Source organism: Centroberyx gerrardi, chromosome 6 (genome assembly GCF_048128805.1).
Source record: "Centroberyx gerrardi isolate f3 chromosome 6, fCenGer3.hap1.cur.20231027, whole genome shotgun sequence".
Classification (NCBI taxonomy): domain Eukaryota; kingdom Metazoa; phylum Chordata; class Actinopteri; order Beryciformes; family Berycidae; genus Centroberyx; species Centroberyx gerrardi.
Window position 1 is genome coordinate 10,660,093 of NC_136002.1, and position 133,370 is coordinate 10,793,462.

General features: G+C 42.2%; 7 protein-coding genes across 10 annotated transcripts; 5 read left to right on the top strand and 2 right to left on the bottom strand.

Annotated features, from left to right (window-relative positions):
- Nucleotides 1–30,627: 30,627 nt before the first annotated feature.
- On the top strand, nt 30,628–43,233 carry b3gat1a (beta-1,3-glucuronyltransferase 1 (glucuronosyltransferase P) a). The gene is made up of 4 exons (XM_071909636.2): nt 30,628–30,739; nt 33,284–33,795; nt 40,505–40,801; nt 43,147–43,233. The coding sequence occupies exons 1-4, from the start codon at nt 30,628–30,630 to the stop codon at nt 43,231–43,233; spliced, it is 1,008 nt and encodes a 335-aa protein (XP_071765737.1).
- Nucleotides 35,721–68,805, bottom strand: LOC139919787 (beta-galactosidase-1-like protein 2). Of its 3 annotated transcripts, none has more exons than XM_071909632.2 (20): nt 68,481–68,805; nt 67,127–67,312; nt 66,742–66,810; nt 66,176–66,271; nt 65,132–65,240; nt 64,322–64,414; nt 63,977–64,058; nt 62,858–62,922; nt 62,333–62,417; nt 59,732–59,875; nt 58,850–58,930; nt 56,111–56,217; nt 54,346–54,492; nt 53,762–53,833; nt 53,252–53,330; nt 53,008–53,095; nt 50,822–50,936; nt 48,990–49,106; nt 48,460–48,555; nt 35,721–35,787 (listed from the first exon to the last, which is right to left on the bottom strand). In XM_071909632.2, the coding sequence occupies exons 1-19, from the start codon at nt 68,567–68,569 to the stop codon at nt 48,469–48,471; spliced, it is 1,911 nt and encodes a 636-aa protein (XP_071765733.2). In that variant the 5' UTR covers nt 68,570–68,805; the 3' UTR covers nt 35,721–35,787; nt 48,460–48,468. The 3 variants fall into 3 exon arrangements, with proteins under 3 accessions (XP_071765733.2, XP_071765734.2, XP_071765732.2); XM_071909633.2 differs by lacking the exon at nt 35,721–35,787 and adding an exon at nt 43,832–43,958; XM_071909631.2 differs by lacking the exon at nt 35,721–35,787 and having other exon boundaries at nt 47,290–48,555.
- A 716-nt stretch (nt 68,806–69,521) lies between these two features.
- Nucleotides 69,522–77,225, top strand: LOC139919789 (beta-galactosidase-1-like protein 2). Its single transcript, XM_071909635.2, has 18 exons — nt 69,522–69,685; nt 69,939–70,007; nt 70,109–70,204; nt 70,287–70,395; nt 70,539–70,631; nt 70,916–70,997; nt 71,343–71,407; nt 71,621–71,705; nt 72,367–72,504; nt 72,757–72,837; nt 73,095–73,201; nt 73,686–73,832; nt 74,477–74,548; nt 74,809–74,887; nt 75,386–75,473; nt 76,173–76,284; nt 76,832–76,948; nt 77,115–77,225. The coding sequence occupies exons 1-18, from the start codon at nt 69,522–69,524 to the stop codon at nt 77,223–77,225; spliced, it is 1,815 nt and encodes a 604-aa protein (XP_071765736.1).
- A 986-nt stretch (nt 77,226–78,211) lies between these two features.
- ilvbl (ilvB (bacterial acetolactate synthase)-like) lies at nt 78,212–87,331 on the top strand. Its single transcript, XM_071909621.2, has 14 exons — nt 78,212–78,662; nt 79,496–79,697; nt 80,481–80,608; nt 80,883–81,133; nt 81,352–81,451; nt 81,826–81,923; nt 82,451–82,587; nt 83,003–83,137; nt 83,512–83,626; nt 84,146–84,315; nt 84,700–84,770; nt 84,870–84,941; nt 85,576–85,681; nt 85,863–87,331. Exons 1-14 carry the CDS (start codon nt 78,549–78,551, stop codon nt 86,039–86,041), a joined length of 1,878 nt encoding a protein of 625 aa, XP_071765722.1. The 5' UTR covers nt 78,212–78,548; the 3' UTR covers nt 86,042–87,331.
- Nucleotides 87,332–90,188: 2,857 nt separating this feature from the next.
- fam118b (family with sequence similarity 118 member B) lies at nt 90,189–100,611 on the top strand. Of its 2 annotated transcripts, none has more exons than XM_071909615.2 (8): nt 90,189–90,597; nt 91,286–91,375; nt 91,590–91,899; nt 97,066–97,293; nt 97,992–98,120; nt 98,475–98,772; nt 99,317–99,382; nt 99,655–100,611. In XM_071909615.2, exons 2-8 carry the CDS (start codon nt 91,293–91,295, stop codon nt 99,666–99,668), a joined length of 1,128 nt encoding a protein of 375 aa, XP_071765716.1. In that variant the 5' UTR covers nt 90,189–90,597; nt 91,286–91,292; the 3' UTR covers nt 99,669–100,611. The 2 variants fall into 2 exon arrangements, with proteins under 2 accessions (XP_071765716.1, XP_071765717.1); XM_071909616.2 differs by having other exon boundaries at nt 91,647–91,899.
- A 95-nt stretch (nt 100,612–100,706) lies between these two features.
- Nucleotides 100,707–110,159, bottom strand: srpra (SRP receptor subunit alpha). The gene is made up of 15 exons (XM_071909617.2): nt 110,058–110,159; nt 109,787–109,924; nt 109,376–109,459; nt 109,043–109,206; nt 108,459–108,619; nt 108,019–108,181; nt 106,758–106,914; nt 106,451–106,581; nt 106,169–106,290; nt 105,968–106,054; nt 104,867–105,039; nt 103,335–103,548; nt 103,023–103,186; nt 102,395–102,493; nt 100,707–102,130 (listed from the first exon to the last, which is right to left on the bottom strand). The coding sequence occupies exons 2-15, from the start codon at nt 109,907–109,909 to the stop codon at nt 102,002–102,004; spliced, it is 1,971 nt and encodes a 656-aa protein (XP_071765718.2). The 5' UTR covers nt 109,910–109,924; nt 110,058–110,159; the 3' UTR covers nt 100,707–102,001.
- A 2,186-nt stretch (nt 110,160–112,345) lies between these two features.
- tirap (toll-interleukin 1 receptor (TIR) domain containing adaptor protein) lies at nt 112,346–114,469 on the top strand. The gene is made up of 3 exons (XM_071909630.2): nt 112,346–112,521; nt 112,956–113,570; nt 113,830–114,469. Exons 1-3 carry the CDS (start codon nt 112,515–112,517, stop codon nt 114,012–114,014), a joined length of 807 nt encoding a protein of 268 aa, XP_071765731.2. The 5' UTR covers nt 112,346–112,514; the 3' UTR covers nt 114,015–114,469.
- Nucleotides 114,470–133,370: the final 18,901 nt, after the last annotated feature.

Below are 133,370 nucleotides of genomic sequence, written 5' to 3' on the forward strand. Positions count from 1 at the left end.
AAATGCACTGTGGATAGGTAATTGGATTCAGCAAGATAATCAAGATGGGGGTCTCTGTTGTCATTAATCTGTTCAGGGAAATCTGCAGATCAGAGGATTTATCTTTTTTGACATCGGCAGTTTGCACATAGAATCTATAGCACTGAAATATATCTAACAAGCTCCTTTTTTTTATCCCAGTCAGCAATTAGGCCACACTTCTGCCTGCAATGTTTGTAATGTGATCTGCTATGTCGGCATATCCCTCCCTTCATTAGACTGGCTGTCTCACAAAATACTTGCAATTAGAATGAGGGTCTGCTTAATGGCAGAAAAACCCATCCTGCAAGTGAGGCAGAAGCGAATCCTCCCTTGGACTGAACTGACATATTGCAGCTCTGCAGCAATTAAGTGGAGGGAACAAAGAAACCGATACAGAGTCATTTCCCCATGCAGGCTCTCCAGGAAGCTGGCAAAGGGAAAGCTTTTTTAGGCCCAAATGATGGTCTGTCTCCTGGGTTTGATCACTTTGAGCCTGGGTGTCGATGGCTCACAGCGCAGAGATCTCAGATCTGACAAAAGCCTTTATGTTAATGCCAAGTGCAAAGGCCTGGACTGGATGGCCCAAAAGTGTATCAAATCAATTAATGGATCCTTTAACAATCTCCATGGGGGAGATTTTTTTTTTGTTTTCAATTTAATGACTTGGCTAAAAGATAATGTACAGTAGAGGCCTCGTTATGAAATGATAAAATCCATTTGACAGGTTTGCAGATGTAAACTGACTAACAGAAAAGACAGGCTACTAAAAGACTTGAAGCAAATAGAGCCTGAGGGGAGAACATAAAATGTGCTGGGCTCCACATTTTAAAAAGTTTCGGGGTGAGATAAACTACCGCATACTGTACCATCCCCAAGTCCCATCAGTAAACCTGTCGAATCAGCTATCGGATAAATGCGCGCACACTGTGCCTTCAAATCTATCAGACATAAGGATTCCACCACGTCCTTTTCTGCAGAGGGTGAATTTTTCACAATTCCTCAGTCAATGGATAGGATATTTGTCCTTTGCCAAGTGGCTGTCCGCTGAATCAAATCAAGATGAAATGCAATGGTGTGACTCCCACTTCCCAGGAACTTCACCTCATAACACTCACTGCAGTCGGCACTGATGGCCTGTGTTGTTGTGACTATGGAGGAAGGACTCTGAAATAGGCATGTAGAGGTCAAAATCCTCTGATAGGATGTGAAGCAGTGCCTAAAAGTGCACTGACTGAACTATTCATAGGCGGCGCTCTGTCAGGCTTGCTGATGGCAGATGAGGGAGGATGCCTCGTCATTTGTCTTTGTTCTGATTGGACCTGTCAGCGGAGATGCATACAGCGAGAAACATGATGTCCACTCATACGGTTTCTGTTGCAATTACCCCTTCTGTCTCCAAACGTGACTTAATAATAATAATAATAATGATAATAATAATAACCATAATATACAGATAGATAGATAGATAGATAGATAGATAGATAGATAGATAGATAGATAGATGTCCTATTTTCCCTAGATAGATAGATAGATGTCCTATTTTCCCTAATGTAAAATTCATCTAGGAAGCAAAGTCTGCATCAATAGCCTATACCTGCGTGATATTGCAGTCTTATTGCTGAGCATTACGTAAAGCCCATTGTTATATTTAAACCTGGTGTAGGAGTCGTCATGCTGCTCACAGCGCTGCTTGTCAGACGTTGCCGTGAGGGAACTGTTAACCACGTCTTTATCCAAACGCTGGCAGGTTGTCCAAGCTATGCTGAAGCACTGATCCAACAAGGACATGCCATGTTCCTCTTAATGCCTCCCCTCTCACTAAGATTACTTAAGCCCCCAGTTTTATGGGTAGCAGAGCCCTTCAATTTCCCCAAGCCCCTATAATTATGCAGACTAGGGGTATGAACCATGTGATTGTGCTCTACGGCAGAAGGTATATTACCTTTTTAGGGTGTCAAGGAGAGTACCTCAGGGAGCAACATATAATTTCAGCTCACACTGGATTCAATTGTTGGAGCATGTTAAAGGGATTTTCTCATTGTTTGCTTGACTGCACCACGAGCCGCAGTCGTGCTCAGATTGCCAGTTGCAGCTGTGGAGCGAAACATGTAATATGATACATGATTAGGGGTCAACTCTGATGCAGAGGCATTCACTGCAGTGTGGTAGGACACTTCACTGTGCTCACAGTACCCGTCACATTTAGGCACTTAAAAAGTTTGTCAGTATAATTGGCATTTATGCACCTCATTAAATGCACAGCATCGCAGTTCTATTCCTCCTGCTTGCCATTTACAGAAAGGGAAAAAAAGTGTGGAAAAAATTCTAACTGAAATGTAATTAAAGCCTAGCAAATTTTCCCATTAAGGCTTTTATCAGCTACAGGGCATGATATCAACCTTTAATAATTCGTTATTTTGAAAGAAGACCTTAAAATATTGTGCATTCAAAATATCTTACTCTAAAGTGTAACCTCAAGTGTTACAGACAAGATTGCAGACAGGGAATGATACATTTAAAATGGCATAAGTCTTTCATGCCAGTAAATGACCTGCAGTCATGCAGTCACAATCCTTACAATGCGTGCTTAAGCATTAAGGGTCAGCACAGGCCTTGAACAATAATGGCATACAGTGTAATGCTGTGAAAGCACCAATTAGATGAGATAAAGCGATAAATATTTCAGGCAGCAGCAGCTCTGTCGTTCACCACGGCTTGTCCTCTTTCTCCAAGGGACCCTTTTAGTTGTGATAATAGCAGCTCATAAACATTCAGTGCAGGCGGGGGACTAAACTCCAAGCCTGGAGCATGTCATCACCTCCAAAGTTTCCCAAAGTGGCTGGTGACGCTCGTCGCCGCTCTTACTATTCTGCCAGAGTAATGCCTTGGACTGAACATGAGAGGAAACGCTGCCAAGTGCAAACAACAGCAGTAGCCTACCAGCCAAGGGTGAAAATGAACCCCGCATGGCCGTCTCACTGAGATCAACTGAACCCTCGCAGAAGCTGAAAATGACCCTGGGAGGTTGAGTGACAGCGGTGAAGATGAAAGGCACCTCGCGAAAGGTTGCTGTTGCTTCACTTTGGAATCGAGTGCGCTATTAGCGTAATAGTACTCAAAACATCAACATTAGCCTGTCATATCTGCCGGCCCAAGGGTAAAGGACTTAGGAGGCATACTGGAGGATGCCGCAACTTTCAGCAAATTTTGTGTCAAATTTGTATTCGCACATGTTCGGCAACACTGAGGCGATCTAAATGTTTTTCTAACGGGAAAGTCATCCAAGGCAATGAATAAATATGATAGGAGTAGCTCTTGTCAACATTTTAAAGAATATTCCAGAGTAGTGCTGTGTTCCCACAGGGCAGGACCAGGGGCTGTTATCTATTTATACCCCAGGGACCTTCTGCAATCCCGCCTGCTTCGCCCAGCAGCACCTATAACGCTGGCTGTGTAATTCCTGTACAGCTCCACAGTTCTGGCTCAGGCTGGGAAATTCTTCACAGGGATCAGTGTATTCCAGAAATGGCAGGGTGGCGGTGGTGTATGTTTATGTGTGTGTGTGTGTGTTTGTGTGTGTGTCTGTGTGTGTGGCAGGGGGTAGAGAGCTAATATTAGAGGGATTGCCTGTAAAGCCACAACCTTCTCCTGTCCTCTGTCTCTGTCAGACCATGAGCCTTCCCTGAGGGGGATCGGCAGGTAGCGTCGAGGGGAGGCTGTAAAAAAAATATATTTGCCAGACTCCTAGAGGGAGTGTGTTGTCCCTAACCCTCACTGCAAAAGAAAATCCCATTTTAACAAGTAATTTAATCTCTTATTAAGTCGGAAAATCTAAGTGAAGAAAATCTGCCAATGGGGTGAGATCATTTTAGTTTCAAAAATGTTCTTGAAGCAGGTTACATTATTTTAAAACAGCTGGAGAGATATGCCTAATTTCACAGCAGTGACAAGTAAATGATCATTGAAACAAGCAAAATGATCTCCCCCGCTGGCACTCCACTGTTCACTTATTTTAAGAAAAATAACAACTTAGACTTCATACGAGATGTCATTTCTTGAGGAAGGACAAAATTGGACAGCGTAATGCTCAGCCAGCGTCGCCTGCTGTCGCTGTGGCCATAGCTGGGAAGGTTTAATAGCTCTGGCAGTAAGCCAGGACATGGAGGTGTTTTAGTGCAGTCAGAGCCAGATGAATCGATGCAGCTTCAATATTAGTGGTCACAGGGCCGAAACTCTGCAACACTGACAAGGCCTGATAAAGTCGAAAGAAGTGGCAGCCACCGAAGCGATTTGTTAATTTTCAGTGCATTTATGTATCAGCGTGACTGTCACTGCTCAGGCTGTTGGATGTAGATTCTCTGGCTATTTTTTTTTCGGAAGTGGTCTTTGTCTTTATTTCCTCGTAGGCGTGACTTAGGAATGTTCTCACCTTTTTTTTATGAGGATTATTTCATTGTATCTCTGCTTTAATAGATAGTACACAATATAGTCGAGAAAGAGTAACAAAGAGTAAGAGTGACAGGATGGATGGAAAAAAGAGGGAGAGGGAGGACAGGCAAGAAAATGGTGTTGAGTAAGATATGAACACATAACACAGCAAGTATGTAGTATGTGCCTTAGCATGCTGATCCACCAGGATACCTGGAATATTCTCATCTTCTGAAAGTGTCCTCACTCTATCAGTTCTTCATAAACCCAATTCTATCCAGTGCATAAGGTGAGTGTTTCATCCTAAGCAGTCACCAGAGACAGTGAAATCCAATAGCGTTTCAAGGACGAGAGGATCTTTTAAGATGAGGGTCACAGGCCGTTTTTATGTTTTCGTATTGTCGTTGTCGGGGCCAGCAGATGAAACATTAGGCCAACATTAGGCCTCTGTCTGTACAATAAGTAACATGAGGTCTGGCAATGATAAAGACAGCGGTGCAAAGTAAATAAATAGTTCCTCTGATTTAACCTGTGCCAAGCTTTTCCAACACGACAGTCGGTCCCAGTCGCTGCGAGTATCCATGGTAACCAATGGTCAGACTGAGCTCAGCACAGTACAGTTCAGTTTTGGTCTTCAGAAAAAGCATAAACAAGACGACAAACAAAGACTGCTCTCCAAAGCTGTAATGAGCAAACACAGCACAGTATTGACACTAGCCTGTATACTGTCATAAGTATGTAAATTATCTTGCAGCTGAGAAGTCTCCGCTGTATCAATAACCATCATCCACATCTCATGCAATTGCATTGTGCCAGTGCACACAGCGCGCATTTGAATTGTATACAATACAGATTCTATGAGAGCGTCGGAAGATTAATGCTGTAAAATCTTTCAAATAAATCACCTTGCAGATAATTACGTCCCATCATCGCTATTAAGCCTCTGACATTTCCTTTATTCTATAGTGTGAGTATAATGAAAGCCCAACATTAAATTCAACCTGCTTCTATCCGGCTGATAATCGACTTAATGGGTAATTATGATTTAACTGGATGACTGCGAGTTCGGGGGCTCAAGGGCGACCCGTACATTTGATGATTGCACGTGTAAAAGCACATCCTGCGCTCTGTGGCTCGGCCTTCATTGAGCTGTCGAGAGCTGTGGGGGATGCACTGCTGTCAGCCTGCCTGCCCACCTCCACCATCCACGGGATCGATCAAGCCGCTGCCTCCCAGAGAAACCCAACCACCACAGCTCCTCCAATTACCGCTGATGGGCCACATCCTTCTATCAGAATAGGTGTCAGAGCCATACGGCGCCTTTCAGAGAGAGGGACAGAGAGAGAGAGAAAGGATGGAGTGGCAAGCTCGCGGTGGAAAGAGAGACACCGAGACCGAGAGAAAGAGGGAGAGAGAAGAAAGACAGAGAGAGAGAGAGAATGAGAGTAAGAACGGATGTGGTGACAAGCGTGTGCAGCTGCTGAAACCTTTCATGTTGAACTTTGCCAAGACGGATGCTGAACTTAGACCCGCGTGTGCATTATTAATATTGACCACTTACAAGAGAATAAAGAAGCATTTACTCACCAACTGACATGCCTGAATTAATCATAGAGCCATACTCAAAGGCACGATGAATTCTCTTTCATGGCAAACCTGGCAATTTTCGCTTAAATGACAGATGTCTTCAGAATAAAGAAGGCCACCACCCCCATCATTAACTCTGGCATTGCCTTACCCGCCATCAAAGATTCAACAGACGACAGGCTTTGTTATCCTTCAGCAATGCATTTTCCACTCGCTGAAATTATTCCTGCTAAAATAAAATCTGGTCACAGGCGTTCTATCAAGAGATGATGAGATGTACAGTGATCATATACCTTACAAGATGCATATCAGTGTTCCACACAGGATCAAGATGATGCGCATGAGCATCACATCAGGGACGGGATTATGTCTGAGCACAATCTGGAGAAGAGGCCGTCAAAGGCCATGACCATCCAAGGATATAAGGATATATAAAAAAAAATTGTTTCCATAGTGATTTCCAGGGGAAATAGAATCACACGCTTCCCACTTCCCAGAGTTCAATGCAGTGCCTGTCCTTCATCATGCCCTGGGCAAGAGAGCCAATGTGTGTGTGTGTGTGTGTGTGTGTGTGCTTGCGTGTCCATATACTGTAGGTGTGTGTGTGTGTGTGTGTGTGTGTGTGTTCCATACTGCTGTCCTCTAGACGGGTCCCAGTGGGTCTATCAGGTGGAAGCAGAATTAGAATGGATCACGCCCGAGGGGCTCTTCCCAGCTTCTCCTCCAGACTGTCTCAGATTATAAAATACATCAAAATACCCAAAACTGCACTAAGGAAGGAGCATCTCATTTTTCACACTTTGGACATCTTACTTTTAGACTTTTCAATCTCTAAAATTCACCATGAATTTATTTTTCTTTTTTTTAATTTTATGAGCAAGTTTTATTTTATTTCATAAAGCAAACAACATCCACACAGGGACTCATCAATTTCATACCATCCCATCAATGTTGAGAGTTATGGCTATAAACAATAAGATCAGAGGTCGCCGTGGGACCCACTGAGCGCGCTCTGTTATGTCTGCTGATTTATAACGGTGTCTCTCAGGTGAGGTGGGCTCGGTCTGGGAGATCTGGGGGGATGGAAGAGTTATGTGGTTGGTTGTGTGTGTGTGTGTGTGTGTGTGTGTGTGTGTGTGTGTGTGTGTGTGTCTAGGGTGGGAGAGGGGTTGGTGAAAGTGTGTGTGTGCATGTATGTGCGAAAGCGAGAGGGTGAAGCTCCATCTCTATTCCGATGGGTTGAACTAGCGGGTCTGAAGTCGATCAATAGCACCCCACCCCCCCCACCCCCACAACTCCTCTCCTGCCTCCCTCCAAGCCTCCATGTTGTGTCCTCCATCCGTCACTGTCGGAGACGCACGGACTGAAGGGACCGGAGTGGCCACAGTGGTCAGTCCACATTAGAGCCAGTGTGTGTTTGTGCATGTCTATGTGCGCCCACACTTACGCTCTGTGTGTGTGTGTGTGTGTGTTTAAGCGTTCGGCGTCTGGTCGCAGAGCAGAACAAGACAGAACGGTGGGTGGACAGTGTTAGAGCCGCCTGCCGCAGTCTGTCTCCACAGTCTGAAGCCGGGCTTGTTCTTTCACTCCATCAAGACCTAAAGGAGTTTGTAAGAACATTACAGACTCTTAATATCACATGGAATATTGTCGAGTGAAAAGCTCCAAAATGTCAACTTTTCAGGAACTAAGAAAAGTAGCCTTGTTTTAAGCTTGATGAACATGCGTTTTTCAGTTTATCCAATGGGGTTTTGAAAGGTTTTCATAAGCCCAAGGGTGGTAGAATTTTCTAAACCCGTAGAGAACCATGTCATCCTTCAATCCAAGTTAAAACATAAAAAAATCACCAAAATTTACAGTTACAAGGTTTTCATCCAACAACAACGATAATTAAATGGGCTTCCATGTTGTAGTTAAAACTTAAGTTGCCAAAATTCTGTGCTGTGGTTAAGAGCTGTACCTCATGTACCTCCTCTGGCTGACTGTGTGTCTCTCTCAGCTTTTTCTACCATCTCAAAAAAGTAGAAAAAACACTTAAGGGAGTGTTGTGCCCACCCTCCTTTAAAAAATAAAATCATACAGTATTGAAAACCAGCACTGTCCTTTGCTCTCACCATATCGCACCTCCCATCAGCAGGCGATTTATATTCCGCCTAGTAACCGTAGATACGCATGGCACAAAAGACACGTTTTGGGCTAGTGCCTAGCTTTATCTCTGAGCCTTTAACCCCACATGAGCACAAGCGCAGCCCGAGATCCTCGGCCTCCTTTGGTCGCTCCACAGTCGAAGCTGGAGATTAAGGGTGTTTGAGCTTTCTCCATCAGGGCCCCTTGGCTCCGGAGCGACCTACAAGGCAACTCGGTGTCCTCCTTTGAAACAGTTTTTAAAAACGCACTTTTTAAGGCTTGCTTTTGAACTATGAACTACACTGAATCACTTGAACAACTAACTTTATATTATATTCTATACTCTATTTTGTTTCTAATCTTTGAATTATTCTGTGCATTTGCCCTTTGTGCGCTATTGTTTTTTTTTTTTCCTTTTTATTTAATGTTCATTTTTGTTTATTGCTTACATTTTTATTCATGTTGTAAAGCACTTTATAACTCTGTTTTGATAGGCGCTCTATAAAGGTTATAATAATAATAACAGTATTACTTAAGGCCAACATGCCAGTGATGTAGTCTCTCTTTATGCCTGTTACCATATAGTCTGTTGACAGCAAAAGCGGCCAAATATGTGAATGCTGACATAGCTAACATCTTTACATGCTAACAAAAATCTGAAAACATGCATGGGAATCTGTGAGTGGGTAGTAAGTCTCTGGCCCGCTAGCAAGTTTTTCTCCACTTAGCTCTGCGTCTCTGTGTGTATGTTTTGAGTTTGATCCTTTTGCAGGTGCAAACTGGCACCATAGTGCACGTCTCAGGTCCAGAATTTGTGAGTCAGCTGGATCAACAGACGGTGCATTCCCCATGGTTTTGGGATAATTACTTTTTTTTCCCTTATGATAACCCTATTGAATTTAGATTAGGCCAATAACAAACCCGTGACACTGTGTGCCCCCTGCATTGCATCTTGTCAATAGGCTGTTAATGTGCTCGACCCCCCGTCTCATTTTTCACACGCGGCATCAGCTGGTCCCCCTCTACAACCGCAGCGGCTGCCCACGGGCGACTAGAGCCAACACTGTGGCTGATGAGGAAGACAGAGGAAGTCTCATCAATAATGGAGAGCGGTGGCTGGGGGAGTCGCAGTTGCGGAGGAATTGCAGTGGAGTGAGTGAGAAGTGCAGCTGGTGTGTTTGTCTCATTTCTTCCAAATGGACATCTTGAAATGTCGCTCCCCAGAGGGCCTGCATAAGAGGAAGCCGGCTATTAATAGCTGAATAAGTTGTCAAATTGCTGTTTAGATCTGCGCCTGGCCATATCTCAGTATTTATCCCGTATGGATATGTTCTTTTGAAGTGCTGTCATCCTGTCCCCAGAGAGCCGGACAAATAAACAAATGCATCCCAGAGAAAAAATAGTCTAGTTTTTGATTGGATTCAGAATTTTCTCAAAAGCTGGTTGTCATCCTACTTTGAACCAGAGTGAAATGCCCAAGTAATTATCCAGCTGGAGTGAACTACAAGGGTGCAGTTCTAAAAGGCTCACACCCCATGAAGGCAAAAACCAAAAATACCATCCGTTTCATGCGCAACTTTACCTCATCGGAGTCCTCAGAGGAATAGACGCACGCAATAGTAATCTCTCTCTTGACAGCTGTCCAGATGCAAACAGGCGATTTCGTCACCGAGGCACTGAGACTGACCCGGCGGCTGTTATAGTATGTCGTCGTCTCCTCCCAGTTGAGAGATTGCCATCCCGCTCATACCCTTTCTTCAATGCCCTTCATTGTATTGGGATGAGGAGGCCCATTCTTACTCACATCTCTCGTGCTCTCTGTTTCCCCAGGGGCCAGCCCTAAGGACGTGAAACTGCACAGGGTTTGGATGTCACCGGTGACACGGCCGCCGAGCCCGAGTTCCACTCCGTTTGGCCACCAACCGCAGCACACATCTCCACTCTCCAAACGTTACCAATTAAGGGAGGCTTGAGACGAAGAGGCCAGGCTTGTGACAGTATCCGACGACGCCATCGCAAGAGGGGAAGAAACACAAGAGGAGGAGCCCTCGCTAGTTGCAGACGGGCGGAGGACTGCTTGTGAGTATATCCTATTGTTCTCGCTGTTGTGGGGAAACACACTTTTATACAACTGACCAGGCTGCTACCCATTCCCATGCATTTGATGTTTTTTTTTTCCCAGTACAGCAAATAAGAAATACACTTCATAACCAGAACAAGGCACGAGCATTTCATCCAAGAATGAATGCTCTACAGAATACAGGAGAATGAGTTCTTTGTGAAGGGGTTGTCTATTTCTAACCAGAGATTTTCCAACTATGCGAGTATAATTTTTATGTCCCTGCGCAAACTGCCTGGTGCGTAGACAGAGGGGCTGACCTTGACAGTCTTGCTTTGTTCCTTTTTTTTTTCACTGTCACTTCCATCCCACATGAACCAACACATGGCTGCATTATTTATTCCTGCTTTTTTATGAGGGAGCTAAATTTAAAACAGGGTGACACAATCATGTGTGCATCAAGGGACGTGGTGAGAGAGAAAGAGAGGACGCAGGTTACAGTACCTCCGCACACTATCTTTATTTCCCTCTGTCTCTATCTCTCTCTCTCTCTCCTTTCTTTCTCTTCCTCTCTAGCTTCCTATCCAATGGAGTGTTCCATTTTCACCAGGAGATGCAGTTGAGGAGTTAGGTGGAGGACAGGGGCGAAATGATCTGACAGATCCACTTACCTCAGCCATCTGAGAACCCGCTGGCCTCTGATATTATTAGTGGTAGATATATATGTAGGCATAGTGCATGGGAGCAGGGGGAGGAGGGTGGGAGGGAGGAGCGGAGAGAGGAAGGTGTAAGAGCTTAAGAACCGATGCTGTTGATGGCAAAGCAGGAGAAATAATCTTCAGATGTAGGAGAGAGAGAGAAAGAGGGAGAAAGAGGGAGGGAGGGAGGGAGGGAGGGAGGGAGGGAGGGTTGGGCGTTAAATCGCTTGTAGGCTCTGTTGTCTCCTGAGTACCAAAGAAAATATTGTGGTTCTTTACTGGCAAGCCTGGGGCCAGATGAATCCGCCCCTTATATTCTCATATTGCCTTTTGCCCAGTGCAAACAAACAATGCTGAAATAAGACAGGTTAGCACATAGGTCTATAGGACTTACATAAACCTTTACCACGCTGCCCAGGGATCACACCACTGGTCTATAGAAGAGCTCAGGATCGCCCCAAATACAAAACTTTCTTGCCTTGCATTTGAGATTCAAATGAAGGGATTTGAAAAAAAGGAACCATGCTCTCACAAAATGATTACTAGCACAAAACTGAAGCAAACTCTGATACTTTTTTTTTAAACGGCAGTAGGTAACTATAGTTCTTGGTTGACAAAACACTAACACTTTAACATACTGAATCGTCTATTTTTCCTCTATTATTAAAGAATAATATTTTAAATACATATACAATGCAATGGCATGGTGCGCTATATTCCTGCTAGCTGTGCTATTGGTTGCTGCCAGGCTTATCGGCTGTCCAACTGTTGGACTCCTACATGTGAGAGACATGTGATTCGATCCAGTCTTCACGATCATGGTTTTATTTAAATGGCATATGTTATGTAATAATTTAGATTGCATTCCCAACCCCTTTAATTGGTGTGAGTTGAATTAGCACTGACTAATCAACATAGCAGCCTCTCATCATAGATTTATAGACTCCCATGATTGCTGCCAGGCTGGAATTAACTCTTTCAATCTGCAGGGAAATTATGTTGAAAGATGCTTGGCTGAAACACACTCACTCTCTCTCTCTTTCACACACGCAAACACACCCACACACGCAAAGACTCTCACACACACACACACACACACACACACACACCCTTACATATATGCAGATGAGACGTGTCTCTCCCTTCTGGCTGTCTCTGTAGAGCTGTCACACATGCTGCGTCTTGGAGCACCAGGAGACCGGGGTTGACTTGAATTAAACTGAGAGGATGTCCTTTCCAGATCTGCAGAGGGCCACAGAGACACATCCGCCCCCAGAGAATCAGACAAAAAGACAGAGAAAGAAGGGGGGGGGGGGGGGGGGGGGAGAGATAGTAGAGAGAGATTGAAGATGGGGTGGAGAAGGAGGAGAAAGTTAATAAAAAAAAGAGGGAGGGAGAAATTGTGCGAGAGAGAGATGGAAGATGAGGAGGTGGAGGAGGAGGAAGTTAGAATAAGGGAGAGAAGATTGTGTGTGTGTGTGTGTGTGTGTGTGTGTGTGTGTGTGTGTGTGTGTGTGAGTTTGACAGAGAGAGAGAATGAGAGAGAAAGACGTACAGAGAATCCTGACAGTGCACAATCTTTCTTATAAATTAACACCACAGATGCAAAGGCCACCAGACAGACCTTGAACATAATATCTTTCTGTTCTTTCTGCTCTGACCAACATATATTGGCTAAAAACATACAAATAAACTGTATATATTAAAGATTTCAGATTTCGTTATCTACGTCAAAACCAAAGTTGGAGTGTTGTGCACATTCACAGTTAAAGACAGTAGAGGCTGACAGTGTTTAACATCTTACTGCAAATGACTTTATGTACAATTGCAAGTACATGGTATACAGACTTGCATGGTAATGTGCTTTGTCTAACAGTTTGAATTAGAAAAAGCTGTATCAAGACAAAAAAAATAATGCAAGACAAAAATAATGCAAAACATAGTCAGCAAGTATAGGCGTATTACTCACACAGCACCATCTACATTTGAAAGAGAGAGAATTCAGCAATTCAGATAGCATATTGTGGATACTGTACTGTACTACATGAAGCCGTAACATAGGGTATATGTGGTAATCTGCCTCCATCTTTAACGTACCTACAAAGAGGTATACCAGAGTCCAAACAACCGCATATACAGAACAGCACAATAGGTTTGGAATAGATTACAGTAATGTATATCTTGCCCTAAGGCTGCATAGCAGATTTAGAAGAGGCCATCATTCTCTATATCCCACCTCCAGGCTCTGTTATTAACAGTAAGTGCATTTCCTATTCTGTTCTAGCGTACTGTGTCTCTCCCCTGCCCTGGATGATAAACACGCTAGAGACCGAGGTTTTTGTAGAACAAGAAATTGGAACATAAATTATTAAGTGAGAATGCGCCTTCCCAAAAAAGCATCCATTGTATTTTTCTCCTTGTGCCTGCAAACTAGGCATCCATGAACTTCCTGTCTAAGTTTCAACTCGGTGATGCATGGTGAGCTTGTTATTCTTAATAGAGGGAATACATTCCTCATCTTTGCTGTCCCACCATGCAAATAGGAAAACCCCACCGTAAGCTCGCCGCAGTGTTTCTTCTGCCCTTTTGTCACGCAAGCTCTTTGTTCTGTAATGACAGAACCTTTGCTATGGTGAAATTCTGCAAGAAATATATTCTCATTTCAATTTCAGGGCATTAGCTGCTGAATCATCCTCTGATTAATGATGAAATTCCGAGCATGAAGCAAATCATTGTGTGTGATTGCTTACATGGAGGGGGAAAATGAGCAATATCAAAGATGATAATACACACATTTGGTGATATTAGGGAAGTGGTTAAATGCATCAATATTTACTAGGTTTTCCCACCTACACTACAATTACTTGTGCCCTTGGCGTTTTTTTGTAGTGTTAATTCATACAAATTAACAAATTAAACAAGCTTACAAATCGCTGACCTAAACATTTGTGAGAAAAAAAAGCAGCTCTTATGAATCTGATTTTAGAATGTGTTTTCACTGTCTATAATTTGTCCTTTGTCCTAGTCATTTCTAAATGTTTTTAGACCAAAGCAGACCTTTGAACTGTTTGTAATCAAACCAATCCAAATAACTGCTTAAAATGAGTTAAGTGCTGTCTTTATTTGTAGAATAAATTTGTTAGAAAAAAGGAAAAAAATCCAGTAGAATTCCCCTTTTTTGGCAACATGCATTGCTAATGTTAAAAAAAAAGCATTCAAAATATGTTCTTTTAAATATAACTATCTTGAGTGAACTGTAATGTGCCACAGTAGGTTGCAACACCTCTGAACTACAATGCAAAACAGAGAGTGTGAAGACACTCAAAAGCAAGATTTGTCAGACATGGATAGTATCTTATTGTAAGGTTAGTGTTGTGCCATGATGCAACTATTTGCAATTTTATTGTTATCATGAGAAATGTCTCTTAACATTTCCTTTTTGAACACAGTGAATTATTCAGTACAGAGCAACCTGGTTTTGGAGAATAAACCCATTCACATAGGAATTCTACGGCACAGTTACTGTAATACACACAGCACATACAGTATACATGCACACAGACTGCTAACGCGCAGTGAAAAATAACCAATTTTAGCATACAAAAGGTCGAAATGAGCAAAGTGGAACATTCTACATTCAGCATTTAAAGAAATCCTTTCCACATAAACCAGAGGAAACCAACATGACCCAAATAACTGGTTCAGTCTCCTAGACGTTTTAGGATTTATCCATGAGCCAGTTGGCTGCAGCGCTGTATGGTACCTGCACACAGTGAGCTCCTGCAAGATTAGATAACTAGGACCGCACTAAGACTCGGCGAGGTCCGGGGGAATTGCATGAGTTGGTCTTCAGTCGTCTGATGAAACACACACATACAGACACACGCAGTCGTGTGCAGGCGCACATACATACACACATACACACCCACGTATACACATGCGCACATGCACCTGTCCTGCACACAAACACAGACGTGCGGGGAGATCCTGAAGGCAGTTAAAGAACTTAAATAGCCCTGAAGCCCATCAGGCCTCATCAGTGTGTGAATGTGTGTGTGTGTGTGTCATTAGACAGCCCTAGGCCAGCCCAACTAGCGCCAGTTAACAGGACAACAGACGTAGCCGAAGCACAAACCCCCCAGATTTGCAGCATCTCCATTGGGAGGGAAAGAGGGATATGCCAACAGCGTCTAGCCCTGCAGCCATACAGCCGCAACAATCCCCTCTGAGGCAATCTTACTGCTCTATTTTCTAGCTTAGCATATGGCCACGGTGTATGGTGTCGAGGGTTTAGGAGAAAAACAAGGGGCTGATTCACAGGCTTGCATATTATTAGAATGTTTGAGAGTGGCTTAGCACTTGGTTGAGATTGAATTATGGTATACATAGTTGCTTAATTTCTATTCCAAACTTTGTTAAAACAAAGCAGCAGTGAACATGTTGTCGCCCACGCATGATGCCTCTGGGCCAATCACTAACACCTTGTTTTGATCTATAATTGTAGCGCCCCCCTTGGGCCAATCAGTGTCATTTTGAATGTTCCTGGAATGCAGTAGTGAGATGCATCATTCCTTCATGTTTTGTCAGAATTCGTTCAGCAGTATCTGAGGTACAGTGTGTGATGGACACACAAAGGAAGGAATGAACAAACAAATGAAGCGGTGGAGAGAGATTTATAATCCTCCCCCGATTTCATCACGGGGGACAATCAAAGGAGAGACATTGATAATGAGGAGGATTTTGTTCTTTTTTCATATTTGGTGATGGTTGATGCTTGCAAACCACAACAAAAGAGTTAGTCGAGTGGTTAAGATACAGATACACGGAAACAGACAAACGTGTGCACTCACACACACACAGACTAAAGCAAATTGCAGAGCGAAGCCGTCTGCAGCTTATTTGTGATGTAGGAGCGTCATCACAATGCAGGGATGCGTGTGCTTTGTTGAGGCCAAAGCGTCTCAGTTCTGCCTCAACCCTGAGCTGTATAAAAATCAATCTGTCAGTCTGAATCGGACAAAGAAATTCTAATCAATAGTGAGCCACTGAAAATCCTCTTCGATGCTAGACTAAAGGTTGCACCATAATGCAGCAGCATTAAAAAGAGAAAGGGCCATTTCTCTGCCCACTAGCATCTCAAAACACTCGAGACAAATTGAGCATGAGAAAGGCAAGGAAAACACGTCCTATTCATTAAAGTCAGATTAAAGGTCCTTTCCACAAGTGCAGCCTGATGCCCCTTGTTGAAATACTGTCACCCCAGCACTGGCATTGTTCACACTATGATTTATCAGATCTGCACTTCACACACAAATGTATTGTTTGAGCTTTCGATTGAAGGATTGACAGTATGTGACAGGTAGGCTAAGCATTATTCTTACAAATATTAAAGGCTGTAAGTGATTTGTTTGTGTGCAGTGTTTGTATAGCCTATGCTGGAGAGAAAAAGTATTTTGAGATATAATGAGCTAGGAAAGTGCCAAAACGCTCATTATCAATCTATACCGTAAATCAAAATGTGTAACAACATAGGATTGTATACTTAAGCTACTTCCTGTCTTCTGCACTGCCAGTGCTATGATGAAGCGCATAATGCAATTAAACATATGACATTATTACATGATTAGAATTGGATGAATGGCTGTGCTGAGCGAATGACCTTTCTTCTCGCTTAGTGTTTATATTCCATCCATCCAACTAGAAATCATTGCGCTATCTTAAAGGTCAAAGGGCCAGAGGGGTCAGGCGTACTTCAACAGATTCATTCATCAAACTTATGAGGCCGTGTCTCCTCCAACGGGTCATGAAAGCTTGCCAGTTTCATTAGTGGCCATCCAAGAAAACAGATTATGATCTGGATTTACAGTACACTTGAAGTGATAAATGTTTAGCGAAAGAGCAAACCCGCACCCAAGGCTAGAATTATGATAATCACTGTCCAGATTGGGACGTACTCAGATGTAACATGCATTTATTTGGCGTCTGATGACAAGTCGTGGAAGCCGGTGACTGTATATTCACAGTTATCATCATTGTGCAGTAGCAATATCATCAAAAGCTATTTTGAAAGGATTCCCATCTCGGCCACGGTGCATTCATTCGGCATTTAGACTGGCGTGATTGTGTGTTTCAGGAAAAATAGCCTTTGATTTGTGCAATCAGCAGAGTTTAAACAGTGGAAAGAGGCAGAGGCTTGGAATAGTGTGATTGAATGCAGCCCTGATAGCACCTGATTGTAGCAGCCATTGAACCTGGTCCCATCCATAACCTCCCCTCTAACTTTGTTATTGTTCAACCCTCCCTTTCTGTGGAATTTACAGCTGGATGGCCTAATTGGAGCCATTTCCACGTGTAATGTGGCATCCCCAAGGGGGCTCATTATAGAGACTGGGCCGGCCCAGCCCATCCATTCTTCACACACCCCCTCATCTGGGTCTAGCATGGTTCAGTCCAGCGACACATAGAACACAGGGTTTCATTTAGCCTACAGGCTACTGATCACCATTAGGAAGAAAGGGTTGTCATGCTGGCCTCTGTGTGTGTGTGTGTGTGTGTGTGTGTGTGTGTGTGCATGCGTCTGTGTGTGTGTGTGTCACTATGGCTATGTCTATTCTTGAGGACCCAGGATTGGACACTGCAGAAATGACTCACCTCTCACGCGTCAGTAATACACTAACGGGAAGGGAGCATGATCATGGTTGATGCAGTTAACCATCGAGTATAAATACCGTACAGTATGTTAAATGCGGCCTCAAATGCCTCATTATTGTCATATTACACTGTTGCGTGAATATTTCGTCAACGGAAGGTAGCATTGCATGGCTGTTGCATGTACGCTGAAGCAGCTAGGCATGGAATGTCCGTATTTAAGCATTTTGTGCTAGGTTATAATGTGCAGACCTAATTCAAAGCTGCTTGTTCAAACCTGCTTGAAGTACCTGAAAACAGTGAGCGCCACAAAGTTTAGGGTATTTAAAAAATCAAACATTTTTCTTCATTGTATTTTTCTGTGATTCACATCTAATCTGACACTATTTCCATTGTCCTGATTTGCTAAACTCAACACATTTGATGCTCCAAGTTGGTAAAAACAAACACTAAGAATTATCTACTTGTATACGGTTTGACCAAGGTCTGGTAATGCAGGTGTTTGGACCCAAGGACGCTTATCTTCTGTTTGAGATTTTGAGATCTGGTCTTTTGTCTGTGTGAAGCCCTGTCTATGTTGGGCAGTATCAAGTTTATTCTATAGTGACCTGATCCCTAATCTATATTTTACGCACTTTGCAGCCTTGTTTTTGAAAAGTTTCTTATTCTCATTCTTACTGTTATTATCATCATAAAATATGACGCCCTACATGCTTGCACAGCATCCATGAGGCTTCTCTTGCGTCATGAAAATCACCTTTGGGTTTGATGACAGTGTTGTTTGTGAAGACATGCCGTCAAAGTCACCGCTGCGCTCTCTATCTCAGCAAAGTCACTGCTCAGTTGAGTCAGTGACACGACTGTAATGTAGCATCAGCAGACGCATAGCTGCTGTGTCAACACTGTTCTGCGGGTGTCATCTTTCTGCACCCCACAGTGCTCTTTGAATGTGACTGTGCATCGTTACATAGGAGCAAAGTACGAGGCAGGCAATTCGGTAATTTGAGAGACCACCAAAGACCAGATTATGGAGGCCCAGGTTGAAATGTCAAAGGTGCCTTGTTTTTACATTGAGCTGGAAACTATGCTGACTCGCTACTTCATTAACAGTTAGGCCTGCATTCAGCGTCTCACTTATTTGACATTTTACCAGGGATCTCTAAATGTCAGTGCTTTTAAAGTGGTGTTAGGGATATCATTTGTGTGAGCATAGTGTATGTGCTCAGCTGTTTTTTAGCATAATGAATTTGGAATAACTGTTGTGCAAAAATATAAAATGTTGCATATATCCTATATCATGTAAGACATTCAAAGTGAAGTGCCGTAGATAGTGCAATGAGAACAAAAAAGTTCAGGCTGTCATTGGATAGTATGTGATTTGATACTGTAAATGCAAAAAATTACTTAACCCGTTGTGGGTCAAAATGAATAAGCAAGGTTCAAGAGTCTTCTGTGGATTCTTTATTCAGCCATGCATGGTTCAGTTCAGTGTTCCAAACAAGCAACAAAGAAGTGACAAAGAACGGAGTTTAGGATCCACTTATATAGGTTAAAGTAAACAAAACTATAAATCTTGGCTCATAGCCAAACCCACTTGGTTCAAAACCAAACCCACTAGTTCGGACTTTTTACTGCGTGTCCACCTATAGAATCATTTAAAACCACACATAACCATATATAGTTGTCATGCATGCATTCAAGCACTGATTACATCATTGTAGTAAGCAGGACAGAAAACACTCCACTTCCCAGGACAAAGGAAAGCAAGAACAGAGTGTACTATCCATATAAAAAAGCACAGTATACATTTTATTTCTTACAATACTTTTCTGTGATTGATAGCTTTCCTGACACTTGTGTGATCTCAATTATCCCGATGCAGTAAACCCTATCCATTTATTTTAAAACTACTGCTAAGAATTATTTGCATTAGACCCAAGTCTGTTAGACAGTAAGATCCTGTCTTTCTGCACTAGCAGGACCCACAGACAGCAAAATTGTTATTGGGGTTATTATGGGGAAACATTCAAGTTAGAATCAATGGATGTCTGGTGTGTTGGAGTGAAGCCCTTCGTGTGTCAACATGAGTGCAAATACATTATCCGTGACATATAAGGCATTGGGCTTTCAGAAGATCAGTGTGAGCTCATAAAATACAGTGTGTAATGCATTACAAAACGGAGTGACTCACGTGCAGTAAGCAAAGTGTGCATGGGAAATAATAATAATGTACCCGCTAATTACCAAAGCTATTAAATGAGTCTCCACCACAAATTACTTCTCTCCTGGGGGCCGTGTTTTTACTGGCAGGTTCAAAGCTAATGACAGGATGTCATAGAGGGAAATCACATATACCAACACTCTGACTAATTATGTAATTAAGAAAACACCAGAGATGGACATGAACAAATTGGCAGCTGTGTTGAGTCCGTAATTGTTATGTGCCAGGTTCACGTGCCTTCACGTATTTTTAAAACCGTTACTTATCCAGGGAGGGGTTTTCTCTTTCAGCACTTCCCTGCTTCACATTCACACTGCTACACACACTCACACCTGGGAGCCGCCCAGTACGACCACAGTCTCCTGTTGGCCACTGAGCAGCTCCAATTCACTTCATCCCGCTGGTCACAAGCCACCGCTGTCCCCATATGTCATTAGAAGTCAAGCTGACGATTTCCTTGCCCCAACAAGACTCTCAATCCTCAGTGTTCTTCCTTCATGGCTGACACAGATCAAAACAACAAGTAGAACACTTTTTCAACAATGGAATTCAATTCAGGAAACCACAATTTACATTTCTCAAATCCATCGGAGCCCCAACATTTCGAATACATTCGGTCAGTCAAAAAATCAGCGAGTCTTGTTATTAACAAAGGGTCTCCTCAAGGAAAGCAGCTTTGTCTCTTCATTCTTCCTGCTTATTTATACCAGTTATTTCCCAGTCCAAACAAAAATCTCCATTGCACTGTCACTGCCTTGGATCAAATCCCCCGGGCTTAATTAGCGATGATCAGATTCATAATTATATATATTTTCCCTCCACAAGGGCATATAATTGGGGGACTTTGACGCCGGGGAATCTTTCATCGGAGAAATCCATGGTCTAACCCTCATTAAGGGAACCCAGAACCCAGCAGAGCTAGCTAGCATGTTGAAGTCTGAGAGAGGGAAGGTGTAGTAGAGAGTGTTAGACCTAAACTCCCACTCAGGAAGCTGGCTTTAATTAGCTAATGAATCTGGGGGCTCCCGTTGCCAACCTTTGACCTTATGCCGAGGCGTAATAAGCCTGTGCACAGAGCGAGACACGTCACATGCAGTTGGAATCAATGCCCTGAACACCAAAACCAACTTTAATGAGGTAAATGCTGTGTTGCCCCTTTATTGTGCAGAGTTGTTGCAATCCACATTTATGAATCATTTCAGGAGAATCTCCAGAGGTTGCAGTGTATTGATTTAATGTTATTTTCTACAAGAGAAGTGCGCTTCATTACTGCTGTACTGTGTCATATTGATCATAAAGTCTATTAAAAATGAATTCCAATGATATCTCTTAATGTACAGTATAACCATACTCCTAATGACAGTAGTGATCATAATGGTGACTACTATACATCTGAACCTTGAATATCTTTTTCATCTCCTGTTCTTTTGATGCCACCGGGTAAATGATTCATAAATAGGCTTTTTGGTGATCAGTCAGTGCCTATAGTGAGTAAGTAGCCATTAATTAGCATACAACTTCACACAGTAAATTACAATTCTGTCAATGTTGTTTTTTAGGGCAGTATTACGTCTCATTTATCTACCGGTACAGTAGATCTGTGCAGTTTAATAAGAACAGTAGGCAAAAGCAATATCAAGTGCAAGTCTGAGATAGTGATTTGATTTGATGAGATCTTAGACTTACAAGATATCCACTAATCCTGCACTAATGACTGGTACAGTATCTTTGATTGTCTACTAATCAGAAACATGTTCTAGTTGTAGTCATTAGTAGTCATTCTTTTAAACTTTGTCAAATAATCACAAAGAGAAACTATGAGACAGTGTTTTTACTCCCATCTTTCATATACCCCGTGTGGCCTCCACAAGATGACATTTCACTTAACTCCATTATGATCAGAGTTGAGCTGTCCTGACCCAACATGGCAGGACCAGGTCCCAGTGGCATGCCACTGCAGCCCTGGGGGAGCTCCTTCTGCCTGCTCACCCAGCTGTGAGAAGCTGCTCCCAGGTCCGGCTTTAGAAATGTGCCCTGGGTGAGCAGAACTATAAATTAGTCAGGATAAGTTAAGGGCAGATGGAGCGAGGCTAGCCCCCGCAGATGTCCGCAGAGAAGAACCTGCCTGAAGGTTGGCGCTCCTAAATCTTTAATCATTGCTGAGGCAGCCTGATCCTGGCCTGGACCGCGGCTATCAATCAAGAGCAATGCTCAGAGCTAATGGGCTATTCAAGTTTTCCTGAAAATAAAACAGTCGTTCTCATCTAAATCAAATGTGAGAAAGAGCACTTGCTGCCACTCTCTCCTGCTAATTTAGGTATTAAACAGCATTAAGAACAACAATTGACTGGACTCTTTGCTTAGCAAAGGGAAGAGTGTAAATCTAGACAGCTTCACTCCAAAAGTTTTGTGAGTGCCTGTGCCAATTTAGCACATTTTAGAGATGCATTATTCTTGATTACATGTCACTGCTGCAGTCACTTCAGCTGGTGAGTGAGCATTCTATTCAGCACGGTTTATGGGGAAGTTAACAATATAACATCATCATTAACAACGCTATCTTCCCTCTTACAGGCAACAACAATATCCATACAGTAATGCTACAGTAGAGCTTCCCTGCATTGCTATTATTAGCTTGGCTAAATGTAGGCAGTTGTTTCACAAGGAGGATCAAATTCTGAAGAGACTCGCTCCATGGCAGGTGTGAATTGGATTGATGAGTCAAGTAACAGAAAACTTGACTAGTGTGAAGATGACCTTTCATTGAACCCAAACCTTCAATGTGAATGGCAGACCAAAAAAAATCCCCCATCTGTGTGATTTGAGGTGGGATGAACAGACGCAACGCTCTCTCCACCAAATGTCTGATGAAGATCCTTCATTGTGGATCAGTTTTGCATGGAGAGAGTTATGCCATGTGTTCATTCCAAGGGACTTATACATTTAAGGTAACACCTTTACTCAATCAGATTTTGAAGTACTCAAATATTTGGTAAAGTTTCTCAAGATTTCAAATGAATATTGTACAGTATGCCATCAGTATCCTCTCTGATTCAAGCTTCCTTGAACGCACCATAGTGTTTAAAACATGTGATGTCGTTCTCAACTACGTCCGAGAGGCAGACCCATAAATTGTTTTCCTCCATTATGCTTTACAGCTTTGCTGCCTTTAGAGAAAGAGAAGCCTATAAATGAAATGGAGCTGTTAGAGATATGTGTACAGTCATGAAAAATGGGCTTTTATGTAGATCATTAAGTTGTTGTAATAATTTTTGAGAATGAGAGGTACAGTATGACTAATGGCCATCAGGTCAGTATTTCTGTCACACATGGCTGCACACACACACGCATTGAAAAATGGGAAACGTGGAAGAGAGGAAAAACATCATGTAGATTTTGTACAATATTGTTATAATGTCTAATAATGAGTTTGTTTCCAAGCTTCTCAGTTTGCTCCTGGCTTGAATACCAACAGCTATAGGACGCTGAATGCACAGAATATTTGATGGGCATAGTCTACTGTTCATAGTACGTCTTGCGCTGTGAGGTCCTGTCGCTCTTGTTGCATTCATGTTGGTACAAACTGCTAAACTTTGTAAGCTGTCAGGATGCATCAAAATGCACTGCGGTCACCAAGCCGAATTCCTGTTCATTTATTGTACTTGGCGATTAATGTGGTTGCGATTCTGCTTTTTGAAATCCAACACCGTGACAATGTGGAAAACAATGAGAAACAAAAACTTCTACGAGAAAGCCTGGATAGACCACTTGCTTCTGGCATACTTCAAAAGCAATTAAGCCTGCCTGAATCAATGCCCACAAATTCAGAATTCACATTTAATGACACCTCTAGGCGAAGCTGTTTTTTGGGGCTGTGACAGCAACGTCAATAATGACCTATTGCAGCGACTTCCCTTCTAAGGTTCCCCAGATATCCCTGAAAAGTGTTCTGAGCTCTAGCAAGTTGGTCAGAGACCAATAAATTCATAAACGAGAGTGAATGATTGGACAGACTAGGACATAATATCTCCAGAGCGCTGCTCTTCCCTGCCGACTGGAGAGTACATCAAAATGATGCCACGGCAAAGCAAGCAAGGAAAGGATGGTGTTATTATTGGTCTCCGGGAAATATGAGATGGTGGGAGCCAAGGGAACTCAGAAGTCAGAGGCAGACTCGATTACAAACTTGGAAACTTGCCCCCACCTCGTCCTTATGCCTTTGAAGACTCAGCCTTACAAATCTGAGGCAGAGAGGGAAGAAGGATAAGGCAAGGTGAGAACGTATGAGCAGCACAGTGCTGACCTGATGGCTGTGATATGCCTCTCACTGTGAGGGATTACTACAAGGTCATGACTTAAAGAAATTTTAAATCTGATGCCCATAAAAGCTTTTCTTAACCCATGTTTACTGTACACATATCTCAAACAACACTCTTAAAAAGACAATGCATTTTACCACAATGTTGATATTAACATACAGTATCTTATGTTGAAAAGTAACACAAATGTGTGTTGTCCCAAAGAGGACACAGATATGTTAAAAATGATGCACTAAATTTCATATATAGGCTTTCCTTTCTCTAGAGGCAGCAACTGAAATGAACACCACCTAGCACTAAAATTGGAAAGAGAGGAGGACCAACGACTTGACGAACAATTTCACAAAGGTTTAATACGAAAAACCAAACTGTTTCGGCAGGGTCAGGGTCACAGGATTACATTCATAGTCAGCAATAAATATATTCAATAGCATCCAAAATGGCCACCTTAGAGCCCATAGACCAATCATACGACAGTATTCTAAAAAACAATTATCACCTGGTGTAGGAGGCACAGTTCAAACCCTTAAGGACATAAAATAAGTTAAAATATGTAAAGGAAATCTTTAAAATTTAATTCCTAAAAGTACACACTCTCAGTGCTATATTTCACTGTAAATTCAAGACCTTCAAAATTATTGTTTAAAAACGTGAAAGCTTTCAAACTCATTAACATCAGCATCAAATAATAAAAATGCATTGTCTATGTAACACATTCCCAAGCTACTACATGAAGAGGAAAAGGATTTTTCTGTGCATCATACAGTAGGCTACGTTCACATTACAGGCCTTGATTCTCAATTCCGATTTTTTGCCGCAACAATTTTTCAGTCATGTTTGAAAAGTGACCCATATCTGCCATCAGTATGAACAGACCTCTACCGTGAAGCGACCCGCATGCGCAAATGAACAACAACAAATGATGTCATATTTGCTAGATAGTACATCATGGAAGCTGGTGAAATTGCGGTCCAAGCATTCATTTTAAGGAATATTTGCAGTGGAGACATGCATGCCATTTTTGTTCCAACTGCTGTTCCATTAATCTGCAGATAAGGTTCATTGTTAAATGAAAAGAAATTACTTTTCAGCATGAATGAAGCCAGATTCAAAAGAATGTTTGTTCAGTAGCTGTATGCATGTAGCAGCTTGGGGTCGCTATATAGAAAATGTGTTTTTATTATTTGACACTGATGCTACTGCACTTGAAAAATATGAGGTCTTAAATTTACAATGAATCCTAGTTCTCTTACAGTGGACTTCACTAAAAGGGGCAGTTTTCAGCTTCTGATTTGTACACTAAACCCACTGCTAGGAATACTGTTTTGCATGCCAATAGCTTTCATCCAACTTCTTTGAAAAACAGCCTTCCCATAAATCAGTTCTATAGTTGACTGTGAGATTGTAAAATGGGATTATATGTCCTTAAGGGGTTGAATCCGATGTTGCCTCCAGTTGTTTTTTTGTTTTTTTTAAATACTAGCGTCTGATGGCTCTATCAGTTATAAGGAAGCCATTTTGGATGGCATTGAATATATTTATTGTTAACCATGCATGTAATCCTGTAACCCTGATGAAGGCTACTGCAGCTGAAACATGTTGGTTTTTAATTTAAAAACTTGGTCAATTTGTTCCTCAAGAGTATCTGAATTCTTTTCATTCCTTTAGTTCTTTTTGATTCCTGCACCTTGGTGGAGCTGCAAGGTTCTTGCCATTTCTGTTTGGAGAAGAGTGTGAAACTGAGCTTCAAAGGCATAGTCAAAAATAAAGCTCTTCTGATATGTGAAAAAAATAGTTTCATTAAACTGGGGACTATATTTCAGCTATAACAAAAATGCTGATTTAACTTTACATAGAATGCCATTATTCTTGAGACATATGATTTTGAAATATACGTATCATTGTAAGTACTACTGTATAGACAAGTCATGGTGTAACACTATGGTGAGGGAAGTTTTTATAGTACAGTAGGTGAAGCCATATCGAGGTGGGGTGAACGGGTGCAACTTTCTGTCTTCCACATACTGGTAAAATCAAATTTTGCCGAAGTTACAAGACTGGCTCAATATCTGACTTGAGCAAAGCAGCCAATATATATCATCCCACTGGATGAGATTTTACCTTTCAAACTGGGACAAAAACAGCTACAAAAAGCACAAATATGCTAGGGGCCGACATACTGTAGCTTTGCTCACTATCTTTATCCCATATACAATTCAATTTTCTCAAACCCTGGCCTACTCCTAGGAGGTTATTGTTTCACACCCCCTCCTTACCTTCTTGGGTTATGGTGTTAGTTCAACAATCAGTACACCAATTTTCACACATGGCATTGTTGCTGTGATTCTACATTAATCAGTGGCAGGTGTTCCCTTCACAGCTGGTTAGCTCGTGTTGATGTGAAATGCTGTCAGGCTTCATCGTCAGCCATTGGTTGTGGCAGTCTGTGGCACAGGATTGACATTTTGTATTCTTGCCACATCACACAGTTCAGGTGCTAGAGATACACACAGGCCATCTGGGTGCTTGCGGGTTACAGCAATCTTGCTAGCGATGCTACCAGCCTCTCTTTATACCAGTTGGCATTACAAAGTCTGAAATTCTCACTATTTTATAGTCTGTTGACAGCGGAGACAGAGAAATATGGAAAAGTCAACATTCAGCTAGCATCGCCAAAGCTAGAAAAATCAAGACTTTTATCTGTTGATGAGTGCATTTATCACATTTGTCACAAAACACACACATTTTGCAGGACTGCACATTCGGTACGCATCAGCAAAGTGAGTTTCAGCTCGCCTCAGTTGGCAGCAGCTCACTTTCCACCACTGTTTGTGTTTCCAAACATTTTCTTTAAAAAATGTTTAGCACTGAGACGCTGTATTGGCCTGGCGGAGGGTCTGAGATTTTGGCAGGTTGTAACACACTATCCTGTGTTTCTTTGTTGTACTATACTGTGTTTCCTTCTGTTTAGCTCAATCACAATGTGTAGAAGAGGGGACTTGTACAGAAATCAGAGCTGCGACGCTGTCATCGTGAGCTTGCATGCATGACAGTACCTGGCAGCAATCGTAATGCCTTTTTGTCACTATAGTTTGGTGTAGTTATTTGTTTGTCACTACAGTATACAGGCTTGTTGCTGTCATAAAAGTATATACTGCAGCCACTAATCCATGAAGAACATTTCTGGTTTCATCTTTTATTCCTCTTTCCATCCAATTGATCTCAATCCTCAGATGCATCCTTCAATTTGTGACATGTCTGGGAAATTGGACGACGAGTCACGGCAATCTCGAAGGAGATTGTCTTGAAATATTGTGCACATCAAGCACAAACACCCCCCACTGCATTACTGGGTCACAGACAATTTGCCTTTTTATACAGCAGTATGCCTCAGTAGAACGATTGTGAGGCCCCTGCTGTTCATTGTAAAACATACCAAAAAGCAAACAAACATATTTGCAGTTCATATGATCTTCCATCACAAAGCCTCTAAAAATATAGTCTTCGGCCATGCAGTATTTGAGCTGATGCAGCCGACACAGACATCACTGGCTGAGTAAAGCATAAGCATTCATATTAGCAGCATTTCCTCAGATGTATTTGAATCAGACATGATGCTAGGGTTTTTTTTTTTGTAACATCTCCCAGCCCCAGGCTGTTGGCAAGCAATGGAGTTGTGACTAATGCTCTTCCAGATTCCACATTAGGAGTAAAATAAATTAAAAAATACAGAATCTTTGCTGTAGACTGGAGTTCAGAAGAGTGAGCTTAATTCGCATACAGGTATGAATATATTAACGATTCCAGAGATGAGCAGGAACGCTGCTTTGGAAAGCGCAGCGGCGGTATGCTACCGAGGGAGGGATTCCTCTGGTAAACCTGAATGACTTGCATCCAAATTTGAGCTCATTACATTACACCGACGTGCCTCTCCTCTCCTCAGCTGCTTCTTCAGCCCTGGCTCTTTGATGTTAAATAATGAATACACGTCACAGAGCCAGACTGCTAATGTAGGTGTCTAGCCAAGAATCCATGTAAGGCATTTGACTCTTAGACCCTGTCCAAACTGCTATGTTTAAACCAGGCTAACTAACCCTGAATGTCCCAAGTTGGTATGAGTGAGAGAGACAGAGGGGGCAGAGAGGAGGGGGGGGGGGGGTTGTTATAGGAGAGCTGGGAGAGAAACAGGAAGGTGACTAAATGTCCTCGTCCTCCAGGTCCCAGCTTGGCGTCGCCTGTCTGCGTGAGTGGACAAGGCAGAGGAAGGGGAAAGGGAAATGGTTGGCTGACACTGTCATGGAGGATTTCACCACTACATCGCTCGCCCAGCATGCAGTGTGGCCTTCCCAGCTGCGCATCGCCAATGGTGCCATGATCCAGTTATAACTGTGGGTGAGGGTCCAAAGCCTATTTTCATTGTAGATATTTTATGTAAATCATTGCTACATCACATACATGGATCTCATGCACTCTGGCAGTATGATGCCTTCTGTTTAAAGGGTTATGTTTCCGTCCCTGTTAGTTAGTTTGTCTGTCAGCAGAATATCTCAAAAACTTATGAATGGATTTCCATGAAATTTGGTGCACAGTTAGGCCTCGAGCCAAGGAACAATTGATTCGATTTTGATGGTGATCTGGGATTTCTGCCATTACACGATTCTTTTCTGAGCCATAACTATGAAACTAACAGAGCTAGAGACTTGATTCCAAATCCCAAGGGGATGTTTACAGGGTCAAGAAATCGATTTAAGTTAAAAATTTAAGCAATAGGAATGATGTCTTTGGGTTTAACAGCAAGTTGGAAAATTGTTCAGCGTTGGCGGAGGTTTGTGCTCTCCAAGTGTCTTCTAGTTTACATACTGAATTACTGGAAAGGAGCCATTTTTCCACTCTGAAAAAAATATTGTATGAGCTTCTAATACAAGAGTATGTGACATGGGTTTTACATATATTTTGATGCTGTAAAAGTATTGTTTACATTTCTAGCAATTGTAAACAGGTTCAAAATGAACCAGTATTTCAAGTAATGATACAAAGTTATCTAGTCCTAAAAGGCTTATTTTCCATCTCCAATTCAAACTCTTCAAGAACATACTTGAATGCGTCCGACATTTAAACGTTCTTTATCTCTAATAAAGAGCCGGGCTTGTTAATGATTCATCTAGCGTTTGAAGATTGTGTATCCTACTGTTCCCCCTCCCACCATTCAAAAATGCAGCACAAAGGGACGTATTCACTGGTTTTATCAGTGAAATTCCCATACCATTCATTCATAAGCAAGGGCAGGGGAAGAGGGGAATGTCACTTTCAATGCAACATATTGTGCTGCTACACAAGCCTGGATAGCCAGGCACAATGATATTTTCCACAGAAGACTTCACTCTGTATCGCCTCTGCACTGAGTCAGACAAAAAAGTACAGCTTTAAAACTCCTCATGACTCATTTCTTTATCAGCAGAAAGCACTTATGTGGCTTACGGTTGCGTCAGATGCATTCACACTTGGAAATTAAGCCTTCTCGCCCGACGGCTTGTGCAAAAATGGGGTATTTATGCAGCAGGTTCAATAAACATAATTGGCATGTGCAATTATGTTGAAGCTAAACTACTGCCACCTTCCTCAGCAGTGGGAGCAGGGGGAGTTTTCCTATGGGAAACATGATGACTTGTTCCCTCATGTGTAAAGCTGGAATGAATATACCAGACACCTGTGCTCACATTATATGCGTTTTTCACCTTTGTTTAATCGAGCAGGTCAGTTAGGAATTAATAAATTTGTCTAGTTACAGTCTGGTATAATGCTGAAGGCCTATTGAGTGGGAGGGGAGACAACACCTCTGAGGGGCTGGGGAGGCCGCTCCTCCTTCTTCAATTCAATTTAAATGAGCTATATGGGGATGAAATATTTCAATATCTGTTGCCAAAGAAAATGGCGATAAACAACCATGTTAACATAGAGTGACAAGAATTAATGGGAAAATAGGCAATCATAATCAATAATCCAACAAATCAAATCAATAACACACAAAATGTAGAGCCAACAACTACAAGTTATATAATAGGCCATGTATCTTCTGTCCTTAAAGGATCGTTTGACCTTATACCACAACAACTTTTGACAGGCTGTTACATGGGGGCAGCAGTCACATGAAAACACTGTCTTCAAAAAGTCAACTTTTCAGAAATAATTTTCTGATTGATGATGATACAATGGGTTTCATGGACCCTAAGGTCCCTGTAAACCATGTAAAGCCTGCAGTGCAAGTAAAAACCACGACACAAAACATCACCAAAATTGGGCGTTTTTGCCCGAAAGCAGAAATTTGACGGTTTGTATGTTGTATCTCCCAGTATATACTGGAGTTTTGGAGATAAGGTCCTCAAAGTGAGACTTGACTTGAAATTCTAAGAAATAAGTTATAGTTAGTCTGACATCGCTTCAGAAGGAATTTATCTTCATCTGTGCGTCTTCCTCTCCTTGTTGAACAGGTAATGCCGAGCCACATAACCAATCCTGGAGATGCCGAAGAGAAGAGATATTCTTGCCATCGTGTTGATCGTGTTACCCTGGACTCTGCTCATCACCGTTTGGCACCAAAGCGCGATCGCTCCACTCCTCGCCATCCGCAAGGGTATGCAGCGCACTCCATCCTGCCTTTCACTGGCTTTATCATACATGAAGAGGGCCCTCGAACCTCGCACTGCGCTCCAGGTTTAAACAATAGGCCATTCATTTAGAGGCACTCACTCTAAATGAATGCCATGACCATGACCATCAGCTTCATCAGATCTCAACAGCACTTGTTCAGTCCTTATAACCCCATCAGTGTGGATTGTTTGTGTGCATGAAATAGAAGTTACTGTACCTCATAAATTAGTAATTTACAAAAGTATTGACTGTTTACCTGTAATTAATATACCTATTTGCTAGAAAATAATTATAGATTAGGAAATTAAACTGAAAGAATTAAACAGACCTACATACAATGACTTACAGACCCATTTTAATAAGGCATACAGGTAAAATGTGGTAAAATAATGTTATCCATGAAATACACACTATTATACATAGTGTATGATTATGGGATTTTTTTATATCATACTGTCTTTCTGTCAGCTGAATAGAATTAATTGTTCAGTCGTGTCTAATCTGCATGCCTTTGTCTTATAGGCTGTCAATAGTTTCCCCAGAACTGTATGTTTCAATACTGTACTGCATTCACAGCTTATCCGCCTTGGCTTGTCTATTGTTTCTGCTTTGAGTGAGGCTAAATCACACACAGCATATAGTATACAGCAGTTTGTTTCACAGTTTAACTACCCCCCAAACCCCCAACACACACACACACACATACACACACACACACACTCTCTCGCTCATCAAAATTTAGTGCAAATGAATTCAAGAGTTCCTTTAATCAACAATTTAAAATTTTAAACATGTCTCCCTTATGGTTACCAGACTCGATTTTGCATCTACGTGGTTTGAGTGATACAGTAATATCCAGTCTGCACACTGTATACAAGCCTAAGTCATTAACACACACTCATGAGCCTCCCAATCATCCAGAGAGACCACAAATCAACAGTGTGAAATGTCAAGTATGCCGCACAGTAAACAAAACCAAATTAGAGTGACAGCAAATCAATAGAGCTCTTTCCCCCTTCTTGTAAGGCCTGAAATGTGAAATGCACATCGGGGACTAACAAACAAAAAAAGCAGGTTTACACAAATGACCCACAAGCAGTCTGGAGTCGAACAGAATTGACAAATAATTCTTAGGGACTTTTTGTGCAGAGTTTGGTGCAGTTTATCTTAACACTTAAGATAGTGTCTGATAAACAGAAAAGTATACTAAAATTGACTCTGGAATACTATAAATGTCTTGCACCCACTGTACTGTCCTCTGGAAAATCCCATCCATCTGCTACTCAACGTTAAACCCAAAAACTAAGATTTTTTCCCCCCTCACCAATTCACTATCTCATGAAAAAAAAATGTGCATCTACAATGAAATGCATAAATTAATGTAAATGCCTTACGTGGCACGGCGGAGACACAAAATATATAAAATAAGAATTATCTGCCAATACTATTTGACCCAGCTCTGCCCACAGGCTTCCTTTTGTTTGCTCTTAAAAGAAGAGCTAGAGGTTTTGGCAGGGTGCTTGCTGGCAGTCTGTGTTGAACATCTGGCCATCAGCAGATTGTGTTAATCTATGTGCTGCAGAAAAATCCTCTTTATGTTTGAGGTGCGAATGGAGCTCAAGCTGAGCAGTGACAAAGATTGCCATTAACTGTGGCACAATGAAGAAAGAAATTAATGACCTTAATGATTCTATAATTATATTCTATCCATCATAACCGAGCTATTGGGGCCATAATATCATCCCCTTTACCACAGGGGTAAACTCACTATGTTTTTTCTGCCACCACCATTTCAGCAGAGTGATTCACGACTGTTTACTTGATTTTTTTTTTCTTTTTCTAGTCAGATTCTTCTTGCTTATACTTATCCAGTATATTGCCCTTACCTTCTTACAGTAGGAGCAGCAGCTGCAGGGATCTTTGATTTTCTGCTAATCCTGTGTGCATTGACTATCACATGACCCACATGACCGCAAAGGTTGGCTAATCGAGGCCTGAATCTCACCCTAACCCTAACCTACTCTTCTGCACTGACCCTATGTAGCCGTTTTATCATTCATGCTGTCTTAAAAAAGAAAACAATAAGTTGTGAGAGGTTTTACACACATCCAATATCTTTTTACAAGAGCCGGACAAAAGCGAAAGTCAACAGAAAGGAAGGCATGTCTGCCATTTTGCTGCTCCCTCCTATCCACAGTTCTTTTTCTTCATAAAGAAAAGGAAACCCCTGAAGGAAGTTGCCGCTCTCAGGCAACAGCACACAGCTCATCTCCCCCTTCCCTCCCCCTGCGCTGTCTCTCTGTCCATCAGCTGTGTTATCCTCTCACAGTGCCTGCTTTCGCTTTTTGCAGCCTGTCACCACCTAGTAAAAGAGATCTTTATCATACCAGAGAGGCTTGCAGTCCACCGCCACCGGCTCTCAGGTACACTTTACCCCCATTGGGTTTAAGTCACCTGAGGAAAATACACAAAGGGCAGCCCAAGGTGTGCTAATGCCTTACATGTCTTCTCATCCCCAAATCTACAGATGACGGCGTCGAGGGCAAGAAGGAGGCGGGCGGCCAGGCGCAGGACTCCAAGGAATACTGTGCCTCGGATAAGGACATTGTGGAGGTGGTGAGGACAGAGTACGTGTACACGCGGCCGCCGCCCTGGTCCGACGTGCTGCCCACCATCCACATCATCACCCCCACGTACAGCCGGCCGGTGCAGAAGGCGGAGCTGACGCGGCTGGCCAACACCTTCCTCCACGTACCCAACCTGCACTGGATCCTGGTGGAGGACTCCCAGAGGCGAACGCCTCTCGTCACGCGGCTCCTCCGAGACACGGGGCTCAACTACACCCACCTCAATGTAGAGACGCCCAGGAACTATAAGCTGCGGGGCGACACCCGCGACCCCAGGATCCCGAGGGGCACCATGCAGCGAAACCTGGCCCTGCGCTGGCTGAGGGAGACCTTCAACGCCAACAGCAGCCAAGCGGGGATCGTCTACTTTGCCGATGATGACAACACATACAGCCTGGAGCTGTTCGAGGAGGTTAGTGTCGCTATACAGCATCAGTAATGCTCATTTTATGCATTGTTTGTTTTTAAGTGAATTATAATGAACACACCAAACGTGTTGTTTTGTTAGATTGGGTGATTAAAAGGACGTGACATGACAATGAGCACACACATGCACACAAACACACACACGCACACACACACACACACATCCATGTGTCACCATCGTTCCTATTAACAAACCAAGTGTTTGTAACTGAACATTTCCATCATCCTGAACATTATTACTACATATTAATACAGTAGCCTATATTACTAACTGCAATATTCACAAAAAACAATACAATCATAAAAACTAATAAATTGAGATGGTTAATGAATTCCAATTTTTAGGTGTATTTTTAGACTCCAAACTCAATTTTGACAAACATGTTGACAAGACAGTAAAACAATTTAAATTACTTCAAGTTAATTGGACACCACATACCAATCAAAGCAGCCCAGTTATACATGCATGCAATAATTTTTTCACATTTATCTTGTGTTCACATGAGTGATACAGTGTGGAGCCAAGCCTCCCTGATTATAATTAAGCCTATTACATCCCTGTATAACCAAGCAGTAAAAATAATGGATAAAAAACCCATGAGATGGCATCACTGTCACACATTGAAGCGGTACAATTTGCTCAGTTTATATAGTTTAATTCAATTTTCATACCTCAAGCTGGTTTTGAAATGGTTACAAAATTTAGCACCTGATATTTTATGCAGATTTATCAGCAGGCAAAATAGCAGTAGGACCACCAGGAGCTCAGCAAGTGGCAATTGTATAATTTCACACTGCTTCCTTTGGGCAGTCAGCTTTTTTAATAAAGTGTTGTCAAATGTGGAATACACTACTCTAACTGAAATTAAATTAATCCAAGACATTAAGGTTTTTAATACATATGTTAAATGCTGGCTGAAGCCAAATCAGAGCTGCATGCATTTTTAATCATCTCATTATTAATGACTTGCTTATTTTATTGCAATTATTGTATTATTTGTTGGTCTTTTCATTTCTCCTTCTTTAAATTATGCTTCCTAATTTAATTGTAATTGTAACTTCAATATTTCTTCAATATTTGCTTCAATACTTTTTTACATTCTTTTTTTTTTCTTTATCTTCTTTTCTTAAGAAAAAGCCTAACTAGCTACAGGAGTTGGAAACTAGCTGTAAGCTCTGTATGAAGAACTGCATGAAGATCCATCAGCTTGTTTGTAACCAGTTGAAGTGGCGCTATGTTCATTTGCATTGTCCCTATCAAATAAACTAATAAATAGATAAGATAATGCATACATATTTTGATAATCAAATAGGCATCACAATATTTTTAGTGTATTTTTGGGTGGCAATGTTTTGATTTTTTTTTTCCAATACAAAAAAATCAGGGCATTGCTGATGATATATATACCATACTGTATATGTTCTTTGTATAATTTGTATTGGAGAAAAAAAAAATCAAAAGTTCAATATATATTATTTGTTTTGTTTTTAAAATGCATGCCTTCTTGTGGATCCATCCTAGCATCTTTAAATGTGTGGATAACACAATATATTATACTGCAGTATACTGCCCAGCCATATACTGAAGGCATCTGTGGCATATTGTTTACAGGGGGAATTGACCAATATATCCTGAAGTATTGAAGCATTTTTCTGGCTCTTAACAAGCGTAGTCAGGGATCTGCAGCTACTGGAGAGAAGTTTGGGCATGTAATCAGTACATCTCAGGCCATCCATCTTGACATCAGTTGAATTACCTGAGCGGACACGGTCTAGGTCCTCTGAGTATTAGCCTCAAGTCTTGTTAGTGGCGCAGACGGGGGTCGTAGTAAATGGAGCGCTGGGTATTGACGGGGCCTGTCATTACCTTTCTCTGGGAATCAGCCGAAGTGCTCCGTCTCCCTCAGAGGCCCTCCATCACCTCCAACAGGCCTATTTATGGGCTAGAGTAACAGCCCCGAGGGGCCTGGGACAGGTACTGAGAGGGAGGGAGGGAGGGAGGGAGGGAGAGCGATAGACAGACTGAAAAAGAGAAACAGAAGTGTAGAGATGTGGGGAAAGAGAGAGAATAAGAGAGAAAGAAAATAGAGAAAGGAAGCAGTTCACTCCAACCTATAGCTTGCTGACAGCATAGTCAATATTTTCTGGTTTCTCATCGACCTGAGATCAGGTTTATAAAACGGATAGTTCCGGTCCTTGATTATGATTGGCTGAGCTGCGTTCGAAGCCGTTTTAAAATACTCTATAAACACACACCTGTGACCGCATTACATCAGTATTACTGCGCCAAACAAATTGTCTGTGTCTGCGTCTGTGTGTTGCTTGGCAACCATTCTGCTAAATGTCCTGAAGAACTACATTGCTTGGCGGAAGAATGATTATTTGTTATCAATAAATTATTGCATTTTTTGTTGCTGTGTGTTTATTTTATGAAACCTTGCCAGGTATATGTAGTAACTGTTTTATAAAATATAAAATAGAACAGCGTTGTTAGGCGTCGTGCCTAACAACGCCCCTTAGCTGTTCTAAAATCACTGTAAACCACGGCCTCGCAGGGCTTATTGCTTTAGTAAGTAACTCCTCCAGTATGGAGACAAGGTGGAAAGAGGAAGGCACACTGCTCTCTGTGCTAAAAATAGATCCATCGTTGTTTTGTTTTTTTGCTAATAAGATCATTTAAAGTAGCATGTACCTTTAGACCAGATGCAGTGTTGGTGGCACTACAAGAGGTGGGAAGATGAAAACAGAGTGATGCTGATTACTGACAAATCAATTTCCTGTTTCTGTTTTCACTTGATTAAACTAAGCTAAGGTAATTAATTTATGGTGAGCAGTTGCAATTTATTTAAATATTTAACTGTAAACAAGAGAAAATTGGCTTAGCGCTACATGCTCGCCAGCTGTGAGCATCTTAGCAAATGAAAATGTAACAATGAAAAGTCAAATCACCAACAAAAGCTCACTACTGCAACTAAACTAAAATGACTAACCTACACTTAGCAAGGCCTACTATGGTAACATTACATCCTCAACAAAGGATTAACTCACTTACAATGAAGAAGTCCAACAAACATTATGCAGGGTGTCTAATTATCCCTTATTTCATTCATCATGTGAAGGTCCAAAGGTAGGAATAATTACATCTCAGCATATTCAAGCAAAATGATGAATTCATTCCAATGCTGCCTGTAATCAAAACGTGGAAATTTCCATGCTACAGTGTAATATCACACATGCTGGTATTTATGAGTATCTTCTAAACTATTAATTGCAAGTAAACAAACCAATATGTCATTCTTTTCAGCTTTTCAAACCATATTTCAATAATACATGGACAACAACTAATCGTCTCTCTGAAAACCAATGAAAGAGAAATGAAGTCAAACATCAGAGGTGATGGAAACAAATGTACTATTCAGGAAAGAATACCCCTTTTTAAGGAAAAGCAACAACGTACCACTGACATATTACTTACTCTACAATTAAGCTTGCACTAAAAAGAAAAATGATTTAGACCACATCATTGCATATCACCAATAAATCCACAGCTTCTCTACTGCAGCACCAGTGATGTGAATTCACCTCAGCTGACAACACACTGCAGACAGATCACTTAACACGACACAACACAACACTACAGTGGCAGCTCTGAAAGGAATAAACCCCCGGCTAGCTGAATCGTTATGACTGAACTTACATCAGATCTGTTGCCTTCTAACGGGGCTGCAGAGGACTCGCACTGTCTTAGCTGCCTGCCGCTCTATGAATTCAATCTCAGTCTCTCTCGCCCCAGCCATTACTGTCACCAGCGCCGGCATCCATCTTTTCTAGTTGGTATCTATGGGACACAAGACAAGCCAGTGGCTAATATAGATGTTTATACAGCGAAAACAAGCTAGGTTTTCTCGTAAACATAACCCAAAGGCTATCCGGTTGCAGGTCCATGTTTTATTTCCCGTTTGTTCGCTTGGAATTGCCACAAGAAAAATCAAGTTACTAGCACAGGCATTTCAGACTTGCACAGTTCAACAAGAAACTGAAAATATAACATTCTCATAATGGCACCAGCAGTTGTAGAAGCGTCCATTCTTGCCCATATATATATAGTTTGTTTTTAAAGCATGCTTTTTAGGTCAGGCCTTAATGACGGGAGCCACGCATGCTGTATATGAAGAGACTTGTGCAGAGACTCTGAAAATTAAAATAATTCATGAAAAATGCATTTCCCACAGTTAAACTACATCCCTGTAAAAGGACTACATGAATTATTAAGGCTTCATAAGAAATGTTTATGTTGCCTTTCCGAACTACAAAGCTATTTACTGTATGGCACACCTGTTTCTATCCTGCCTTCTCTGTCCTGTTTGAGCCTTTGAGAAGAAGTGCCAACAACCTGAAGCCCTGAAAATGGAACAACCGCTCAATGAAGACCGTTTCATTTTAGTATTTTCAAAAGATACTGAATTTGAATGAATAGAAAATTGACTACATTTGCAATGCAAATTATTAGTCAGTATCAATCGGCTTTATTTAGCTTATAGGCTGTAAAAACAGTTTAAATAAAGTCGGTTCAATATTTAATGACAAATGTAACAGGATCCCCAGAGCTGAACAACTTCTCCACCTTTGTGTTCTACGGGCAAAGATCCTAATCCACAGAATCCTCCGACGGTAGTAGTGGGTGACAATTCAATTTAGCTTCATCTTCACGGCACCCCCAAACACAGATTAATGTACCTGGACGCCTGCCTTCTTTCCCTTTTCAGAATTTGTGATTAGTTTTCTTTGTATTGCCTACTCTGACTTTGGAAACACTGGCGCCTCGTCTCTGTAGGCCTCCCACTAAATGGAGCGGGAAACAGAGCTTAAATGCACACATACACAAGCACACACACACACACACACACAGCCACAGAGAACAGGAGAACTCAGTACAAACACATCATATCTGCCAAAATGGGGCAAGCAGAACTTTGTTGCATTTTCATTTGCTTGGCTGCCAACGGAAGAGGGGCTTTGTGCTGTTTTACCCAGGCTGCTATTCCCACCAGAGGCAACAGGCGGAACACTCATTTTCACATTTTCAGTATAGATGATGGAATGTGACAATCCTCTTGACATCGCATGCAGACAGTCTGATTTATGCAAGTTATAGCTATGAGGGAGCAACACGCGACGCTTGGGCAAGATGGTTTTGGCGGTCGCCTAGAGCTTAGAGAAGTGGGCCGGTGTCCAGCAGGGCGCTGGTTTGAATCGTGGCCTGGCTAGGAAAACCTGGCTACAGGCGAGGTGACATTGAGCGTCTTAGTGGAGCTGCGCAGCGGCCAACAGGAGAACACCCTCCTTTTACTGGGCAACACCCAGGTATGAATGTGGGAAACTGTGTGAGAGCGAAGCAGGGCTTAGCTGAAAAGGGACGTGTGTGTACTTAGTTCAGTTCGATTTCCTTTAGATAAATATAAGATTAAAAAAAGTGGGAAACGTGGTCAGTGCCAGTCCTGAGATAATTAAGGAAAGAGAAGGAAAGAGGATGTGGAGCTGCTATGAGGAGAGATGGCCAAAAATCACGTGACCCCTTTTGCACAAGGTGATAGCAGCGCAGACACATGCACACATGCACATAAACACACTTTTTCTTCTTCCACTGTTAACACCCAGAGCTCATTAAGATAGAATATCCTGCCAAATCTTATCTGGGTGGCTGGCAGTCGTTTTCTCTAAAGCTCATGAATTCCCATAAAGCCCCGGCCCGCTACATGCTGTACAAACTCTGCTGCTCTCTGATCCCCTGAGCTGACCGCACACCGGTTCATCAGATACCAATCTAATACAGTAACTGAGATGCAAAGGACTGTTTCCACTTGATGTGCACCGACACAAGACACGTACTTGAAGAGACACAAAACGCCTGCTTTAACAAACACATATATGCATATTTTAACAAATACACGTATGCATGTACAAACAAGCTTGCATGCAGATGCAAAAAAATATGCGTGCACAGATAGCACGAGCTCGCACACGCACCTTATTTTTAAAAGACCTTCCACTACAAAGGGACCAGCATCATTATTTCTGGTGCATTGAGTTTGATTAAATGACTCTGCTGTGTTTCTAAACCTCCTTCTTCCCTCATTATAAAAACGTCCTTTTTATGACTGCGGCAGCTCTCGCCGGCGATGGTGAAGAAACAGTCACAGAGCGGCAGACAAAGAAAGGGCGGTGAGATCTTTTGATGCTGGAAGATTAAAGGACAAAGCAGGGGCTTAAGAGGAAGGAAGCGCTCTACCTTTCAAGAATCTCCTCAGCCAACCAGCGACTCAGCCACTTGCTATAATGGTCCGGCTCTTCCAGGCCCTCTTGGCACTGTCCACATTTACTCTTATAAAAGATGGTCACGTCTCATCATCTCATCGTAGCACACCTATTGAACAATGTGTGATTTGCCTTGGCCTAACAGTTTGTCAGCTGCACCCTGTACGGCGGCCTGGTCAATATTCACCATCTTTCAGAATGGATTACAGCAGCGGCTGTAAACAGCCTCCGCCCATGCTGTTGTAACACTGGCAGTTGATGCTCTAATAATCAAACACAGTGTCTCACTGTCATGTACGCTTTTTCAGATGACTAATTCTCTCTCTTCCCCCATCCATTCCCCATCTCTCCTCTCCTCTCCTCTCCTCTCGTCTCCCTAGATGAGATCGACTCGGAAGGTTTCGGTGTGGCCCGTGGCCTTTGTGGGCGGCTTGCGGTACGAGTCACCCAAGGTCAACGCAGCCGGAAAGGTCTACGGTTGGAAGACGGTGTTCGACCCCCACCGGCCCTTTGCCATTGACATGGCTGGCTTTGCCATCAACCTGAGGCTCATCCTCTTCAAGCCTCAGGCCTACTTCAAGCTTCGGGGGGTGAAGGGAGGCTACCAGGAGAGCAGTTTGCTCCGGGAACTCGTCACACTCAATGACCTGGAGCCTAAAGCAGCGAATTGCACTAAGGTAATTCTGTTTTTTGCTGTTTTTTTTTATTTAATTAATCCAGGGAAAGTTTGCTGAGCATGCATAAGCTTTTTCAGCCATGTCACCACCATGGCCAGTACAATTCTTCTACTCTTGGCCACTAAGCAGCTTGACTGACAGCGTGATTTTAACGGTCTTGCTCAACACAGTGGTAGTTGTCAAAGGAGGATTATAACGGTTATTCACATTTTCCAGTCGGTGTGGGAATTCAAACCAATGACCTAACATGCCAGGTGACCTTGAAAAGGTCTTGCTAAATTTGCCAGATTTTTAATAAGTCCTGGAATGTTTTGCTCAATTTATTGCACTATGGTAATTCAGATAAGGAAATGAATCCATATTTTTCCAGAACATTCAAATTAGGCTCTACTATATCACTCTAGGCAACAGAGAACATCATTATTTTTCATGAGCTCTATAACAGCAAACTTTGTAGCTTCACACTTCTGACATCATGGCATGCACATATTCATGATGAGGCAAGATACCGCTCATGTTTAGATGCAGTCATACACAAAAACACAATGAAGCATAACTTCCCATGAATAGATGAATCAACAAGAAAGTAGGGGACAATTCTACAGACCACAACACTTCTACTTCTATTATGATAAAACCTAATTCCTCAAAATTTGATTGCAGCGTTACATAGTTGGTGGTTGGCAGCAAATTAGGTTATTTTCCTTGATCGCCAATCAGGCAAACGGGACATATCTATATGTTTCTGATGCCTCAAATTGGTTACAATGGCCAAGCCCACCTGAGCTGAAAAGCTTAAAAAAATAAACAAATGGGAAGTACCTTAAATGCAAAAAGTACGTTTATTAATGCTCCATATAAGCACACAAATTCAACCCATCCTTTAGGCTACTGGCTTACACCTCCTCCTCCACACACTGAGTCCTGCATTCCTCTTCAACATGTACTAAGTGTGAGATCCTTCAATTTCTTGGCAAAACTGGTACGAAAACATTGAGATTCTCTGATGATTAGAATTCAAGTTAGTGTGAATTTGTTGCTGAAAAGTTAGACCGCATTGCTTAGATTACTTGCACGGCCCACCTCCACACATTTATGCCCTTACACACACACACACACACACACTTGAGTTAGAAACTGCAGGGTAGCAGTGGTATAGTTGTTCTTCTCCAAGCCCACTCCACCATTCCTGCCCACGGCCCTTGGTCTGGGTCGTTTCACTAAGCCTCTCTCTGGGCAAAGAGGAGTCAGCCAGAGGGCTTCAGCTAGCCACTATCAGCACCACCAACACCCCTACACACACACACACACACACACACACACACACAGAGGGAGAGAGAGAGAGGGAGGTGGAGAGAGAGAGAGAGAGAGGGGGGAGAGAGAGAGAGAGGCTACCTTCAGCCTGTTTTTCCTCCTGCACTCCTCCAGCCATTCAGAGGAGTAGATGAAAAGAGGGGATTCAGGGAACGGTTGAGAGAGCGGAATTGGAGGCGGGGGGTTGGGGTGGGGGGTTGGGGAGGGGGGGGCCGGCTAGGGACGTCATACTGATTACAGATGAGCATAGGGATGGACAGAAGGGAGGGAGGGAGGGCGAGAAGACGGCGAGCCGTGCACGGGCATCTCTCTTCCTTATAATCCACCTCTTCAGATGCGAGCGTGACTATTAACCTCCCCCCTACACCTGAGTAAAGTGGGAGTGGGCTCCTGGCACATCTCAAACACGCCCCATGCATAATTCATGACCGCCGCCACGGCGAGATGAAAGGGAAGAGCGTTCCAACACCGAGGAGAGGAGGGAAAATGAGCTCGGCACTTTTCATGATTCCCCCCCCCCCTCATTCCCCTTGCCATCACTTTCCTGGATGTTTGGCCGGTCTCTGGGGCCAAATCATCCCACTTGATAGCACCCTGTGTTACGTACCTAAAAGAACTGTGCTGTTCTCCTCGCACAGAGCAGCAGCGTTATTGCCAAGAGAAAGCTCATACATACAGTGTAGAATCATTTTGAACAGGCTCTCAGTAGAAGGCAGCCATTACTCTCTGGTCAGGAGAGGATGTAACAGCACACGGAGAGGGCAGTGTTATATCTGTAAGCTGACACACTGGTGCGGTCCCTATTCACTCCCTTCTAATGCAGAGTTCATGCTCAAGTAGCTCTTTACAGACAGACGAGCCCCATGGTCCTGCATGTACTGTCCTAGCTATAAGTGGGAGTGAATGCTTTGAAGAACATCAGGCACAGCGGGAGCTGAAAGGGAGAGCAGAGTGAATGAGTGCATTAGGAGAGGAGCATGTTGCTAATGCTGTTTGTGTTTCGTGCGTTTCTATGTGGTTTTCCTCACCAGATACTTGTTTGGCACACAAGAACAGAGAAACCCGTCCTTGTAAATGAGGGGAAAAAAGGATTCACAGACCCCAACGTGGAGATTTGACCGCATTTCCTCCAGAGCATGGTAAATAATGACAAGCAAAATATTACTATTAGTGAGTTGAACCCTGTTTTTCACAATCCGTGTCTCCATTGCCTCAAGGTGTAAACCTCCTTACACCTTTCATCCACATCTTCCCTTCATGAATGCAGTGGATTAAATAGGTGAAATCAAAATGGGATGATCACCTTCATCTGGACTCACCTGGTTAGTCTATAACAAGAGCAGGTGTTCCTAATATTTTGTTCATCCATTTTGCACTGCGGTTTCTATTAAGATGCAATTATGGCAGCTGTTGTCCATGATTAAATGACATGAATGAAATAAACAGGCTTAATTGACTCAAATTAAGCCTTTGTGCTCTTTCTCAGCATATCTTTCTCCATTCTATTCCAGGTGGTTGGCTTTGGACCCCGGGAGGAGAAAAAAAAAACGAGACAGTCTCTCTCGCTCAGTACAAACAGCGCTCACGTCTTAATCATCGGAGAAAAGGACTGCCTTCGAAGGGGGGTTTTAATCCTCTTGACTGAATCTAAACACTTTTAATATATGGATTAAAACAGTACAAATGTATCATATTAAAGCACAGATTAGTACAAGAAGGCAGTATTTATCAGGTCCAAGTGCTGACATCACGAGCGCCGAGCTGACGGCATGAAAGGACGCCCCTCTGGATCGGAGTGGATGTACTCTGCACCCGCACGGTGTAACAGCCCACCGGAGACAACCTAACACAAGTGACAGCACAATTAAAAAAAAAAGCATAGAGCCAGCCAATTCAACCAAACACATTCAACAAAAACAAAGAATACCACCCTCCCTCCCTCCCTCCCCCCCCCCCAAAAAAAAAAGAATGAAAGAAAGAAAAACACGCATGGGTCTGGATCTGCACATGGTCAAGCTCAGCACCAGGAAAATGACTGAGCAAAGTGACAGATTCCACTTGAGTTTGGACTGGAGTATTGATAATGGATGTGAGGACGCGGCCTGCATCATCAGTCTGGACAGAGACTTGGCAACAAGGACAACCCATCTCTCAAATGGATTTTACTTTCAGCAAACAGACATAAAAAGGGAAGGAATGTCCTTTTGTATAACTAGGAAAATGTTTGCTTTAACTTAATTTAATTGGTTTGGGTGTTTACAGGCATTTTACTTGCTAGTTCAATACTACTGACGCTTACCTACATTTGACTCTTGGTTTATCATTGTCCATTTTATAGTATCATTATAACTCATGCATCTAAGCGACCCATACACTTGAAATGACTGCTGTCTGAAATGGATCCCTTATGCTTGGGAGCTGAAACCTACATGTAAACATTCAAATTCCCAACACTCTACTTAGCACTTAAAAATACGCAGACAATGTTCCTTTGTGGCAACATGTGTAAATAATAATTTAACATGAGAACAATCAGAGGATTAGTGGCAAATTTTCTTGGATTCAAATGAAAGAGCATTGTAATTACTGTATTTATATGTAAAAACAAAAAAAAAGGTTGTTTTTTTTTTTTTCTCTCTCCCCCGGTTAATTCCTCACTGACACATGACAAGGCACAGGTTCACCCAAGTTTTACCACATGGAAAGAGTAATAGCACATCACCAAACTGATTTGGTAACACTCAATATGAAGTCCAGTTCATGACACATTCATAATGCCTGAACAAGAGCTTTATATCAGCTACATGGCAGATTCATGAATGCTGACCCAATCCTTATGTGAGCGCTCATATAAAGTGGTGGAACAGTGTGTCAGTTTAGCGAGTTAAAATCCCCCCTTGTTTATGTGCATCAGCCATCGGTTAACAAGGGTCAGCTGGCAGTGTGCAAGCATACCATCTAGAAAAGAGTGGGACGAAAGAACATCATAAATGTTATGTACAAAGATAAAAGCCAAGAAATCTGCAGTTGGTATCCAAAACTCCAGGTTTATGATTTGACATTGACACTGTTGGTCCCTCTCCTTTCTCCGATACAGTCTGCTGTATGCATAATGTATAGGAGACAGAAATGGCCCTCAAAAAATGCAAGCTAAGTCTGTTAACTATCACAAACACAAATGAACGTGTGTACTTTAATGAAACTGGTCTGGTGTATGTTAGGAATATTAGATTAACATAATTTATGCATGGCCCAATATATTTTGTTATTCATAAAAAACTACGGCTTCCACTCAAGGACTGGGACTATACATGCTACTTTGAAGCGACAGCAGGCTAATGAAAAGCACAACAAAAAATAAAGAGTCTGAATCTTATTTTCGATAATAATTCGATAGTTAACTCAACAAAGCATCGTCAGTATTATGGATTGATGTCGGTATTACATGGGTTCTTTTTCTATAAGTATCCATCTGTCTTGGGGAAACGGTATCATAAAAGGGGGTTACTGCAATCCCACAATAGAAATCCTCAATCGGTAACTATGAAGTTATATAGCTGAACACTATAACAAAGTTATTCTACACCTCATATAACAGAATCTCTCCTCTATTTGATAAATCATCCGTCTAGTGCAATACACAGTGGTGGTTCTTATCTAACATAACCCAGCAGAAGTAGCTGGAGATAATTCAAACATTGAGCCTCTGTACTGTTGCCAGATTATCTCCGTGCAACGCCCCCCCCCCCACCCCACCCCCCCCACCCACTCGCCCCCATCACCCAAAATACACTGCTGCAGTATGAAAAGTTACAAAGACATTACAGCCTCTCGGGTGCATCAACTGGAAAAACCATGTTATTACATATTTTGCTTGGAATATGATAAGATACAGATCCAAACAATGGCTGTATTATATCTCATGTCGAACTGGCTGTTTTCCATTGACTGCATGATATTGGGTTGCACTGGGACCTGCCATTGAGATCACAGACAGAGAATCTATCTTCTGATTTATTCTGTTCTTCAACTTGTCAACTCCCATTATTTATTAAAAATCAATCTTAATATATTTATTTATGTATTTATTTCAAGTGTGGATGTGCAATTGAGCTACAGCAGTGTTCACAAACACTCAAACACACTAATTATCATAAAGGGCAATATAGGTTAGCGTTACCGACAGGCAGACGCACACCGTCTCCTTCACAGCACTGCTGATGATCCATGTTTATTCATCATCCGTGTTACAGCCTTTAATCTCAATGAATTGCTCCACCTGAAATGTTCTGAGCATTGGAAAGAATTGAGTGAGGAGTTGTGCTCTAAAATACTGTGTAACCGTTTTGGAAAAAGTCATTACCTGATGTTCAGCATTCATTTATCTCTAAAATATTGAGGACCCAGTGTGTAAAAGAGTTATCATGTTGTCAATCGTACTTAAGTTCCCCACTATCCTTTAAAAAAGCAAAATAACTTGTTTTAATTTTGTGCTATCAACAAGCTTCACAAGAGCAGGTAATCATTTTCTTTCTTTTTTTTTTCTTTTTTTTTTAAATGGTGGCTTTCATCTCATTTTGAAGTGAAACTCAATTTCCCCTCTCATCGTATGAAGGTTGCTCATGCCAAGATGCAGGCAAATACAATTCACAGCCCAGTGGGGCAGAGCAGCATGTGGCTGGACCGGTCAGACAGGTTTCTGTGATGTTATGATGTTACGCCGTGATGCTTCCTGAGGCAGGTTTGAGGCGTGACGCGGCATCATGCACAATACACTGAACATCCCACATCAGATTTCAACTATTTTTGACTCCAGCAAATGAAGCACCAAGCAATATCTAGCACTCGCAAAGATTTCTCGAGTCAAACAGAACCCACCGACATATCACTCTGGCAGTACAGATCATTCAGTATTTAATGTCATTTATTGATCATTGCCCCCTGAGGACTTCTCTAAGGCACAATACACTTTACACAAGTCCTCCCTTTCCTCATGTCTACTGTCATCATCCGTCCTCATGTGATTCACACTTCTGCATGTGACTCTTAAAGTTGTTCATTTGCCACAGCAACGCCGTCTCAGAGAGAGACGTTAGTTGAATCAAGAGAAATAAACAACTGAGAACAACCTGACCTGTGCCCCTCTATTGTGTCTTCACACCACACGTCTTTATACTGTATGCAGACACATTGCATGTTTCTCTAGCCTTACACCAGGCAAATGTGGCCTGGAGGCACGAGTGAAGGGCTCAGTGCCTTGCTCAAGGGCATATTGATATTAGCTTCAGGCTACAGCTGTCTCCTAATGCATATTTTACAATTACATTAAAGGAGAGGGATATTTCCCTCAGTCAGTACTACTGAATAATATGTCACTCAATGGTAAGTGAAGCATTTGTAAAATTCTTTGATATTCCATGAATTCGCCAGATAATTTGTCAAACTCCCCGACCTTCCCTGTCTGGAATCGACTACTGGAAACCATCGCTATTATGGACGGATTATCTGTCAATATTAGATTGTGCAGTGCCATTCACTTGATTCACAGTGCTTAGTTTTCACAGTTACATCGCCTTGCGGTGTCAATCTTTACAGGAAGAGAGCTGTGATGATATCCAGACCGGCCATGTGAAGCGCAGAACAGAAACGGGCTTCAAATGCAGCCTGTGATCTTGACTTCTCTGCGGGAGCTCGCCAGCGTATCATAAGAAGGTACATTTGAAAAGCTACCACTGTTACTGTATATCAAATAGGCTCTCAACATGCAAGATAAATAAAGCAGTTCACATGCTTCCTTGGCCTTGGCAAGAGACACAGAGGTCAAGCCAATCTTTATTCACAGTTCTTTTCACACTGCCTTTATGTCATTTATAAATTCAAATGCTGTTTGGAAAAAGACTTTGTAATCATTGAGATCATTCTCTGTCACAGTCTCCTGGTCTCTGGTTATATGTAAGTGCGGGTTAATGTCCCGGTTATTTCATTACATAAAAATATTATTGCATTGCATGGCTACAGTTTGGTCTTGGCTTCAAACCATAACGACTTGCACCACAACCATAACAAACATGGATTCCACAGAATGTAAAGAAGTCACCAAATGGAACATTGCTGTGAGGAACTCGATCAGTCTGGATCATCACTGCGTTGGTGTTTTTTTTTCCGATAGGACACAAAATGTCACGTTCAGCGAAGTGTGTGACTTGTGAGTGCTGTGTGTCCCTGGCGGCCATCGGGGCATGAGTGGATAACGCTCACAGCCGTCGCCTCGGTCCTGTCCTCCACAGCTATTCTCCCATCAGCCTCCTCTCCTCTCCTCGCCTCGCCTCTCCTCTCCCCCTCACCTCCTGTCCTCACTGGACATCGACAGTCATGCCGTAGTCAGGGCTGCTGGCGAACTGGATCTTGCCATCTGCCTCCTGCTCTTCAAACACTACGACCTGTGATAAAGCAAAAACAACAAGCTTGGGCATGTAGTGGAGGTCAGGAAAGGAGAGGGAGAGTAGGTGGTGGAGCACTAAAGTCAACACATTCGCACATGCAGAGAAAGAGAGTTTGAGAGAGAGAGAGGGAGAGAGAGAGATGCCGCTCAAGGCCTTTTCCAGAAAGCACTGCCGAGTTCAGTAAGATCAAAGCTACTGGGGGGTTGAACATCAGTAGCTGTATATCATAACTGTTGACCTGTGTACAGTATCTCTCTTTGGCATGTGAGTGGAGCATATGACTAAAGAAGCGGTCAGTGGGTAGAGCGTGTCACACGTTTGTCTCACAGAATGACGGGGTTTGATTCCCACTGGGGCGACCCATGCTAAAGATGCACGCGCTGGAAGGTGACTCTGATAAAAGTCATAAAGTATTGGTTAGAAAGAAGTACCTGGTTGGTTCCCTTGTGCAGCCAGGGTCCCGGGACGTACAGAGTCTGCTGAGGACCGATGGACCAGTAGCGTCCCAGGTTCCTCCCGTTGATAAACACCACGCCTTTGCTCCAGCCCTGTGGACACAACCGGCGACTGTTCACTTATAAACAGGCAGGTAGTCTAAGCCAAATACAAATACATATTCCAACCATGCTGATGGTTGATGTGATTAAAACATGTGGAGTCCTGCGATATTAGTTGCATTATTGGAGGGTTGTTTGGATATTTAAAAATAGCATTTTAAGCCTGTAGAGTGGAGTTTGAGAGTTGTGAGTTTTGACCAGTATATCTTGGGTTGATGTTGAGCTGTTTACTGTACATCCAGCATTTGATTCTCAGCACTGGAAAATTGTGGGAAAGTTACATGCAGCAAAATATGACCATGGAAGCTACTGTATATGACAGGAGGGAAATGATCGGTGAAGAAGCATTTGACTTAAATCAATAATTCAAGTATGCAGGACTGCAGGAAATGGGAACATCAACACAGCATATTTTGCTGTGTATGTAAAGAGCCCAATCAAGCTGTTCTCATCTCATCACAGTAAGGGAAATAACATTATTGTGTAAATATATTCAGTGAATGATCAGTGAGCCAGCTGTTAATAAAGCGTCTCCCGGAGCTGTTTCTCTGGGGACTTCAAATCAAAATTCAAAAATTTGCAGATGTTTATTTAATATGTAGTTAACACTGAACCAGTAGGCACAGTCTAACAAGCAAACTCTCCTGCAGTCGTTTGGTCTTGTTCCTGGAAATATGATACACTAAGTCATAATAGTGTAACTTTTATCTGCTTCAAATCGGGAAGACTGTCTTTCAACCAGGATAAACACAATTTGACAGTCAAAATCACAAATATTGATTTATCTTTTAGTGTTTCTTTCGATTTTGCATCTTTGCTTCTTCCTTCATGTCACTCTCTGTTATGACTCTGTTTTCTGTAGACAGTCAAGTTCCCCACTGCTGAAAGAATGTAAAATACAGGAGACAGTGAGGAGCTCATTTATGTTGTCAAACTTCAGATAAATATCAAACAAAGGTTCAGTATGTGTCACAGTAGAATGTGCAACTGGTCATTAAATTGTATACAGGTGCCCTACCTATATATCATGATAATGACATTATCATGATAACATTGCTCTGGATAATGTCAATTACCACGTGATTATTTTGTGTTGATTACAATATGAGTCCCAACAGAAGCGTCACAGAAGAATACCATAAGTAAATTCTGCATTGCTCTTCAAGGCACTCTTATGATAGTATGATAGTATCATATTGTATCAGATCAAAAAAATGAATGCACACATATTGAATTACTGACCTGCTCAAAGATATTTTTCTTGTATTGAATTGCTAACTAGGTATCCAGATTCATATCAAATCAATCTCCGGAGGACAGATTCCCATCCCTGCTGGGTGAAGGAAGAACTCCTGATAATGATAACAAACTGGATTCTCCATAATTGAATGACCAATAAAAATTGAATGACCGAGTTCAGATAAAGATCATTTTCCAAAAAGGATACACCGAGTCTTAGAGCAGAACTCTTCAAATAATTTATAACAGTACGGACAGGTAGACCTCTGTTACATCCAGAAGCAGTAACTTGAAACTCCTACTGAAAGTCTTACCAGGATGGCTCTCTTCACTTGGAATTCCCTTTTCAAACTCTCATTTTGATATTGTGTGCGTATATCATTAACGGCACACCAATGAACCAGTGAAAACAACATGGACAGGAAGAGCTCTGTTCAGGGGAGAAGCTGATTGGCTGTCGTACTCACAGGCAGTCTGATGAAGGTGTCTCTGGGCTTGCCCTCCACATGCAGTTTGGCCTGGAAAAACCCTGGGAAGGCCAGCTGCTGACGCATCGACTTCCAGTGGCCTGAGCTCTTCACTCTGCAAAAGGGGAACACACTTTCCTTTTCATTTTGTCCAATCGTTACAGATAATGCTTATGCACATTAAGCTTTATAAGAGCACAGTTCAAACCTTCACTTATGTACTGTCTAGACCCTTTCTCTTGCGCGTTTTCTAGAAAATCTATCAGTCTTGACTTTTAGGAGGCTGTTTTGTTAATCTGCAGTATTTCATTTCCTATCCATACATGCCTACAGTAAATGTCAAGTGAAAGTTTGGACATGGACTGCAGGAAAAGGATTCAGATTTACTATCTTTATTTTGGCTTTAGGAAATATTTTGCCTCCAAGTAAACTCAAAAGATTGCAACAAAGACCATGATATCAGACCCTTTCCTACATTATGCATTTTCAGCGTTCCTTCATTCAATGCTTCCAGCCTTGACATTTCAGGAATGGTGCTGAGGTAGAGAAATTGTAATTTTGCAGCAGATGGGGGGAAAAACAACAGCTATGGCTAATCGTGAACATAAATCTGGATACAGTACATTACTAAGTACAAATGTAAACCTCTGAACAGAGCAGAAGGTCAGTTGTTTGTACACTGTTCTACAAATTCCACACAGTGATGGCTACATACAGGGGGAGGACAAAATAACATGAACACCTGATAATATCGACAATAACAATAACAATATCATGTAACTAATAAGGAATAGGGCCAACCTTTACCTTCGGAGTAGCTTCAATGCTCCTTGAAATGCTGTCAGACCTGAACTGTGTGTAGTGAGATACTGGATCATTCTTTAAGAAGGAAAACCTCCAGTTCTTTGAAGGATGAAGGAGCTGGGGAAACACTTTGGTGACTGGGGAGGCCATGAAAGGCTTTGACTTCATCCTGGTGTTCATGACACCACACTTGAATTTGTTTAGCAGTGTGTATGGAGGCATCATCTTGGATTATGGGAACAGTGTTTGCACCCTAGGGTGCACCTGGCCCTGTAAAATGACCTCATAATCCTTGGCTGTTGTGCCACCATACAGAGCAATCAGCGGACCTAATGACTCCTACGAGATGGCTGCTGCATCATTACAGATCCACCTCCATGTTTAACAGTTGGCAGCAGACGCTGCGGGCTGAAGGCTTCCTTTGACTTTCTACAAAAGTAAACCTGTCTGGATGTAAGAAAAAGGGCAAAAAAACACTCATCAGACTATATTACTTTTTCCATTTCTCAGGGCTCCAGGTTTTGTGCTCGTTACAGCAGGTGACACATCTTTGTGCACCGGCCTTGGATACAGGGCTTACAAACGGCAAGGTTTCCTGCCATTAACAGCAGCTTTGAAAAGCTCCTGATGTACAGTTTTTATGAAGCCAGTGTCTCAGAGCCATTGATTCAATCCACTGGATATTTTTGAGGCCGCAGTATTGTGGCGTCTAACAACTATCATAGGGTTTCTCCCTGTCGCTGTGCTTCCACATCTAACTGCTGTTCCTCTTTGTCGATGCAGCTTGTCCGAGTTTGGCATATGCTGTAATGATTTTCATGACCTTTTCACTTTTCTGCTTTTTGCAGTTTTTGTGAGTGATACATCCGCAAACCGGGAATTGACTGGAACTCTGTATCTCTGTTTGTTGCCTCACGTTGCTTTGAAATCTCACACACGAGGTGACTGTCAGACCTCTTTTAAATCTGACACATACTGCTAATTAGCATTCATCTTAATATGACTCGCCTGTGTAGCTGCCTTTGTAACTGTGATTTAGTTACGTCAAAGTTCTCTTTCATGTGGTGTTTCCATTATTTTATCCAACCCCCTATAGGTTACAGTTTTGGCTTGTGCACTGCTGTTCAAATTCTAATTCTTCACCCCAGCCGTCTAACTTTCCTATACTGCTGATAATTTAAGATGTTTAACATGTCGGTGAGACAGTAAATTGAAAGGCTGTGTTCTGATTTCCTCATGCTGCCATCCAGCTCCCATTGTAATTTTCTGCTCTGTGTGAAGTGGGGAGCTAATCAGCTGGACTGAATCAGAGACAGGCAGGTGTAATGACAGAGAAAAAAACAACATGGAGGGAAACCGAAAAGTAAATGAAAGACACAAACCTGTTTACAAAGCCCGGCTTTATATCAAGACTATGAATGATGAAGTCTCGCAGGGGCTTCTTGTTCAACTCGATATCTCCGACGAGACCTGAAAGGCAAGTCAATGCTGCTTTCAGTTCTCTTGGGGAGATTGAGACACTGTTAATTAGTTTCTTTCATGCTCTATGATGAAAAAGATCATTTGGTAAGACTTACGTTAACTATAACATCTACAAAGCCATCGATATTTGAGAACAATTTGTACCTTTGCGCTGCTCATCCAGGGTTTTCCCATAATTCACTCTTCCACAGTTCTCCACCAGTAAACTCAGAGTTCTTTCTCCCTTCAGTGGACAAATACATAAAACGTGAGAGGCATTATTGAAATTGTGTTCCTCAATGCAAAGGATTAACAAAAAAATAGAGGGAAAAAAAATGCATTTCAACTGCACTGATTCAAGTAATTGATCGAGGCCAATCTTAGTCTGCAGTTTTTGCATAAGTTCAAAGTTGGCTACTTGCATTCTGCTTTGTTAGGATAAACATTTGTCTGAAAATTCGCTGTTGGCTTAATACTGGGACCTCGGTGCCAGAAGCATTTATCAGCATCCCCAGCAGCTTTCACATGCAGCGTGGTGTTAAATATTAACAACTTCATCCCTTTGAAAGAGACGAACTTAGCAGCACACCTACAGACTGGGCCCAAAACTGAATACAAACACAAAGAAAAAAAAACACACACACACAGAAACACACACGCATAAACAACGGGTACCTTCCCATCAAGGAGTGCAAGCTCTTGCATTTTATAATCCAGAACACCGACAAAATGTCTGTCCACAAAAACCTAGGAAACAGAGCAATGATTTTATGAGCAAGCTACAGTCAGGTGAGAAACCACTTAACCTGCTGCTAATGTGAACACATACCATCATTAAGAAAGATACACAAAGAGAGGAGGGAAAAAAAACAGTCACTCGCTCACAGATTACCATCCAAACCCAATATTTTTAGATTGTAGGTGAATCAAATTTGAATATCTAATATGTATTTCTGTTACGATGTTAGCTCTGCTCTTAGCACACAGTCTCCTGTGTGACAAAATGATCTGAACACCTGGCCTCTTTGTGAAACATAGCTTTACTTGTCTTTACATTACGTTTAGTCATTCATTAGAGTGTTTGGACATCGAGTTTGTGTGTTAGCCAGTTAACTGTATCCCACAAGTATGCTGAGCGGCAGTGTGTATCTATAACTAACAGGGGATTACAGCACAGTCACTGTCTCACAAAGTGAAGCGTAAGCGTGTGATGTGTCATTATTGACGTAGTGCGTCAGTGTGTGGCTTCCTGTCCTCACCAGCGCTCTGTCTCTGATGTTATTCTTGGAGCTGAGCGTTCCTCCTCTGGTGATGGTCGTCTCATACAGCGTGTATCCATATGACTGACCGTTGTTGTTGTTGACAGGGAGATTCTCCATGTTCACTGGCCTCTCTGACTTGAAAGGCTACAACATTATCAAGAAAAAGAGTTAAAGAAAGACACCATCCGCAGCACCGGTTAAAGCATTTTTGTGGCCTTGGCTTTGTAAGCTTTGTTCTGCCACTCCAAAAACAGATGTGCAAATGTTGCTGGAATTCAAACCTTTCAGAAATGCTTATGTGAGTGTGGAAAAAGCGAATTTAAATGGTTATATAAGGTTTGCTGTATCGAGTGTGAAAACTTTATTGCTCAGAATCTCAAAACTACTCCGCATGCAGATGGGACCAGATGATTCCAGCATCACAATCTCACACTTGCAAGAGGGCTTCATCAAAAATGATGATTCATCAAACGCAATGCAGCTTCTGTTTGTCTGGCTTTTAGAACAGTTACTCAGCAACATTCTCTGGGATAATAACCTTGGGAGGTGCACTCTTCACCGAACAATAAACAATCCCTGCTATGGCACAATTAACCACCTACCTCCAAACACACAGATACAATATCAAACTCGGACATCACTCTCAGTCTCTCTCTCGCTGAAGAGAAAAGGCTATTTTTTAAAAGGGTGTCTGGCTGGTCAGGGGCAAAGTAATTGTCGTCTCAGAGGGAAGCAAATTATTGCGACAGGGAGTGAATAATTAATGTTGTAAGCAACCGCCAGACGTGCTACATCTGTTTTGAATATAAACAGCCCTGAAGTGCGTGGTGTAAGTGGCTGAACTAGACTGGTGGACAAGAAAGCAAGCATACATGATGGCAGCCTCCAAACAGGTGGTTTAACTTCTTCTTTTGTTTCCTCTATTTAGCCAGGGAAGATTTTCCTTTGCATGCATGCTCTTTCCACAACGCCCTGCTTCACATTCATACATGTACAGTTGCACCATACTACAGTCTTCTACTGTTGGTCCCTCAGCAGGCCACCGGTGCAGATAGGGGTGAGTGCCTTGCTCACTGACAGTTGTTGAGGGAGGGAAGATTCAGTTCCCTCACCCAGATTTTCCCCATTAGGGATTCAAACTGGTGACAGACGACGGTTGCAAGCTCATTCCTCTCACCTTTAGGTCACCACATCGACCACATCTGTATCTGATCTTGAGATTTTCTGTGCTTCTTGTTTGATTTTTCTGGATTTATGTGTAGTTATAAAAAGATTCTAAGCAGTTCTTAGTTTATATGATAGGGGAACACAAGCCACATCTGCTGAATTACATAATAAGGAAAAAGAATACCCACACACTGATTACTGCAATCAGCAAGCTTTACTTGTGCAATGTTTCAACCAAATGTGGGTCTCCTGAATCACACTGAATCATTCTCACTTCAGTCAGCTTCAATTTTTTTCACCTTGCAGCTGAGATAAAAGGTGGATTTAGGATGTGCATACATAAATGTATAACCAGTGTCATCTTTGAAATCACATATTGCTGGTGTATGTTCCTGTTTTATTCATCTTTTATCCCATTTTTAATTCATGTCTGATATTTCTATTGTTTTTTAATTCATGTGGTTGGCTTTTATTTATTATTGTTCTGTTTTCTGTAAAGGACCTTGTAACTCTGCTTCGAGCGGTGCTACATAAACTAAGTTTATTATGATTTCCTGTGTCTTGGATTTTGGCACGCTGTCTGTCTGCAGCTCACCTTGTCAGTGAAGTGCAGGCTGTCCCACAGTGACAGGTGCTGCTGGATGACAACAGGCTGATATGCTTTCCTCTCCTGAAGAGAGGGCACTTCGGGAAGAGGCTTGGCTGACACACGAGGAGGAGAGAAGAGGGTGGGTGGTTCAGTCCGTCTGTCAACATATCAACTTATTTTCTTTTCATTTACCCTTTATTTATCCAGGGACACTTTTTGCATGAGTCCCTGCATTATTAAAACAAAGTATACATGATTTGGAAAAGATATCTAAATGCATACACATACATACACAAATACATAAACATGTGCATTGACACATTTATGAGCATACATGTAGATGTGCATGGAAAGGGAACAGGGAGGGAGAGACAGAGAGACTTTTGATCCTCTTTGAAACATTTCCCTTAAAAATCCCCAAGGGGAACACCTTAAACAAAAAAAACAAACTCCTTCCACAGCCACAAAGGCACACATCTGAGAGAGAAAGAAGAGAGGAGAGGGAGCGAGAGACAGAAGCTGCTTGTAATTTAAAATGGTAAACCTGGAAAAGGCCAAAACGGTGAACCTTCAAATGGTAAAAATGTTAAAGTCTAAAAACAATTTACAACAATGTTTGCGATAAGTGCTAAAAGATAGTAGAAGTGAGGATTCAACAAAGAAATAGATACTGAATGTCAGGGGGAAAGGAGACGCTATAAACCTCGTAGGACCCTGAGGAAGTCGGATGATTTATTTATCTTAAAAAGTTTGGTCTGCAATTCAATTAGTGCATTTACAATAAGTGGGTAAGTAAGTTCACTGGAAATCCACTGCAACTGATACTAGTTTGGGCAGATTATCGAGAACACTGAATTTCTAAAACACAAGCAAACAAGCAAAAACACGAATTGCTACTAGACCTTCTTCTCCAAAAACTGGGCTGTAAAAGCACTTTGTTTTCAACCTGACTGACCTGTTCGAAGCACTCTGCATTCTCATGTAGAAGTCGGCATCCTCTCCAGCCTGCGAATCAGTCAATACCAATCATAAAAGTAGCTTGTCCCTTGGGAACTGTCTGCTGCTTTTAAGGCTCCTTGGGTAAGCCATTTTGACCTTCACAGTAGCAACATCCAGTTTGTGCTCTATCTCACAAAACCCTCTCTTTACAACTATTAACAGTGGTTGCCCATGCCCTCTAACCGCTTTTAAAGGTGCTAAAGCATTCAGCGACACCAGCGGTCCCTCTGGAAAAGAGCTTGACAGCATTTCCTTACCACCGAGCGGGAACAGCTGGATCACTTAAGGAGAGCTCCGAGGATAATGGCCAACACCTTTCTCCTAAATGCTCCTCTGCGATGCTTACAAGCTAGTGCCTTTAGTAGCGCTCACTGTGTCAAAACGCAGCGGGGACGAGTGTGCGTTAGAAACAACAGTCAATAGGGCAGGTGTTTCTCTGGTGTAATGCAATTCTGTGCATCTAAGTCTGCCTCAGATATTGAATTTCTCCCCATGATAAATCTCAATTTTTTCCCAGTCGAGGAATTAGAATACAGACGAGAGCATGTCGAGGCCGGGCTGAGCGGGAGACACATGCTAGCAGAGTACAGATTTGTCTCCCGCCAGCAGATTTCCATTCAAAGCACATATTTTTCGACTGTCAGTGAACCAAAGCTAAGCATCTATTTTGTATTTCTGTTGGCCTGTTGTGATGCTAGCCTTGTCAACTTTTACATTTGGCTACCTTCACTGTGAACAGAATGTAAGATGGTAAGAATGAGTACTTTTGTAATGCTAACATGCATTAAGATAAATGGGTAACATTTGGTAGTGAGTTGGCTGTATCCTGCAAGAACCCAGATGGCCCGTGTGCAGCAGCGTATATTCATATATATTTCTGCAATTTTTGACAGCCATGAGCTGGGAAGAAAAACCCAAAGGAGAGCTGTCACATTGTCTCTTAAAAGCAACAGGGCTATTTCAAGAGCCATGTTGTCGTCAATCATCAGTGTTAGATATTCGAGCGATGAGTCTGAATGCGTGCCAAGTTGTGGGACAATAATGCCACAGGGCAAGGACTGACTCACACAATGCACATTAATTGACAACCAAACAATAATAAAATATCAAGCTGATCTAATTAGAGAATTAGGTCATGTGTTTGCGGTTGCCGAGTAGAACACAAGGCCTCTTCTCAGACTCCCTCTCATATCCAGGCCACTGCTCATTGTTCAGCAGACTACAAAACATAAGGATGAATCACGCACAGGCAGCCTTTCAAACTATCTTCAATCACCAGAACATTGGGTAAATTATTACTCTGTTGTCTTGGATTCAATCGCTGACCGCCAAACACTACGTTTCTACTCCTGGCCACAAAACACTTGAGGCTTCTACCTCCAACCACAAAACACACATTTTACAAATAGAGGAGGTTGGATTAGCCATAAACTTGACACGAGGTCAAGTATGTAATTTTTGTCACGGGCAGTAATTGAGGGCCTCTGTCTTGGGGAGAAATCTCATACACATGCACAAACACACACACACAAACCCGTATCTAATCCATCCTTGTAATCGTATGCACAGTTATCCTACTTTGGCCGGCATGGAACAGGTTCCACAAGGAGAATTAGCAAAAGTGGGGGAGAGGAAAGGGGAGAGAGAGCAAGAGACAGAGAGACGGAGAGGGAGAGAGAGAGGGGAGAGAGAGAGAGAGAGAGAGAGAGAGAGAGATGCTAGGCCCCTCTCAGCAACAACACTCACTGTGGTAGTGGCTGAATAAATTCCTCAGAAGATGGTACTTGGTGGTGTAATCCCCAGCCTCGGATAATGGAGCATCGTAATCTGAAAGATAATGCGCTATCAGAACAGCAGGCACGGGAGCCGGGGAGAGAGGCAGGAATGCCTCTTACCGTGGCAGATGATTTCACTGTGCTCCCCTATCAAACATCTTGAGACAGCAGCGGGCCGAGAGACATTTTGGGTTATCTTGACAGAAAAAGCAGCCTTTTTGAGGCAAAAAGGTAAGTCAGGGAAGTAAACACAGGTATGAAGACTGCTGAAGGTCAGACGTGGCCTCCCCTGCTGCTGAGCATTTTTCACAATTCTCTTCTTTTGCTGAGGAACGAGGTCATAACAATGTTAAGCACCCTCGAGGAGGATATAAAACCCATTGTACCATCTTTAATTTACATTTCCCATGCATTTTATTAGGTAATGAATTCATTACCATGCACTGAGTATTCAAATTCCAAAGCAGCTTAAGGTCAGAGGCTGGTGAGAAGAGACAGCGCCATCTATTGGCTTTTAAAATATCCTCTTCACATGTTTCTATGTACAGAGTACATCAGCTCAGACTGTGTTTATTCTGTGTTTTTGAATCAGATTATTGATGAGATCACTGATTATGTCTAGGCCTGAGTCAAATAGTATTTTCAAACAAAATGTATGAATTGTTTTATCCTAATTAGGTGCATAGTGCTTTGCCATATAGGAGGACAAAGCAAAGAGTGCCAGAAAGTCTGAATGGGTATTGACATGCAGTTTTTGTGTTGACTCCCTGAATCAAAGCCTACATAAACAAACTCAAAGTTGTCTCTTGTCCATCATGAGCAAAACAAACATAGATTCAATAAGTACACATACCATAGCTTGTCACCATAGGTTTAGGTGCTGGCGTTCCAACGGCAAATGCCCCACTCATGAAGCCAAAGTTTGTCCCTCCATGGAACATGTAGAGGTTGATTGACATGTCCAGTTTAAGGATTTCAGACACCACAGCCAACATCTCTGTCAAAAAAGTGAGAGAAGCAAAAGATATAAAACCGCCCACTGAGTAAAGCAGAGAAAAACGGCTACAAGGCTAAATAGTAGACCCATGAGTAAGAAAAGAAAATGAATTAATTTAGCTTTAGCCTTAACAAGCCAGAGACATTGTTTCAATAATCCTATTGCCCTCAATTCCACTTCAATTGAAATATGGATTGACCTCTACCACACATCATATTACAGGCTGCTATAATTTATTACAGGGCAAACCTGACCCCCGGAAAAAATTGCCTACCTCCATGGACAAATTAGCTACCTATATTTTGCAGGGAACACGGCAGAGCAAGTAATTAAGTATTAAAATTGGACTTTAGTGCTCAAATTGGACTGACTTTAATGATTTGAATCAAGGGCATGAGCTATGGTGAATAACAATTTAGCAGAGTGAGTGACAGAGCTGGACTTGATTAGTCTCATGTTGGTGGCACTAGCCGTGACCAACTGCTGGGTGTGGCGGAGTCCACAGAGCGGTGAACTGTCAAAGACACAAATCCCCCTGAATATTCCAGGGTTCATTTCACAGCTGTGACACTTTCTGCTCGGAGAGAGAGAGAGACTCTTTTCTTTTCCCCTCTCTCACTGAGGAGAAAATACATACGGAAGCGAGACTGCCGGCCCTTTTTATTTTCATTTATTTATTTATTTTGAAGATGTGGATGGCTACTGGGAATGACAAAAGTAAAAACGATGCCTGAGGCTCAGTGCTGTGTGTTTGAAATAAGACATTTCCAAGAGCGCTCTTGATAATACCGGGCTGTGTGACCGCCATTCATTTTTACATTTGCAAAACAGGTACTATCATTTATATCATAACTGTACACTAGGCCAGAAATATTCCCCACCTGGCAGTAGCGAGTAGTCGGTGCTATACAGATGGTGTGTGGGTTATATGAGTCGGCCACTGGCTCTATATTGTACAATATATACATATATTGTACTGTGACACATTTGTGAACCTAGAGAAAGCCATCCATGCTTTTATCTCCTCTCACTCAACTGCTGTAATTCTCTTTATTCTTCACTCAGTCAAAAGTCCCTCTCATCTACAGTTAGTTCAAAACACAGCAGCCAGGCTTTTAACTAGAACTAGGGGAAGGGACCAAATTAGATTCTAGCCTCCCCACTCTAGTTACTACTACTTGTCCATTTCCAACTTGATTTTAAGATTTTACTGATCACTTTTAAGGCACGGTTTGCTTGGCTCCTGATTATATTACTGACCTTTTAACCTTTTAATGAGCAGAAGCCATTGACTGGAATAAAAGAGCACACCCTGAGGTCCTTACTGGTCCTCAGACAAGGAACCTTTTGGCTGTTCCAAAGTCTAGACTCATGACCAAAGGTGACCAGGCCTTTGCTGTTAGGCCCCAGGCTTTAAAACAACTTGCCTGAGGATATTAGGCTAGCCACATTAGTATCTTCTTTTAAATCTCTATCGTAAACACACTTTTATATACTTCCTTGTTCCAAGAGAAAGACTGCAGGAACAATCTGACCTTGGATATTTACATCAGTAGTGATTTTCAGCATGTTATGCTCTTATCTTATTGCTTCTAGGTTTGTTGTTTTATGTTGACCTGTATTTTTGCCTTGATTCGATTGTGTTTAGTGTTTGCTGTAACTTTACTGTCTTTTGCCTTTTCCTGTTCTTGTTTTATTTTGTTAATGTAAAGCAAATTGTAACTCTGTTTTGAAAGGTGCTATACAAATAAAATCTGTTATCTGATATATGTTGAAAATTGTGTAAATGCTGCTAATCTAATACTACTCACATGGTGATCCAGTCTGTCAGCTAACCTATGGCATACTGTATGTCCAGGTGTGTGTGTCTCATGTTATGGTGCAGACTATAACTACTGTAACACACAAACAGTCTATGACTTATAAGAGATTGTACCATAGGTAAAGATAATTAATGGGAAAGTGCATAATAATATGTTCCAATTAACCCCAATTTATTTTAATACACCCAGGTGCAAGACAATCCCTGGTGTGTGTGTGTGTGTGTGTAGCTGCAGCAGAAAAATGTAGGTGAGTGTGGATGCAGAGGAAGTGGGAGGAAATAGGATGAAGAAATCTGACCCCATGAACATCTATTAAAGCATAACACCTCCAAACTGAAGTTCAATACACACAGTGAGAATCAATGGAGTATCTGTGAACAATGCTGTACAAAGAATTCTTTGAAATTCGGGCATCTGAGCATCAAATATGTGGACCAGATACGAAGTTAAGAGGATGGGACACAGACTTTGGTTTGTGATACTTATAGTTCACAACCCACCATGCATGAAAAGCATATAAATCTCTGACAAAGCCCTCAAACAAGGAGGAAACCTGTCTTCCTGTCTGCACAGAGTCTCTTACTGTCAGAGAATCTGTCTTGATCAGTCAGTACTGAAACAAAGCCTGTCTTACCCTCAGGAGTGAAAACGTGGTGAAGGCCCCCCCAGAGGTCGAACCAGCCGGACCAGTACTCCATCACCATCTTCGGCTTCTGAGGCTAGGAGAGGGAAAAGGACTGATTTGGTGTTCCAACGGTTTTGGTAAGCAACACTGAGTCACTTCAACTGAGAGACAATGTATCTGTATGACCTTCTAGTTACTTTCAATGCCTACACTTCACTTCATCTCCATCTCCTCTTCATAAGTGAAGTCATTTTAATAGGCGATCTCAACCTGGATCTTCACCTGGATGTACTTGGTCTTGTAAAGAACGGGCTCCTAATAATGTGTATATTCAGTGTAGAGGCTGGTGCTTGATGCTTTGATTAGGTCAGATAGGATAAACCCTACTAATGAGTTTGTCTCCTAAATCAACTTGCTGTGTACAGGCATCTTGTTTATTAAAAAGCTTGAGACAACACTTGAACTGTTGCCTGGATTTAACAATGATGATAAATGAGCCAACCGCTTAGGCAGCGGCACACAAATAAGACTCACTTGTATTCCATCCAGATACTTGATGCCATCCGGGTTCAATTTCTGAAAATTGATGGTTTCTAGTGCTTGAGACAGAACAAGGCAATATGTTATGTATTATACACTAACAAAGAGGCAGTGCATCAGTTCACCATTAAGAATATCTTTTTTTTATCTCGTCTTCCCTCTTACTTACATCTAACAGCAAGCCTGTTCCATCTCTACTGTGCTGTGGCTTTCAGTGGAGAAGGAAAAAGTTGGAAGTACTGCACTCTAAAAAAGATTTGTTTGTTTTTTTCCCTTACAGATTCTTTGTGGGCCAGATAGCACTTTAGGAACCATCGCTATTTGAAGAACCACTCAAACCACAAAAAGGTTCTCAACTTCTATTTAAAGAACCATTACTGGTTCCATGTAGTGCCTGGTATTTCCATATCGAACCAAATCATTCTTCAATTGAAATCCAACATAAATGCAACTTTCACAGTGTTAGGAAACGGTCTACTGTAAGGTTCTGCTTAGGAATCAACCAGTGAGGCATTGATGAACTCAAACTGTTGAGTCTCCACCTCACTGACGATATAACACGCAAATCAGAGTAAAGAAACTTGTTCAGTTCTTAAGAAAGTTCTTAGAGATGAGCCGGAACATTTCTTATATTCTCAAAGGATTATGTATTATAAGAATAACACCCCAGAGGACACTGTCCAGTGATTATGAGAATGACAGTGATGCATGCTTTGCTGTGATTATGAGCACAGAAGTATCCATAATCACGGTAATAAGCATCCTCAAGGTTATTATGGCTTTTATACAACGATTACCAATGTACATGCATTGTCTGAGTTGGTGGCAGTCTAAAGCATGGCTGACTGTGCTTTGTGGGAATTATCAGCACGGTTTGAACATATTTATGTACATAGATTTGTAGGTTATGTACCTGTTTTATAAAGGTTTCATGTAGAAACATTTGACTATGGTCCTCTAAAACAGTTTTTTTGCCTGCCTGCCTGCCTGCCTGCCTGCCTGCCTGCCTGCCTGCCTGCCTGCCTGTCTGTCTGTCTGTCTGTCTGTCTGTCTGTCTGCCTGTCTGTCTGTCTGTCTGCCTGTCTGCCTGTCTGTCTGTCTGTCAGACAATACCTCCTTGCACTCCTCCAAGCTTTAGTCCTTCCTGGTTGTCTGAGGTCAGCAGCAGCTCTGTGATGCCCCGAGACAATAATGCCTGGAGAGGAAGGGAATTATGAATGCAGCTAAACACAACAGTGGATGCTCTTGTAATTGCTGAAATTTGAATGTTCTGATAAAGCAAAAGAGAGTGAGTGAGAGAAGGATAGAGTTGAGAACAAAGTAAGAAAGTGCATCTACTCGCTTACTTTCATGTATGAGCATATGGTGTATCTGCGTATATCTGTGTACATATGCATACATATGCGTGTGAGCAACCCAATCAACCCTCTTAAAATACTGTACAGTTATGATTCTTACCTCCTTGATGAAAGGCATGTATTCAGTGTCTTTAGCATAGGAGCCATATTCATTCTCCACTTGAACTGCGATAATCGGGCCACCCTTGGAGTACTGCATATCAATTAGCCAATGAATAGAAGAACATATATTAGTGCAACGGCACTTTACCATTGTATCCTCAATATAGCTGAATTTTAAAGACACCATTAAATGGAAATAAGAGCTTATTTAATGATGCATGGCTCTGATAAAAAGGAAATAGGAGAGAGGATACAAGTTGAACAGTCAAAGTGTGCATGGTGCATTGTAATTGGCGACAGTGCTAGCCAGCAACAGCAGTTATTACACAGAATTTGAAGAGTTGGTGACAAAAAACGATGAAGCAGCAATGAAATATGACTGTAATTAGATTTTATCACCATACTAGTTCTAACTTATTGGGAACACTGCCGATTTTTTTTTTTAATTGCCAGCATGTGGTGAAGATAAATTAGCAGAACTTTGTATCCATGTTACCAAGAAAACAAGAATCAAGTGAAAAGATTGGTCTGTTTGGAGCATATATGTCCTATAGGCATATTTTATGAATTCTCCTCTGTGTCATTTCCATACCTTATAGTTAGTACATTACTCAAAAACTCTAAAACGTCATTTTTTTCTTCATGGGTGCCTTAACAATCTTCCAATATTCTAAGTTGGTAAGCAAATATTTAGCTACTAATGTTAGTAACATCTATCTGTAAGCGACATAGACCAATAAATGAATAAATATGCTTCCCGAGAACACAATTACATTTGAAATTTGCACTTTGCTAAAACTGAAACTACCTGATGTGGAACAACTCTCGTAATGAGTTGATCGAAGAAGGAGTTGACTGCGTCAGTGAACCCCGGGTACGTCGTTCTCATCTTCATGTTTTTATCACGCAGCAGCCAACTGAAAAGAAATCACAACAAATCCTTTAAAATGTCATATATCTGTGTAACATACCACGCAATTTCCTCAATGTGCCGTGCTGTGAACTCTACGTTTATCAGCTCGGCGCTATCAAAGATAATCGCACTGACAAGAGCATGACTATCATAAGATGTGGTGCAGTTGAAGTCACACTTTCTGCCCCGAGAAACGCACTGTTTTGACGATTATCAAATACAATCAAATATTAACCTCGCATTCCCTGAAGGCAAAACTACTCCAAAAATAACTTACTTCCAGACTTTTTCCCTCCAACATCTACCCCTTTATCTGTCTGAATCTATTTTGATTACAGAACTAAATGAATGTGTAAATTTATCCTTTTAGGGAGATATGCCTGTCAGATTTGGTTATCTTTCCCTCCAATAAATCTCTAAACGTCTGATAAATAATCTGTGACTGTGATCTGTAAGTAATGGTAACAGTTAAAAGTATTTATTTGGAGTGATAAGTATCATCTTCTATCCATAGTATGTCTTGCACTGAATGTGAGGCCCTGCTGTCCTTGTATCATGTATTTTATCTGCTGTGAAACTCAGTAAAGTGTCAATATTTCTTTGCACCAATCTCAGCAAGACAAATCCCTGTATATTTATTGTACTTGATTCTGATTCCAGCAGAGGTGAAACAGGTTAAACAGAACACAGAGGCCATACGCTTAATACATTTCAAGTTTCTCCCTAGAATTCTTTGGATTTAGCTTGCAGCAAAGACACCTCTGACAGATCGCCTGATTAAACATAATCCATTTCACAACAGTAATAATGTCCCATGATGCAGATATCAGCTGATTGACTGCACCGTGGCTTGTTGAAGGAGGCGAGGCATCAGTCACTGAGACAATACAGAAAATATGCAAAGCTAACAATCTACTGAAGCTCTGTGGTTTTTTTTACCTGGGCAGCCCCCCTAAGTCCCACTCAGCGCAGATGTATGGCCCGGGACGCAGAATCACCCACAGACCTAGGCTGGCTGCTAGGTGGAGGTAGGCTCTAAGAGATGGATACAGAATATCCTCAACGGTAATTTATCTGCTGAGTATAACAGATATTCTGTGGCAAAACATATACCATTCATTCACAAATACTTCACTTAAGATATTATATGAGCATTTTAAGGTAAAGTCTTTCAGTTTTTGGAGAAAATCTGCTTCCTGCATTGGTTGAATTGGATGGGATTTATTTCCAGACCTGGCAGGTGCAACAGTTTAACAGCAAGCAACTTCTTGTACAGATCAATGCCTTCATAATCAATAGATCAAGAATAATGGCTGACACTGACAGTGCGTAAATTAGTCCAAAATATTTCTTTACAGAGACCATACTTTCCCAGCAGCATGACATTAATCAAGCCTGTGGGTAGTTGAGAGCTTGTGCAATGCAACAGTGCCACCTGTGGGAAAACAGCGGCTCTCCATCAGACTCTAAAAGTCCCTTCAAGTCCTCATTCCACCAGTCCTTACTCTAAATCCAGCTGATCCTGGAAGTTGAACACCCCTCTCTCAGGCTCATGCAGGTTCCATGGCACATACCTGAAAAAATAAGTTAAATCAAATTTATTCTTTGCATGCCTTCAATATTAAAACAACAGTGCATTTATGTAGTTCATAAGATTGTGACTTGTTTGTTTCTTATATTGAAATTAATTATTCATATCCTTTTGTTCCCTAATGAAAGCATGTCATTATTTATAAAGAATGTCATCTCAAATGATTTTTGATTGCTTTGCTTCGCTTGGGTTTATTTTGATTTGATTTCATCTGTGTATAATCCTCTCTAGTAAACCAACTGTGTGATTCCAGTGTTCAGTCCGGTGATTCCAGGTGTAGTGGGTCAGTGGGAGCCTACGTTGTGAGAGTATTGAGGCCACAGGCCCTCATCTTCAGCAGCCGGTCCTCCCAGTAGGCTCTGGGGACACGGAAGTAATGGATGGAGCCTCCCAGGATGCGGAAGGGCTCTCCCTCCAGACTGAACCGGGAGGAGTTGGCCCTCAGACCCTCCACACGGCTCATCCTCCTCACTTCAGGGCCACGTCTGGAAGACAGAAAACAGTTGGCAGCTCAAAAAGACAAGTTATGTTGTTGAACTGCTGCGATTTAAGGCCTGGACCCCAGTTGCTCCAGTGATGCTGCTCAGTAGTCAGCTGTAGAGGACTGCAGTGAGACTGGGCAGCTCCTAGGTGTGAATGGGTATTATTATCAGAATCAGAATCAGCTTTATTGGCCAAGTATGTACACACACAAGGAATTTGACTCCGGTTTTTCGTTACTCTCAATGTACTTACGCAGAATAAATATACAGCTAAAAACAAGGACAACAAAATGAACAGAGGTAAACCTAAACATCTAACTACTATGCACAAATATGCATACATATATATATAGAAAATATATATATATTATTATTATTAATTATTATTATGTATGTAACCTTCCTCCCCTTTGCCACTACTTCCCCAGGCCACTGCTATAAATACAAAGGTGTTCTTTCTTAGTCAACTTGCCAGGTTTAATTAAGGTTATTCAGCATCCTGGAGGCATTTGATACTGACAACAAATAATTTATCATGGCACACAACTCTCAAGGAGTCCATTAACACACACACACACACACACACACACACACACACACACACACACACACCACACACACACACACACCCCAGTGTAGAGTACTGATAGCAGTAACACAAACGGTTTATCTCCGACTGACCAACGGTATTTAATTGAATCGAGACTTACATAGCGAGTTGAAACACTGCTTATCTTCACTCCTCAACACTGACACAATGAACGGCGACATTAACACTTTATACGTGTCAGTCATGTTCAATGTCCACAGGTCAACCAGGTCAGGTGAAAGTTCACAGGTGTATCATTGGTGCCTCTGAAGAAAGCTAGTGTCTTTAAAATTTAGACTTTAGTCAGCATTTCTGCGTTTTCAAAAGTTTCTATTAGTCTATGTGTTCTGCATGTAGAAACTATAGTTAATTGAGAGGATAATATTCTGACCAGGCAAAGCTAATAATCTGTAGCTAATATCAGAGAAGCCCTCAGAGTCCAAACGGCTGTAAACTTCACAACATTTTACGTTTACAGTGGGCGGGAGCAAGTTCATCCTGAATCCAATGCCTTAACTCGGACTATGGGAGTTGGGAGACGGGTATTGACTTTCTCCAGGCTTATAAAAGTGTTTGCCTTACCTTGTGAATTGATAAGCAATGAGTCCGGCGATGGTAAAACATACTAAGAGCCCGTATCTTTGCTTTAGGGACAGGCGAACAACAACCATCGAAGAGCTGTCCCTTGACAACAACGACACGACGGTGGAAGTTACAGTGACAGCTGCACCTTATGCGTTTCTTGTGCTCAGAAAAACGAGTTACAAAGCGCATACTATCTACAGTAACAGTGCTCTTCTGAAGAAAAAAAAAACGTCTTCCCAAATAGCTGTAGTGGATAGACAGGACGCCAGAAAGAGTGCGTAAAATAATCAGGTTTTAGCGGAACTACCAGTCAAACACGGTTACCGCCACATAGACTGTAATTACACTTTTATCCACTAGGAGGCAGCAGCGGAGTCTAGCCTCAAACTACACAGTGATCCCAAAATACAGCTCTCTACTTTTCAATGTAATCTCTCTCTCTCTCTCTCTCTCTCTCTCTCCTCTCTCTCTCTCTCTCTCTCTCTCTCTCTCTCTCTCTCTCTCTCTCTCTCTCTCTCTCTCCCTCCCCCCCCCCCCCCTCTCTCTCTCTCTCTCTATCTCTCTCTCCCTGACTGTTAGAGAGAGAGAGAGGGTCACAGAGAGCGCTATTATATTGTTGTTCTGAAACAACAATAGTTTCCCTTATCCACACAGTGTTTGAGGCCTCCCAGCACTGTCATCCCTTCAAACGCTCCCTGGCAAGCTCAGCGTCGCACATTGGCAGTACAGATGCTGCATTTTTTTCTGTGACAGTTTGGGACTTTCATATTAACACTTGGTAAGGTTTTCTTTAATTGTACTTGTGTGAAGGTTGATTGTTTTGGTGCAAGCCATATACAGTATGTACGTATAATAAATGTATCATTTGAAGTACCTTTTGTGTAGCCATATTACAATACCCAGTAGCCCATTTCAAAGTGATGCATGTGTACGTTTCAGTGTAATCAACACAAAGAGATTAGCTATCAGGACTTTCTTTCAGTTATGTGTTAACTGACTAGTTGTTTGTCTTCCAGACGTGGCCCTGAAGTGAGGAGGATGAGCCGTGTGGAGGGTCTGAGGGCCAACTCCTCCCGGTTCAGTCTGGAGGGAGAGCCCTTCCGCATCCTGGGAGGCTCCATCCATTACTTCCGTGTCCCCAGAGCCTACTGGGAGGACCGGCTGCTGAAGATGAGGGCCTGTGGCCTCAATACTCTCACAACGTAGGCTCCCACTGACCCACTACACCTGGAATCACCGGACTGAACGCTGGAAATGTTACTGTTATTTTGCTGGGAAAGATCACACATTTGCATTAAGTGCTTTCAGCAAAAAAAGTTTGTCATGAAGTGCTTTACAAGGCAACCAAAAAAAATACATTTAAAAACAAAAGAGAATGAACAAATCACAGTCTTATGAAGCACAAAACCGCTTTACTTTGAGTATAATGAATCTCTTTGTTGCTTCCTTGTTCAGATATGTGCCATGGAACCTGCACGAGGCTGAAAGGGGAGTGTTCAACTTCCAGGATCAGCTGGACCTTAAGTAAGGCTTCAGTCTTCTTCTACTCCCTCATTGTAGAATCACTAAATATAACAAAAAGGGCACGCAGAATGATTAAAACATAAAGTGTCTGTCTTTCTCAGGGCCTTTATCAGTTTAGCAGCAGAGTTGGGTCTCTGGGTGATTCTGCGTCCTGGACCTTACATCTGCGCTGAGTGGGATTTGGGGGGGTTGCCTAGGTAACACCATCTGTCCATTACTTTAAAACATTGCCATATAGCAGCAGTATGCCGCTCAACTTATTCCTCATGCTCATTTCAGTTGGCTGTTACAAGATAAACACATGCAGTTGAGGACAACGTATCCTGGATTTGTAGATGCTGTTAACTTGTACTTTGACAAGATTGTGTCACTTGTCAAACCGCTGATGGTGAGTCTGTGTTGTCTCTAATGGTCATTCTGAGTCAATGTTTTGTTTCAATGCTATGTCAAAAATACCCTAAAAGCATAATAGGGGGATATTCAATCAACAGTCAAGCGTGCATCCATTTTTCCCTTGTTTGTTTATTGAAGTTTGAAGAAGGAGGCCCGATCATTGCAGTTCAAGTTGAGAACGAGTACGGATCGTATGCCAAGGATGAGAAATACATGCCATTCATAAAAACCGTGAGCTTCTTTATTTCCTATGATCTTTTACCGCAATGTTTAGATTTTATACTAACAGGGTGAATTCAGCTTTGTCTTGACATGAAACAATTAGGTCAGTAATTAATTTGCGTTTTTTGTATCTTTATTTAAAAGCATCCTTCTATTTGGATTAGAATGTTCTAAATGTGTGATTTTGTCTAACTTGAGATACTGCATACTTGATCAGGAACCTCCTGCTTCTCTCTCTCTCTCTCTCTCTCTGTCTCTCTCTCTGTCTCTCTCCTTTTTTCCTCTTTCTGCAGTGTCTCCAGTCCAGAGGGATCAATGAGCTCCTGCTGACTTCAGACAACTGGGAAGGCTTGAGATGTGGAGGAGTAGAGGGAGGTAATGAAGGAGTGAAAAAAAACGTAGAAATTCAGAAAAATATTGCTTAAAACATATAACATAGTGTCTATTTAATGATGTTTGCCCTCCAAATACATATATTTTTAAAGATGGAATTGTTTATATTTTTTTATTATTGAGCAATTAAAGCAACAGTTGCTTCTTAACATAGGTATATTGTGTTTTGGATTGAAACCCTTCCTACATCTCTGGTGAATCTCTATTTTGCTTGTTTACTGCATCTCCTCACAATCTCATCTCACTTGAGTCTATAGTATTTACTGTCCATTATGTATATTTGCCATTCTTCAACATTGTTTCTCATTTAAATCTTCCTCGTTTTAGTTCTAAAAACAATAAACCTTCAGAGACTGTCCTTTGGAGCCATACAGTACTTAGCTGATATGCAGGTAGGTGATAGTCTGATATCTGGCTCTTTGTTATTGGCTGCTTGCAGTGTTGAAAATCTAGGAATTTCTTAGCTAATTCTACTTTTGCATACATTGTCAGTAGTCAGTAATGTAATATTGTGTATCTTATTACAGCCTTGCTACGGTGCTTTACTGAGCAAACGATAGTAGGTAGTAAAATGTGTATGATATGACGGCGTGTTGTGTTTCTAGCCCCAGAAACCTCTAATGGTGATGGAGTATTGGTCTGGATGGTTTGACGTCTGGGGAGAGCATCACCATGTTTTCCAAGCTGAGGGTATGGACACACCGGCACACAGGCACTTTTTTAACCTTCATTTTTCCAGGGAACTTTTTTGCTGAGTACAAGGTCATTTTCGGCATCGCCCTGCATTACTTTCATACAGTTATACTCATATTCACACATGGGAGCTTCTCAGAGACCAACAGGAAAACTGCGATTGTCCTGTATGGCTGCATGGGCAATAACTCAATATTATCATTTATTGCCTTTCAGTGGAATCGTGTTGTGATGATATTGTGATAGTGTGATGCACAATTATGTTGTCTAAATTGATGATAAGTACATTTAACAACTGACAAAATGAGGTAGGAAACATTTTAAGGAATATTACTTGAAATTTTCAGTTTAGTTTGACATTGCATGCAGTCCAATGGGATGAACATCAATTTGATTATTTAACATGTGATTTTGCACACATAAACCATATCGTCATATATATTGATATGGTGATATTGATAGTAAGTGTATGAATGAAATCTTCTCTAACCTTTAGGCTCCCACTGCCACAACTGCAAACTCTACTCACTCACTGCTGCGTATTACTATTTTACTCACTATATCATTATCATATAATTCGCTGTATTATGCATTACTTATTACTCACTATACTGTATATATTATGTACCCAGTGATTCTGTCTGTCGCCTCCTGACAGACATGCTAGCTGTAGTATCGGAGATCCTGGAGCGAGGCGTTTCCATCAACCTCTACATGTTCCACGGTGGAACCAGCTTCGGCTTCATGAATGGAGCGATGGACTTTGGCACCTACAAGCCTCAGGTCACCAGTTATGGTGGGTAGGAATCACCTTTTGGCACAACCTAATGGTGGAAGTAAGTCTCAGATGTTACTGTGATATAAGTGATGATTTTAAGATCTTTTATGCATTTATGTAATATGTTTAAATAGTTTTCAGATGAACTGAAATATCTCGTATTTCGTCCCTTTCCCCCTCAAGAAGTGAATTTCTTTTTACCAGGCTATTCTTGTAAATATGAATGTGTTCTCAAGTTCCCTGCCCTGTTAAATAGATATTTATTTGCAGATTATGATGCTCCATTATCAGAGGCTGGGGACTACACTACAAAATATCAGCTCTTGAGGAATTTATTCAGCCGATACCACTGTAAGGACTCTTTAAGCATCCGTGTGCAGTGATTGGAGTGTTGTCACTCAGCAGAATGCAGATGTAACATTGATTTCAGGGAAAGAACCAGCAATACCTAGAAATCCATTTAATGACTCAATTAGCCGGAGCATTAAGTATGCAAATGGGTATTGGGTCTGTATGCCTGTGAGCCATTGTCTTAAAAAATGCTTGTAATGCTGAAACAGTTGTATAATTAGCATTACATTCATGTTTTTCTCCCCCTTGTGCTCCAGCTGAGCCTCTCCCTGAAGTGCCCTCTCTTCAGAAGAGGAGAGCGTACCCGCCTGTTGTCACCCAGCAGCACCTGTCACTGTGGGACAGCCTGCACTTCACTGACAAGGTGAGCTGCAGACAGACAGCGAGACAGAGCACCTGTCTTCTGTCATGGTTTATTTTATAATCCAAGCTATAGAAAATCCCAAATAGGACCCGGTGAGCTTCAGACAGACAGAACATCTTTCTGTGTCTGCGTAGCATCCACTTATCTAGATGAGAGCGCACCGCATGCTGCTGATGCTCAGGACAGATGTCGCACACCTGGCAGCTCAAATTTGCTTATACATCATGGTGACAACGCACCTGCTTGTTTTCTCAAGAATCCCTCATATGCCATTTGGTGGATGCTTTCATCCAAAATGCCTTACAATGTCATCATATCAAGTTCCTAACCCCAGCACTGTTTGGATCTTGCTCTACCCATGGAGCTACTCTGTTACACATCTCATTTCAGGGTCTTCAAAGGTCTGGTGTTGACTGTGTGATTCTGCAATAACCTGCTACCTAATGTGATATTAACTGACATGAGTGATTGACTGTTCATCCAGCCGTATAGGTCAGACAGGCCAGTGAACATGGAGAATCTCCCTGTCAACAACAACAACGGTCAGTCATATGGATACACGCTGTATGAGACGACCATCACCAGAGGAGGAACGCTCAGCTCCAAGAATAACATCAGAGACAGAGCGCTGGTGAGGACGTACAACAGACTGATACATACAGTATATTATACAGTGGGAATGGGACAATATATCAAAAATTCAATATATCACAACACAAAAATGTGACAATACATATCGTGGGGCGGAAAAATGAATCGAGATATTAGCTGCATTTTATTCTGCAGTACCAATCACAAATCAGACGGCTTGCCCATCACAATTTTACAAGCACTTCACTTTGTTATATTATTTGAACTTTGTAATGACATTTCTACATTGTTGTTTACATTCTCGCAAGCCAATGCCATCACTAGCTAGATTTGTGGCTCAGAAATAAACATAATTCTGCACAGTCATACATTGTTGTCATTGAACTTTTAACTGAATTTTTTAAATTATTATATGGTGTAGTGGTTGTATTGAATCGTGAACCCCATATCGCGTATTGAATCAAGATAAACATAAATTCTAACTAAATTAGAATTTACATAAGACTCAACGGTTACAGAGGTTCAACAAGGTTTAAGGACATTTAAGTAGACAAAAAGCATCTTCTCTGCCTCCCAGTATGGCTATGCGTTACTGAAAAGGCCGAGCACACATATATATTAGCAACAACTGTGGTCATAAATGATCCTCACATTATGATTTTAGGTTTTACTACTGTTCTCTAGGTTTTCCTGGACAGACAATCTGTCGGCAGTTTGGACTACAAGACTCAGGAGCTAACACTGCCTGATGGAAAGGTACTGTGCTTGTTTTATTTCCCTGTCTTTATTTCTATTCTAGCCCTCTCTTTCAGTCTCCAGAATGCATAAAATTTAACACCACTTTATAGATTGCACTATTTTAATAATGATTTATTAGCCAACTTTGCATTTGTCTTCAAAGGAAAACAATTGTGTGGCTTATGCAGACCAGCAGACAAAGATTGGATTGTCTTAAAGTGATCATACACATTTTACTGCAATAACACTCTCATGTTGTATGTATTTGAACGCTGAAGGGAGAAAGAACTCTGAGTTTCCTCGTGGAGAACTGTGGCAGAGTGAATTATGGGAAAGCCTTGGATGAGCAGCGCAAAGGTATTCTAGCTTCAAACATTAGTGTCATGCGCTGTGTAATGCTTTGTTTTATTGCTTTTACACCAGTTCAGTGGTCTCAAATGTAAGACTCTCATTTATGTAAAACATGCTGTGGGTTGCTTATGCGTATTTCAGCAGCAAATATTATTCATAGCTTCAAACAGGCTTCCAGACCTGAGTTAAATCATCCTTAGCGTTCATTTTAACCTGCTTTGCGTGTCAGGAGAGAGGAGTTTACTGCATCACAGTTCAGATAATAACGGTTAAGTTGTCAGTCACAATAACATCTACTCAGTTGACTCAGACACTTGAGCAAGTCAAACAACTGTGACTGTGTAAACTTTTGACACTGTATTTGTTCTGTGGCACACCCCACCCATCTAGTACCCATGTTGGGCAGAACAAACCATCAAACAAGGATCTGTAAATGCTGTTTGACCCAGACTGCTATGTCTGCACTGTATTGTTTTTCTGTTTTCTCTAACTGTTGTGTTACAGGTGTTGTGGGAGACATTCTGTTGAATCATGCCCCTCTGAGAGGCTTTACCATCTACTGTTTAGATATGAAGCCAGGCTTTATAAAGAGGTTGGTTATATTCATTTCTACTTTATTTCTTGCTCATATCTGACTTACCATGGCCAGTCTAATGGAACTGTGGTTCTTCATACACTTCAGACACTAATAGACCTTTCATCGTATCAGTTAAAGGGCAGATCCACCCTAAAACACTTCAATGCTGTTAAAAAAAACAACTATTGGCAATGTACTTTGCATGATGTCATATCGAGATATTTCCAGCGCAGGTACAGTGAAGTTTGATAGTAGAAAATGTTCAACTATTTAAAACATCAACAGTCAAATGTCCCATTTTGGTGTCAGTCCCTCAAAATCAAAGAGCAAGGGCTTCTTTCTAGACTTGTTTTGCACCGCCGTTCAATAATCATACAGGGAGAAATCCACTGTACAAACAGCAGAGATAAAAATTTCTCCACTGACAGTAGCCTCAATAGACCATAATGCAATGCAGCCATGTGTTTTGAGTAAGAAACCTCATCAAAACACTTTTTCACAAAATAACTCATTGCATTGAATGCACTGAACATCTCAAATCCATGATTTCAGTGTAAGATCCAATGGTTGATTTTTCCATCAACCCCCATCCTGTCTATATATCTTACCTTGAAGATATATTTGTTATGACCCTCCAGATCCTCCTCCTCACATGTGCCCAGACTGATTTTAGACATGAACATGAATATGAATGTGAGTCTTATCTTGTTTCAGATTAAGTTCAGGCCAGTGGAGGTCCGGCTCCCAGCGGCCCCCCCTCCCAGGGTTTTTCCAGGCCAGACTGCATGTGGACGACCCTCCCAGAGACACCTTCATCAGACTGCCTGTGAGTTCGACAGCCACTCAGCTTCTCCCTTGAACTGGGTTGTCTAATTATAGACCTGCTGGGAACCACTGGAAATTTTCCAATACGGACTCTGGTTCTAATACTTCAAATTCAATATCATTTTTAAAGCAAAACTCTCTTTGCGTGTTGAATAAAAGCATATTTTATAATGCAGCATAGTATCATATTTTTTATGTTACATTTGTATATCTCTTTTGCTTTTCTAAACAGAATGAGACCTTACTAAATTGATTTTCTCTGTAAAATTCCCAGAAATTAGTAGGAAATTGGAGACGTTTTTCCTCACCTTCTGATACATTCTGATACCTTAAGATTAACATCAGCACTTAAAAATAGCATTTTTATAGTATTTTTTATATAGTATTGATATCATTGTTGTTTGTATCAGTGTTATTTTTTCAAAACCAAGCCCTACTCTCTGCAGAGTTGTCATCGGTTCACTGGCATGTTATCTACTCCCACTCAAAATGATGAGAGTTTAAAATAAACTTTCCACAGTGTCAGTGTATTGATCATCCATGCACAGGGTTGGGGTAAAGGAGTGGTCTTTATCAACGGGCAGAACCTGGGACGCCACTGGCTCATCGGTCCCCAGCAGTTCCTGTACCTCCCAGCTCCTTGGCTCAGAAGTGGAGAGAACCAGGTACGCTCCTTATGTTGGGAGATAATGGAGATAATGGCTGTCTTACATGCTGTTCAACTTTGATTGTGGCTACATTAGGCCTCAGCCTTCTGCTGTTTGTTTCTAGATGCTTTGTGATAAATTGCATCTGTTACATCTCTTGTTGATTTATGATCTTTTCTTTCAGATCATTGTTTTTGAGGAACAAAGAGCTGATGGGAAAATACTGTTTGCTGAAAATCCTGACCATGGGAAGACAATTGATGTTTACAAACTGCCCTTTTGCACACTGCTTTGAAAATAATGCTGTGCAATACAATGCTGTGCAATACAATGTGTGTGTGTGTGCGCGCGCGCGCGCGCGCGCGCACACACACACACACAGAGAGAGAGAGGGAGAGAGGAGCATTTTATTGATAATGGCTGTATGAGAGCATTATAATTAAAATAGAGTCATTGATTTAAAGTAATCAATTAATTAACCATTGCATTTCCAAATACTATTGTACAGCATTATGATAAAATATGTCTTTTGGAAATCTAAAGGTCCTCAGTTTGGGTATAACGACTTCCACCTTGCTACTGATTCTGATGCTTAATTCAAGTCTTGTGTCTTTTGCCCTCACGGAATAAAAATGTTGCTGCATCTTGTGATTCTTTTCTCATTTGAGCGTGACCTTTGTTCTGATTAGAATTACGTTGTTTGGGCCGACGACAGCATGACACGCCCACACAAGCTTCTCATTGGATCACTGGCTTGTCTTTTAGGAAAGCGAATTTCTCTTATTCACAAAGACAACGTAAGTAACAAACAGCTGCGTCAAGCTCGTCAGAAATAGCCAGACTAAAACCGGAAATTGTGCAGTCACAATAAAAGCGTAATATTTATCAATCTGACGAACACAAAAAATGTTAGTGAATTTGTGGCATATATGAGTGAGATATAGTGAGTAAGATCTCATTCCAAAAATATGTCACACGCGGGGTATGTCAGAGATAGACTATAATAGTTATCTGGCAGTCTATGTTTTGTGACCGAGTCATGTTACATAGGTCTATATGGCAATGAATATATGCTGTGGAAAAAAATTACTACAGATTCATCCTGTATGTATGTATTCTTCATTTTCACTTTGGTAGCCTACTTATTATTGATTTGTTATTTATCGAAAACAGTTTGCAGCATATTCGTCAAAGACTTTATTTTGAAAATAATAACCGGAAGTCCTGTATGTAATTCTGGCTAGCTTGACACTAATAAATAAGTCCTGCGCTGATGGTGTCTGACAGCCCTGTGGATACGGCAATTGCGGAAAATGTAGTATAAGGAGGTGCATTTATCGGTCATTTCAAGTTGAAGAAGAGCCGACCACATCCATTCACAGCCTTTGGAGTCTAGTTTTACAGCACTTCACTTCCCTGTAAATGACCTCGTAAAAATCGCTTTTAAAATGGGCGTATAGAAGTAGTTGTATGAGCAGCTTTACAGTACCTTGCACAGTGGCGGTAGCCTAGCCTGAACCAGTGAGCTGCTGAATTAGACGAGTTAGGAGTAGGTTTGGATATTAAATTATATATTTAATTTGAGTTTGTACAGAAAGCGTTGCTTCTGTGTCTGGAGATGGAGTCGTTTGGAGCCGTTGGCACCGTCCTCGGTTGCTCTGTGGGCATTGCGTTGGGTGGGCTTGTGTTTACAGCCTACAAACTTGGCTTACTGTATCAGTTGTTTCACAAGGTAGGTTTCCTTAACTCAATACTGTAACATAACCTCAAGTCTGTTCTGTTTTACTTGTGTCTTGTGCAGGTGCCATGTCACTCAGGGAACTGTAGTGTGTGTGTGTGTGTGTGTGTGTGTGTGTTGCTGTCTATTTGTTATTCCTTTGTCCAAATGCATTCTCTTTTAAACTAGTTCTGACAATGAAGCAGCATTGCACAGACCAGCCATAGCAAATAAACCTGCACTCTCCTTTCCCACACTGGGATAATCACCTGTATTCTGTATCACAGGTGAAAGGTAAGCTGGTGCAGGGTCTCCATTCATGTAACAAGAGAGGAGGTAAACTTTGAACAGCCTTGTGGCTTTCTAGCACAAAGGCTATCACAACACCCTGGCTCTTAGTGGGTGTTGCACAAAGGCCAGAGGCACATCACCACCACAAGCCTGGACAATATGCGGTTATTGTGAAATGTGCAAGGGCAATAGAGTGACAAGATGGTGTGACAGATATCCTTTGAGGGGGCCTCTGACTCACGCTGATTATACATGTGACAGAGCTTTATTCTAGTTTACAGAAGTGTTTATTCAGCAAAGTGAGTGAGGTTACAATTCTGTTGACATTTTGGCTTCTTTTGAGAACTGATAATCAATATGATTCAATAGATAACAAATATTTAGAGTGTTTTTTCTTGGCCCATACAAAGAATGGGCCATGATGGGAACAGTGTTATCCCTCTCTAATGATACAGTATCAGGTGCGCTCAGCAGAATATTCTTTTGGGTAAAACCCCAGACAGTTTTCCTGCTGTGTCCACATTTCTCTGAATATTCTCTCCTCTGTCTTACTGTAGACTGAGACCAAGAGCCCGCGGCATGGCGGCGAGAGCGTGGCAGAGGTACTGCGTGCTCACGGGGTCAAGTACGTGTTCACCCTGGTCGGTGGACACATCTCGCCCATCCTGGTGGCCAGCGAGAAGCTGGGCATCCGCATTGTGGACACCAGGCACGAGGCCACCGCCGTCTTCGCTGCTGATGCTGTGGCGAGGCTGTCAGGTGCAGTGCAACACAAGAGTGAAAAGAAAAAGTTCATGTAGGACCATCAGTCACATTTGAGCCTATCTCAAATTACCGGCAGTTTTGGTGGAAAAAGTAATCAGGCATCCCACACAAGGCACACACTATACACATTCTCGTACAATATCCAGTTATCATTACCTTTTAATGTCCCTCCCCTATGGCACATGGTATGCGTGACATTATGTTGTCATGGTGACGTGTGTGTGTAGACACATTCTTGTGAACACTATAACTCCAGAACAATACATGATAGAAGCTTCATACTTACAGAACAAGTTCCTCCTGTAGAGCAGGCGATCTGATTGGATTCTGGAGCATCTTGCTGCATACATTTTTATATTAATGAGGAAAAACAGATTATCTTGAAACTACTATAACTCCTTAATGCTTTAAGATCCGGAGTACACATTAATACTACTCATGTTATGTGAAGGCATGTATGTTGACTTAGAAATATTTGGTAACTAATGCTTATATTATCTTAATTAATGACCTCATTGGCAAAACTGGTTGTGTTTTATATGTCATGGTGATTATGGCGGGACATTAGGCAGCTCAAGTGCCTCTTGTTAAACTATACTGTGGTTCTCAGGTTCAGAGGTGCCTAGGCTTCAAAAACCTCTGTGTAACATGGAACATGATAATATGAACTTTAGACCTGAGTGTCTTATTGTGTGTGTCTTGTACAGTTGGTTGCTGGAGTCAGTTGGGAGTGGATTTGTTGTTAGCTGATTGCTACCATGCTTCTCTCTCCACCAGGCACTGTGGGTGTAGCAGCAGTGACTGCTGGCCCGGGCCTCACCAACACAGTGACGGCAGTGAAGAACGCTCAGATGGCCGAGTCTCCATTGCTGCTCATGGGAGGAGCTGCTGGTACACTTCTCCAGGTTAGAGCCAACTGGGGATTCAAATGTGGATGCGAATGCGATTTGACTGTAATTCTTTGGCCTGTGCAAGTTGTGATTCACAATTGGTGTGTTTGAATAGAATAGAATGGAATAACAGAACAAGACAGAATGCCTTCAGTCTGGAGGAATGGATGCTGCTTCTTCTTCTAGAAATACACACGGCATGTTGCATGTCAGATACAACATATGAGAGCCTTTTAAATGTATTACACTTCATTGTCTAACCTCTCCATGAACTGTGGCTGTGATACAGGGCAGAGGAGCGCTGCAAGACATCGACCAGATGTCTCTGTTCAAGCCGCTGTGTAAGTTCTGTGCCTCCATCCGGACGGTCAGGGAGATCGTGCCTACGGTCAGGAAGGCGCTGGCCATCGCCCAGTCTGGAACCCCCGGCCCCGTTTTCATAGAGTTCCCCATCGACACCCTCTACCCCTTCCACCTGGTGTCCAAAGAGTTCGGGGTTAAAAACCCTCCCAAAGGCCTGATGGGAAAAGTTGTTTCTTGGTATGTTATCGGCATCTCTATAGAGTTAATATGCATAACTATCTATGCAGAATAAAATTATGTAGTGTGAGAAAAGGCCAATTTACACGAGCCAAATACAAAAATATGTCTGCATGAAAATTCCAGCGTGAATTGTGTCTGTATACACAACTGGAAAAGACAAATGTACGGATATATCATATGGGAATAACATAATGTGATGGTCTCTTTCATGTAAGGTACCTCCAAAACCACCTCATGAACCTGTTTGCTGGAGCCTGGGAGACCAGAGATGTGTCTCCGCTCCCTGTTGACATCCCACAAGCCACAGATGACCAGGTACTGTAAGACTGTCTATGTTCTTTATAGTTCAGCCTGACTTCTAGGGTCCTACTGATGTAAGATTTTTCAGTCAAATACTGAAAACTGTGGAAGAACATTACCTATATGTAATATCCGCTGATAATGGTTTACTTTTGTATTACAGTTTCCCAGCCTAATCCATCATTATAAACCCTTACTTAGACCAAGTCTCAACCAGATTCTTAATACTGTATATGCAAGTATTTTGAGGTGTGAGGTTTTCAGTGACTTCATTTGGCATGAACTATATAATAGCTTGGCAGTCAGACATCTCCCTCACTATGGAAGTATTAAACTTTTTAAACTTTTTTTAATGTAGTGTTGCTCTCCTTGCTTTAATACAAAACCAGGTGCAAAAGTGCATAGAGCTGGTGAGCCGAGCCAAGAAGCCTGTTATTCTGCTGGGCAGCCAGGCAACACTTCCCCCAACGCCTGCCGATGACATCAGGTAAAGGATACTGCATGTCCGCCTCTCCCCCACCTTCCTCTTCTATGTATGTACACCTGATCTTGCTGCTTTCTTGTTAAAAAATCCTTTCTTTCCGTAGCTCTTATTTTCTTTACCTAGCACTTCTCTGTTATAGATGGATATTCAAGGGTACAGGGATATTTACTTTTCTACTGCCTGCCTGCTGTTTTCATACATGCTCTCCTTACTATTTGGTTGCTTATGATGCTGGTAAATTTAAGCGATAAAAATGAAATGCTTAAAAATGCGTACTTCACTGGCTTCAGATCCATTCTCCTCACAACTATTTTTCCTGTGAATCTTGGTATGTAATGGCATTGAATTGAAATGTTATGTTTTATTATTGTCTTTACTCAGGTAGCACCAACCATTAGAGGGGAAGAGTAAACTTTAGAAATAGACCATAGTGCTTGCAAGCTCAAGTTCTCCAACACGTATCGTATATCTATATCTATTTTGCCCTGAAGGGATCCTCATCTGGTTAAACATGTTTGCTTGTATTACAGGAAAGCGCTGGAGTCCCTGGGCATCCCCTGCTTCCTTGGGGGCATGTCCCGTGGCATGCTGGGTAAAGACAGTCCCATCCACATCAGACAGAACAGACGAGACGCTCTGAAGGAGGCTGACTTGGTGCTGCTGGCAGGTCAGACATACGGTCTTACAGTCAGGTCATGACACGTAGGGTTATAACCTCTCTGAGGTTAGTGTTGTAACATAATAACACTAATACTAATTCTAATATTACTGCTACAACTACTACTACTAATATTAATTGCAAAGACTTTGACATTGACTTTTAAACAGACAGAAAACACAAAAATTGCTAGGAAGAATACACAGAAAATACAAGAGAGAGATTGAGAAAGAGAGATTGATTGATTGATTTAAGGTTTCATAGAATGGTTGCTGCTCCTGGTTGAATGGGGCTCAAACCAGCTATCTTCAAAAATATGTTTATGTTTAATTAAATACAACTTTACATTGAGATGTATTTTCAAAGTACCCCAAATTATCCAGAATTCCTAGAGGCATGTTAGCATTGTGTCTTGTGTTTCCAGGCACTGTGTGTGACTTCCGGCTGAGCTATGGCCGAGTCCTGAACAGGCGCAGCAAGATCATCGCTGTCAACAGAGATAAGACACAGCTGCTGAAAAACTCAGACATGTTCTGGAAACCCACTGTTGCCATTCAGGGTACGTTCAGAACCCGACACTTGACATCATGATCCATGATGAACAATATGCTTTTCTATTATAAAGAGAAAAAAACATTCTACCTTTTCTCCCTGGCTCTCATTTCTTAACCGAGCATATGTCTGTCATATGTGATCATTGTAGGGACACAGAAATATTTGTTACATGTATTGTTTTGGCATTGTAGCTTTGACTCTTACTATTGTCTGGTAGTCTAATATTTGGTGGCAGTGCCAGTCTGATCCTTTCACCCCCTTGCTTGTAATGTTGGCAATCTGGCCATGTAAACTTATTCTACTGCTCCCTTCATCGTAAGTCCTTCTGGATAAGAGTGGAAGCTGAATGCCTAAAATGTAAATATTGTTCTATTTTAGGGGATGCTGGTTCATTCCTACTACGGCTTTCCAAAGGCCTGAAGGGCCATAGATGCCCAGAGGAATGGCCTCAGAGCCTCAAGGCAGGAGACGTCACCAAAGAAAATGCAAACAGGTAAACAGGGGTTAACTCTTGTACCATGTGCGTCAGTATGTAGTGTAAAACTGTAAGTTGTCAATTTTTCTCTGCAGGAATGTCACCAAGACAAATTCCTGTACGTTTACACCTGGTTCCTGGTGATTAAAATGATTCTGATTCTGATGCCAAGTCTTTGATTATCAGAAAGTTTGCCATTTAATTGCATATTCTTTTACCTGTTTGAGTAGTATCAAATTCAATGATTTCACAATGATTTTAGGTGATCCTTGTGAACATGCTGTTTATCAATTAACATTCAAACAAGAAACAAACAAGGCAGAAAAATGGTATACAACAAGAAATTCATCGAATCTTTACCCTGTCGAGATCACTTTTAGCCCAGTTTGGCTATTCTGCCAGGAGTCCACAGTGAACATCATTCTTTAAAAAAAAAATAGCAACAATGCATAATAAATGGTCCTCATGCGCCCCTCCCACACTCTCTCATCATTTGTCACATACATAAATCAGTTTGTTTTGTTTGTGTTTGTCCAGGGGTAAAGCTGATGAGAAGACAGACCACCACTTGAATCCTTTGAAAGTTCTCCACTGTGTGGATGAGCTGATGGCAGAGGACAGCATCATTGTTGCCGATGGGGGGGATTTTGTGGGCAGTGCTGCTTACATCATGAGGCCAAGAGGACCTCTGCGCTGGCTGGATCCAGGTTAGAGCCCCATGGGACTTTTAGGAAGAACTGTTGAGACTAAGACAATGAGTGTTGGTAGTTAAACATTAGAGAAGAGGGCTTGTGACCTGAAATTAAAAATATAAATAATTGAAATAACTGAGTAATTCAGTGTATGGCAATACTACAGTTTTTATGAACAGTGTTTTCTAGGATTTTGCCAGTATCTAAAAGAGCTACAGCAGTGTGCAGAGCACTATACTCTTTGTAGGGTTTCTTTAAGGTTATAACAATAATACAAAAAACATTGTATTGTATTGTGTTACCTGAAAGTATATCGATACTACGTTTTGAGGTTGGACATGCTTTTTTCTTTAAATTGCAGTCTTACTGACATGACCTCATTGTTCCATGTCCTTACAGGTGCCTTTGGGACCCTGGGAGTTGGAGGAGGGTTTGCCCTGGGGGCAAAGCTGTGCCGCCCCGAATCTGAGGTATAGTCATGATGTAGGCGTTTGTCTATTCATCACTTGATCAGTTCTTCCTCTTCATTAATGAAATGGTTCTTGCTTTACTTTATCTGTCACTTTCAGGTATGGATAGTCTATGGTGATGGCTCCTTAGGTTACAGTGTTGCAGAGTTTGACACATTCACCAGACACAAGGTAAAAACTGCCAACACACCATCTACATTTGCATTTAACTGACATTCTTATCCAGACCGACTGTGCAGCGGTAGAATAACTATTACAAGCAGTAGTAAGGAGTAAAAGGGTCATAACCACATGGCCCAGACAGTAGAGGTAACACATATCCCTATGTTGTTTGAATGTTTACGTATATAGAGTATTGATAGGTAAATAAATAAAAGCGAGGCGGAAAAGGTCATTTAGTTTTGACCATGTTCATATATTTCACCATATGCACTAGGGTCAGACTGATATACTACTTTGCCGATTTATCAGGCCAATATTGGCCTTTTATTAAAAATCGGACATTTGCCAATCAGTGTTGCCCACGTCCAATATGATGGATATGATGCAGTTTGTTTGATTATGTATTTATTGTATAATTGATCAATACTACACTGGGTGCCTATGGGAAGCCCTTAACCTGAATTGACTGTAATGCAACATTTTGATTGATTTTTAAAGACAAATTTAAAGACCTTCAAAAACCCATATGGGTCACACCCTATTATGGACTATAATGATTTAATAATCCTGAATTTTCCCTGTAGCAGTCAAATACAGTAACTCAGATATTTTGCTCAGTCTTTTCTCCTGCTCTTCCTCCCAGACACCAGTTATAGCTGTCGTGGGCAACGATGCATGTTGGAGTCAGATCTCCAGAGAGCAGGTGCCCATGCTTGGCAGCAACGTGGCGTGTGGCCTTGCATTTACAGGTACGTGTTCTGTATAGGGCGGTCTGTTGGGATGACTCTTGAGCCCTATAATGCATTGGCTTCATGAAACCTTACAGTATAGCTTATATCCCACACTTGTGTTTGTGTTTTCACATGTATGATGCATGCACAGTTACTAACAGACAAATAACAAATCATCTCTTTTCTCCTCCTTTTGCAGATTATCATACAGTTGCAGACGGTTACGGAGGCAAGGGCTACCTGATTGGGCGAGAGGACGACGACAGGCTGAGTGACATCATCAGGCAGGCTCAGAAGGAGAGCCGGGAGGGCAAGGCCACGCTCCTCAACGTTCTGATAGGGAAGACCAACTTCAGAGAGGGCTCCATCTCCGTATAGAGCAGGCCACGGCTGCGCTGTGATTCTCTGAAGCAGGGTGTTCTTTCTCCTTCACTTGCAAGTTTTCTTTGGCTTCCCTCATAGACTTTTACTGGCGAGGGCAAGGAAGGGTTACAAGGAAAAAGGAGGATCGGATACTATTTAAAGCCCAGCCCAGCCTTTACCAGACCTCTGTTAATCCTATGTGCCCTTAAAGCAATATTTCACTTTGGCAAGAGATTTAGACTTTTTAGCATGCTTGTCCCCCATATGAGTTCATGAACGGTCAGCCGCCAATATGGTATCTGTTGTGATGTCACTCGCTTTTATCTTGATTATCATTTTGACGCTGGCGGTGACTATGAAGGCAGCTTATATCAGAGGTTGACTGTTCATGAACCCGTGTTCGGGTATGCAAGATAAAAAAAAAAAAGTTCTACTAAAGTAAAATATAACTTAAGATCTGCCAGCCTAGAAACTCTAAAGCTTTTCACGTTATGCTGTGAAACGGCACAACTGCTGCATTTCAGAAGGGAAGGGGGAAAAAAGTGAGAACTGTGTGCTTTGCTGATTGATTGAAACTATTCAGGAACTTCATTCTGACCTTTAAACCACCTATTATAACTTGGGACATTTCATGTGAATAGAAGAATGATTGCAATTGTTCTGCTTGTGAGAGCGCATTGGTGTTACTGAGGAAATCTGACCAGTATGCCTTTTCTGCTGTTATGAAGTAGACATGGAGCGTTTTTATCAGTCATAAGAGACCCAATGACTAATCCAAACCTTAAATACTGATGAAAAAATATTTTTTGTAATCAGCAAGATTTAGCTTTTTTTTTTTTTTCTCTGCTGCTTGACCAGAAAGTGAAATCCAGCAGAGAGCAGTGTTTAGCATTACTTCAGTAACATACCACAATACATAGCTGATACATTACATCTTCATGAAAAATATTCATTTATAAATTGTATGCCTTTAATTGTTGATTGTACATTCAAATACATTGAAATGTATAGGTGAAAAGAGTATGTCTGCTGATTCAGTTATGTATTCAAATGATATTTCATTGTAAGCGTTGTGGACATGCAGGGTGTGGGCTATGAGTTAAAAAAAATGTTATGACTATATATATATTGCACTATAATTAACATAATTTATGTACTCTCCAGGTGAACACAGGGGTATGTGGTTCACCTCAATAAAACAACAAATAATACTAATTTATTTGGCATTTTGAGAAATGTGTTTAAAACTTTTGACCAAAAAAATGTTCCTTTTGATTCAATCACAAATAAATCAAGAGAAACTGAGTCAGCATTGTGTGGGCTTTTGTATGTTAACCTTAATGTTTGATCTTACTGACATCATGTACAAAGACTAACAAATTGTACATGAAAAATGTTTTTTTGAATTAGCTTCTGGCTATTTTTATTCATCATTAGTAGTTGTAACAACTCAGTGATTGCACCCATATTAAGGCGTAGCAGATGGTGTCATTAAGTAAAAAGCAGTATTTTTTCTGACTAGATCATGAAGTTTTGCCATAGCTTTCACCACATTTTCCATAGTCCTAGTTACCTAAAGACACCTTCAACCTTTATGGACCCTTAAAGTGAAACCAGCCACATGTATTGGGAGGAATGGGAAGTGGGTGACATTGAAGAAATCTACACCTGGTCATATAGTTTGAAATGCTTTGTCATTTAAATACTTTGTCATACATTATGCACTCAGATTGAAATCAAAATAAGCATTGCAGTCCCATTGTTTAATACTGCTAAACACTATCCAAATAAAGAGTTTGCCACACTAAGAGGTCTGGAGCTTTGTAAGGCTGTAAGGATCCAGTTGTTACCTCCTGGAGCTAAAATTGTTGCTGAGCAATACTAATAAGAGTCAAAAGTTTGGTTATTGACTGGAATTGTATTGGTTGCCAGGCCCATTAGCTCACTGAGGACTCTATGACAAAGCTTCAACCGTCTAGTGATTTCAGTGGCCTCTTTTACATGCATCTGATAGGACCGGTGCTTTATTGCATCTCTGATGTGCAGCGTGCCCCTTATCACCTGGGAAGCACTTACTGTACAAAGCGTAGGTGTAGATACAGGGAGCGTGGGCAGGGCAACTGCACCTCCGTCCATGGTGCGAGGGGGCCCACAGAGCTGGTCTGAGAGCAAATATTGTCTGTGCAAATTAACATTATCAGCAGTCAGTTACAGACAGAGGGGCCCATAAAAATTCCTGCACCTGGGCCTGTCATGGTCTAACTGCCAGTGGTCAGGCTGGTGTCTCTCTGTGCATCAGTCTGGCTCTGCATCACATGTGAGCCTTAAGCATCACAGCTGATAGAAAATAGAGTAGTCTTTAGTGTGTCATCTCACTTCCAGCTTGTAAAATCTAAAAAATGTCATGTATCCCATCCCCACCTATATGAATCAGTTTTCAATAATAATGTTGCAGTAGCATTAGTGCAATTGCATTGAGCATATTTGCATCTAACAAACTGTTTTACTGTTTTACATTTAACTTTGTAGGAACTATGAAATCAGACTAAACACTGAACAATTTGAAGCACACATCTTTTTTGTTTTGGCGAAGACTGAAGGTCACGGGACTATAACTTTTTCCTACTACTTCAGAGTGCAGTTTTCATCTTAAACAGTAGATGGCAGACTATTAGTACTTTTACTCATAGGCAGTCTATGCTGACGTGTTTGTATATGGCAGCAATTACTTTTTAAATGCACACCACCTGGAAAAGTCCGCTTGTGGATGTTTCAAGAACTCGCAGTCTGACTACAAATTTGGTTTATGAAACTTTGCCCTTATAAAGAGCCAGAATCAATGTGCATTTCCATTGCTCCATAAAACACTGAATTTTTGATGGTGCCTGGTCTGATTCTGTTCACACACATTTTTTTAGAACTTTTATGGGGCATGAGCACACACCTAAAGACTGGAAGGCTGAAGTGTTGCAGAGTAGTGCAGATTTGAAATAAAAGTGTACATATTCTTGTCGGTGTTTCGGTCCCCTACGCGCAACACTGTGAAATAAACCTCCACTGTTGGAAAAAACTGTTGTGCAACCTACAATTTAGTCGTTAACTGATTTCTGAATGGTGCTACATTAGATATTTAAGTGGCGTGCCACTGTCTCCAGAGGGCTGCAATTTGCGTAATACAACAGATGCACGCATTGCAGATGCAGCAGGCGGCAGTTTATGGAGGGCAACAAAACGGCTCATCAGTTGTGTGAGGAGACTAAATAGCACCTGCAGCACCGCCAACGCTCATTGGCTGACCATCCAGCTCTTGAGAGATTCACTTAATCCTGTAACATCATGTGAGGACTCACATGCAGCAGAATAAAAACACAAAACAAAAACACATATACTTCAAAATAGTAGGAGAAAATGTATTTTTTCTTATGGGCTTGGGGCCAGAAGGGCCCCAAATCTGCCACTAGCCAATAGGCTAGTGGCAGATTTTATGATATACCCAAACATCCCTAGAATAAATGAACAGGTCCTAAATTGTTCTAGTGTCTGACAATGTGTTGACTGTTTGTTGTCTGTTGTCTAGTCTATGCCAATTCAAGTTCTGTGATTGACTCGGTACTTGTTTGACGTCAGGCGAGCCACAGCCCTGCTTAGAGAGTCGGAAAGGGTTTTGCTTTGCTGCTTTCAAGTGCTCCTCGCAAGCTCCTACTTACAAGTTCAGAAGTCGGAAATACGACTTGTCGAGTGTTTTGTTATTCAGAAATAATAACCAAATGAACCGTGAAACGAAAAGGGCTTTTGGTTGCTGTTGTTCGCCCCCCCTCCCCCCGCCCCGCCCCGCCCTGCCCCCCACTTTGATGTTTAATTAGTTATTAGTTACTACACAAGCTATACCTGTGTATTCCTTGTGTATACCTAAAATTAAACAAAGAATGGAAATATATACATACAATACGAATTATTTACGTAGAATATCAGACAGTAACATAATGAAATACATCAGGTTTCCATCAACTGACCTGGTCTCAGCCCCCTAAACGCAATATCTCGGAATCATAAAAATGTGATCTTCCCAGTCGTTCGCTAATAGCTGTGATATTTCGTACAGCACTTGAACGCAGCATAAGCCTGTCTGACTGGGACTGAGCAGCACACATCATCGCAGGCGGTGACTTGAATAGCTTCGCAACACTTAGAACACACACGCAATGTTTAGAATAGTAGCCGGGTGAGAGTCGACAGCCTGTGTAGTGTGTGTACACAGGGGAAATCAACTGAGAACTGAATAGATTTGTTAACAAAACAGATAGCTAGCCACGTTCAGTATGACAAGTAAAACAAAAGCAAGTACCGGCTTTTAACAACGTTGGAGATAAATAGCTAACGTTAACGTTATGTCTGTCCGTTATTCGCTGGGGATGCAGTAGCGAACCAACTTATCTAGCCAACGTTAGCTTATCCTTGGGTTAGCATTAACGCTAACAAAAAGCTAACTTTGACTTGAGCACCGTAATACAACTTAGTTAGCCAGGCTATCTAGCTTAACGGACAGAAGTACACATTGGACGCGTATCAGTGTAAGTATACGTGTAACTTTTCATGGTATAGTTAACTTAGCGTTAGCTGTAGTGATTTGTTCTGTGAAATGTTTATTCTTGTCCAACTTTGAAGTTGAGTTGTCTCCGCGATTTTCTATTTTTTCTCAAGGAAACTCACTCAGTTAACTAACTTTCTGTAAATGGTTTGCTGTCAGACCGGCGAGGCATTGACTTCAGCCCTATTTAGCTGGGCAGTATATGTGATATTTAACGTTATTCCTGTGATTCAATCAGCCTCCCACTGTTCCATGGAACAATGGGTTATTTTGTTCAAATAAGCACGTCATGACATATGTCCTCAGGCAAGGTGTGTTGCCAGGGCTTATGGAAATATTCATAAATTATTTCCTCTTTGTAAAACGATGTTGACAGAAGCAGAGGGCCACGTGGATGTGCCCATGCCAGTCATTTTGTCATGGTGCTGAATGGTCTTTGATCAGCCAGGCATTATCATTTTATTGTTTTGTTGCTGAGGTGATCCCAAGATGACTTACTGATGGAGAAACTGCACAAATGACAATCAACCAACCTATATGTGTTATTACTACTTATAATAGCCAAAGTTGGTTATATTGTGCTGCCCTTTGTTTGCTTAAGTAGGCATCTATGACCATACTATGCCAAACCTTTCACAGTTAGCATGTGGTTGATCATGTTTCTGTTATAGGAGCTGAATGGCCTCTGTTGTAGCAGTGAAAACTGAGAAGCGACCTGCAGCTGATTCTCAGGATGTGGACTCAAATGCCAAAAAGCCCAGGTAAGCTCAGGTGCGGTTTTGGAGCCAGCTGCAGTCTCTGCCCATAACTCATGCACCAATTTTGTCAACAAGACTGATTAAAATCTTTGTTTTCTTGAGTTTCTAAATGTTGCCAGTCTTACATCTTCACCACCCAAATAAAGGTGGGTTTGAACTTCACACTGCATGCTAGCCTGCTTGAAAATGCTTTGTTTAACCTTCATGCTGTCGGAAGGATTTGGGAAGCACCATCAATGGAACCATCATCACTCAATCTCTGCCTGCCCCAAAGGAAACTGCTGCCCAGCCTGAAGACTAAGCGCGCCCCCGAGCTGGTCCTGGTGATCGGCACGGGGGTAAGCTCTGCAGTGGCCCCCCAGGTCCCTGCTCTCCGCTCCTGGAAGGGCCTTATCCAGGCCTTGCTCGATGCAGCCAATGACTTTGACCTACTAGAGGAGGAAGAGAGCCGGCGGTTCCAGAAACACTTGCAGGAGGATAAGAATTTGGTGCATGTGGCCCATGACCTCATTCAGAAACTCTCCCCGGTAAGACTGCTTCCTTCCCCTTCCTTTCCTTTCTGCTCCACACCGGCCTCCTGCACATACACAAACACATGAGCAGCAAGCTGGCCGAGAGACTGCCAGCTCACTGCTCACTTTTTTCAGCCAGGGACAGTTTGTTTCAACTCTCGTGGATTGAGATAAGACATCTTAGCTCTTATCTCATTAAAAGAAGTGGACGTGGCCTATAGCTAATGAGGCATGTTTTTAGGAAAGTCAACACAGATAAGCTCTGAGGTCAATTGATGTGGTATCAGGTGCACACACACAATGAGCAGGCTGGATCTTCAGTTTCTCCTATTTTGTTTAGATTTTAGAAAGATTTTGCACAGTCATGCCTTGCTCTTCCTCATTGGCTGTTGTGACTGATTGCCTCCACCTGGAATCTTTCTTCCTCTATAAATACATCAGTGCCTTTATGCCTTATATCTATCACTAGCCACATTTATAAAGTCATTTGCTGAAATGTCAGGACCGGTGTGGTGTGAGTTGTTTTTTTTTTTTTTTGATGTATGAATCAAATATGATCTGATGAGCTGCTCATTGGGTGACTTCAGTTGACTTCAGAGCTTTGTTCTTTGGGTCAACACAACTAAGCTACTTATCACCATCTCAGATATATTTTTGTTGGGTGGCGTCTTCTCTCACCCAACACAGATAAGCTGACATATGTTTTAGGCATATAACAGACACTCTTACCCAGAGTGGAAGTTTTAAAAGGTTAAGCTGTTTGCTGGTGATTACTATCCAGAGTGCATAATATAGATTATGGAGTAGTTGTCTGGGCACTGGGATGTTTCAGTCAAACAGCAGCCTAATATGGTAAGACAGTAACATGTTGGGGATTGTCTCCAAACTATGCTTCAGTGAGGCAGTGCTAGCTTGTAAATTTTCCTATTAGTTAGTGTGTAATTTGTCTTGTTAACATCATTTGATGTCAATAATAGCATCCATGTCACAAAACCCTCATTAAATCCCTGTGTTTGCAAAAGCAGAAGTGGAAATAAAGCTAACTGGACCTCAAATATGAGGCCTCTGGCTTAATGCAATTGAGGGAACCCCTGACTCACCACCTGCCCAGTAGGGTATACATTTCCATCAACTTCCTACTGTAAATCAACAAACCAATGGGTTATGAGGAATGGGAAATTAAACAGTTAAAAACATTGTCGTATTTCCATATAACTCAGTTCTCTTCATGCTGGGCTGGTCTGGAGCAGGACTGGCAGATGTGAGCCTTAATACAGTTTGCCTCCTGTGTTAGTCATGTCTCATCGCACCTTTGACATTGCTAAAACATGCCTTGTTTCAGCTTGTCAGCCTGTTGTCACAAAGGGAACAAACAGCGCTTTTATGGCTTTATCCATCGTGTTTATTTCAATCCACAATCACGCAGACTCCAGCCCACTGCTGTTGGCTACAGATAGCGCAGGCTTCAACGTGCTGTGGAAAAAAAACAAGTTTTGTAAGTGTAGGATAATGCGAACCAGAAGCCCCCAGCCCAGATTTTCCATTCAGACTGGATAACACACAGCCTGCATAACTTACGAGAGAAGACATGAGAATCAGGAGACTACCCATCCACATACCTGTCTGCAAACATTTTTCTCCCCTTGCACTGCAGCTCACATGTTCACACTAGACCTTAATGTTGATTTACTGTAGCCTGAAGTGTGAATCACGGAATTCCACCAAGGCATAGAGTTCAAGTCAACATGCCTCTTAAGCGTAGGATTGAGTTACTTATCCACGGACAGCGTTAATTACCGTTGCATCACTTGTGAGAAGCTGATCAAAATCTAGCATCCAGAAACACACCTAACATGGCCTGTTCACAAAATACCCCAAGAAGACTGAGGCTTATAGGGAGTTTGAGACCTGCCCTCAGTCCAGTTAATCCCAGTAACAGTAGGCTGTGAGAGTTTAACCCACTTATATGGAATGGTGTATTAAGTATGTGAATTACCTGTGGATTAGGATGGTCTGTAGGCACATAATGTCAGGTAATGAGGGTAATCTCGATGTTTTTGTCGCAAATCCTCTCACTTTTTTGACCTTGGCAAAAACTAGGCTAATTGCAACTCGGCTGACTAGTTCAACTGCTCAGACGGCATAAGAAATGAAATTTTTTTTCCAGGGGGTCATGGAGAACACGTCATGATTTAGGCATAGTTCTATTGTGTGGACATAAAGCTCAGCACCTGGCAAATGATAAGTGTAAATGTATCTTTTTGGTGATGATCTGGTATATTGAAATTATCCGTCAAATTTGTCTCAAAGTGTAATTTAGACAGACCACATGGTATACTAAAGTGGATTGTTATTTAAGCTAACATTCCAAAATATATATATATATATATTTTTCAGAAGTCTATTGTAAATGTGATATTAACCATAAGCGAAAATCAAGCTTTGTGGTAATTGTATCACTGCATTATAGGCATTTCTCAGCAGCAGTAGATCTGTGAAATGCCAGTATCTGCTGATAATTTTGGTGCACCAATATATCCGTTTGGTACTAACTGGTAGCATTTTCTCCATAGTAGGGCAAACCAGGGCTAGCAAAAACTATGGTCAGATGAATTTATGAAAAGTCATCCCTATTAGTTGCAAGATGAGGATTTGGAAGCCACAGTAGTGTCCCTGCATCACATTTGGTTATTACATAAGTCCTGAGACAGTCAAAGGACCTGGCAAGCAGGATGGGTGCTGTAGATGCTAGATGTGGATAATGAGCTCCTTCCTGTGGAAAGGACTCCTGCTGTTTAGCCCATTAGAGCTGTAATCTCTGGAGGCCAGCGGAGTGTTTCCCTGGGCTAAGCTCACCTCGGTCACCACAGCCCTGCACTCCTCTCTGCTATTCATAGCGGTCTGTCTCGTCCTGTCTCTTCCTCTTTTTCAACAGACTCTGCCAGCTAAGTGTGAGATTTCACCCTTGTAGACACAGCCCATAATCTGTTAGCAGCCTCTCAGGTGTCCTGCCAGCAGACCTAGGTGTTGTCCACAGCCAACAGGCTCACCTTGCACGTGAACAGTTAGCCTTCTGCTCTTGGTAGTGGAGGAGCCAAGTGGGATTGTAAAACCCTTAGAGATATAGGCCCCATTTCATTACTCATTTTAACAGGCCCTCCTCAGCTTCCCCTCGGTACTTGGTGATATGTAGCACCATGTGTCACACAAGTGGCCACTTGCAGAGCAGGGAGCAGGGTGTGAGAGGGGAGCGGAGTATTTCAAATGGAACATACTGTCCCTGAAGCAGACCTAATAATTGATAGCAGTTAATGGTATTAACAATTACATAGTAATAAGTAATACAATATCATAGATGAGTTAATTCAGAAATAAGATGAAAGTCTCTTAACGTTGTTTGTTTACTTACACTTATGTATTGTGTGTTCCACCATGTTAGTTTGTGCACTTGAAATGACAAATGATTACAGTGTATTCTGGAGAAGAAGCGCTCCTGAAATCTACATAGTTGTCGACCTGCTCCATCGGCCCTTGATGGGTCGATCTCAGAAACTTCACTGGAGTTGTCAGAGTAATGGAACGGCACTTAAGATGGCAGCAGGGATGGATATAGCCACTGTATCATGTTAGTACTTAAATTCTGTGGCTAAGACTCTGATTATAGTTTGCAACAAGGGACAAGCCTACAGTATATACCCTAAAGCTTCTAAGAATAAGAGCACTGCTTGGGTCATGTGACCATTCACACTCGGAGTGTTCTCTGTAATTTTCTGCAGCAATGGTTCATTTTTAGTTTTGGGTCCACGTCCGTCTCTGCGTAGTCCCGGTTTTAGCACAGGTTGCCGTTCCAGTGCCAAAAATGTTTTTCTTTGGATACTTTATTATGATAAAAACATTCATTCTAAATATTAGGACTGCATTTCTTTCTGTTTTTGAAGGAAACTCTGCTAAATTACATGTATTGTAATTTACTCGTCCCCATGTCACCCTGCTGCTGAGTGAAAATGAAGGAAATGCTGACATTCAACTCTGACTCAGACTTGGCTCAGATGAACACTCTTATTCTAAGACACCAGGCACACAGGCCCAAGGCACGTGGTATGATTAGTAAAAAGGTCTACTCAGGAGTGCAATCCCATTAAAAGGCTGCTAGTTGTGGTGTTGTTGTTGTGTAGTGTACCTGACATCACAGTCGGGGTAAAACATTCTACAGTCTATCGAACTGCCCCTGAGGCTAATAATTCTGCTTATGTTCAAACAAGTTAAATGCCTTTTGTTGTTAATTTGGAAATGGCACCAGGGTCAGGGCCAGTTTAATTCCCACTGGGGCCACCCATGCGAAAAGTGTACTCATGGTACTGTAAAATATTTTGGATAATAGTAAACATCAAATGGCAAATAGCCACGTATTAGATATTAGATACGGCCATGTATTCCAGAAAAGTGATTCTTTTTCATGTTATTAACAAAAAATGGTAACTGTCATACACTGTCAACACATGATGTGTATGGGAGAATTAACGGGATGTCATTCCATTGTAAGCAAGATGGTAATATGGGGAACATGCCATACTTCCCCTCTCACTTAGTTCCCCCACAGCTAATTTAAATAAATGGTTCTCAGTCAATACACACTGATTTATTTATTTATGGTGCGGTTTTGAGATCTTGAACATTGTAAATCCCCAAGTCTGACCTGTCGAAACAGATTTTGGGACAGTTGGCACATTATTTCTATTGTGAGAGGGTTGAAGTTCTTACAAGCGATGACACTTTTCAGCCTCAGGAATATAGGTTTCCTGATGGTTAGAATTTATTACATTTTATTGCATGAGTTGAACTTCCTCATGGCACACTACTACTGGTGGTTCACTATACTTCCTTCTATAGCTGTAACCATACTGTATTCCATGCTGCTCAAAGGCGCTTAGCTGAAGATTGTTTGATTTTGAACGTATACATGGGTATAGTGGGTATGGCCTTCTGTCCATAGTGTGTCGTTGCACTGTATATGAAGTCCTGTTGTCCTTGTAAGGTCTAGTGTGCTGTAGAAATAATTCAATGCAGAGAAAAGTTGACACAATTTACAATTTTTCACATGTAGTATATGTAAAATAGCTGATATGGCACAAAATCTGCTTAAAATAGCAAATTTTCTCTGCATTTTGTTGTGTTTTACAGAGAACAGGCAACGTGCGGTCCACATTCTTCAAGGACTGTCTGTACGAGGTGTTTGACGATTTGGAGTGCAAGATGGAGCATGCTGGGAAGCACCTACTGCGCTCAGTGCTGCAGCTAATGGAGAGCGGTGCACTGGTCCTCACTACTAACTTCGACAACCTGCTGGAGATCTACGCAGCTCACCAGGGCACCAAGCTGGAGTCCCTGGACCTCACAGACGAAAAGAAGGTAAACAGTGCTTGAAATAGATTCTTTTTTGGGATTGATTGAGCTTTCCTGCCATAATTGAACCAGTCAGCTTTTTCAAGTGAGTACAAAGGTCACTAAAGCAAGTGCTGTATGTTAGGGCTAACTTACTCTTCTCTCAGAGTTACATACGTCACATTGGCTTTTAGTTGAATTCATTCCATGACCATGTTTGGAGAGAAAAGCTAATGCTTTGACCTGAAAGAGCCTTTTGTCTCTGACAGGTGGAGCAAGTTTGCAAAGGTTAAAGTTCTAGCCATCACTCAGCTGTGGTCAAATTTTATAGATTGAACAATATTTGCTTTTGGTTAAAGACTGGGCTGAACAAGAAGTATGTATTTTCCCTAGTGCTGATTGTAAACACAGGTTTGTTCCACTTCCTACCATCCTCCCCATTAAATCTCAACAGCCTTATCATGAGCTCTAGGTCCTAGTTACTGTAAGGGTTTTATTCTTTTTTTTATACAACATAATTTTGCGTGAATCTGCCTGAGTTTTCTCAGAGACCTGTCACTTTGCCTCTCAGTCTTGGTATTTATGCCTCGTCTCCATCAGGGCTAATATCCTCTCACTGCTGTTCAAAGTGATTTTACTCCCTGCCCAGCCAGAACAGGATTGAGTGCAATGGACTGTTAAGTATGTGTGCGTGTGTGTGTGTGTGTGTGTGTGTGTGTCTCCAGGTATTGGAGTGGGCTCAGGAGAAGCGGAGGCTAAGTGTTCTGCACATCCACGGTGTTTACACCAACCCCAGTGGCATTGTACTGCACCCTGCTGGCTACCAGAATGTACTGAGGAACACTGAGGTTATGGTGAGCATCGAAATTGTTGGGGCACTTTAACTATAAACCTTACACTCCTCACTGTTGGTTGTTTGTGATGTTGCTTATCTAGAAATGTATGGCTATTCTACTGTTGCACTCATTGTAAGTTACTCTGGATAATAGTGTCAGCTTAATTTTTAAATTGTAAATCAGATAACAGGTTTCACGCATTGGTCCTAACTGCATAGGCTTAAAATGAGCTTTTATGGTACAGGTTGCAGCTCTTGGAAATGGCTGCCTATTTGCCTTTTCCCACTGGCCTCTCTGTCCCTGCACTTTGGTTCACTTGAAACGATAGCATGGGTAAAATGTAATAATAGATCTTCCTGCTGGTTTCAACAGCGTGAGATCCAGAAGCTGTACGAGACAAAGTCATTTGTGTTCCTGGGCTGCGGGCGCACGGTGGACGACACGACCTTCCAGGCTCTGTTCCTAGAGGCGGTCAAACACAAGTCGGACCTGGAGCACTTCATGCTGGTGCGGCGCGAAGACGTGGGCGAGTTCAAGAAGCTGCGCGACAACATGCTGGACAAGGGCATCAAGGTCATCTCCTATGGAGACGAGTATGCCGACCTGCCCGAGTACTTCGAGAGGCTGGCCAATGAGATCTGCAACCGCGACGTGTCTACCAATGGCTGGGGTAAGGAGGTTCATTTCAGTGTGCCTGTATGTGTAGTAGAGGGAATGTTGTGCGTTAAAGTTTTAGATTCCATGTCAGACTGATAGTAGTATTAGACTGAATCTTTTTTCCTTTGCTTCACAATTCAACATTTGGAGTAAGTTTTCCTTCTCTGTTAACTGATACACTGGGGCACTGAATACTTGGTTGCTCTTGCTGTTCATACAGCAGGTTCTCCTGCATTCTTGATGAGTTAAGAGACCGAGAGTCAGATAGTGTTCGCAAATACTTCTTAGCATTTATTTTAACCTGGTTGGAGCACCAGTTGGGTGTGGTTTGCCAAATTGGACAATACAATAAGCGTAGGAAAGTTTTGACTATTTGAAAGTGAATTTAGAATGTTTTTCTGCTTGACAACTTATCCTGGCATTAATTGTCGAATACGCTTTACCCGATTCATCTGGTGCTCCAAGTAGGTTAAAGCGAACAATAAGGATTATTATTTATTTGACCCTGGTCTGTGAGTTGTCTACATTTGATTAAGAGATGTTTTTATTCCCCACAGGGTCTCCCTCACAAAATGGGGAGGAACAGCAGAATGGCTTTAACACACAGAAAAGCCTCCTTCAAGGTTAGGACCGAATGCTTCTCTTTGGCATCAGGCAGCGGCCATTTGCAAGAAGCATTTCCAGAATTACACATAAATAAAGCCCTGTCATTAGACTGTATTCTCCTCCCTGCATGCTTGTAGAGATAGAAAATCCAAGTCTACGTTCCTGATTTTCATTATCAAAAGAACTGACTTAACAGTTTTGCATGTGTGGCAGTCAAGTGGCAAAGTTTCAGCTGATGCTCCTTGTTTCTCACCTGTTCACAAGTCCCTTCCTTCTCTTTTTGCCCCAGACTATCATTCTTGACAGGCACACAGTCGGGATCAGTATCAGTCATTTTCCTCCACAGCTCCATCAGTAGAGATCAGTCTGCTCCCAGTACTACTCGGGTCTGATTTCATTCATTGGACTTAGGAATCCAGGAAAATTATGGGCCAGAGGAGACCTATATGCTGTTGTCATTTTTTTGCATATGTTCTGTTTTGTTTCTTGTATTAGTTCTTGTTGAAAAGGGAAAGGAAAGGTGTCACTGAACTGTCAACAACGCTGCCCAACATCATAACCCCCATTGTACTGTATGTAAATGTTTCCAAAACAGAGGGCAGTAGAAAATAACGGAGATGTACGTATGTATAAAGGGGTGCAGAAGTGAATCATATGGAATTTTCCCACCTCAGCTTCATTTGATAAAATGAATCCCACGCTGGATGAAAGTCTATTGACAGAACTTGACTGTGCTGCAGTGATAGGTCTCTTGGCTTTGGATATGCAATAAGCATAAATGCACCTCAACAAACTTACATCACCTTGACCAAGCCCCTTTTTAAGACTCTAAACTCTAGGTGCAAACTGATGTACGTTACGCACTCTTAACTGAAAATAGTCTGTGTTGATATGTTTGGAATGTACAATAGGGTTCTCTCTTATGCTGAACCTGAAACCAGGAATTCTGATTTGCACACTACTGGGTGTGGGTGTGGTGGGGTGGGTGGAAGTAATTGTAGTCATGGATGGTTACACGTAAGTGCATGGTATAATGTTCTCAAATGAAAGTTCAGCAGAGCAGAATTCCATAGACGAGCGGCACCCTGCCAGTAGCAATCACTTTGCCACTCCCGTGCTGAGATAAATAGAAAAGTTTTAAACTGTTCTTTGTAAGCCTTTTTGTATTTTTAATACTTGCATGTGTTTTCTGACATCTTTTAGTATTTATAAGTGCTATTTTCAAAATAAAGCCTTTGGTATCCCATGTGTCCTGTTATGTGTGCATGCCCTCTGATAAAGAATCTGACCATGTGCCTTTACACAACGTATGACAAAACAAGTTCCACTTTACAAGCTGTCGTAGCATATAGCAGCTTTATTTAGAAATGTTTACATTCTCATAAATTAGCACAAATCTTCTGTATAACTCTTGATTCTCTCTTATTGCACTACCACAAATTAAAGGGGGCTGGAGATATTTAAGACTTATCTGTCCTCTTACAAATGGAGAGTAAATCAAAAAGGGGAAAAAACATAAATAACAGGTCCATAGAACTTCAACTGACCACATATAGAAAGTGTAGCCTTTTGAAATCCGTGGACGACTTGTAAGAACTAAAAAATAAATTTACAAAATATCTTTTCACTTTTCCTCGACTATAAATTGAGGGATCAAAGTCTCCATTTTCTAAAGAAAATTTGTGTTAATTGAGTGTTAGGAAGGGAGGAGATCTAGGAGATGACTTTCATAGAACACTCCACCCAGAGCTGGAGTACCACAGTTGGTGCTGGGTTCAGGAGACCTAGGTGAACTGTCCCATTTCATAGAGGATCAGCCTTGATAAGAATGACACGGTTATTTACTTCCTCCACATGACTCACAGGCAGCATGGACATTTTTCAGATTTAACAAGGGAGGGTGAGGAGGTGAAGCACTGTTTCCCTTTACTGTTCTACTAACAAGGGGAGTGCATTACCTACTGACTTGTCAAGTGCTGACACATTGACACCTGCTCTCTGGCCAACAGTTTTGACTTATTATATATTAGAAATTCTAACAATTAGTTATTCAGACTGATCCTCTAGATTAGGAGTAGTAGTTTCTGACCTGAACTGATGGATGACCACCCATGCAGTGACAAGTTAACTGGGGAGACAGGAGACAGATAGGCACTATGGTCACTAAGCTTTCCTCAGGAACAGGCAGCTGCTGAATTGTCACATCCAGCAAGCCTTTCTAACCTGACCTCATTTACATGAAGGGGGGAAAACTGACTGACAAAATGCCAGGTAGAGAATTCGTTACTGTGTAAACCAGTAAATTGATGACATTTATATCCTAGGTCCATTGGCTAGAAGTCAGGTAAAATGTCATTTGTATGTGACTTCATGAGAGTCATTTTTGCAAAGCTTAAGCACAACTGAGGTACTTTTCAATTTGGCCCAAAAGTTTAGAAATGATGCAAACGGAGGCTCCTCTGGCTTTATAGCGCAATTTTCTCTCGGTCATCTTGAGTTCGTTTGATGCAAAGTGGAGGGGGCGGGATAGGAGGATGAGAAACGCATGTTAGCGGGGCTGGAACATCTCGTAGCGGCGTGGCAAAGGTTGGTTGGTTTTGTCGCGAGGATGAATAAGCAACAGAACATGCAGCCACTCAAGCCTTCATCAGGGCGCTGACCACGGCGCGGGCGTTGAGGCTGCGCAGGTCGTTGTAGGTTTGCCCTGTGCCCACAAACACGATGGGCTGGCCTGTGATGTAGGTCATGGAGATGGCAGCGCCAACCTGTGGAGGAGGGAGGGAGACACACGGGTGCTATCAGCTTTCCAAATGCAACGTACTCATGTGTCAAGAGAGCAAACCATGAACATTAACCAACAAAGTCATAAAACAGTCACAGACAAAATCATTAACTGCATGCAACTTCCTTTAGTGTAACTTTACAGTTAGTGTAGCATTTTCCTGTTGCTATAAGCATAACTGCAACAGCACATGATAAAAATCAGACAGTTTTGACAGTGAATTTCAAGAGAAAGAGTGTAGTAATACCTTGTCATCGATAGTGTCAAACTTGGTGAGAACAATTCCATCAATGAGGCGAGGCTTGTCGGACATGGAGTGGTCCGCCAGAGCCTGATTGAACTTTACCTGAGGACATAAGAAATAGAAAGATACTTTATTCATCCCAGGGGGAAAGAGGGGAGGATGTCAGGAGCTGCTGTGACAGGCGGCCGCTCGCCCAGCGCCATCTTTCTACCTCACTGGTTAGAAACTGCTGTGGAAGTGCAAAACCAGGCATCTGTACAAACATGTTGACGGCTTTAGCATGTGAAACGAGACAGCTGATTCAACAGATAAGGCCAAGGTGGAGCAACACTGACCTCAGCTGGACAGTTTGAGAAATAAATACAAATCCATGGTATCCTACAGCAAATTCCTTCTATGTTGCCACATTGTTTCATGACTTATTCTCAACATGAGCCTCTACTCTGTGTATAAAGCCCAAAGTTTAGGCTAAAGACCAAAGGTGATCCAGCCTTTGCTTTCCAGGCCTTTATGCTTATGTCTTACCAGCTGGCCATATAATTATAAAAATGAATGGTATTTTTATGTACGACATTTCCTCTCAGTGCATGCTGTGTCTGAGCAGGCGACCAGAATTTGTCGGGAGTCTTACCAGCTGGTCAACAGCCTCATTGCCCACCAGAGCCTCCCCGACAAACAGCACCAGGTCAGGCATGTTGACAGCGATGAGCTTGGCCAGCGCTGTCATCAGGGGGGCGTTGTCCTGCATACGCCCTGCAGTGTCCACCAGCACCACGTCGAAGGCCTGATTGCGGGCTGGAGGGAAGAAACGTAAACCTATTAGCACATATCAACAGTTTCATGCACACACAGACACATGCCATTTAATTCTGGCCATAAGACTTGATGTTCACTACAGATTCCATCAATTAACGATCAGTTATCAAGGATGCAGCTATTTTACCATAGGCAATGGCCTCCATAGCAATTCCAGCGGCGTCCTTCCCGTAGCCCTTCTCATAGAGCTGGACCACCGGCCGCCCCCCGTGCTCCTCCGGAGGGTGCAGGGAGTTCAGGCGCCGCTGGTGAGTCCGAAGCTGCTCCACTGCCCCGGCGCGGAACGTGTCACAGGCTGCGATCAGCACAGTGAAACCATTCTCTATCAGCCAGAAGGAGATCTGGACAAAGAGAAGGGGGGTGGGGGGGGGGGTGTTCACACAGACATGTTGAGAGGACAAATGTCTGAAAAGAATGAACAGGAAACATAACAACCTCTCCATGTTGTATATTTGAAGAGGTGCTTTCCAAATTGAGATACCCACCAATTGAAATGTTTGACAGCTACCCCTATAAAAATGACAGCTGCCATAAAAGGAAAACTTACTATTATAGTAATTCGTTTTTGACTGATAGGAGTTTTTGAAGGGCAACATGATACTAATATTTTTGGATTGAAACTGCTGAGAGCCAATATATTATGTATGTATTAAATCTTTAAATTTGTCTATTTTCATGCCAAAAAAATATGTATATGTACACTTGTGTAGAAGCCAATCAAAATGTCACCTTAGAATCAATTCAGGTTAAGGGCTTTCCATATACAACCAGTGTAGTATTGATCAATATACAATAAATATGTAAACAAGCAAACTGTATCATATCCATCACGTAAAGTGGACTGGCCACTCGATATATTAGTCTAACCCTAGAGTTATTAGTTATCTTAAGACCTTTGCATACAAAATAGGAACATGTTTGATTAGATAAGTTGTATTTTTGAAATATTGAGCAATTAATATCAAGCAGCAACTGCTTCCTAAATAATAGTTACATAGTGTTCTAGTATGAAATCCGTCACGTCACTTCACTAGTGGCCACATTTTAAGGTTAGGAGGTTATGACTGACAAAATCTAAGCCGATTGATGAACTAGGTGACACAACCTTCTTTAAAAGCTATGTAGGTGCACTGGCTCGATATAGGTTCAATCTTTGAACACATAACTTTAAATTGTTAATGAACAAACATGTCATTTGGTGGACGCTTTTTTCCCAGCGCCTCACAGTGCGTGAATTTTAGCGTTGGTATCCCCAGTTGGAAACTCCCCCCTAACTCTGGCTGGTGTTAGTGGTGTGCTCTAGCAATTGAGCTGTACAGGACCACAGTCTCTTTAAAAAAGTCACAAAAAAGAGAAACTGGTTTTGGTTGCCTGCGTGGGCAAAACAGTAGCATTAGCAAACCACAGGCAATCAAGCATAGACAGGAGGGAATTGACAGGAAACTGCACATTGATGCTGATTATTATTTCAGGGGCTTCATCCTGTCGCACACTGATTTTTTCACACTGGTGCCAAATGATTAGAATTATTAGCAAACGGCAGGGGGCGGGGGCATGGCAGTATTCTTTGCCAGCTACTTCAACAGTCCAATAAAACAAGTCAATGATGTACTGAGACTAAACACTGTTCTGGAGCCAAGTAGCTGTAGTAGATCTCACCTTGGCCAGGTTGGTGGACTTGCCCACTCCATTGACACCGCAAAATGTGATGACAAAAGGCCGTCGCTGGCTGCGCGCCTCCAGCACATCTCTCAGGATATCCACCCGACGCTTGGGCTGCAGGATCTGCACCAGCGAATCTTGCAGGGCCAGCTTTACCGTTGAGGCCACAGCTACACACACACACACACACACACACACACACACACACACACACACACACACACACACACACACACACACACACACACACACACACGTCAGAGAGGAGAAAGGCTGTAATTCCCAGCATCATGAGTCATTATCATGTGCATTTACGAATACAAAGGATCTGATGCAACTATCCCTTGTGCTTTTAAACAAGGGTGAGAGCCTATGTAGAAATCTGGCTTGGATGTCAGAGGAAATGAGAGTGGGTGAATGCCGGTATCCCATTGGGGTTATCATGTGGACACCTCCCCATCACAGATACTCCTCTGAATTAGTCCCCTCCCGCCACAAAACATCCAGGATGCTCAACAGTAAATTCTGTTGAAGCACCCCCTCAGCACTGACCACACTATACTCACCAATATTACACTTCCAATACACAGCGACTACACTTAGGCTGATGTTACAACATCGCTACACTATCTATAATTCCCAAACTCTGCATATATACTTCAACAGTATGCCAGATTGATACAGACTCCAGACATTTTGAGGCCCAACTTGGTTTGTTGTTGCTATTGATATTGACATTGTTGGTTTTGATGTTATTGATATAGATGTTGATGGCAAAGCTGCTGATGTATATAGGGAGGCTGATGACAGCAATGTGATGAGCGAATAATTAGTGCTCCCAGCATGAATTTACTGGTGAGCCTCTAGGAGACGTTGGGGGCCTAATTCAGTGAACTATCTGTAATGCAACATGTGCACTGGACTTTGCAACACTGATCCTCTTTGCCTTGAACATCTCAGCGAGGTTTCTAAGTTCATGCAGGTTTATGACACGAGGGATGTTTTACATCAGATCCTGTGTATGTAAAACCAAGGGGAGGGAACTGCTTTCATTTGTTTTTTTGTGGGTAAGTTCCATAGATGTTAAAAGTTACTTACTGGTGAATGTGCCCATGACTTTGCCCTCCAGTTTTTTGGCTATAGAGTCACAGAGCTGGGAGGCAATCTCGGCTGCTACATTCTTAGCTGCAAGACAATAACACACACACACAAGAGGAAACTGAAAAAAGGAAACAATCTATAATAAACCGATGCAGAAAATTCAGACAGTGAGAGAAAGAAAGAGATGTGATGCCGTACCGATGAGGTGGTCCCTCATCTTGTCCAGCACTGGCTCCATGTCCTCCTGAGACAGGCTCTTGGAGCCCACCAGGCCCTTCAGCATCCCAAACATGCCCCCAAAACCACCACCCTTTTTGGGGCTGAGAAGAATCAGAATAAATGAATAGAGCTGTGTGATTATTACAGTGCTACTTACAGTTGAGGCATAATGCAAAATATTTGGATGAAAAAAAACAGCACAGATATGTAAATATTACACCATAAAACAATAATCCAAAAATAAAATGCAAAGGATCTTACAGTTTTTTGCTTGTTTCATTGATCACCACCCTCTCCTCTTCCTCCTCCTCCTCCTCCTCCACCTCCTCTTCCTCACTGGACTCATAATCCACAGACAGCAGGTCTCCCTTCATGGAGCTTAGCTGCATCCCCTGAAACACACCCATGTGATCGAGACCTTTATTTTAACAGTGTTGATGTGATTAATACCGACATCTATGTAGCTATGATGAAAACAAGACATGCAGCGGGATACACAGTGGTCATGCTTTTAAGAGCACAGAAGAGGTTGATATTGATACACATATTTTTTTAAACAGGTGCGTACCGAGTCAATTTGTGCGTCCTGGCTCTGGTCGCCAGCATCATGGGAACCGTTTCCATTTCTCTGGCTGTAGTCCAGGTCCTTGGTGCTGCTACCAGCCATGTCCCAAACACGCCTCTGCTTCTCCTTGGGCTTCTGAGGCTTCGGGGACTTACTGTGACTAAGATGGAAGAATATTAGGATTAAGCAATAATGCATTGGAGGCCATGTTTCACTCCACTTACACCTCTTAGCTGTTGTAAAATGAAAATTAAAGGATAAGGCTGGTGTTTTTTAATGCATTGCTTACCGTCAACAAATCCTATGAAAATAACAAAATCAGCAATGATTTTGTTTTGCCAACAAGTCTCGTCCATGTAGCCGATGCCCAATGAAGCCACGTCCCAGCAGCCATAGAACTCCATTGTATAAAAAAAAAAGGCTTAAAAACACGTCAAAGAGCCATGCCGTTGCTCTGGGCAGCATATTTCATCATCACGATGCACCGGGCCAGACGACTTTTTCCTCAAACAACTTAATAAGCCGGCTGTAAACACTTTCCGATCTCAGGAAAGTAGTTCCGTAGCACCGAAAATAGTCCCCGGCATAATGAATTTGTTCCCATTTGAATTTGATTTGGTAATAACTACAACAGTCTGACTTTTCGTGGTAACAGTTAACAATTTTTAAATTGAAACTATGTCTTTGTGAGCTGTATTTCAAGGTTTTTAGCTTACAATTGGAGCCAATGACTTCCGGGTTGACGGCTAAAAACGTTACGTGGGAAGTCAGAAAGTAACGGGAGTAGAGCAAACGCATTGTTGATTTTGTTATTTTCATAGGATTTGTTGACGGTAAGCAATGCATTAAAAAACATCAGCCTTATCCTTTAAGGCAAAACTCTTTAAGTCGAGTAAATGTCACTACAAATTCAACAAATTTGGTCACCCAGTTCCTAAAGATGATGATATAACACGTCATTTTGAAACAGATCCTCCAATTATTCCACATCAAATTTACACGATTCGCGTGTAAATTTGGGGATCAAAACGGCCTATAATCACCGAAAGGTGTCAAGTTTGCACTCAAATACTTAGGGCCACTGTCCCGTGACGGAAAGGTCACATGTTTGAGTGTCTGTCAACAAGACACAAATTGCTATCTGCCTACTCGTTCTAAGTCACTCTAGATAAGAAAGTCAGCTAAATAACTGGAAATGTAAATGGATAAACAACCTTTAATTAACGTTTTGTTTGACTCTGTGTATGAATATGTGTTCCCTCACCTGGGTTTCTCAACAGGTACCGCCATGCGCTTGCGGAAGAATTCTTCTCTCTTCTTCTGCATGATCTTGTCTTGTGTCAAGCCCTGGTTACCATTCTCAACCGTCTTCTGGCTGGCCGATGAGGCCTTGCCTTGATCCCCTTTGATAGGCTCAGCTGCAGGAGCTGGGAGAAAAAAAAAAGATAGGAATATCAAATATCAAAATATAAAATATCAAAATATCAATCACCACGATAACATCTTCATTTTCTAAACAAGCCTGCAAGATTAGGATTTGATCTAAAACACAGGGCTGAGATTGAAATACTGTTACATTGGCTACAGAGTGAGTTTCTCACCAGTTATTTAAAATGATGTCACATACAATAAGTAGGTCAGTTCAGAACTGTGTTTACTAATCTAAAAAAGTGAAACCATTCCATGTCTAACAGCCACACTTACCCTCTTTTTTGGCATTCTTATTCTTCTTGCCTCCCTGTTCCTTGGCTTTGTCCCCACCCTTCGTCTCGATCATCGACTTCACAGTTTTTTGGGATTTCTGGGACTCGGTAAAAGTCCGCATAGAAATGGGGCCTCGAGCTTTGCTGCTCTCCTCCGCCTCTCTTGTTGAAAACATTTAGCATATGTTAGCATCAGCAGGTTCAGTAGTCTGATTTTTGATACATTTAAGAACCACTGAGAATAATAAAAAGACAATTCTGGCAATAATATTGACACCCTTGTCTCTAGTAACTAGAAAATAACCTCCTAATGGAAATTAAATATATATATATATATACATATATATATATATATATATATATATATATAAACATTTTGTGTTTACATTAACAACAACACCATGTGTTGGTATAATCAAAAAGCAAAGCACAGCATTTGAACCATCATTTCACATACAGATACAAAACAATATTACTGCTGAAGTCCTTTGTTACAGTTTGCAGAGATCACCCTCATGAGGGTGATTTCAACAAACAGTTTGTACCTTTGTGTTATCAACCTGTTGCTGATTGTGCTATCTTTACCTAAGAAGCATCTTGAAGTCAACCTCAAATTCAAAGTTGTTGTTGAGCAGCTTCAAGGCCCCCTTGTGCTCCAGCTCATTCTTATAGCGATCCCTGAAATGAAGCTGAACGTCATCTATGAACTTGTCCACATACGTCAGCGTCAAGATCTTTTGAAAACCCACCTGGACAGAGACAAAGAAAAATGAAGAGAGGGAAGTGATGGTCATTGACTTTTAAGGACAAATGAATAGCCTGCTTGTTAACACATGAATGTTGACCACAGGAGATTTGCAGTCCACCTCTCAACATTGTTTGATATCAATTCATTTTGTGTGTGATTGGGAGACTTACCACAAAAACCAACTCAAACTCATTATCCAGCTTGTATTTAAGACTCAGGGCCTCATGGGTATATGAGCTGTTTCCACTTCGTTCCTGAAATATCACAAATACGTTATTCATGTCAAAGGCAGCTGGAAGCAAACGCCATTGCTGTAGTTAACGTTAGGTCTCTAGCTTTCCATGCCTTCCTACCAGTGAGGGTTAAGTCCCTGTAGTCCAGACCATAATAACATTGAGTTTACAACTCCTACGATGATTCTTTAACCTATTCGCACTTCAGAAACCCCTTGTTTAGTATATTACGCAATCAGCTAACGTTAGCTAGCGTTAGCATTAGCTGCCCAAGCTCCCATACTGACACTTGGAAAAACACACACACGGCAAACTGTCACAGGGTTTTGAGCTGTCATTTCGGCTCACCTGGAGGATCACGGAGCGGATCAACGCGTTGACAGGCCCGGTGAAGGATTCAGTCACCCCGGCTCCCTGAAAACACCACAACACTATCCCCCCCTTGCTGAAGATGGTGAAGAAATCTAGCATCTTGCCACCACGTATCTACACGAGATAACACAGGGGGAAATCAAAACAAACACGGATGAAATCAGGGTGAAACGGAACATCCGCAGTAAATGAATGGTCCTGTAAATGTTTGAAGTGCCCTGGCTACTCTTCAAAGATGAAATCTTACCCGATATATTTCAATAGATTACAAATTCCCCACGAGTAGCAACCACTAACAGAGCAAAACTGTTTAGACACGTCAGATGCAGAACCAGGAAGTGACGTTCTCTTCCGGGGATTTCTGGATTTCGCGGCTGCGCAGTTCAGCAACCGGTGCTGCATCGTCTTCGAAAATGACATGAATCAGTTTGGCTTCCCCAAATGAGGAGAGGGAAGTATAACAGACCTAGTTCTTATCGTATTTCATCTCCTACTACTACCAGGGTTAGGCCAGCTGACGTCAGTGAGATTTTCATGTCATGGGCTGTAACTTTTGCACGTGCATGTTTACATCATAAATCACTGTTTATTTAGGCAAAAACAAAACAAAACACAAACAAGTGATTGTTGACAACCTCATTGAAATTATTCACTTGACACCTGGAAATGTGTCTTTAATGTGTAATACCTAAGCTGTAACACTAATTATGTACATTGTTTTAGTCTAGATTTTAAACATTAGTAAGTATCTGCCACCCCCCTTCTTCTGGGGGCTGCCCCTACTATGCTGTCTCCTCTCCTTCCTTTCCTTTTGACATGTCTTCTTTCACCTCCATCTCCCTCTCTGTCCTTCTTTTCATTAGGACTTCTTACCCCTTTCTCTTCCAACTCTGTCTTCCCTACTCCTCATTAGCACTTCTCCACCTCTATTTCTCTCTACTCCTCCCTCTTCTCTACACTTACAGTATTTTATCAAACTCATCTGGTGTCGTAGTCACAGAAGTTATGGTCAAAACAGTTTAGCTGAGCATATATATTTTTTTGTTACTTGTTTTCTAAGATAGCTAAATTACCTGTGGATGAGGAGGGGCTATGGCAAATGCAGTTTGCTAACACTGTGATAGCATCCTTGCTTACTGTCTACAATTGAAGCAACAATATCGTGGGAACTTGGTCTGACTTTTCATAAAGTGTCGTTTGCAGAGAGTGAAGAGAATGTAGCCGATCCACAGTCTATCCTTAAACTCTATCAGCCAGTCTGATCTCATTGTCATCATGCAGGGAGAAAATATTGTGTGCCAGCGGATGTGTTCAGAACACTCTCTCTGCTCAGAGTTTCGCTGTAGGCCATTTTAAATGACCTTTTAAAATGTGGCATCAGATTTGTTCGGGGAGCTTGGCAGCGTGATCGTTCTGTCGTCATAGGAGTGTTGTATGGGGACTAAAGACCCTGACCTTAGCACTTCTTGTTTTTGGTGACGCAGGAAGTCAAGCTTATACTACTGTTGCACACATTGGAAGTCACTCTGACTAAAGGCATCAGTTAAATGCCTAAAATGTTAATGAAAATTCATAAATGCTAAACCAACATGAAGATGTAGCAGTAACAGAATCCAGTAGCTTCACTGTTGCAATTAGGCTATAGGAATAGAATAGAATAGAACACAGTCTACTGATATGCAGATTAGGTGGGTTGGAGACTCTCGGTATGAATGTGAGTGCATGCTTGGATAGGCTCTAGGTTTCTTTGACCCTGAGTGGGGATAAATGAGTGAAGATAGTGAATGAATGAGAAACAAAAAACACACAAGAAAAGAATTGTGGTTGATTTCATTGGTTGGTTTTTGACCTAAACCTCTTACACACTACTGTAGACTACTGTAGACATTCCTGCACATATAGACTAAGTGGTTGGGGTTAAAAAGTGTTCACAACTTCCTTCCTGCTGTCAGGAACCAGACCACATACTTTCCAAGCATTGTTTTATTTAATTTCATTAGGTTTGCTGGCAGCTAAACAAATGATACTCCGGAATTGGAAAAGGCTTAACCTAAATACATTTACAGTATATAAGTGGTTGGATGACTATTTGGATATTATAAACATGGACTTTGGGAGAGAATTAGATAATTTCTGGATTGTCCTGCTGTACTCAGTTATGTAAACTTATGAATGTTTGCCAATGTTGTAATTGAGGAAGTATTATGCTGACCCCTCCTGTTAAGTTTTTGTTTGTTTGTTTTTTTGAGTTGTATGTGATTACTTTGTTTGAAAATGATAAACTATGAATAAAAAAAAAGAGAGAGAGAAAACACTAACACTTGCTGTTTTTAATCGGTTGACTCCCTGTTCAGTGGAGTTTGACACAGGACAGGCTTTGCACTATAAATTTGCATATTCACGTTCAGGCCCCACTTCCAGCAAACAGTTAGATGCAACTTTCAGCTTCCTCTTTTTCTCTGGTGGTGTCAGTGAAACGCTTGACACATACATTTTCCACTTTCTTCTTTGTTGCAGGCAGTTACTTTTGTCAGATTATGTACAATTGTTTTCCCAACGCTTATTTCTATAACTGCTATCTCTGAGGAATGTGCGTACAGGGCAGAGCAAATCCATTTAAAGATAATATAAGTCTTATCAACTGTGAACAGACTGGAAACATTTTGGGGAGGCGTTAAAAAGACGTGACAATGATGTTAACAACATGCATGGTGAGTTGAGACGGTTTCCCTGACAGACATGAACAGCTGAACTTGCTAACCAGACACTTTACTTGTAATATACAGTTAATCTTCAATCTTTTTGAATATACTTTTTGTATTTGAACAATAATGAATAAATAATTGCTCATTCTTTTTCTCTGGAGTAATCAGCAGAAAAAGGTTGCAACAGACTTACCATTTCATTATGAGGTGGAAAAGATGAAAATGTTCAAAAACACAGATTGTTTTTGCAGCTGATATGAGTGCTATGCGATAGGTACTACTGTTTATGTAGCCTTTATAGCTTAGTTATTTTTCATACTGCATTTATAGCCTTGTTTTATAACTTGTTATAATAAAGGCCTATGCTCTGACCAGGAAAAATTAATATAGGTACATGCTGTAGTCAAAAATATGTACAGTTTGTCTTCCTCTTGTTTCAGGTTGGTTCCATAAACTCTTTCTGAAGTCAAGAGTGACACCACAGCATGAGCAAGTGACTAAAACCTCAGCTACTTCTCCCAGCAGTGCATCAGCATCAGCTTCATTCACATCAGCATCTTCTTCTTCATCATCAGCACCAGTGAAAACCCCCAGCGCCCCCACAAAACCATCGCAGCCACAGTCGGCTCTGAGCTCGCCGGTGCGGTGGAGCCGACAATATGACGTGTTTGTGTGCCACAGCTCCGTGCACGCTGACACAGAAGAGGCCATACGCCTGGTCTCGTTCTTGGAGGCCTCGCCCCGCAGCCTCAGGTGCTTTCTGTCGCCGCGGGACGCCAGTCCAGGAGGAGCCATTCCCACAGAATTGTGCCAGGCTATGCAGAACAGCCACTGCAGGGCTCTGCTCATCACACCTAACTTCCTGCAGGACGATTGGTGCATATACATGATGCACCAGACTCTGGCAGAGGGGCCTATGTCCCATCGAATGATTCCCCTGATACAGAACCTGTCCCACTCTCAGTACCCTCAGGAACTCAAGTTCTATTACTACATCGACCTGAGCAAGTACCCGGACCATGGTTATAATGTGGTCAACAGGACTGTGGTGACGTGTGAGTAGCAGATGTGATTTTCTCTGGCCAGGTTCATCCAAGTCCATAGATTAAGTCTAGTTTTAGCATAAAGTTTAAAGTGATATCTGTTAATAATTCACAATGCTTAATCCACAATAGTGACACTGGCCCACTGTTTTTTCTCAAATTAGTGTTTTGTTTCTTGTGTGCTCCGCCAAGAGTCAGCCATCTGCAACTGATTTAAAAGTTTATGGAGGGCAGGCGACCCTTATTAATCTCCTGTTGTTTTCCTTTTTAGACCTGGAAGACATGGTTGAAAATGAGAAGACACTTGATTGCAACATGGACAGCTCTAGCAACAGATTCGATGAGGTAGACAGCTCACAAGAAAACAAACTGATTCCTGAATGTGACCCTTCTGAGACTTCAGTTTCACTCGAGCTGACAGAGAATACAGACGAAAGATTCACAGATGTTTGTTGAAATCAACATGAATCGTGATATGGTGGAGGGAGGGGGGGGGGCTGCTCCTAATGGAAAAACACTGCAGCTATATTGACTGAACTGACATGACCACAACAGTGCCATTTTGCAGCGACCTTTTATCACATCATGACAGCATATGTGGGTTCAAAGTGAAACTCGGTGTAAGCTATGATGATGTAACCACTTACCCTTCTCACTGAACATTCTTTTTTGTGGAACTATAACCAGCCTTGGCTGTGCGGTAGGGATTTTCATGTACTGAGCAAGAAACACTGGATTCCACGCAGCACTGGGGCTTATTTCCTGTATGAGTCTTGAGAAGTATGCACTGACCTAGTTAAACAGTTTATAATGACGTCCATTAATGAGTAGGTAATGTGGGATGGAAATGAATGTGTGTTTGCATCCTCAGCTTGTGACGACCCAGAATTCAAGTTTACAATAAAAAGAACCATGACAACATAAATGCTAAAACATCCAATCTTTCTTTTAACGGAATGAAAGATGATCCTGCAGTAGTAGGAAGAAAAATGTTGTGGTACACATGGTGTTTACCACTAGGTGGTGTATGTTTCCCATACTATCCGATGGGGAGTACCATTGAGGAGCTGCCGGTGTCACGTAAACCTGCCATCACCGCCTAGTGTACATTCATAGTTTTACCAAGCAGCACTGATTACCATAATGCCATATCCCTCACATGGAATACCTGTTAGAAAACCCTCGGCCTGTGTGTGTGTGTGTGTGTGTGTGTGTGTGTGTATGTATGAGAGAGAGAGAGACCCACAAAGAATAGCTGGTATAGCCTTGCTTGCTGAATGGGGCCTGTTACCAGGGGAAGCACAGGCCATTTAGAGAATAAATAAACTCTACTTCTGCTTCCCTCAATGATAACCTCTTACCATAAACTGTCTCTTAAACACTGAAACAGAACGGACTTGTGGCTCTGGTCTGCTGTCATTTATATTCTAAGGGACATGATTTCTGACTATGAGTGGCTTTGGCTGAGCTTTAGTTGGAACAGGAGGCAGAACATGCTGAAAAATTGGATGGAACACCCTCCCTGCTCCATCCAAAGAAGAAAAAAACAAACTTTGATCCTCCCGTTAGGTATGATTAAATGTCCTTGGCAGGGGCATTCCCTTGGTAATCAAGCATACTGGAAAGGGTTCTTTTTAGATAGTTGGCATTTAGGCCACCAGAATATCAGGTAGACAGAAATTTCATTGAATCAACTGGAGCGCAAGAGTTCTAATCTAATAGTAATACTCTGTGATGCAGGCGAGCCTTATTTTGCATGCCAATCATGACTAATACGTTTCTAACTAATAAGATTCACATGTCTGTGTAGATTTGTTTCAGAATTTTTTTATTTCTGGATTTCATCCAGGTAGTAAAATGTCCAAAAAACACAATCCTAACAAAATCCACTGGACTTTTTTTCTCTTCTTTTTTTTTTGACAAGATTCACATGATGTATGATATAGCAAAGAATGGCAACATATTCTCCTTTTCAGTCTGATTTCAACAGTACTGTGGTACCACAATAGAAGGCCCTTGATAATAGCCCCATTTTCTGGCAAGTCAACGTTGTAACGTAAAAATTGAGGCTGATCTTTGAAAGGCATAGATGTTGTTGCTACTATAACAAAGGCTCCTCCAGATGACACACAAACTGAGATATCTGACTGCTTAATCACTCCAGACAAAGGCAGTTTCCTAGATTATATTCAAAAGTAACTGTAAGACTGTAATGAGAAAGGGGCATTGTGTACCCCATACAATACTGTATAAAGGGTTCTTTCACTGAAATTATTTTCTACAGATTGGCTGATATATTATGATTAAATCTCAGGTTGAAAAAATACCCAAATCTTCATAGTAATAATCAAGACATTTACCCTTAAAGCTCAACACAATCTCAGATGTATCTTTCATTTCAGATTTTGAACCCATGATTTGTTAAAATAATATTAGCCTTTGGCCATAAAGAGATGGACATGGTTAAGTGCTGGAAAACCAGTAAAATAGGCATGCTGTGTGTCAGCAGCCCAACGCTGACAACATGAAGCAAGAAGAGAAACCATAGCAGTACGGGCAGGATGGCTAGCTGGTGTGCTTTGGACCACCAACAGTATGGAAAAGCACTCAGCTGCAGTCATCACGGTGGTCTCTGGTGGGTGGGGTACTGACCTGGACGTTTCTGTCTGTGGTGAGTGAAATTCAGCTTCTCCTGCTTCATACAACCAGCAGCTGGCTTAATTAAAGGAGAGAGGGTGATCCAGCTACCTCAAACGTTTTATTAGCTTTCTAGTGAATGTAGGCTGTACAGAGACATAAGACAAGAGAATGGGCAGGTAAAATGTAGCAGCATGAGTGAGTCGAACACACATATATAGTATAAGTTGAGATTTAAACCCAAGGACATGGCATGAACACTCCGATCGAACAATACTCCACCCACAACATTATTCAATACATGATACATGGGTCCAAGTCTAGGTCTGAGTCTTGTGCAGGGTGTGTGTGTGTGTGTGTGGGGGGGGGGGGGGGTCATGAGTTATGACGTTAGTTATGTTACCATAACTCCAGATTCTATGAGTATAGGCGTAGCCCTCTAAGAGCTGTCGCTATTGGGTTTATCCCTCTCGCGCATGCGCAGTCTGAAGATTTTCTTTCCCGCCACTTACGCTACAGTGGCTACACTCAGGTCCTCAACTATAGAATATACAGCGTCGGGACCTGAGCTCTGCTCCCAAAAGCCAGTAATTTCTTCAGCCAATGTTGGTGGAGCAGGGGGCCTAAGTCTTAGAGGGCTACGCCTATACTCATAGAATCTGGAGTTATGGTAACATAACTAACGTTCTATTTCGTATAGGCTTCGCCCCCTAAGAGCTGTCGCTATTGGGTTAAGGGCGAAGCTGATGTAGTTAATGCCCACCGAGACACCAAGGACCTCAAGCAGATAACATACACCAGTCCACAACCCTATAACGCGAAGCGTAATAAGGCAGGAAAACACCGGCTGTGCCATGGTTGACCTCATGTCAACCTTGTGTGGAAAAAAGGCGAGTGATAGAACACTCGCTTCACACAACACTGCTGTTACAGAATGTGAGACGTTGATTACGTATCGTAATGATCCCTCATGCAGCCCACTAATCCGTGATGATTGGATTGGGGGTGCACCGTTTGGCATGTGCGTAAAAACGCCAGATCTGACAACGCGTCATCTGCGGTCTAGCACGTTTAAGACTGAATGAGTCAGGGAGGACTCAGAAACATTGCGCAGATAGAAACGGATGAAAGGGCACGGAGAAGCCCAAGATGCAGCTGTGCAGATGTCTGCCACCGCCATCCCTCTGAGGAGGGCTGTAGATGGTGATAAGGCTCTCGTGGAGTGCGCCCGGACGCCCTGTGGCGGCTCGGCTCCCGCCGCATTGTAGGCTTGTGTGATGGCATCACACAGCCAGTGTGACAGACGCTGTTTTGACAGAGCTGAGCCTTGTGAATGCCCTCTGTAATGAACAAACAGCTGCTGTGTCTGTCAGATGTTTGCTGTGTGCAAAACATACTGAGACAAAGCGCGCACTGGGCAGAGTCGGTGAGACGCTTCCTCTGCCTCATTTCTGTGAGGCGGGGGAAGAACCCCTCGAGGGAAATAATTCTCAACCGAAAGGAGTTTGTTAGGACTTTAGGTGTGAATGAGGGATTTAGCTGTAAAGTCGCTGCGCTCCCGTCCTCTCTAATAGAAAGGCAGGACGGCGAGACCGTCAGCGCGCATAATTCACTCACTCTCTTAGCCGACGTCAGGGCTAGGAGGAGCGCTGTTTTCAGGGATAGCATCTTGAGAGAGATTTGGGCTATCGGCTCGAAAGGGGGACCCCCCAGAGCGCGCAACACCAGAGGTAAATCCCACTGCGGAGCTAGAGAGCGCGTGACAGGTTTCTGTCATCTGACTCCCTTTAAAAAGCGTTTCACCAAGGGATGCGCGAAAACTGATCTCTCTCCATAGCCCCCATGGCAGAATGAAATGGCTGCAGCATACGCTTTGATTGTAGATGGAGCCAAATCGTTATCTACCAGCGTCTGAAGGTAGGTTAACATGAGAGGTAGAGGACACGACGTGGGATCTGAGCCTCTCTCCACACACCAGCGCTGAAAAGCAGACCATCTACCCACGTAACACGCTGTAGTAGAAGGGGCTCTCGCACCTTGGATAGTGCGCACCACCGCAGGGGGCAGACCTAACCTTTCCAAACGCTCCTGTTTAGCGGCCAGGCCCACAGTTGTTGGCCTATCACCGGGAGGTGGAGGATCACACCGTCCAGCTATGACAGTGCGTCTCTGCGCCATGGGAGCTGCCACGGTTTCCCCGCCAGCAGCTGCACCATGATCGGGAACCAAGACGCGCTCGTGCGTTCTGGTGCCACCAGAATATAACCGCTAGGTTCTCCTCCTGAGAGGAGAACCTAGCGGTAAGAGGCTAAGAGGCGAGAAATCAGGGGAACTGGGGGAAATGCATAAAGGAGAGCCCTGGGCCACGGCCGGTGAGAGAAGGCATCCACTCCCAGTAGAGGATTGTCTTGTGTGTTCATGGAGAACCACAGTGCGCATTCTCTCGTGAGGCGAACATATTCACCTTCGCCTTCCCGAACCTGTCCCACAACATCTGAACTAGTGTGGGACTCAGTTTCCACTCGTTGTGGGAGGGACCACCACGAGACATCAAGTCCGCAGGGCGGTTCTGTACCCCCGGGATGTACACCGCTCTGATGGAGAGCAGGTGTCTGTGAGACCACAGCAAGAGGCTCCTGGCTATCTCCAGCAGCCGGGCTGAGCGCACACCGCCCTGACGGTTGATGTATGCTGCGGCTGTCATGTTGTCTGTCCTCACTACGACATGCCTGTTCGTCAGCATCGGAACAAAGTGCTTTAGCACTTTGAGCACCGTGGACAGTTCCAGACAGTTTATGTGGAGGGAAGGAGGATTCTCCCATTTTCCCCCCACAATGTGAGACTCGCACATCCTCCCCAGCCGGAAAGAGACGCGTCTGTGTACACCGATATGTGTGACGTCGCTCTCCCGAGGGGAACTCCTGTCGACAGGACACGAGGGGTTTTCCAGTATGCCAGGTCTGACTGCAGTGAGGGAGGGATGGACAGCATGCGCCTTCTGTGCCGTATTGGGTCCAGACGCAGTCCCAAGGGGACCACCACGTGACTTGCAGACATCATGCCTAGCAGACGCATCACAGACAGCGGCGTCACCACTCTGTGAGGTGCGATGTGAGACAGCAGAGAGCTTAGCGCATCCAGCCTGGCTGGGGACAGCTTTGCTGTCATGGTGGCGGAGTTCAAGTCCACACCCAGGTAAATGAACGACTGGGTGGGGAGCGGAGAGCTCTTTTGCCAGTTCTTGGCGAAACCCAGTGTTTGCAGATGCTGTACAACTTTCCACTTTCCACTGTGTGGAGTGCAGCTTTCTTCTGGGAGTGAGCCATAAGGATTAGGTCGTCTAGGTAGAACAAAACCCTGATCCCTTTTCTGCGTAATGGCTCCAGCGCCGTTTCCATACACTTGGAGAAGGTGCGTGGAGCCAGAGAGTAACCGAATGGTAACCGGTATTGGATTCCCTGGAAGGAGAAGCGCAGAAACTTCCTGTGCTTGGGAATGACAGGGATGGAAATATGCATCTTTCAGGTCGATGGATGTGAACCAATCGCCGGGACGCACGTATTCCAACACGTCTGATTGTCAACATGTGAAAAGGCTGCTTCATAATGTATTTGTTGAACAGGGACAGGTCCAAAATCGGCCTCATCCCGCCTGTTTTCTTTGGTGTGAGAAAATAGCGGGAGTAAAACCCCTCCTTCTCCTCTCCTGGAGGGATGGGAGAGATAGCTTCCTTCCCCAGAAGCTCTTCTAGTTCTGCCTTCAGGGCTCTCTGATTGAGATGACATGGTCGTTTCCACCACACCGAGAAATGGGGGGGGGAGGACTGGCGAACTGGAGCGTGTAGCCCTTTGAAATCAACCTTGACATCCATGTATTCATGGGTAACAGATTTTGCCAGGCTCACTAGTGCTCTGTAAGCGGGCGCGCGCACGTCTGTGGAACATCCGATGCCATGGTATACGGCCAACTCTGGGGAAAAAGCCCCGGGCTTGGTGGCCATGGCGGAGACAGCCGAGGACAACAGGGCAATGTTGTTCTGCGCCGCTGTGATCTGCGCTGCACACTGGTGCGAGTAATCAGATAGGCGGGCGTAGGCTTGGTCTTGCGGCGTCGGCGGCAAAGGTTTCCGCTTACCAAAAAAGGTAGCCTTGGGGAGGAAGATCGACGCCAAGCTCTGTTCAAGCGGCGGAACAGAGGGAAAACCTTTTTCTGTGCCCCCGTGGACCCTGGTGAAAGGTTCCCATCTGGTCACCGGAGCTCGCAGTTTTCTGGGGACACAAAACGCCGCCTCTCTGAAGGGCTGAAGCTCCGAAAACCTGGGCCAAAGCGGGGGTCGTTTGGCTGGCGGGTCCTGGACGTACACATCCCCACCTAAGAGGCCGTGAGCAGGTGCAGGTTGCTCTGCCGGCATCGCTATGCCCCTCAAATCTGCCGCCTGCTTAATGATGTCTGGCAAGTCCAGGAAGTCCAAGTCCTTTGGCGGCCGGCATGTGGCTGGCAGATTGGAGTGGAGAAGGAGAGGACCGCAGCAGCGGAGGACCGCAGCAGCGGAGCTCCTTGCCGCGGTGGGAAAGGGGAACGCTGCAATTGCGGGACCCCGTCCTCAAGATCAGGCTCCAGGTCTCCCAACGGGGAGACGGGAGAATCGGGAGGAGAGCCCGAGATGGAGGGCTGACTTGTGCCCGCCATCGAGGATTTCCTCCGGAATATTCGGGAAGTCGTTGCCGCAGAGGATCTTGTCCAGCTCGTCGTCCGGAGACACGGCGCCGCGGTCAGCCCAGCTACTGTCGCCGCTTCCCTCCACCTGGAGCGCCGTGAAGGCGTCTGCCCGCCACTGCAATTCCTCCACAGGCACTCGAGCACAGAATTGGCAGGAAGCCTGCAGAGTCAACGCTAACCCGGCGTGAACGGCGCCCAGGCAAGCATCGCTGCGGGGGTGGAGGTCCGATGGCAGGATGTAGCCGGTCCGGCAGGCGGTACACAAGCGGACAGTTCCTCTGGCGTGCTGAAACGACTTCTTCATCTTCTTGACTGCTTGATCGCTGAAGAAATTTTGGGAGCAGAGCTCAGGTCCCTACGCTGTATATTCTATAGTTGAGGACCTGAGTGTAGCCACTGTAGCGTAAGTGGCGGGAAAGAAAATCTTCAGACTGCGCATGTGCGAGAGGGATAAACCCAATAGCGACTGCTCTTAGAGGGCGAAGCCTATACGAAATAGAACTGGCGGGCACCGGGGTCGCTGAGGAAATGATATACAACTGAAAATTGTACACTGAGGGGCGAATTCACAAAAGGATTGCGCGGCTTTTGCTGACGCTAAACCTGTGCAAATAAGACAAAAAGAAACCGTCTAATTCACAAAGCACTCGCAAAGGGTGAAATGCCCCGCTAACTGCGCTGCCACGCAAATAGTGTCTCGGTGCTCCTGTGCTATTTGCACGTATTTAAATTAGGTAATATGCATACATTTGGCGCAAAATTGGACCCTTTCTATGCAAATGAGCCTCACTGCAAAAACAGTCCAATTCACAAAGGTCGGCGCTAATTGCCACACGCAGTTAGAGTGAAATTATTAGCGTCTTCAGAGAGTTGGTGGTAACTGAAGCGCATTTATAAGGGGTGTCACGCCCAGACTTTATCACTTGTTGATTTAACTGAGAATTGAATTGAATTGACCTTGCAAATGCCTCTGCAACAATTCCACCTTTGTGTGACCTAAAAAATAAGATTGTCTGTAAATACAGTCTGTAAATAATATTTTGACATTATTATTATTATTACTATAGAACTTTAACACAGATTGCTTCACAAATGAAAGCAAATAAATCAGTACAACCAAACAATCAATACAACTCAATTTCTCACTCTTATCTCTTATCTCACTAGTCAGCACAGTGGGCCTTATTTTGGCCTAAAGATTCAGCACCATGGACAGCTCCGCTCTAACTCATTTACAGTATTACCTCCGCCAAGGAGGTTATGTTTTCGGTGCCGTTTGTTTGTGTGTGTGTTTGTCTGTCTGTCAGCAGGATTACGGAAAAACTACTGGCCCGATTTTCATGAAACTTCGTGGAAGGGTGTAGCATGGGCCAAGGAAGAACCCATTAAATTTTGGAGCGGATCCGTATATTGGTTGCGCTTGCACATTTGCATATCATAGAAGACTGGATTGGCCTTGGCGGAGGTCTGCGCTCGCAAGTGCCCTTCTAGTTTATTTTGGGATGCAGTGAGATGCAATGACAAACAAAGGATGCAGTGACAGGATGCAATTGTGTCATGAAAAATAAATGAATAAAGCTCCCCTACATTCTCCTTTGTTCTCCGCTTCAAATCATGCCATCTTCTTTTGCAGTCTGAAGGTGCGTTTGGAAACACCAACAGCTCTGACAGACTGGGATATTAAATCCCAAATATGGTTTCTCGCAGTCCCGGTTAAATTTCTTGCCTGAAGTTTCGAGGAATGCCTCTGCACCTCGTCCGTCAGGACTTGCAGCTCACGGTCTAAAAATTTCATTTTTCTCTTTCTCTCTGCCATTGTCCTGTCTACTGTGTTCTTCGCGCAAAGGCAACGTTTATACTTTGCCACATTGGTAATTGCAATCAGACGCAAAACAGGGGCAAATTGCACTCAGTTGCAACAGGTTATGGGCGTGTTTGCGCTGGCATATCATTAGCGCAATATCTTTTGTGAATCGGTCCTTGAGACGGAGCAAATAGCGGTTGCAAATGATACGCAATTCATGGTGCTATTAGCGGTCGCAATCCATTCTTTGTGAATTTGCCCCTGAGTGTACAAAATATTAGGAACACCTTCTTAAAATGGAGTTGCGCCCTATATGTCTCAGTTGTCTCAAGGATTAAAAATCCCTCTTTCTCATGTCTCCTGCCCTTATACTGTATATCCACTTCCCAACTTCAGTAGATTTGATGAGTGCTGAATAAAGGATCACCTCTTGTCAGCCTGTTTTATGGAAAGAGACGGTGTCCTCAATATTTTCTGCACTCTGCAGTGTACAGAGAATGCACGCATAGGATGCTGAGAGAGAGATAAATTATGGGAACCTCAACTTGATAATGAAATACTGCAATGGAACAGGATGGGCTGCAAAGGGATCGTGCATCCTGCAGGCCATTCTCAGATTATTTACAGGGCCCTGACATTGTCCTTGGTCCAGAGCCAGCAAACATTTGTTCAACATGTAGTCCTTCGGTTTAAACTGTGTACTACAATTTTGTTGCCAGCAAATACATTACAGGAGATATTTCGAGGGCTTGGAGCCAAAGGGGCATAAGTGCGATTTTGGGTGAATATGAGTATTATATATCAATTGAAAGGTCTCAGTAAGATCTTTTCAGTGCTAAAAGGACACAACTGAAATCATGACCCATAAGTTTTAATTAAACAAAAACTGAAAGCCGTAACAATAAAAGTAGGGTTTTGTTTGCTGCCAAAAGGGCGTAAGTGCACTTACGCCCTTTTGACACCAAGCAAAACCCCACTTTTGACACTGAACAAGCATTGTGGGTAGAGGATTCTAACAGCACTTAGGTCAACTCAAAATGCATGCTGACGTAAGTAATGCTTGCATGGCCGCATGATCACATCATTTTTAGTATCCTATTCATATATCCTAATTAATATTCTAGGTCAATATTAGATTAATGTAAAAATGTTAATATTCCCATGAAATACTTAAGCCTATAGATTCAAAATGTTATTTTATAATGTTAGGAGTGTGAACTGGTCAAGATGAGCTCTGGTAGTAAGACTGCTGGTAGCTGAAGTTATCCCTCAGTGTTATGAGGAGTTTTACAGGTCTTTGAATGTGTCCCAGGTAGGGTTGTCACGATACTAGAATTTCTAACTTCGATACAATACCCAGGAAAATATCGATATGCAATACCATTTTCGATACCATGGGGGGAAAAAAATGAATTTTCAATCTTTTTTTTTTTTAAATATTGTTTTCATGTTAAAATATATATATATATATATATTTTAACAACTTTATTTACATTTTCACAATGCAAAATATATTCAAGTTGGAATATGGTTACATGTACATATATACTTATTACCCCCACCCCACTCTAACATAAACACCCACCCCCACCCACATCCTCCCATTCAGGGTCACACAAACAACCAAGGAGAAGAAAAAATAAATAAATAAATAATGTTACCAGCCTTGTCCTTTACATCTTTGGTACATAAATTAACCAGTTTACATATATGACAGCTACAGATTGTTCAGTCAAAGGATAGAGTTTCAAAATAACTAATAAAAGGAGACCAGGTTTCATCAAACTTTTGGCGTGATCCACGTACAGTATATCTGACCTTCTCTAATTTCAACATTGACATCACCTCCTGAATCCATTGCATAAAGGATGGCGGCTTTTTTGCCTTCCAATTAAACAAAATAAGTCGACGGGCCAGCAGAGAGGCAAATGCAATTGCATTTCTTTGGTGACCAAGGAGGCCCTCCTCTGACTGGACTATCCCAAAAATGGCAGTAAGGGGGTTGGGATTCAGTGTTGTATTGCATAGAGATGAAAAACATTCAAAGATTGAGGACCAGAAGCTGCTTAGAGATTGGCAGGACCAGAACATATGTCCTAGAGAGACCGGCGTATGATGGCACCTAGGACATTCTGGGCAGATGGATACATTTTGGCCAATTTATCATTGGAAAAATGCAGGCGATGAAATATTTTAAATTGTATCAGATTGAGTCTTACACAGAAAGATGAAGAGTAAATCTGTGAAATAATGGAGTCCCACAGTTCATCCGAGATTTCCTCTCCTACGTCTGATTCCCAAGCAGCCTTTGTGTTGTCCCATGTAGGGGAATATATATTCTGTATCACATTGTATACTCTGGAAATTAATCCCTTGTTGTATGGATTAAGATTAAGAATGCGGTGTGTCGGGTCTTTCTGGGGGGGATTGGGGTAGGACGAAAAATGTTTGGAGGCGAAGCTGCGAGCCTGAAAGTATCGAAAATAGTGACTATTTGGAATTTTATGGTCTTGACACAGAGAAATGAATGATCTGAATGAATTATCATCAAATAAATCAATGAAAAAGACCAATCCACATCAATGCCAGGTCTTAAAGGCCAAGTCTAATTGTGAAGGTGGAAAGAGATGATTGAATGTTAACGGAGAGAAGCCAATTGTGTGTGTGAAACCAAAATGTTTTCTAAATTGGGTCCAGATCTTAACTGAGTTTAGCACCACAGGATTTAAATTATACATTTTCGAATTCAAAGGTAGTGGGGAAGCCAACAAAGAAACTGGAGAAACGGGAAGGCTAGATTGTAGTTCCATGGTTGACCATAAAGGCCCCTCCTTATCTGCAAATGTAGTGATCCAGTATGTCAATTTAGAGATATTCGCTGACCAGTAGTAGTGTAAAAAGTTGGGTAAACCTAGCACACCCTCCGATTTGGACCTTTCCAAACTCGCTTTTTTAATTCGAGAGGTAGATTTATTCCAAATGAAGGTAGAAATGAGACGATCTAATTGTTTAAAAAAAGATATTGGCAAAAAAATGGGAATCATTTGAAATAGGTATAAATACTTAGGCAGTATTGTCATTTTGACTGAATTTATGCGCCCCGCAAGGGAGATAGGAAGGTTTGACCAGCGTTCTAGGTCTCCTTTTGTGCGCTCCAATAGCAACTTAAAATTATGCTTAAGGAGTGCTTTGAATGAACTTGTAACACATATTCCTAAGTACGTAAAACATTCCTGTTCCACTTTGGAAGGAAATTGGTTATAAGTACTTTGCTTAGCTAGCTTGTTGATAGGGAATAGTAGACTTTTTGATAGGTTCAATTTATAGCCTGAAAGCTTTCCAAAAACTTTTAGTAAATCCAGGAGGTGAGGTATACCGTTGACTGGATCTGCAAGAAAGAGGAGCAAGTCATCCGCATACAGCAATAATTTATGAGTGGCTCCACCCCTTTCAACCCCTTGGATCTCTCGGTGAGATCGGATGGCAATAGCTAAGGGTTCAATCGCGATATCAAACAAATATGGGGATAGAGAGCAACCCTGCCGAGTCCCTCTGTGAAGGGCAAAATAGTCAGATATAACACCATTGGTACGCACAGAGGCCATAGGGTTTAGGTATAGTATCTTAATCCAATCAAGAAAGGTTGGCCCAAACCCAAATTTCTCCAGTACTATGAACAAGTACTCCCACTCAATCCTATCAAATGCTTTCTCTGCATCGAGAGAAACAATTATTTCAGATTGGAATTCTGAATGGGCAGAGTACAAGACATTCATTAGGCGCCTCATATTGAAGAAGGATTGTCGACCAGGAATAAACCCTGTTTGATCCTGATCAATAATAGTGGGCATTATTTCTTCCAAACGGTGCGAAAGGGCCTTGGTAAGTATCTTATAGTCGCAGCAGAGGAGGCTAATTGGTCTGTACGAGCCACAGTCCAGGGTTTTTTTCCCCGTCTTTAATAGCACAGAGATTGTAGCTTGGGAGAGGGTTTGAGGCAACCTTCCACTAGAAAGAATTTCGTCATACATCGATTTCAAGATAGGGGTCAATTTGGTTGAGAATTCCTTATAAAATTCGATGGGAAACCCGTCAGGACCTGGTGCCTTCCCACTTTGCAAGGATTTAATCGCATGCATGATTTCGTTTGCTGATATGGGACTATCAAGGGAAGTTTTTATATCTGGAGTCAAGGTGGGGATGTCTAAAGTTTCAAGAAAAGAAATTACTCGGGATGATTCTGCTTCCATATCTGAACGATATAAAGTGGAGTAGAACTGTTTAAACTGGTCGTTTATAATCTGTGGATTACATGAAGTCGAATTTGGCCCTATATTTATCTCCGGTATAGCATGCTTAGCTGCTTCTTGCTTTAATTGATGTGCTAACAATTTGCCTGCTTTTTCTCCATGTTCATACAGAGCCTGTTTAGATTTTAGTAAAAGCCTCTCTGTCTGTATAGTAGAGAGATTGTCGAATTCGGTCTGGAGTAAAAGCCTTTCTTTGAGTAGGTCCGGGTTGGGGGAGAGGTCATATCTGCTATCAATATCCAGAATGTGCTGAGATAGTTCTGTAATCCGCTTGGAGCGCTGTTTATTCTCATAGGCAGTGTATGAAATTACTTGCCCTCTAATATAGGCTTTCAAAGCCTCCCAAATCATACATTGTGACATTTCTGGGGTGTTGTTTACTTCGAGAAAAAAGTCAATTTGTCCACCAAGAAATGTTTTGAACTTTTTGCAGGAGAGCAGAAGGGGATCTAAGCACCAACTAGGATTGAGGCATTATGCTGTCTGGAAAATGTATATCAATTTGGACTGGGCTATGGTCTGATATGACAATGCTGTGGTACCGACTATTGCAAACAAATGGTAGTAATCTATTATCCATCAGATAATAGTCTATTCTTGAATAACTATGGTGAACAGGGGAAAAAAAGGAATATTGTTTGATTGTAGGATTGTTTCTCCTCCATGGGTCAGATAAATTGTATGAGCGTATAAAAGAATTGATTAAAGATGCCGATTTGGATAAGGAGCTATTAGGTTTGGGTCTAGATCTATCTAGCTGAGCATGAAGAACACAATTAAAGTCCCCTCCTAATATTAATTGGTGAGAGTTAAGGTCAATAAAATTTGCAATAAAATTTGAAAAGAATTGTGAATCATCCCAGTTGGGTCCGTACAAGCTAGCCAGGATGACAGGAGTGTTATATAGTTTACCAATTACAATAACATATTGACCGTTGGTGTCTGAAATAACATTGGTGGCATCAAGTGAAACCCCTTTTCTAATAAGGATGGCTGTTCCTCTTGCTTTATAATTGAAATTAGAGTGGAAGACCTGGCCAATCCAGTTGTTCTTAAGTCTTACTTGATTGTTGACCTTTAAATGGGTTTCCTGAAGGTATATGATATCTGGGCTAAGAGATTTTAAGTGGGCAAATATTTTACTACGCTTGACCAAATTGTTTATCCCTCTTATGTTCCAGCTAATGAATGACGTGCTACCCGGTACCTTAGGCGCTATTCCAGTCATATCTCAATTTCCTTGAACAATGACATATAGGCTGGTCGTAGATTTCAAATGTAACAGGCCAAAGTTCACATTGTATTGTAGAATTGACTGGGTTGCATGTAGGGAAAATACAACAAACAAGCGACACAAAAAAAACAAACAACAAATGTGAAACAAAACCCCCCTGGACCCTTGAGCTGGTCTTCATTCTAGAGACCGCTCTATAACACCTTGAGCCTAACACTAACATGTATCTCACCAGAACCTTACTAACTCTTCAAAGAACTCCACACGGGTTATGTAATACAGAACAAATAAAAATCCCCCCTCACAGTGTCCAGTAACCCAGTTACCTAGAAAGAAAAAAGAAAGAAAAGGGGCCTGCCCTGCACATTAGAGAGCCATTGTCCAACAAAATCAAATACACAATGTGCAAAAGTCCACCTCTCCAAGTAAAAAATAAAATAATCTGGCATATCAATGTTAGTGTCTACTGATCATTTTCTCAAAAAAAAAAAAAAATAAAATAAAATAAAATGCAAATTGTTAATGTAACAAGGAGAGGAAACCAATATAGTAACAAAAGGCTACAACAGCAGTAAGTTAAAAAATATGTATATATTTTGATTTAGACGCTGTGCCATTAAGTGTTGCCATAGAAAAATAAAGTACAAACGGTGGCCCTATTCGGTAAACAGCTACAGTAACTGGGTAATGTATAGCCCGGCCATTACACAGGTGTCCAGCCCACGATAGCGGTTAGTGTATACTATCTAGCCGGTTAGCGGCTAGCAAGCTAATTTATCGTGGTTAGCTACCGTATTGGCATATGGCTAAAAACACTAGCTTAGCTAGTGTTTAGGTCAACGAATACCTATTCCTTTTTCAATTCCTGTGGTTGTAGGTTGTGCAAAATGTAGGTTTTAGCCTCGGACGGATTGTCAAATGTTTTCTGCTCACCCCCCGGAGCCGTGATCCGCAGTATCGCTGGGTACATGATGCCATACTTAACACCAGAACAGCGACGCAGCAACCCCCTGACTTCATTAAAGGCAGCTCGTTTCATCCTCACCGAGGCCGTGTAGTCAGGGTAGATGTGGAATCGCTTGTTGTTGTGGTAGATGGATCCCGCACTTGCCGCTTTACGCAGAACGTCCACCTTCTCTTGAAAGTAGTGGAATTTAATCACGATAGGTCTGGGTGGGTTGCCATCTCTACGCTTGGGCTGCAGACTTCTATGGGCCCGATCTAGTGTTGGGGTGTAGTCGAGGCCTAGTGAATCCTGTAGCATCTTAGCAATGGCATGCTCTGGCCGTATATCGCCGAAGCCCTCCTCCACACCGATAATCCTGCAGTTGTCCCTCCGTTGCCTGGACTCCAGGTCATCAGTTTTAGCTACCAGCTGGTTAACTTGAGACATCAGTGCTTTGACTTTATTTTCGAGTCCAACAACCAAGTCTGAGCAGTTATTAGCCTCTTCTTCTAGACTAGTGATCCGCGTAGCGTGGGAGGCATTTACCCTTTCAACGTCTCCAATTGCCTTGGAATTTTCGGTGCGGACTGTAGCAATTTCCAGGCGCAGATCGGCAGAAAGATCTTCAATTTTCTTGTGTAGCTCACTTGTCAGCAACGCTTGTGATGAGTCTATCTTTGCTAACACACTTTGCTCCGACTCCTTAATGGCCGCCATGAGTGCTTCCATGCTGGCGCTTCCCGGACTAACTTTGAGGCGTTGCATGGCGGGGGTTTTCGCGAGGCGGACTGGCCTTTCCGCATTAGTTTGATATTATTAACAATTCACTGAGAATCGATGAGTCACAGCAAGCATGACTAATAGTAAGGACTATAACTTTGACCAAGTTTTAGAGTGGGGGGACAGACTTAAATCAAATAAATTTAAACCTGATGCGGAGCTCAAAGAAAACACGTCCTCACATGTTGCCACTCACCCGGAAGTCCATTAAAATATAATTTTAACATGAAAACAATATTTTAAACACATTTTTGATTGACAGGTGTCGATCGCCGTCATGATTTGCTCTTTTTTATTGAAGGGAGTGAGCTTATACTGCACAAGCATGTGAAACATCATATTGCTTCCTGGCCTCTGCAGCATAGACTGTAAGCAACTAAGCAAAAAACACAGACACAGAGACCCAAACTAGTCCCTTAATATCCGACAACGCAGCGGGAAATCCCGGTGCAAACGAGACAGATGGACGGACAGACAGACAGACGCACGCTTCTCCATAACGTAGACCCGATAAAACTCATTCAAAACTTTGCACTTACACAGCAGATTACCCCTGATCTAGTCATCAGCCTATCAGAACACTTTTAGCTTGTTGAAGCAACAGATACCACCAATGAGGGAAAAATCAGCAGGGCTAGAGTTAGTGGATTATTATTGACATAATGATTTTAATCGGACATTTCAACGTCCGGTCGAGCCTTCTGACCGGGCCCGGACAATGCATCTGAAAACCGGACAGTCCGGTCGAAAACCGGGCATCTGGCAACTAACATGCTAGCTCTGTAGCTAATGTTTGGTTTGCTAACTAAACTAAAACGGATGATGTGCAGGGTACGTTAACGTTTGGGCTTGAAATTAACACCCGCTAACCATGCCAAATACTGTGGCGGGTAACATTGTAAAGTTGCTAGCCAATTTGGCTGGTGATGAACCAAGCTCTAAATATCTGAAGCAGGCTGTGTGGTAGAATCGATTACGCGAGACCGCGAGTATACAAAGCAGTGTTGCCAACTTGGCAACTTTTCAGACCCCCCTGGCGACTTTATTTCTCAAAAGCGACTAGCGACAAATCTGGCGACTTTTTCTGACCATGGGAAGCAATGTTAATGTGTTGAATCCCAAAGCATTTGGCAATAAATTGGTTCGGCTGATGCCGGTTTTCTCTACTTGCTTGTCTAATCCAAAGAGGTCTGACAATCACACCGTTTCCCACACACAGTGTAGCTCCCTCCCTCCGCTGAGAGCAGGGACTGTAGGATAGGGTCCACTTGTAATTTCTGCTGGCGTACACCGAAACTGGCCCGGGTGGGCGGAGTCAGCACTTATATTAAAACGGGCTACGCCGCGGCGTGCATAACTAGTGCAGCATTATATATTGATATGCAAATTATCGTATGATGTCATCTGGCGACTTCTAGCGACTTTCTGAGCAGCCAATAGCTACTTTCCTTGGAAAAGAGTTGGCAACACTGAGGATAAAAATGAAAACAAAGGAGGGGAGAAGGCAAAAATGAGGACCTTTAATGCCAAATGGCGATCAGGTCGTGAATGTTAAAGACCACGAAAACTGCGAAGAGCCACCTCCAGAGCTTGACAATCAAGCAGGCCAAGACAGGTTTTTTGGAGGACAGTGTCGCCGTTAAGAGCCTTGTATCGATGAAATCCACACAATTTGAAATCAACGCAATTTATGAATATCAGTGAAATACTGTAATTAATAGATTTATTATGCTATATCTTTTATTTTTACTAACACTTATGCTTAAATTAACCCAGTGGCACTCATAATCTGGTTTATTTCAAGAAAAACATTTTGGCTAGTGGAAATTCTGATTGGCTGGTAACTTTAAAATCTAGTAGCCGTATTGGCTGGTGATCAAAAAAGTTAATTTCAAGCCCTTCAGTGATGTTGAAACAGGAGCTTTCGCTAACCTCTTGAAATTCTTTATATAGACTGGCGTGTCGGTCCTTAAGGTGCTTCGCCAAGTTTGACGTGTTACCCCCCTTCGTCGGCACCACTCTGTAGCATTGTTTGCTGACTGAGGCAACAACCCAGCTGACTGCTACTAGTGAGAGGAGGGGCTGTGGGCAGCGGTGCAGGGTGTGTGTGTGTGTGTGTGTGTGTGTGTGTGTGTGTGTGTGGCTAGTGGAGGTGGAGAAATAATATGTTTGATTTTTCATTAAGAGAAAGCACTGCTGGTATCGATACTGTTGCAAAGGAGTATTGTATCCGTTTCAAATTTTTAGTATCGATACTTATCGAAGTATTATCGAAGTATCGATACTTTTGACAACCCAGGACACATTGTCCTGGGACACATATAAAAATGTATTATACTAGCAAAAGAAAAAAAAGTAGTAGTTTAGAATCAAAAGTAGTTTCTTATGTCTATAAGAGGTTTATTAAAAAGGTTTATTAAAAGTTTTAACAGAAAAAATGTATCAATCAATTTGATATGTTCCATGTAGCTACAATTTTAAAGGCCTTGGTGAAAGTTGCTGAGCATTACTTCAGATAAAGATATTCATTCTGATCTTGTTTTATATTTCAGTGTTGATTGAAGTGTAATTGCTAGATTTGTATTAAAATCAATGTGTTTTACAATTGTTTACTTACATACGCCCATATTCTGCATGGCTGTATTGGGACAATGTTTGTGCCAAAAAAGCGTATTTCACTCTTTTGCCATTTTTTAAAAAGTTAACAAATATAATTCAACTTAAACTGTAGCAGTATTGTTTTTATAGTAATACTCAATCTGATAACACAAAAAGTTAAAATATTGTGCTTAGTATGTGGTAACGGCAGCTGATCCAAGTTTGATCAAAATTTGTTTTGGCTCTCCTGTAAAATCTACTATAACGCACTTACGCCCCTTTGGCTCCAAGCCCTCGATATATGCAGTGTTTATTTGGAATCTAATCAAAGAGTTTTGTTTCAAAATAAAATATCCCCAATCAAACAATAAACTCCAGGTAATGTTTTTTATTTATTTATATTTTTTTTATAATGGACATCTAGTGTTTTACAAGAGCAGTCTTCATTACTTTATTGGGGAAACTCAGTCCATTTCAACTAGATAGCACAAGCATCATGTAAAGTTTAACATTTTGCATAGGCTGATGAAAAGAGCACCGTGCAAAAAACATTACATCACAATGTTAAATGTTGCTTATGTCTTCCTCAGGAACTTGCAATTACAGTTACGAAAGTGGTTGGCATAAAGTAAAGGGCCTGCAAATGTCCTTGGGTTTAATTCAGGAATTGATTAATTGCATTGGATCCCCCCCCCCCCCCCCCTCCTAAGTTACTAACAGACATATCACTGTGTCCAGATGCACGCTAACAACCCACAGATGTGGATACAGACAAAACAAAACT

What these genes read in the sequence shown, in the direction of transcription:
- b3gat1a (XM_071909636.2), top strand. Translation starts at nt 30,628, where the DNA reads ATGCCGAAGAGAAGAGATATTCTTGCCATCGTGTTGATCGTGTTACCC. An exon ending in ACTCCTCGCCATCCGCAAGG is followed by an intron (nt 30,740 to 33,283) that starts GTATGCAGCGCA and finishes CCAAATCTACAG; the next exon opens with ATGACGGCGTCGAGGGCAAG. An exon ending in GCCTGGAGCTGTTCGAGGAG is followed by an intron (nt 33,796 to 40,504) that starts GTTAGTGTCGCT and finishes TCGTCTCCCTAG; the next exon opens with ATGAGATCGACTCGGAAGGT.
- LOC139919787 (XM_071909632.2), bottom strand. Translation starts at nt 68,569, where the DNA reads ATGGTTGTTGTTCGCCTGTCCCTAAAGCAAAGATACGGGCTCTTAGTA. An exon ending in ACCTATGGTGACAAGCTATG is followed by an intron (nt 58,931 to 59,731) that starts GTATGTGTACTT and finishes ATTATCTTTCAG; the next exon opens with ATTACGATGCTCCATTATCC. An exon ending in TGCACAAGGGAACCAACCAG is followed by an intron (nt 48,556 to 48,989) that starts GTACTTCTTTCT and finishes GCTTTATCACAG; the next exon opens with GTCGTAGTGTTTGAAGAGCA.
- LOC139919789 (XM_071909635.2), top strand. Translation starts at nt 69,522, where the DNA reads ATGAGCCGTGTGGAGGGTCTGAGGGCCAACTCCTCCCGGTTCAGTCTG. An exon ending in GCCTGCACTTCACTGACAAG is followed by an intron (nt 73,202 to 73,685) that starts GTGAGCTGCAGA and finishes CTGTTCATCCAG; the next exon opens with CCGTATAGGTCAGACAGGCC. An exon ending in CTTGGATGAGCAGCGCAAAG is followed by an intron (nt 74,888 to 75,385) that starts GTATTCTAGCTT and finishes GTTGTGTTACAG; the next exon opens with GTGTTGTGGGAGACATTCTG.
- ilvbl (XM_071909621.2), top strand. Translation starts at nt 78,549, where the DNA reads ATGGAGTCGTTTGGAGCCGTTGGCACCGTCCTCGGTTGCTCTGTGGGC. An exon ending in TGCTGTGGCGAGGCTGTCAG is followed by an intron (nt 79,698 to 80,480) that starts GTGCAGTGCAAC and finishes TCTCTCCACCAG; the next exon opens with GCACTGTGGGTGTAGCAGCA. An exon ending in ACACATTCACCAGACACAAG is followed by an intron (nt 84,942 to 85,575) that starts GTAAAAACTGCC and finishes TCTTCCTCCCAG; the next exon opens with ACACCAGTTATAGCTGTCGT.
- fam118b (XM_071909615.2), top strand. Translation starts at nt 91,293, where the DNA reads ATGGCCTCTGTTGTAGCAGTGAAAACTGAGAAGCGACCTGCAGCTGAT. An exon ending in TGAGGAACACTGAGGTTATG is followed by an intron (nt 98,121 to 98,474) that starts GTGAGCATCGAA and finishes TGGTTTCAACAG; the next exon opens with CGTGAGATCCAGAAGCTGTA. An exon ending in CGTGTCTACCAATGGCTGGG is followed by an intron (nt 98,773 to 99,316) that starts GTAAGGAGGTTC and finishes TATTCCCCACAG; the next exon opens with GGTCTCCCTCACAAAATGGG.
- srpra (XM_071909617.2), bottom strand. Translation starts at nt 109,909, where the DNA reads ATGCTAGATTTCTTCACCATCTTCAGCAAGGGGGGGATAGTGTTGTGG. An exon ending in TCCGCTCCGTGATCCTCCAG is followed by an intron (nt 109,460 to 109,786) that starts GTGAGCCGAAAT and finishes GTGATATTTCAG; the next exon opens with GAACGAAGTGGAAACAGCTC. An exon ending in GACTTCAAGATGCTTCTTAG is followed by an intron (nt 108,620 to 109,042) that starts GTAAAGATAGCA and finishes GTTTTCAACAAG; the next exon opens with AGAGGCGGAGGAGAGCAGCA.
- tirap (XM_071909630.2), top strand. An exon ending in CAACAGGACTGTGGTGACGT is followed by an intron (nt 113,571 to 113,829) that starts GTGAGTAGCAGA and finishes TTTCCTTTTTAG; the next exon opens with ACCTGGAAGACATGGTTGAA.